Source organism: Oncorhynchus gorbuscha, linkage group LG12 (assembly GCF_021184085.1).
Source record: "Oncorhynchus gorbuscha isolate QuinsamMale2020 ecotype Even-year linkage group LG12, OgorEven_v1.0, whole genome shotgun sequence".
NCBI lineage: Eukaryota > Metazoa > Chordata > Actinopteri > Salmoniformes > Salmonidae > Oncorhynchus > Oncorhynchus gorbuscha.
The window spans coordinates 57,257,443-57,401,621 of NC_060184.1; the positions used below are offsets into that span (position 1 = coordinate 57,257,443).

Genomic DNA, 144,179 nt, shown 5'->3' on the forward strand with positions numbered 1-144,179 from the left:
AAATCAGTCTGACAGACATGCTGGATAAAAGCGTCTGCTAAATGGCATATATTATTATTATTATTATATTAAATCAGTCTGACAGACATGCTGTAGTGGCGTAGCAGGAAGATCAGAATGCCGTGAACCAAGAGGTTGAGAGTTCAAATTGCAGGTGACGACATGTTGAATAAGAATGAGTGTATTTAGGGGCTCCCGAGTGGCGCAGTGGTTTAATAAGGCACTGCATCTCAGTGGTGTCACTACAGACCCTGGTTTGATTCCAGGCTGTATCACAACCAGCTGTGATTGGGAGTCCCATAGGGCAGTGCACAATTGGCCCAGTGTCGTTAGGGCTGGGGTATGCTGTCATTGGAAATAATAATTTGTTCTTAACGGACTTGTCTAGTTAAATAAAGGTTAAAATAAAAACATACAATGTAATCATGTGTGTAAAATATATATGTACAAAAGACTGTTGAGAGCACTGTTGTTGTGTGTATCCTAATGACTCATTTACATTTGCAGTGTATCACCTGTGAAATAGAATTTAAAAAAATATTACTATTTGAACATTTGAATGCATGTGAAAGGTTGTGATCATGTGAAACTTCATGTGAAATATCATGACGTGAAGTGTTCCAAAAACACATGATTTCATGTGAAATATCATTACTTTATTTTATTTATTTATTTTTTAATTTAAAAACATTTACATATGCAAAACCGTAAGGAATGTGTAACCTGTGTGTTGCATTCATAGCTACTGCGATCCTCAACAGTCCACGGTAATGATTACCCCTGCCTGTCTCAGCCCATCAGCTAACACAACAACAAGAATCAGGATTCCTTCATGCAAGGCCATGGGTGGGATAGAAAACACTGCTTTCCAGAGTTCCTGTTTGGCATGTCACTCTGTATAGGCTTTCCTGGAGCCACACTATCCTAATACACTCATTTAGAGACTGGCTCAAACAGAGGGACGATAGATTGAACCTCTCTGTCAAGGCCACCTTGGTTTCTGAATGGCTCAATGCATCAGGGATTGTTTTTGTCATACTGGGTCCAGGAAATGGAGAGAAATGACAGCAAATCAATACCAATCATTTTAATAGGACTGTTTGATTATGTGACAAACAAGATAACATTGACATCCCAAAATGAAATAAGCCCAGTGTAGGCCTTTCCGAGTTGGTCTGTTATATGTTTAAAGGGCAATCTTTAAAGGCCCTGTACAGTCAAAAGTGAGATTTGTCTGTGTTTTATATATATTTAGACACTACGGACGATGGAACACTGTGAAATTCCCGTTTAGTCTAAGAGCTGTTTGAAAAGATTGCATGAAATTTCAGGCTGTTTTGGTGGGATGGAGTTTTGGCCTGTCTGGTAGTTCCAAACTTCTCTGCCAATAACAGCAAGTTTTAGGTTTCCCCTCCCCACTCAGACCACACCCAGAGAGTCTGAGCTAAATTCTTGCTTGAGAAATTGCTATTTTAGTTTATTTTTGACCATTTTAACTTATTACAGTGAGGTACTTCATTCTTACCCAGAAATGATTTGATATTGAGATAAAAACAGCTGCATTGGACCTTTAAGGCTAACTATCATGTACAGTATTCAGCATTAGTATGTATTACTATACACACCATTACAATCGAAACTTAGCAAATCTATAGTCTTGCTGACTGACTGACCACTCAAGAGAAATCCATGATTAATGAGGGCATGTAAATGAATAGAGAAACAAAGTTCTTCTTCAGAAATATTCAAACTCTGCATGACCAGACCACAGCAGGTGCCTTTATAATGCCTACATGACTCTCTGATCCCCATACTGAACCATATAGACCCACAGATGAATAACTTCCACCATGTGTCACTTACAGACCCATGAAGGACACAAACATCATTCTGTATTCTGTTTGAATGGGAAATCTACTTGAAATGTGTTTATTTAGAATTCACTGCTTTATGAATTCAAATTATGGAGCATTCTATATGTGCCCTCTACAGCACAGTACGGCGTCTCCTTTTTCTGTAATGGAGTATAATTGTAGGGTGGAACAGGTTGAGAGCTTCAAGTTCCTTGGTGTCCACATCACCAAACTTTCATGGTCGAAACACATTAAGGCAGTCGTGAAGGGCACAACAAAGCCTATTCGACCTCATGAGACTGAAAAGATTTGGCACGGGTCCTCAGATCCTCAAAATGTTTTACAGCTGCACCATCGAGAGCATCCTGACTGGTTGATCACCACCTGGTATGGCAACTGCTCGGCTTCCGACCGACTGCAGAGGGTAGTGCGAACGGCCCAGTACTTCACTGGGGCCAAGCTTCCTGCCATCCAGGACCTCTATACCAGGCAGTGTCAGCGGAAGGCCCAAAAATAATGCCAAAGATCAGCCATCCAAGTCATAGACTGTTCTCTCTGCTACAGCAAAGCAAGTGGTACCGGAGCGCCAAGTCTAGGTCCAAAAGGCTTAACAGCCTCTACCCCCAAGCCATAAGATATCTGAACAGACAATCAAATGGCTACCCGGATTATTTGCATTTTCTACACCCCACTCCCATTTTTACGCAGCTGCTACTCTGTTAATTATCCATGCATAGTCACTTTACCTACATGTAAATATTACCTCGACTAACCAGTGCCCCCGCACATTGACTCTGTACTGCTACCTCCTGTATATAGCCACTGTTATTTTATTGTTGGTCTTTAATTATTTATTTTTTTAACACACATTTTATACTTCAGTTTATTTTAGTAAATACTTTCTTAAAACTGCATTGTTGGTTAAGGGCTTGTATAAGTAAGCATTTCACAGTCTACACCTGTTATATTTTGAGCATGTGACAAATAACATTTGATTAGATTTTTTTTTTTAAACACTGTACTGCTCAATCGGTTTTTAAAACGGTCTTGTTTGAACACGACGTTCTGTTTTTGCAAAAGTTTCACTCCTATTATTTAACACACGCCTATCAATTCACAAAGTAGATGATGCCTGTAGCCTTTCCATGTTCCAGCACTAGTTCTCAGAGAGGAAAATTGCCTTGAATGATGTTTGACCCAAACTAAAAACAATGACTACTAATGCAAATTGGATCGCATTCAAGTTTTAGCTCACGACTCACCACGGGCCTGCAGTGCACATCCTCTCTTGCTGGGTAGCTCAACTCATGATTTCTGCAGCAGCGAGGACTGTGTTGGAGACTAAGGCATCATGCTATTCCCCTGAAAGGTACTAGCACAGAAGGACAGGAGAGTGAAGAGCTTAACCAGGTGGAAAGAGTACCGGGTACCAGTAGGGTAGAAGACTGTGTGAAAGATGAAGGGGACGAGAGGTTGTCAGGTTCGTCCTTTAAACTAGCCCCCTGTCCCTGATCATGTAGTGAAAATGAACAGGGCCTATGAAAGTGTCCAAAAATTGCACCGTATTACCTACAGTATAACATGCCCTACCTACATAGTTGATTACACTATGGGCCCTGTTTAAAAGTAGCACCTTATATAGGGAATAGGGTGCAATTTGGGACTCAAATGATTTCTTCTTGACCACCGTTGTATCAGTGAGGAAACACGTCATCATACTATGGGGGCATATTCATGGTGGTTCCAGTGATTTAAGGACATAACAGCTAATTCATTAGCTATATCATTACCATAATGTCCCCATTTGTCAGTTGTAACAGCTCTGACATAACTCAAGTGCTTCGGTCTTATGTAATGAGGTGACGAACCAGAGCCAATGAGCAGAGCACTGACATACATTCCACTGGCTCATCCCAGTTTCCCTAGTGGTGTTTCACAGGCAGCTGACTCTCTCCTAATTCCATTCACTGGCTGAGAGTAGCCAAGGATTACAGCACAGCATTCACACATTTACATCCTGACTGGAATATCAAATGGGAAGTACAATACAGTACAGGGATGGGATCAATTCCATTTCAATTCAGGAAGTAAACCTAAATTCCAATTCAAATGTTCCTCATTGGCCATTCCTCTTATGTCCTGAATTCAAATGGAATAGACCTCAAACCTGTACAATTTACTTCCTGAATTGAAACCCCAACTCTGTTATCCACAGGATTGCTGCCGATCCACAGAATTGCTACAGTACTCAGATCATGAATGCTTCCCTTTGCCTCCCTGTTGTTTTCAGTCACGGAATAGATATTTCAGTCCACTCAAGTTGCATCAGGTCTAAGGACATCCAGGAGCCAGTCTGGCTGGGCTCTAGAGGTAAAGGGTCATTGGCTGCCTCTGGGAGGGGTGAGGAGGCAGAGATGACAGAGCTCATTCATCCAGCACAGGATGTGAGACATGTTGGTCTAGGAGACAAAGGGAGAATTCTGAGTAGGGCCGTAAGGACACATACGGTGACAGTGTTATGAGGGGCAGGTGGAATAGGCCAAGTGTCGCCCCACAGAATTAAAATGCCATGTATTGCCACACAGAAACACTGTCCTTGATTCCTTAACAATGCACTGCAATAACAAAATGTAAAGACACAGGGAATTAAGGGTACAAAAGATTCCAACCACCATCTAAAACGTCGACATCGAATATGAACTCCTGACCAACTGAGCTTTGTTAACCTAAAAACCTGTGATCTCCCCAGATGATTCCACCGCATGTGTTATAATGGTCATCTATTTATTTACGTGACTGTATCCATGCTTACCACAGAAAGCTTAGTCACCATAATCATGAGGTGTAAAAAAATAAAATAAAAAAAAGGGATGATGCATGGGTGTCTGTCACACACACAAGCTGATTTGAAGATGAAAGACAAACAGAGCGCCTTTTAATGTGGCTCTTCTCAACGGTCTTCGGGCCAGGCACTGAGCCACATGTCACTTAACACGACAGCACTGAAGCCCTGGGTGAATATGTAGCATCATAGCGTTGTCCACCAAACAAATGTTCTCACCTCGACATTTCAGCTACTCCTGTCCTAACAAGTCCCGACTCCACATCATACGGGTAATTATGTAATTTCATGAATAAGGGCACGAATTGTATGGCAACACTACAAACGAGTCAAACAGGTTGGTAATTCTCCACAGTTCACGACATACAGGATTTATGAAATAGGCCCACCACATGTGATGTTTCCTCGCCCAGAGCATTTTCAAAACACATTTTTAAAATAAATAAATACTCACATTGTGACACATTCAAGCAACTATTTTCCAACAAAAGAAGCATTTCCTGAGAATCAATAGATTCATGACTTACTCACTGAGCAGACTCCATCCACCACAACAGTCAAAAGTGATATATCTCAACTCCTACACTGAAGCCAAGTGCTTCTTGAAAGCCAAGGACAGCATCAATTAAAAGCCCATGTTTCATGACTCTGCATTCATTGGCTGAGGTTAAGAGTCCTTGAGTAGGTAATTCACACAGCCAAGTGGTACTGTCCCACTGAGAACAGGGAAGCCAAGAGGTTGGCCCCTACTAAAGCAGCCTGCCTGGGTCTTCTCCTCCTGCTGGGACGATAACACACAGCAAGAGACTGACTCGGTTTGATTGGGTTCACCACTGATAGGCGCAATCAGGCTGGGGCTCAGGAGGAGAGAGCATCTGCATGCCAGATACCAATCAGTCAGTCTGATTCTTAATGTTATTCAGAAAGGGCAGCATAGAATAAAACATGTATCGTGTTGCACAGACATTTCTGTAACACACAGTATCCAACCCGATACACCCCACATGCACAGAGCAGCAGCGACCTTCACACTCAGACTGTTAAAAGGCATATCACATAATCAGCACAACAGGGACACGTTCAGAGGACGCGTTTTTTAATAACTTTCAAATGTAAAAAAATAAAATTATAATAATCATAAGGAACAGAAACTTGAATTTCCCATAACCAATATGAGAGGGAGTAGAGCAGGGATCATCAAATAGTTCAGCCTCGGGCCGATTTTTTCCTTGAGCGGATGGCCGTGGGGCCAGAACATACTTACAAATCATTTGTAGACTGCAAATTGACCGCAAGAAGCCCAAACAGATTTAAAATCTGACTAAAACATCATTTTAAACCTGTTATATATCTATTCTGCATGGGAATACTTTGGAACAGATTCCCTAAATTAAAATCACTTGGAGATGGTTTGCTGGTGTTTTTAACAGTCTTATGTCCAATTATTATTTACTTCTTTATAATAATTTTGCACAGAAAACCTGTGGGGCCTCTTCAGTTTTGTATTTATTCCGGATCCCTATGAGCTGTTGCCAAGGCAGCAGTTACCCTTCCTGGGGTCCAATCACACTTACATACAATAAAACACCACATTATTACCACTCTACCGTAACACATACTACCTTTCAAAAGTTTGGGGTCAATTAGAAATGTTCTTGTTTATGAAAGAAAAGCATATTTGTCGTCAATTAAAATAACATCAGATTGATCAGAAATACAGTGTAGACATTGTGAATGTTGTAAAGGACAACAAAAAACAAAAACAAGACATTTCTAAGTGACCCCAAACTTTTTAACGGTAGTATATCTACAATACCAATAATGCAGGAAAAGAACAATAAATGTATGTGTGTATGTGTGAGAGAGAGAGTGTGTGTTAGCATGTGTGTGTGCCTGTGTCTCTTCAACGTTTGTGTGAAGTGTTTCTCTTCACAGCTTCAATGGGCATTGTACCAAAGCTCAGGTTCCATTGTGTTAAGCCCTGGCGGACTCATCCGGATAACAGCCTTTTTAGCTAACTGTCCACTCCTTGCCACTCCTGTCATTTGCCAAAAATTGCATACAGATCTTTGGCAAAATGACAGGAGCGGCAAGGAGTGGAACATTATCTAAAAACACTGATACCCAAGGCTACCGGCAGACCAGGCTACCGGCAGAACAGGCTGCCTTAAAATAGTCTAGCGTTGATAGAGGACAGAGGGCAAAGTGGAACTCCAAAGGGGAAACCTACACTTGCTGGATCAATGGAGCAGTCGCCTTCATTCTGCTGAACCATGGAAAAGGAGCAACCATGTCCGACCAGGGGAGTGTGTTAGCGTTTGTGTTACAAGTCAGTGGAGAAGGGAGGGAGGAGTTCCTATTTATATGACCAAAGTCATTGTTTGACTTCACACTGCACAGCATGTGCTGAAAAGCATGTGCTGAACAGAAAGTGCCCTTCTGTGTATCATGAGGTGCCAAGATGTGAGGTAGGTAGCCTACCAAGAGTGTATGGTGCCTGAAGCGACAGCACTTGAGTGTGAAAATGTACATTTGTGTAAGAAGTTGTCAAATTGAATAGTGTGGACAAACTGATTCAATCTAGAGTTAACCTCTCAGAAGCCAGGAAATTTGACAGAGGGACCATTTTGAGACAGTTTTCCTTTCTCTCTGACAAGCAATTCAATAACGAATCAAAAACATTTTAAAACATAATTCAATCTTAAGCACTCCCCAACCTCATTCCTGTCCTCACCGTAAAACCAACCCTTCTACCCTTCTCATACCTTCTCATAGCCTTTCCAGCCACGTCCTCCCTCTCTCTGGTAGAGGGAAAATGTTGAACAATTTTCCATGCACAAACAACTCCCTGTAAAGAAATATCTTTGCAATACCAGCTTTGGTTCACCAAAGCATTGAGACAGAGCTCTGTTAAATGAAAAGGTCCCAGTGATGTGACTCCAATAGTAATGTTGTCACACATTGTTCAGGGGCCAGTCAATGTTGGCACCAGCCATAGCAACAGTAACACATTTGAATTCATTCAGTAGTAATTTAATTTAATGAGCCTAAACCTGACCATTAAAGTGCCACAAAAGGACATGCAATCAGGCCCTATTCAGCCCTGGGCTAAAAGCCTGGCACACTGACACTTAAAAACAAGAAGCCTTTTAAGAGTATTACTAACAGATGCTTAAATTAAGGAAATAATGGAAACAAATTTCGAAAATGTGAAGGATCCCTTTCTGATTACATTACTCATGTGAGTGTTCTTGCTAAATAACATGTGGGAAGATGGATCAGTCTGGGCAATCTGTGCACCATGGACTATGAAGTTCAAGAAGTCTACACTAGTCTAGACCATGCATGCATGAACATAAACGTAAGTGATTAATGTTTTAAACATTAGTAAATAACGTGGCAAACTCTTGAGTAAATGTAAGCTAGAGTGCAGTTGATTAACATTCGGTAGCTTAGGGCTATTCATGAATATGATAACATTACAATCTCTAGACTATAGTTGATAGGCCTTTGATAAATAAGCACGTCAATAGTAGGGTAGGTTAGAAATAAATATTGCAATACGAGTGCGTTTAATTAGACCAGTTCCAGAGGAATCCAGAATAATCGTACCGTACAAACACCCCCCCCCCCACCTCCTCCGCTCCAGGCCCTGCCTGCGCAATCCAGGAAGCCTGGATTCAGGATTCTAGACCCGTGAGAACGTTGCGTTGTGGCGCGAAATGACACCTTGATTGATAGTTGTCAATCACATTCACCGTCCGATACTGTTCATCAGTCCAAAGCACGCACACACACACACACCGCACACTCGAGCTTCTTGTGATTGTACCACAACACTGCTCTAGCATCGTTGTCATAACATCTGTGGACGAATGCAATAGCATTGTTATAGCCTACACTTGTTAGGCTACCGCCAGTTTAGACGTGAGGACTCGCTTATATAAGTTTGACAACATATGTATCTGTTGCACCTAATGTTGTTGTAACATTGTTGGCACAGTTGATACAATGTTCACATTTTAGGATTTGCTATCTATGGGCTAGGCTAGGGCAACTTTGTGCATCGCCCTGTTTTTAGCGCCACTCCACGTCAATCATGTCGTTCAATCAATCATTTAAACAATAATACTTTTCTGTATTCCCCTTCCCCATCTTTCTCTAAGAAAATCGCCATATTGAGTAAACTGCACCAGCCTTGCTACAATGTTACCGCAGAAGAACAAAAACACCCATTGCAAAAATTCATTAAAATTTTTTTTTTTAAACACTTCCTACCTTCGCAATAGCCTTTTTATATCTCATGGCGGCTTGCTCGATAAGACTGTGGACTTTAATAGTTCCATTGCCACAAGGAACCACCACCCTGGTTCTCCCAAAACACACTGTCACTTTCATATTAGTTCCCGAATCCCGATGTACTTCCGTTGAGGTGTATTCCTCACTACTTTGTAGGATGTTCCAATTATGAATTTCCTTTGGTGTCAAAAAGATTGTATTCCAAACAAGCAGACAGCAATAATCTTCATCGTCTCTTCATACCGTCTAAACGTTAACGTTTTACCGACCACCTGTTCTCTAAAGTGTTCCAACTACGATCCTATTCCTTGGACGAATAGCCTGCCTGCATCGCGGCAATCATACACAGCACAGTGCTGGGAGGGTGGCGTGACTGGAGTCTCTCTCCCCGCGCTGGTGACCACGAGTACTGTGGTGACTCACCATGAACCGAAACTTCCCAAGTCCCTTTCAGAATTCCATGTGATAGTTAGTAGTAGTTGGAGCCGTGTGTCATCGCTGGGCATTTTACTATGGACACGTCATGTATTCTGAACAAAAATCTAAACGCAACATGTAAAGTGTTAGTCCCATGCTTCATGAGCTGAAATAAAAGGTTCCAAAAATGTCCCATACTCACAAAAAGCTTATTTCTCAAAAATGTTGGGCACAAATTTGTTTACATCCCTGTTAGTGAGCAGTTCTCCTTTGCCAAGATAACCCATCCACCTGACAGGTGTGGCATTTCAAGAAGGTGATTAAACAGCATGATCATTACACAGGTACACCTTGTGCTGGGGACAATAAAGTGCCACTATAATGTGTAGTTTTGTCACGCAACACGATGCCACAGGTGTTTTGAGGGAGTGTGCAATTGGCATGCTGACTGCAGGAATGTCTACTAAAGCTGTTGCCAGAGAATTTAAATGTTAATTTCTCTACCAAAAGCCACCTACAATGAAATTTTTGAGAATTTGGCAGTACTACCAACCGGCCTCACAACCGCAGACCACATGTAACCACGCCAGCCCAGGACCTCCACATCCAGCTTCTTCGCTTGTGGGATCATCTGAGACCAGCCAGCTGATGAAACTGAGGGTTATTTAATAATAAAGCCCCTTTGTTGGGAATAACTCATTCTGATTGGCTGGGCCTGGCTCCCAAGTGGGTGGGTCTATGCCCCCCAAGCACATCCATGTGAAATCCATAGATTAGGTCTTTATTGATTTGTTTTTACTTGAACCTTTACTTAACTAGGCAAGTCAGTTAATTAAGAACAAATTCTTATTTACAATGACTACCCCCGACCAAACCCTAACCCGGGTGACGCTGGGGCAATTGTGTGACGCCCTATGGGACTCCCAATCACGGCCGGTTGTAATACAGCCTGGAATCGATCTAGGGTCTGTAGTGATGCATCTAGCACTGAGATGCACCACTCGGGAGCCCAAATTTCAATTGACGGATTTCCTTATATGTAACACACTAAAATCGTTGAAATTGTTGCATGTTGTGTTTATATTTTTGTTCAGTATATTTTCGTATATTTTAGCCTATTCTGTTCTTTTCAACATTATTCTGTTATGTTCTACTCTATTCTATTTTCATTAATACATTTTTGGAAAAATGATCAGGTCTTTAGTCTCTTAATGTGCAAGAAAAACATACCGGTCAAGACTGTTGAAGTTTTAGATTGTTTATTTTTTGCTCGGGTCAGCGCTTCCAAGTGTACTCTTACCTCATTATAATAATACACCAATGTCAGTGACCTTTACACCATAGACAATATATTTTAGGGTAAAAAAATAAATACAACTCTAAAGCTCTGTCTATGCTTGCCTAAAAAGGTGTTTAATGGTCTCAATTTGAACAGTTTCTCATGGTATGCACAGTTTTGTAAGCACATATAAATATTCCTCCTCTCCTGTAGTAGGGCTATGCAATAGCATATATTGGGAATCTCGAATTACTTCTTGGCTTCAGCCCATGCCTCCTACAAGGAACACAGGCCATTGACGAATATCCTCCCTCTCACTCAGTTTAGGACCATTCTTTCCAGGACGCACCAGTTGGCCGCTCTGTGTCAGCTCTGCTTTCATTAATAGATATTCTGAATAGAATCCAGCCAAGTATTCAGTTGTCTAAATTGCAGCGCTAATGGTCCTGATCAGCAGAAGACGGCAGATGGACATAGATTTTTGGAGAGGGACAGAGTACATCTGGATAGATGACCATCCTGCATACCTCCACTAGAACGGTTTGTCACGTTGTGCAGACTGTTTGTGACTGAGGACGAAAAGGTCTTCAAATATGCCTCTAAACCAGTATGCAATAGCTGCATGCCTCATGTGAATCGCGAATAGAAATATTTGCTATAATCCAGCCAAGTTCCATTGTCCAAATGAAAGTTCTAATGGCCCTGATGAGCAGCAGACGACAGACGTGGGAGAGATTTGTGGAGAGACGGACAGAGGGAGGCAGGAGAACATCTGGATAGATGTACCAGGGACAGAGCACATCTGGATAGATGACCACGCTGCATGCTAATGACGAGGGAGCACGTCCAAGTCAGCTGGAATGCAGTCCCACCTCCCAAATAAACCATCAAATTAATTCAAATGGTAATACATATTTTATTCTGTAATACATCCATTGTTAGATTAATCAGATGAGGCTAAGAAACAAACCTACATATTCGCAATGGATCCCTCCAAATGGGTGGTATTTAAATAAACCGTATACTAAATGATGTGCTTACATGCATATGGGGGCCAAATGCCAGATCATGGCATGCCATAGCTCTCTGTCAATCATGACAGCTGGTTGGTCCTGTTTCATGTGGTCTTCAGGGTACTCCCAGTATGAGACTGCTGTCGCCCAGCTCAGGATGCCTGAAACAGTGATCAGCAAATCTCAGCCTCCTGGCCCTGGCCCTGCATGTATCAAGCGCCTCACAGTAGGACTACAGATCTAGGATCAGTTTAGTCTTTTAAATCATAAAATGGGATTATATGGACAGGAGTTACCTAACCCTAGATCAGCACTCCTACTCGGAGATGCTCGATACATACGGCCGTAGATCTTCTCACTGGTCCTTGGGCAGAGCTACTGGTTGGCCAGGTGTTGTGACCAGTGGACCCTGGTTTTCTCGTCTTATGCATTAACAAATAAAGCAATCAACAGCATTGGAATACAAGAATACAGGATTGTAAATTACATAACAATTTGTAACTCCTTAAGTAATAATAATGTGTCCCCTTGCACTCCCCCTGGAGGTAGGCTTTGGTAATAAAGAGACAATACATCCATCCTGTTCATTTTATCACACTGACCCATACACACTCCTTTGAAATATTTACCCAAAAACCCTCAGTATTTTATTTATTTATTTGACAAGCAGCAGGATCATGTTTGTCACCTCAATTTGTTTTTTCTTTACATTTGAAAGTAGATACAGTTATCAGTTTACCGGTTTTATTACAATATTTTTTTCTTAACTTCGATACATTTAAAAACAACTGCAAACGTGAGAAAAGAAAGCATGGTTTTCCGCGTCTAGTCTCTAACATTTTTGTCAATGTCACAGCTCACTCGCTTCCCCCCCCCATTCTTTTTTTGTTTTCGGCTAAGTCGACCAAAAATGTATTATCAGCTTTGCGCTCAGATACCTACAGGCATTTTCCATTGACGCAATGGGTGCGTGGCACTGGTGATGTTGTAAACAGCATAAAATCAGATGAGGAGGGGATGGGGGCCAGAGGGTGTCATGACTCGGTGGCTGTCTGGTTTGAACAGTTTTGTTTGTTTCCAAGATGGAGGCCCACAGACCTGCTTCATCCCTCCCTCCTTATAGGAGCATGCGAGACAGCGACAGCCCAAAAATAAATGAAGAATGGCCTCTGTCGTTCTTTGCTTAGCCAGCAGTTGGTTGGGGTAGGGGCCTTATACACCATTATCCCGCCATTACGCCACGTAGCTATACTCGTCTGCAGAGCTCTGGCTCCTCTCGATGTACTGCTTGTCGATGAGCACCTCAATGCACTTCTTGATCATGCTGATACTGGGGTTAAATCTGGCTTTGGACTGGTTGATGACCTGAGTGGAGAAATAAAACAGACAGAGAGAGAAATTAACAAACTGCGTTACTCTGTCGTTGGTTAATAGATCCATCGTCAACGCAGTGAACATTCCCTCCGGATTCAATATTGTTATTTTTCCTGTTGCAGCATGCCGTTTATTTCTCCAGCTGGATATTTAACAAAAACAATCAACCTCAACTGCCTTTGCTTGCGATAATACAGCTGTGCCCAATGGAATGGTCTGTAAAGCCATAGAGTGAGCTCTGAGAGGTTTACTTGATGTGTAATCCAGTCTGTACTGAAAGGCCGTTCAGATACACTCGTCTTCCGTTCAATTTGCTACAGAACCTCCCTTGGAGCGGTGATCAGTCATCTCACGCACCTAGTGATAATACAGCTCTTCTCCTGCGCAATCACGTACAGCCCAAGGACCAGTGAGAGTACATGCAGGAGTTAGAGACCACATCACAGGTTGGCCCTGGGCAACCAGCATCTCGGGTATGTACCAATCTCTCCATGGAGAGGTGTTGAAAGCATGGAACAGTATGAGATTGCTCAAGAGATGAGGGGCATATGCATATGTGGTGGGAAAGGTAAGCCACTAAAGCAGTTACGTATGCCCTCATTATACGCGTCGACTGAAATAACAAATATTGAACCATTTAAAGTACAAACAGAAAAAGAAAAACAGCAGTTGGAGGTGGTGTGTTGTTAGGGAGAAAGAACATGGTGAGTGAGTACATGAGAGAGAGCGAGGGAGAAAGAGCGCGAGGGAGAAAGAGGTGACAGCTGAGAGCAAGGGGCCGTCTCTCCAGTCCGCAGGCATGTTCTGACATCATCCATAAGGAGAGACACTCATTCCATCCTGACACGTCTCTCTGTTCTGGGTTCTCGACTCACAGACGGCATAACAGTATCTTACCATCAGGGAAGGAATTCACCCACCTGACAACAAAGTAGAACATCAACACAGGAAGACAGCAGGAAGAGACATAGGTTAGAGAGGCACACCAGGGAGGACACAGTACTCCCTCTGGCAGGGGAAAGACAGAGCTGTGATCTCAGGGAAACCATTGGATATCTCCATTTCCATGTCTCAACCTGTATCTCCCTTGCCTGTTCCCAAATCTGCTGGTGCGGTGTAGAAAACTATGGCCATTGACAAGACAGCACAAACAGATCAGTGACCAGGCTAGTGTCTCCCTCTATCTCAGGCATCTGTTCAGTTTGTGTACGGTAACTTGTGTGTTTTTAGTTATTACATTTTCTTTTATTTCACCTTTATTTAACCATGTAGGCTAGTTGAGAACAAGTTCTCATTTACAACTGTGACCTGGCCAAGACAAAGCAAAGCAGTGCGACAAAAACAACAGAGTTCCACATGGAATAAACAAACATACAGTCAATAATACAGTAGAAAAAGTCTATATACAGTGTGTGCAAATGAGGTAAGATAAGGGAGGTAAGGCAATAAAATAGGCCATAGTGGCAAGGTAATTACGATATAGCAATTAAACACTGGAGTGATAGATGTGCAAAAGATGAGTGTGCAAGTAGAGATACTAGGGTGCAAAGGAGCAAAATAAATAAATAAATACCGTATGGGGATGAGGTAGTTGGGTGGGCTATTTACTGATGGGCTATGTACAGGTGCAATGATCTGTGAGCTGCTCTGACAGCTGGTGCTTGAAGCTAGTGAGGGAGATATGAGTCTCCAGATTTTTGCAGTTCTTTCCAGTCATTGGCAGCAGAGAACTGGAAGGAAAGGCGGCCAAAGGAGGTGTCGGCTTTGGGGGTGACCAGTGAAATATACCTGCTTGGAGAGCGTGCTGCGGGTGGGTGCTACTATGGTGACCAGTGAGCTGAGATAAGGCGGGGCTTTACCTAGAAAAGACTTGCAGATGACCTGGAGTCAGTGGGTTTGGCGACGAGTATGTAGCGAGGGCCAGCCAACGAGAGAGTACAGGTCGCAGTGGTGGGTAGTATATGGGGCTTTGGTAACAAAACGGATGGCACTGTGATAGATTGCGTCCAATTTGTTGAGTAGAGTGTTGGAAGCTATTTTGTAAATGACATCGCTGAAGTCGAGGATTTTGTAGGACAGTCAGTCTTACGAGGGTGTGTCGATCCCCTGTACATGGTTGGACGTGTGTGACATTAAAACTCACCTCCTGTATTAGGGCATTGTGTCTGAGCACTTTGCGTGCCTTCATGATTCTCACGATAGCAGCTTGTAAATACATTTTGCGGTCCTCATCCACTGCACTCCTCGTCTGCTCCATCTCCTGCAGGGTTGGAAACACAGATATAGGGCTTTACACGGAGGCAGACATGTTGACACAGACAACAGCAGATGTGTTTGCATTGTAGGATGAGCAATCAAGGGTATAGGGTACTGTACCTGTGGTGTGTCTTTCTGCATTGACGTTGTGATCTTGAACTTTGTTCTTTTACTGGTGAAACTCATATTTAGTGAAAATGTGGACTCTGCCTCGATTTCCTCCTGAAGACGAGAAAAATAGTTACCCACTGACTGATGAGAGTATCCGAAAGAACTGAGGATTAACACAAATGCCAAGATGAGATGCTTTAAAATCCTCCTAACCAATAAAGAAGACCCTGCTGACTCCAGATCTCCAGGTGAATCTGTTGCTGTTGCTGCTGACACCTGACCCCTGACCTTTTGGGAGTCGTGGTTGAGCATCTTGACATCCAGCAGGGACTTGATGGTCTTCTGAAGCTCTTTCTCATTCATCTGGGTGGAGTCCTGGAGCTCCTTGTAGCCTACCTGTTAGGATATGATAGCGAGCTAAGTGACTACTTTGTTAGGGCACAGTTAAGACAGCCAATTTCCACTAAACATGTCGGTTTGGTAACACACCGTCTCACTGTTGTTGAACGCCAGCAGCACCGCCATCTGGTAGGTGGTCACCATGGCAACGTAGGGCTTGGAGAGATAGTTCATCTTCACCTCACCTGAAGAAGAGGGGTGCCAATCATTACCATCATCACCACCAATGTTGTACATCAATACCACCATCTTATTCGTCACACCTACTGACAACTGCTTGTAAGAAAAAGCAAGGAGAAATCAGACAAAGGTAATCCTCAATCCGGTGTTCTCTGGGTATTCTTGTAACCGCAAAGAGGGATTTAGTTCCAATCCATTAATTGCAGTGTTTGTGTGGGGAATGTGTGCTGTTGTAATGTTAGAAGGACTCATCACGGTCTTAGCGCTGTGTGATTTCATGGATCATGTAGTAGTGGTGCCAGGTGCAGCTCAGTGTTCGGTAGAATCAGAGCCTCTCTAACATGGACCTGTCGTAGTATCACACTGATTTGGGATAAAACACCCTGCAGTGCATGCAGACAATCCATTTCAGACTATAGAAGTCTCACCCTGTTACTCTTGTTGAGCTATGGATGCGATTTCAGTTTCAGCGAAACATAAGGTAGCGAGAGTGGGGGGGGGGTAAGTTGAGCCAGTTTATATTCAGCATCACTCTGTACAGTATTCTTTCCAACAAAGATATCTACATATATGTTTCAGGATGTTGTGCATCCCTGGAAATAATCAGAATTCATGTAAACATTAGAGTTGTGAAAACATAGCTTGTCTCATTTTTTTTTGTATTTTTAAAGGTGGTCTCAAAGCACAACTTACTGCAGTATGGGGTAAGTTGAGCCCTGGGACAGGGTAAATTAAGCCCCCTACAAATGTCTGTACTGAATGAAATATTATATTTCCCAAACACAATGCAATTGCTTTTTTGTAGTTGAATCATTTTAACCATCTTTTAACACCTAACAAACACTGTACTTTCTTTTTTTACATTGCCGTTACCTCATATCCCAGCGACAATGTGCCATTACGCCTGGGAAGAAAACACTTCAATTTGCTCAACTTACCCCAAGGCAAACATTTTGACCAGATTAGCCCACACAGCTAGAAGGATGCACTTTTATGCTAGGTTAAGTACCTCATATTGTAGCTTATAGAGACCCCAACTGATGTATAGAACAATCTTAAAACGATCTACTTAGATACAAGCATCTTGAAACCTATTAACACAAACTAATTTGACTTGGTAAAAATCTGTTTTTTGGACCTAACTTGCTTACCACTTTCCATTTGATTCTTCCTTCACATACTCAATGAAATTATGACCTTTTCCTAAATATTTGGTAAAATTATACATTTTGTGTATGGTTTCCTAGTGACAACACTCACCTTTGGCTCAAATGACCAAACTCTTTCCTACTACTGTCAACTAAACATTCCACATCTTTTGCACTGGGTTTCTGTACTACTATCATTTTCTGTGTGTGTGTGTGTGTGTGTGTGTGTGTGTGTGTGTGTGTGTGTGTGTGTGTGTGTGTGTGTGTGTGTGTGTGTGTGTGTGTGTGTGTGTGTGTGTGTGTGTGTGTGTGTGTGTGTGTGTGTGTGTGTGTGTGTGTGTGTGTGTGTGTGTGTGTGTGTGTGTGTGTGTGTGTGTGTGTACCTGTGCAGAGATAGTGCAGCCAGGTCAACTTCCTCCCGCTGAAGTGCTGATTATAGAACAACTCAAACTGCAGAGGAAAACAATCATGTCAGAATGACATAAGATTAACATCTGCAGTTTTGTTGAACAGCCATGTGTAATCTTTGGGAACCACAGAAAGATACTGCTATATCTCTAAGGGCACAGCCCTCTCAAAACAAACGCTTCTCCAGAACCACTACTCACCATCTGAACACTCTTCTCCAGCTCTTGTGGGATGGCAAAGGTAGAGGAGGGGACGTGTGTGAGGGGCCAGGCTCCTGCCTGCAACATGCGCAGACACACACGGTAAGATATCTCCACCACCATAGTCATTGAGCTTCACAGCAAACGTGCCTGAAGTTGCCTAATCTTTAAAAACGACTTTAAAAACCACAGATAATTCCCCAATTACCCTGTTTCACTGTACTGTCACAACAACCAATTTATTCGGGAAAAAAACACATTGGTGTTTTCTTTCCTAGCAGGGAGTCCGGTTCTACTATTGGTAATGGCTATGATGATGTCATTTGGCCACTCTCTGTCCTCTGTTATATGTGTAACCTCAAGTATGCCTGGCCTATGTTAATTAAAAAAATCCCAACCACTCCAGAAGTTTCCCCTCAGGAAAAACAAAGTTATTGTATTATATTCTTTGATGTGACAGTAACATTTTAAAACACCTGTATTTTTCATTCTATAGCTTGTTGTCAATCTTTTTAAATAGTGAGCCGCATTTTTTTCAGCACTTTCATTTCCCTGACTGATCAAAACCCCTTTTTAATCGTGCCCTCTCATCTCTCTGCAGCATTCATATAGTGAGCAATATGTTTGGAAACCCAATAATATCGTATCGCGAGGTCCCTGGCAATCCCCAGCCCTAGTAACAACCACCTCTCACCTGTAATACGTAGATCTGGAAGCTGATGCCCAGTTCGACCGGTGATTCCTGGGTCTTGAGGAAGTTGTTGAATTTGTTGTTCAGGTCTGCGCTGACGCTCATGTCCGTGTACATTCGGTGGAGCTTGCTCGTGAACTCGTAGCCGCACGCTTGCTGCAGGGGGGAGAGACGAGTTCACAGCGTTATACCTGGGCGAGGGAGAAGTGTGTGTGTGTGTGTGTGTTTGGGGGGGGGGGGCTTCCTCTTTTGTTCTCTAATGCTCCTCTATTGTTCCTCAAGCAAGGGGAGGTCGATGACATCACCGATTCCCAGAAGAGTAAAAAGTTCAAAAATCACTACAGGACGTCTTGGAGGCGGTGGTAATTCATGCTCTTTCAGCAAGGAACACATTTTTCCCGCAAGAATTTCTCGCGACCCAAGACACAGTCTTAAAATGTACATTTTTAAATCAACAAATAACCTTCAAATCATTACATCTTGATCTCTTATTAAAATTAAAATAAACCAAAAATACATTTACTCAAAATTGTTTTTTTCAAATAATCTTTCTCAAAAATGTTTGTATATTGTTCCATAGAAGAAAAACATTTTTTAAACTTGTTTATTTTGTCTACCCCTCTGCAGTTACCCCCACGATCGCACTAGGTGTCGCAACTCTGACTTTAAATATCACTGCTTTAAGGGTTGGTCTGAGAGTTATGTGGAAAAGCATTTTAAAGTGAAAAACTGACAAGTTTAGAGAGTGATGCTTAATTATGGCATGAATTATTGGCATTCCGTTAGCGTCTTGTCCAGGGAGTGTACTTGTACATCAAGGTTTTTCACGCTACAGAAACAGGAGATTATCCCACACGTCAGAAGCCTTTCTGTCTTGGAAAAGACCTTAACCGGCGCCTGCTAAAGTTGAAAAGAGTCATATTTCACCTTTAGTTTGTTGATCATGGCTTCTTCCGAGTCCATGGACAAAGACAGCCCGTGTATTAACCGCTTGGCTAACATTCTTGCATAAAACTGTGCGAAAGAAAGAAAGGGGGGGAGAGAGAGTGAAAAACATAATTAAGTAGAAAACAAAACATCAATTCATTATCTCAGCTTCCCAAAAAAAACATATGTTTGTTTAATGCTCTTTAAGTGAATCACAAATTCAGTCTGGAAGGAATACAAAAGCAGCCATACAAGCAGTCAATATCCCTGGTCATTTGAGATAATGACGCTAATGCCAGCTACCGTCTGCCAGCTAATGCTAATGCCAGCTGGCGTCTGCCAGCTACCTTTTGAAAAACGTCCTTGTCATCTATGTACTTGAACACGGTAATGAAGCTGGTCAGCTTGTCTTCCACCTCGTTCTCTGTCATTCCCTTTGCAGACTTCTTCAGCAGATTGTCACAATACTTGGCGAGCTATATGGATAAATGGCAAAACACCACACGGTCAGAAATTACTATGGTCTACAAAATAAAAATAAATATTTTTTTAAACGCACACAGGTAAAGTAGTAGAGATCTAGACCCACTGCTGTCTGCACAGGGTTTTTACTTTGTCTATTACCAGGGTATGATCTTATAACACCACACATTTCCAAACCTCGGGTGTTATGAATGAGCCTCACCAGTTCAGGTGCTTTGCAGATGGATTTGGGCTCCCTGTGGTTAACCACTGACGTCAAAGCCTGGGGAGTATCATTTTACGTCATCAGTTTCTGTACATCTACAGCTTAGACGTAGATATACCAAGAGTTAACAGTTATGATTTAACCAACGAAGAGCCTTCATATATACAAACTTGATTCTTTCCCGCAGGGAGTGAGGAACAATCTGGAAGCACATCCTATAGTGAAGACAAAACATCTCACTGCCGCCACCTACTGGTATTAACTGTCTCGTGTCCACATTGTGATTTTGCCAGGGAGTCGTAATGATAATACCTTATCAAGTGCGCTCATGAAGTGCTGATCCCCATTCAGCACTGTGTTAATGAGCTGAACAAATTTACTGTGAACCTCCAACACGGACTCCACAAACAGGGTTGGCATCTGGGGAGGGAACCAGATGAAACAACAGAAGGTTTAGCAGTGGCCTGTTATATCATATGTATGCACTCATGACTGTAAGTCGCTTTGGATAAAAGCGTCTGCTAAATGGCATATATTATTATTATATTATATTATCATGTTAGCGATATAATCAGATACCGGTAACAGCCAAAATAAAAAGGAACCACCTGAGGAAATCAGGGATATAAAGTATATTGAAAGCAGGTACTTGGTTTCCATTAGTCAAAATTGCCTATATATATATTTTTCTTTTTTAAAATGCTTTTTGGTCTTAATTTACATTTAGGGTTAGGCATAAGGTAAACAGTGTGGTTAAGGTTAAAATCTCATTTTAAGATAAACTGTAGAAATATGGTAACGCAGGTGTGGCAATTAGCATTCCATCATGTATTAAAATGCCAAGTTGCCCATCATTTTCACTACCATGGCTAGAAGAGGCCTCAGTGACTTTCAAAGAGGGGATTTAAAAAGAGCATAGGGGGTTTAAAGGGTTGTGTGTGTTAACTGTGATTTATTGATAATCTGATCACGTATAGCTAGTGTTTTAAGCCCCCCAAAACAACCCATCTAGGGCTGTCATTTTACTGAGACGCGTTACTGGTGACCTATTCTTGTCATATCAGGTTTATGACAATGATCATGTGAGTCAAATATTCGAGTCAGAAAAGGATATTCATATTATAGGTTAGCTATGCAAAACCTGACAATCACTTAGGGGAAAAAAAGGTGAACTATTGGAACCCAGATGTAGAAATAAGTCGTTGGAACATAACTTACGAAATTACAGTTGACAAAAATGTATGCTTAATCCAGTATAAAACTAATGTATAGAATGTATTATACAAGACACTACATTCACAATTTGTACAGCACAATGGCAGAGTCATGTCTTTAAGTGGGAAACTAATAATGACTCCATAATCCATGACTTCTAGGAACTTCTTCCAAAAGTTACGGCCGGAGTTTGAAAGATGACCGTCAGAAGTAGCACAATGTAATCCGTCTGTCTGCATATTAGAAGACATGGCAAATGAGGGTGCAGTGAGGTACCGAACGATTGGACGATACTTTTCTTGCCAATCATCGTGAAAAAGTGTATACTTAAAAACTGGAAATCAACAAATCCTCCATAGTTAACACAATGGAAAGGTCAAATGCTTTCTTATCTAAATGTTGAAAGTGCTTGTGGGTGACGGATAGAAACAAAATGGTGCAGTTTGAGGCCATGAGGCGGAGAGTGATGCGGGCGCTGGAGATGGGGGTGTGAGCAGGTGGGTCTGGGGCAGGGGTGATGTATTGTAAAAGAACGTAAAATCTAAAAATATCATCTGATCATGCATACTGATAATGTAGAGTGGTAACTTGGGGAGGTGGAGATGTGACGTACGTTTTCCTGAGAGAGGTTACTGGTGGCTCGGATGCCCTCGTCGTGGATATGGACCTGGAGCTCCTGGATCATGTGAGGTAAACCACTGGACACGGCTCGCAGCAGGGTGTACATGTTAGCCATGTCTGTAGGGGAGAGAGAGGGGAAGAGATGGGGGGAGGGGTTATGGAGCTCTTCACAGTCAGCCACAGCTGGATGTTCTATGGACAATTTGAAATCTGATAGCTATTTGCTATGGTAATGGCCAGAAACATATAGGATTTAGCCAGCCAGGTCAAATACAGCCTTCTCAATCGCCAAAGAAAGGATGACCTGTGCTTAATTAACACTGGCTTTAAGCCAGCCCCTGGATCTATAGGCTAGTAGCTACCAGACTGACCATCTAACTATACTGCCTATCTACACTAAACAAAATTATAAAATGCAACAAGTGTTGGTCCCATGTTGCCTGAGCTGAAATAAAAAATCTCAGAAATGTTCCATACAGTTGAAGTCGAAAGTTTACATACACTAAGGTTGGAGACATTAAAACTCATTTTTCAACCACTCCACAAATTTCTTGTTAACAAACTATAGTTCTGTCAAGTCGGTTAGGACATTTACTTTGTGCATGACAAGTAATTTTTCCAACAATTGTTTACAAACATATTGAATTATAAGTAAAATAATCTATCACAATTCCAGTGGGTCAGAAGTTTACATACACTAAGTTGACTGTGCCTTGAAACAGCTTGGAAAATTCCATAAAATGATGTCACGGCTTTAGAAGCTTCTGATAGGCTAATTGACATAATTTGAGTCAATTGGAGGTGTACCTGTGGATGTATTTCATGGCCTACCTTCAAACTCAGTGCCTCTTTGCTTGACATCATGGGAAAACCCAAATAAATCAGTCAAGACCTCAGAAAAAAAATTATAGAGTGATAGCATCATCATGTTGTGGGGGTGCTTTGCTGCAGGAGGAACTGGTGCACTTCACAAAATAGATGGCACCATGAGGGAAAAAAATGATATGGATGTATTGAAGCAACATCTCAAGACATCAGTCAGGAAGTTAAAGCTTGGTCGCAAATGGGGCTTCCAAATGGACAATGACCCCAAGCATACTTCCAAAGTTGTGGCAAAATGGCTTAAGGACAACAAAGTCAAGGTATTGGAGTGGCCATCACAAAGCCCTGACCTCAATCCTATAGAAGATCTGTGGGCAGAACTGAAAAAGTGTGTGAACAAAGAGGCCTACAAACCTGACTAAGTTACACCAGCTCTGTCAGGAGGAATGGGCCAAAATTCACCCAACTTATTGTGGGAAGTTTGTGGAAGGCTACCTGAAACGTTTGACCCAAGTTAAACAATTTATAGGCAATGCTACCAAATACTAATTGAGTGTATGTAAACTTCTGACCTACTGGGAATGTGATGAAAGAAATAAAGGCTGAAATAAATCATTCTTTCTACTATTATTCTGACATTTCACATTCTTAAAATAAAGTGGTGATTCTAACTGACCTAATACAGGGAATTTTTACTAGGATTAAATGTCAGGAATTGTGAAAAACGGAGTTTACATGTATTTGGCTAAGGTGTATGTAAACTTCTGACTTCAACTGTACATACTAAAGGCTTATTTCTCTCTAATTCTGTGCATAATAATAATAATAATAATAATAATAAATGCCATTTAGCAGACGCTTTTATCCAAAGCGACTTACAGTCATGTGTGCATACATTCTACGTATGGGTGGTCCCGGGGATCGAACCCACTACCCTGGCGTTACAAGCGCCATGCTCTACCAACTCTACCAACTGAGCTACAGAAGGACCACCACAAATTTGCTTACATCCCTGTTAATGAGCATTTTTCCTTTGCCAAGATAAACCATCCACCTGACCGGTGTGGCATATCAAGAAGCTGATTAAACAGCATAATCCTTACACAGGCGCACCTTGTGCTGGGGACAATAAAAGGCCACTCTACAATGTGCAGTTTTGTCACAGAACACAATGCCACAGATGTCAAGTTGAGGGAGTATGCAATTGGCATGCTGACTGCAGGAATGTCCACCAGAGCTGTTGGCAGAGAATTTTTCGACAACAACCCACCTCAAATTGTTTTACGCATTGTTCACACCAACAGCGTCTTTGCGCAAAATCATACGCAGCATCATCTGGGTGTGTGTGCAACAAAAGTTCAACATTCACCTTCTACTACCATTTCTGTTAAGCCGTCTACACATAGTTTGATGAATACATTCAATAAATCCAGCGTTTGCGCCACACAACGCACTGCCTCTGTAACACTATGCCGCGCAGCGTTCCATTGGATATGCAATGACCCTGTCAGTGTGATCGAGACGTTAGACATTTTGGCAGTACATCCAACCGCAGACCATGTGTAACCGCGCCAGCTCAGGACCTCCACATCCGGCTTCTTCACCTGCAGGATCGTCTGAGACCAGCCACCCGGGCAGCTGATGAAACTATGAGTTCGCACAATTGAAGGAATTGCTGCACAAACTGTCATAAACCGTCTCAGGGAAGCTCATCTGCAGGTTTGTCGTCCTCACCAGGGTCTTGACCTGAATGCAGTTTGACATCGTAACTGACTTCAGTGGGCCAATACTCACCTTCGACGGCCACTGGCACGCTGGAGAAGTGTGCTCTTCATGGATGAATCCCCCGGCAAGATGGCATTGTGTGGCGAGCTATTTGCTGATTTCAACATTGTGAACAGAGTGCCCCATGGTGGCGGTGGGGTTATGGTATGGGCAGACATAAACTACAGACAGCGAACACAATTTAATCCATGGCAATTTGAATGCACAGATACCATGACATGATCCCGAGGCCCATTGTTGTACCATTCATCTGCCGCCATCACCACATGTTTCAACATGATAATGCACAACCCCATGTCGCAAGGATCTGTGCACAATTCCTTGATGACGAAAATGTCTCTGTTCTGGCCTGTATACTCATCAGACACGTCACTCATTGAGCATGTTTGGGATGCTTTCAATCTCCATGGACGACAGCATGTTCCAGTTCCCACCAATATCCAGCAACTTCGCACTGCTATTGAAGAGTAGGACAACATTCCACAGGCCACAATCAACAGCCTGATCAACTCTATGTTAAGATGTGTCGCGCTGCATGAGGCAAAAGGTGGTCACACCAGATATGGATTGGTTTTCTGATCCAAGCACCTACTTTTTTTTTTTAAAGGTATCTGTGACCACCAAAATCCATGGATTAGGGCCTAATGAATTTAAACTAACTGATTTCCTTATATAAACTGTAACTCAGTACAATCTTTGAAATTGATGCATGTTGCGTTTATATTTTTGTTCAGTGTACAGACTGACCATCTAATTTACAGACTGTCCTAACTCTCAGACTGACCATCTAACTACAGACTGACCATCTAACTACAGACTGACCATCTAATTTACAGACTGTCCTAACTCTCAGACTGACCATCTAACTACACACTGACCATCTAATTTACAGACTGTCCTAACTCTCAGACTGACCATCTAACTACAGACTGACCATCTAACTACAGACTGACCATCTAACTACAGACTGACCATCTAACTACAGTAATACAGTCTAAGCCAGCCCCTGGATCTATTAGTATCAAACAAACTGACCGTCGCTCCTGTAACCAGACTGACCATCTCTCTTCTCCTGGCGGATGATGTTCTGACACTCCCCATGGAGGAACTGCAGGTGGTCCGCCACCATCCTCTGCTGACATTCGTGGATGACTTTGGCGTAGGAGCTGGGATGCAGGTACTTTCGACATCGCACCTCCTCGTCTTTCAACCGTCCTAAAACCTAGGTGGAGTCAGGGAGGGAAGGGAACACATTGGATTGATTCATTTGTTAAATACAGTTAATTATGCACATGTCAAAGACGCTACTTGCTAGCTGGCCCAGGCCCAATAGGGCTGAATGACTGCCAAAAAACATCAAATGGATCCTATAATTAAACAGAATTTCCAAACGTGGGTCTGCTGTAGACCCATGCAGTTCCTTGGTGAGGTCAGTTCCTCTCTGCTTACATCATGTCAAAAATAAATGTCCCCCCACAAGTTATTTTTTTGTGCCGGTATGGCACACATTCAGGACTTTTAGTTTGACATGAGGTAAGTAGAGAGGAAGTGGGTCTACAACAGACGCACGCTTGGAAAGTCTCATTTATGTTCTATTAGATGTTTTTGTATAAATGTACCCCCCTGTATAAGGACCAACCCTATGGAAGATCAGCAAAGTTTAATGTTATTTAACGTTATTTAACTTTGACTTCCGGCAGACTATTACGTTTTTTTTGGGAAGCTAATTCCTAGCGACTCTAGTGTGCAAACACTAGCGTTGCTAAAAGCAGCTAAAGCGCCTGGGTTTTTCTGAAAAGGAAAGCTACCTCAGTTTGATCGCGTTAGGCTGGTCTGGACATGAGAACCGCAGGCCAGGGCAGCGAGCGAGGCATATCACATATCCCATTTATAGGGACTTCAGTCACGCTCAGCAGAACAACAGATGGCCAGACACTCCTACACACTGCCGACTGCCCCATTGCCTTTTAAAGCCAGCGTGGTGTTTATCCTGGTTAAAGGGCTATCAGATCACCAATTTACAGGTCCATACGTGAACAGAGGCCAAGTGCCAAATGGCATCCTACTCCCTATATAGTGCACTACTTTTCCACAAAGCCCATAAGTAGTGGACTACAGTTTATAGTGAATAGGGTGCCATTTCAGACGCACCAGGCGGCAGCCATGATGTGAGTTAGCTAGCTAATGTAAGGGACTGTCTGTGATCTCTTTTCACTAGAGTCAGTCAGTCAAACAGTAATAAACAGATTAAACTCTGCCGGTGCTACAGCTGGTTGCTCCATGGGTCTCCGCAGACTTACAGCAGAGCAATGCCTGTGTACAGCTGCTCCAAGAGTCACAGAGCCTCTGATAAACTAACACCAAGAACACACAGCAAAATACACTATATCCATTTGTAGCAATGGCAAGTCCCGCTATTTAACTGAACTCATAATTTATACTACCCGAACATCAACGGTTTGCCTACATGCTTCCAATGAGACAACAGTATTTCTTAGGGTCACAATAGAGCTCTTGGATTCTATGTACAAAGAATAAAACAGAGAGCAGCGGGTAACAAGGAAGTGAACTACACTACCTGTCCATCAGACATCTTACCTTTTTCCATAACGCTACTGTGAACAGTTAGACCACAGAGATCCTATAATTCATAGAGCACTATGGATCTCTATTAGGTGGACTTACTACAGCCATCTTACCTTTTCCATATACTGTGAGCAGTTGGACTCTTGCAGTAAATTGGAGGCTTCCTGTTTGTAATATTCTCCTGTTTTCGTCAGAAATGGCCCTTCGAAGATTTCCTGATAAAACTGAAACATAGGAAAAGCCACGCGTGAGTTTAGAGAACACACACGTCGGCATGGACATGCAGTATACTGTACATTAATTAACAAAGGCAAGCATGAACAGTATCAATGATTCAACGGCATAGTGGCTATATAAAAAAACGAGTTTCAAAGACTATCGACTCCAAGCTAACAACTTAAAAATAAAATAATTCACTGTGGGAAAACAGGCTATTGAGTAAACATAAATGACCACTGTCCAGAAATATCTAGAAACCAACATATGACAGATGCTTACTCACCTTGAGAGGAAACTTTTTCTTGTACTGTTCAACATGAACAAAGGAGTTGATAACCCCATGGATTACTTTCTGATTAGGGTCCTCACCGCACCGGTCACTGGAAGAGAACACACTCCATTAGGGGTGATTCCATTTCTACTCAGCATTTAAACGTGTCTTGCAAAATAATTGAATTAAAAGAGTAGAAGGTGACTTGTGGTTTTCAATTTTATTTCAATAAGTAGCCTAACAGTAATAACCTAAACTGGATTAGCCTGCTTCAACAATACTATGTCAGAACAGAGCAAAAGGTTATTTCTTTATCTTCACAGAAACTAACCTTCAGGCCAAATCATTATGACAGTAACAAATCACTAAATACGAGAACTGTGCATTTCACCTCAAGAGCTTCTCCTCCAATGCTAGCCTTGTATAATCATAGTGCACATTTGAACCAATATCTACTGTACATATAAACCAAGAACCAACTTTTTGACTTCATTCAGCAGCATCCGTATCAGGACAGCTTGCAGGGGCTCGATCATCAGTTTCCTCCACATGTCTAGTGCTAGCTGAAATTACAGTAAGGAGAATTGTATGAGCACATAATATTGTACGTAAGCACTCAGAAATGCAAACTGATATATTGTGACACTTGTACTGAATAACTGAGAATGTAATAAGATATGATTGAGACTTACCTCTCCTATCTCCATAAGTGGTTCGTTCAATTCAACCCATCCATAGCCATACTGCAAGTCTGCCTCTGTCAGTTTGTTCTTCTTGATGAACTGTGTGTTGAGGTACCTACATTAGAAAGAGGGGAGAGAAAGTGCAATACACAACATCATATTAGAATAATAACACTTGATAATAACTCTTATCTAGAGTTATTTACCAAAGTGTAGGTAAGACGAGCTCACTATGGGCGACCCATAAGTCTCTCCAGATTCACTAGTGTGTGTGAATGGCCAAGTTCCCAGGGCCTATCAGGCCACGGAGAGATAGACAGAAATGCTGGCTCTGATGGCAGTCAGACCATCTACAAGTTGTTTTCACAGCTGTGCTGTCCACTTAGCATCAGCAGGACAGTGATGAGAAGAGATATGAACTCAAATTTATATATACAAAATGATGGGATGACAACATACTAAATTACCTCTCAAATTGATGAGGAGCTTGTTGTCGAAAATGATGATATCTAAAGTTGTCACTGTGGTGAGGTAGCCAAAGTCTTAAATTTCCCAAAACATCTACCAATGCATATATTTTATATTTAACACCTGAGAAAATGTAGCTTAGCCTAAATTGTAGAAGTGGCAGTGTTCTTTATATAAGGTGTCAATGGCAGGGTAGGTCAGGAAATAGACATGACTAGGTGACAAGTGCTGGCAGCTATACAATAGCAGTACTCTACTCCAGTACTATCAGATTCCACACACACACAAACACATTACCCGCCCAAGTGCACTTGTAAAAATAGATCCAATACCTCTATGGGGTATTGATTTTCAAATGAAGAGGACACACACAGAAACAGTCAATGGTTGTTGGCACTTCAAAGACAAGCGTTTCAAGGTAACAATCCCCAATAATGAGGGGAGCCTATGGGAGAAGCAGGAAGGACTGAACTCTACAGTAACTACAGTGCTCATGCACCTCATACCGCAGTTCTGTGGCAAACTCCTACAAAACACAGCCACAGTCAAGTTTACTGGCACTAAACAATAGGAAAGATAGGGCTTACAGTAAGACCATAAGATGGTCTGTATTATTTCAGATTTAGTCAAACCTGGTGTATTGGCTCACCTATTCCTCTGGGTTCATCAAAACATTCATAAAAAGGCTGATGGATATTACCTGTACAAGCAATCCATGTAGTCTGCTCCCTTGCTATACTCCTCCCAGTATCTGTGGTACATAACTAAAACCTTCTCCTCCGACTCTAGAACTTTCTGAAATTACAGACAAAAAAATATAAGTTTAATACCTTGGCACCTCAATGAAAAGCAGACAATCAACAAATACAGCTATTAGGCTATCCAATGTTAAGCAATGGAAATTTCTCTGAATCAAGTGAAATCAATAGCTTAATGGACTAACATTTAGTAGATAACAGATGAAATATATTTCCCCCAAATGATGAATCGTATTTACCTTGTACAATTGTCTGACATGGTTCTCCAGGAACACCTTGGTCTCTGTGTATAACTTTTCACCCAGAGGCTCTGGGTAAGCAACACACAAGGCATAGATGTCACTGATTTTAGAGTAAAGGAGTCAAACACATTCATATGTAACACTGAAGAAGAAAAACATGCAGACATTATTTTCTATTTAAAAAGTGACACGTGAACTTGAAAATGTCCCAAAGTTAACTTTGGCTTGTTCTAATGGCTCGACTACATAATCACAGACCAGTGGCATTTTAGCCTCCTAAATCATAGGCAAACTAAAACACACACAAAGAAATGACAGTTCAATAACTTTTTTTTTTACTGTAGAGCTGAAACGGAAAGGATACGAGAATCTGTCGTTCCATGTGGCCCTCTCCACATAATCAAGCATCACCACAGCCTTGATTGTCGTCAGTAGCTTGTTCCATGTTTCATCAAAGTCCACCACCCGCGGCTTCAAGGACATCGTATGGCTTCTTCTTCAGGCTGAGATAAAGAGGGGAAAATAACAGTTATTGGTGTGATTGCACAGCACTGTAATATTGGAGAAAACTATTTGAGAATTATTAGAGCAGATTAATAATGTATTGTTGTCTAATCAGTTAATATACACTCCAATTTTAATTAGTTCAACATCAGACTGCGAATATGAATGGTATTTTTCCTCTTCTGATTGGATAAACTGTTACATAATATGTATCAATAATTAAACAATACTTGGAAATACAGATCATTTACTGATCTGCCTGAAGCGTAATGATATTAACTCTGATTTGAAGTACTGTTTGCAATTACAATCTCAAACATTGTGTTGTGATAAGGTTAATGACATTAATTAAACAAATTACAGTTAATGCAACTTAAACTAAAAGCCATATCACAAATGTGTCATGTACAAATTTGCAGGGAAGTTATTTAAATATTATACTGCATCAGCTCAATCACACAAATGTCGATTTAGGCCTAAATTGCATTAACGTTACACCTCAACATTCAAACAATCAACGAAATTTCATATTAATAGCGAACGTTCAAAAGGGAATAAACTCGACTGTTGCACCAAATTCACCGGCTGTTACTAGAAAACTAATTGACACACTGTAAACAAAACATTTCGCTAAAAGAATCAGTAATCATGTTACCCAACGTTGCTAGCTAACTACATCAGCGATGCTATATGCTAACAATATTCAGTCATTCATGACATGAGTTGAACTGTCACGGGTAGCAAGAGGAGTGTAATGCTCACCTTAGATATCCCGCAATACTTTTTTTTAGGCCTGGCTAGCTAGCTTGCAGCTATCCATTCGTCATTCAAGCTAGTTTGTCACTTTCGGAGAATGTTGCTACATGTTATAGACATAGCTATTTCACTTAGTTATATACTCATTGAAGTCACAAACAGTCATATTTTTCTCGAACAATGTCTTACATTTGCTAACCAATCATGTATCTAGGAAGAAGCACCAAAATATCTAGCTAGGTATAGCTGCTAGCTTAGAGATTCAGTTAAAGCTTGGCACTTCTAACTAGCGACCGATTTGGGGTAGCTTCCTAACGTTAGCTAGATAGCTGCGACTTCAATACATTTGCACTGACAACACGCTACATCACAGTATCATGGTTTACAGAAACATGTCAACAAGGTTACGTGAAGATTTCCAATATATACATACCTCTAACTAATATATGTGTTAATAAAAGTCAAGTTTCTTCACTGTCACAGGCTTGATCGCTTTCGCTTAGCTACAGCTCTCCATTACCCTACCTTATGGAAAATACCATTGTATCAGCTGTAGGGTGTACTGTATTGGAGTAGTAATTATTTGCATTTAATATAATAATATCAGAGAAGGTAAATGTGTATCGTGCACAATGAAAACATGTATATCTAATAAAAGTCACAATTACAGGGGGCGTCCAGTCAAACACTTAAAAAAAACTAGATTTTAAGGCAAGAACATCCCTATTTTGTAATGGTGTCGGCACAATCTACGGGTACCCGTTAGGGAGCTGTAAGGTAGAGCAAAAAGTGGTTTATGAATGCGTATGAAAACTAATGTACATTTCTTCAGATGTACAAATGCAAGATGTGAAGTATAAATACTAAAATATATACGGTAGGCTATTATTCGTATGATTGGAAGAGTTAAGAACCAGTCTACTTAAAAAGTTGTGTGTCATTCAAGTGGTCTTGAATATTGACTGTGTCAAACTGTATTACTGTATAAAACTTGTTGTTTCGCTCCTGGATGCTGATTGGACGAGCAGCGTTCCAAGCCGTGCTCTATTGGTCATCAAATACACACCTATGCCTGCTAACAGTTTCATCTGAAAAGTATCACTGCGCCAATGAGAATATCATGTTCATGTTGTTGTCAGAATCATCTTTTGTATTGATCTCAACTCGCACATAATTTCCCCTTGCTTCCAGTCCAACATTTAGTTTGGTACAGCCGGTGTTAATATCGCTTAGTACCATTGTTGGATCCTGCATTTTACATTACCATATATATGATTGAATATTATCTGCTGTTGGCTTGTGTGGATGTATGTATGTGTTATGCAAAATAGCTGACTTGAAACATTGTTAAAAGTTTCAAGGCAATGGGCCTTTCTCATGATGGAAAAGTAGCATGAAGACAGGAACTGTTCAATGAGTTGGGAGGGGGGCATATTCAGAGCAGGGTGTTGCGAGAACAAGCGGTCTTTTGTTAGATAACAGGAGCCAGGTGCGAGATAACGGTATGGAGCATGAGAGCCTGGATGTTCTTCACAAGCAAGTTACATCTATCAAAGAAGCACCAAGAGGCGGGGACCCGCCTGAGCGCCTGCAATAGGCTGAGCAAGTTTAAACCACGCCCAGTCTCTACAGTGATAGGCCAACAGACGCGTTGGAACTATGTCTATCACAGTATAAAGAATACTGTTTTACATACGTCTTGTCAGTTCTCTGTTCTGCCCTGCGTGGTATTACAGTGAGCCCGTATATACGAAACTTGCATTTGCCATTTATTACTTAGCTAATAAAAAATACATAGTATAAAATCGCTGACTCGTTGTTATATTTATCCTGATACCAGATTTGAATTTACGCAACCCTAACACCATTACACAGAGTGAACAGTGCCCAGAGACAAGACAACTTTTCCTGAGCCATCACGCAACAAAGTCACTATCATGGAAATATCCAAGTAATTGTCAATAGAAAAAAATCTAAAACAAACTAAAATGTAGCTAGTGTACTGTCATTCCAGGTTCATTGTTTGACGTGACTAATTTGCGAGTGACTTTATAACTTTATCCAGCCTGCATAGCAACCATTTTGTTTAGAATGGACGACCAGTCCAAATAATTTGACAACTAACCCAAGATAGACCAGAGCCTGTCGTTTCCAATGGGAGCAAATTCATCATAGTGGGCAGAACAAGCAAGGAGGTTGGCAGAGCTAGTTAGATCGATTCGTTCTAGCATTTATTTGCATAATTTTTTGGAAACTTTTTCAAAGGGTAAAGTCTACAAAACGCAGTCCACTTTGTTTGGTACAGATCCTGGTTTTGGAAACATGAAAATTGGAGATCAAATGTTTCATCGATGAGAAAATTTGCAGAATGTCGGCCAAAATCCATCTTCTCCCACTGCCGGCCACTGGGCTTCCTCTCATCACCATATTTGATAGTGAGTGGAAACGCCAACCGGATGCTTCATATATATACATCCGTTGAAATATCTGACTCATTGTTCTATCTGTGACAAAGCTTTTGCATAGCAACGAAGCAAAAATAATTCATGACTGCCTTCGCGTCTGTAGTAACATGACCAAAATAACAAACAACCAGATTTTTGTCCGGACTATATTTTCTGGTGGAATAATGAATTGACTCATCAAAATAACTTTTAATGAAAATATGTAATTCATTGTTATTTTAACATGTTGGTAACAGTTTTATAAAAGCAATAAGGAACGTGAGGCAGTGCTGTGTCACGGAAATTTACCTGTGACTGTATTCATTGCTTAATTCATTATTTAGGTTATATTCATATCATTATTACATTTACACGAAATACACATATATTTGATTTGACACTGTGTCAATGTAATGTATTTGCCTAGAGGCACATCTTTATTAAATAAGGAGATCCAGAGATGCATCTACAATTTAGGACCTGTCTGCCCAAAATGTTGAAAATTAACATAACGTACGCTAAGCACATAAACAACATTCAATTACAATTAGACTGAATGACATTATATATACTTTAGTTTCAAAGTTAGATATACAATGTAATCTCATGTAACAATCTCTCATAGATACTTATACAAATATTTGGTAGTGTTGCGTTGGTGGGAAGTCTGTCTGTAGCCAAAGGGGTCGATTTACTGACCTAAAACCACCAGATGTCGCACGATACTCAACTTTTAAACGATCGATACTCTGATACAAGTAGCAGGCTTAGCAACAGTAGCTATAGACAAAGTAACACAGACAGACCTGAATGGGGATGAGGCTTCCGGATCAGACAAATCTCAAGATCTGGACCATGTGAATGGGTGTTACAGGGTAGATCGTGTGTGCACTTTGACTGGGATGGGAATTTGGCGGCAGCAGTTCAACGTTCCAAGAAGAAAGTTAGCTCTGTCCAATCAAAAACACTTTAAATTATGCGCATCGCGAGCGTACGATCTATTATGATTTTTAAATAAATACGGTTAAAGTTTCCATTGAACTCTAATCGATAGCGATTTTTGTTGATCTTAATTTTGATGTATTTAGCCACACATTAGCCAACAACGCACCTAGACTCAGTTCACAGCCAGCTAAAGTAATTTATATTCGCAGTACTTTTCGAATTTAGTTTTGGACGCCATTGAGTTCCTCGCAGATTTCAGCTGCATCGGAGCTGACGTGGTGTTACGTGTGTGTTGGTTCTCAGACCATCCATTCGAGGCGTAATCAGTGATTTAACGTTAATCAGTGGCTGCATTCGCTATCTATTGGTAAGTTAGCGAGAGAAAAAAAACGATACTACCCGGCTAGCTAAGTTAGTAAATAGCTAACGACTGCTTATTCAGCTTGTTACTTAGCTAGCGACTGTACCAATCTAATAATGTAACATGCAGTGGCCTAACTGTAACGTTAGGTTGCTAGCTTTAGCTGCCACCACCACCTTGAGCATGCAAACGGACAGGATAGCTTGAAAGTGGAAACAATATGGTTGACTATTGTGAACCTTGCTAGCACCCAGTCACGGTCAAGACAAAGAGTTTGTAATGTAGTTACGCTTAGGCACACAGTCAGGATGTGCAGTAGTACAGTACAAGGTTTTGTTCCAACACAGTAACGTTAGCAATTGGCAGAGGTAGTAGTATGACGACTAACGTGAATTAGCCAATCATTCATTTTCCCACCTTTTTGTTCTTTATAGGACGATTATCATGGCAAGCAATGCCTGTCAAATGCAGGAGCAGGGCAGCGGTGGTTCGCTATCATCACTAGCACAGGTATTTAAAATGGAGATAGACCTTCCTCAAAGTGTTATGATCTGTAGATGTCCATCAGCCCTAAGCATAGTCTCCAGATGACTGTGATGCTGTTGCCTTGCATATAAGCCAGACAGATCAACTGTTAATGGGAGATTTCATTTCCCAGGTAGCAACAAGGAGAGCAAAATCAGAGGACAGAAACTCAAACGAAGATGTTTCTAATGCACACAACAGGAGAGAGCTTCCCTCCAGAAGACAGGCATACAGGTATTACTTTAAATTAAAGTGTAGAATAATAGAGCTGCAATAAATTTATTTCACAGACATCTTTACAAATGTGTTTTTCTCCCCAGAAAAGTGTCTTCAGATCCAGCAGGTCCAAAAGTTGAAGAGATAAAAGAAGAGGTAGCGCCTTGCAGTGTCCCACCAGGGCCCGGCATGCCAGCCTCTATTTATCAGACAAACCATGGCCAGTTCAGTAAGTCTCACTGGAAGGGACATGTGTTTCAAAAATAAATATGTTTCTTTAAAAATCCAGATGTATTTGACACATCTCAGTCTCTGATAGTCCATAGTTGTTTTGGTTATGTGAAAGGACAAGACCGCATACTACACGCTCTTAATTAATAAACTGATGTAATTGGCAGCTGTTTACACCATTTCTGCATAACCAAATCGCATGGGACGTCTGTGTAATGCTCAAATGATGACATTCCTGTCTAGTGCCTTTTAATTTTTAAATACGTAGGCATAAGGTTTTCACTTAATTTGAAGTGTCCAAGCTTTAACAACAAAACAAATCAATGATTGTTTAATTTTTCCCCCTGGATTTATTTTATCAGTGGTGGCAAAGGTCATGAGGCCCCCCAAAATTTAAATGTAGAAGTTTTGGTGACTTTCTAAAATGACATTCTACTCCAAAATGAATGAAAAAATTATAATATGTTGACAAATATAATTTCCCCTTCCATAATTAAGTCCTGCAACATATTGGTCCATATCAAATGAAATGTCACATGCACCAAATAAAACAAGTGTAGACTTTACCGTGAAATGCTTACTTACTTATGACGAGCACATTCCCAACAATGCAGTTAAAAGTAAGAAAATGAACAAATGGATAAAACTATAATAGTAACACAATAAAGAGGCTATATACAAGGAGTACCAGAATAGTGTACAAGGTAGTTGGGGTGATACATTTTATATTTTTGTACCTTTTTATTTAACTAGGCAAGTCCGTTAAGAACAAATTCTTATTTTCAATGACTGCATAGGAACAGTGGGTTCACTGCCTTGTTCAGGGGCAGAACGACAGATGTTTACCTTGTCAGCTCAGGGATCCGATCTTGCAACCTTTCCATTACAAGTCCAATACTCTAACCACTAGGCTACCTGCCACCCCGAATGATTAAGGTAATACTATATGTACATGTAGGTTTGATTAGGTGATCGATTGAAGTACATGTAGGAAGGGGGTTGAAAAGCAGAAAATCCGGGTAGTCGTTTAATTAACTGTTCAGCAGTCTTATGGCATTGAGGTAGAAGCTGTTCAGGAGCCTTTTGGTCCCAGACTTGGTGGTCCAGTACCGTTTGGACCATAATAGGTCTTTAATGATATGGAAACTGAACAACTTGAAGCTCTCGACCGTCTCAACTATAGCCCTGGCGATGTGAATGGGGGCGAACTCGGCCCTCCGTTTCCTGTAGTCCACAATCAGCTGACGTTAAGGGAGAGGTTGTTGTCCTGGCACCACACTGGCAGGTCTCTGACCTCCTCCCTGTAGGCTGTCTCATTGCCATCGGTGATCAGGCCTACCACCGTCATGTCGTCAGCAAAGTTAATGATGATGTTGGAGTTGTGTGCGGCCATGTAGTCGTGGGTGAACAGGAAGTACAGGGAGGGGGCTAAGCACACACCCCTGAGGGCCCCCCATGTTGAGGGGCAGCGTAGTGGATGTGTTGTTGCCTATAATCACCACCTGCAGGCGACCTTCAAAGTCCAGTATCCAATTGCAGAGGGAGGTGTTTAATCCCAGGGTGCATAGCTTATTGATGAGCTTGGAGTGCACTAATAGTGTTGAATGCTGAGCTGTAGTCAATGAACAGCATTCTCACGTCGGTGTTCATTTTGTCCAGGTGGGAAAGGGTAGTGTAGAGTGCAATAGAGATTGTGTCATCTGTGGGTCTGTTGGGGAAGTATGTGAATTGGAGTGGGTCTAGAGTGTCTGCGATGATGGTTTTGATGTGCAGCCTTTCAAAGCATTTCATGGCTACGGATGTGATTGCTACACAATAATAACACAACCTAGTCATTTAGACAGGTTACCTTGGCCTTCTTGGGCACAGGGACTATGGTGGTCTGCTTGAAACATGGGTCAGGGAGAGGTTGAAAATGTCAGTGAAGACACTTGTTGTTGGGTCATCACATGCTCTGAGTACGTGTCCTTGTAATCTGTCTGAATGTTAAACTGTTTTTAAAGGTCTTACTCATCTGCTACAGAGAGCGTGATCACACAGTTATCCGGAACAGCTGGTGCTCTCATGCATGTTTCGGTGTTGCTTGCCTTGATGCAAGTATAGAAGGCATTTAGCTAGTCTGTTAGGCTCGCATCACTTGGCAGCTCGTGTCTGGGTTTCCCTTTTGTAATCCATGATAGTTTGCAAGCCCTGCCATATCCGACAAACATCAGAGATGGTGGAGTAGTATCTGATCTAAGTCCTGTATTGACACTTGCCTGTTTGATGGTTCGTCGGACACCGTAGCAGGATTTTCTTATAAGCGTCTGGATTTGTGTTCTGCTCCTTGAAAGCGGCAGCTCTAGTCTTTAGCTCAGTGTGGATTTTGCCTGTAATCCATGGTTTCTGGTTAGGATATGTTTGTATGGTCACTTTGTGGACTATGTCGTCCATGCACTCAAGCCCCGTTTCCATTGGTACGTTGAAGTCGGTAAAAGGTTAGCGCTGTCGCTAGCATAACAGGCTAGCTAGCTAGCTTAATTTCTATCTTGCTTGCCATGGCATTGGCTATTAGCTAGCTAGTTAACCAAGCAAACCAAACGACAGGTTTAGTACAGTATGATGTAGCTACCTAGCTTTTAATATGACCTGGCCAGCTAAAATTCCTGCTAGCTCACGTTAGCTAACTAGCTTGTTTCAACTTTGATTTGCATGCTAACGTTAGGTAGCTAGCATTCGAGGGCTGACTGTTCTCATACAATTATATTGTGTAGTGCAAAAATGAATGGATCCAGCTATGTTGGTAATTTGTGTCATGTCTGACTACTGCAGTACTGTTTGTCCATGTGCAAACTAACAGCAACAAGCCCAAATGAGCTAACTAAACTTCGTCAGCATCCAGCAGTGATCAGCTTGGTGGTTCAATAGAAATGGTGTCACCAGCCCGAATTCCATTTGAGCTGGCACCAGTTGTGAAACTGGGCTGCGCTGGCCCGGGTTTTCCTCAACCCAGCTCGAATTTGGCCCTAATTGGCCCTCCTTTTAAGTGCCAGTGGAAGCTGGGCTTTATTAATGAAGCCAGTGACTGATGCGGAAAATCCTCAATGCCATCGGATGAATCCCGGAACAAATTCCAACCTGTACTAGTGAAACAGTCCTGTAACGTCATCGGAAGACTTACCTAGTGATTGCATCGCTGGTACTTCATGTTTGAGGTTTTCTTGTAAACAGGAATTAAGAGGATGGAGTTATGGTCAGATTTTTCAAATGGAGGGCGAGGGAGAGCTTTGTATGCGTCTCGTATGTAGAGTAGAGGTGGTGGTAAATAGACAGCTGCGAAAAAATATAGATAAACTCTTAGTAAATAGTGTGGTCTACAGTTTATCATGAGGTATTCTATCTCGGGCGACCAGAACCTAGAGAGTTCCTTAATATTAGAGGTTGCGCAACAACTGTTTTGGACAAAGATACACAATAACATATTGGTCCATATTATCAGGGAGGTGTGCTATTTAGCAATAAGCATGATCACCTTTAGTAGCCCAACTGATGCAGCGTAGTCACTGGCTATGAATAAATAAGCTGAAGCAGATAGTTGCCGATCTGTATTTACCTCATTGGGCCAATCATTACCTATGGGGTAAATGCAGGCCCTGGGTCAATTTAACCCCTATTCGTTTGTTGTCCTCAGTTGCTTTTACTCAGGATGGTGCCATCCAGCTGACCAGTGCTCTACCTAGGGGACTACAGGCCTTGCAGCCTCTGACCATGTCCAACTCTGGAAACTCCCAGTCTGCTGCAGCCATCGTCCAGTATTCCCAACAGTCAGGAGATGGCACTCAGCAGTTCTATATGCAAGGCAACAAGGGGATGGTAAAAGGTAAATGCTCTAGACCCTCACCATCAAGGTCTGCCATCAATTGGATTAGATTGGATTATTAGCAGGGGTTAAATTGGGCCGGAGCCCGCCTGGGTTGATCCTATGATCCAAACGAGAGACAGGTGGGGATGAGCCCCAGTACTATTGATTATGCAAATTTTGCCTGCAACGATATTTCGTAAATTGTTGTCCACATTTTATTTTCTCAACCAACAATACGAGTAATCAACAGCAAAATCAGACAACCCCATAGTAGAATAGTTGACCTATTTAGTTGGTCAGCTTATAAAAATGATAAAAAAGAATCCTATTAAATTACTAGAAGGGCTATGTCATAAACCTTCGAAGATCCAGAATGGGGTGAAAATGGCAGCCATATTGGTCATGGAGAAATCCAAACCAGTCTATATAATTGGAATGAATGGCACTAGAGGCATAATCTTGATTTTACTTATGCAAGAAAAATATAACAAAGGCGTGATATATCAGAAATTGTGTATTATAAATATTTTTGTCAACTTTAAAATATTGTCATATAATCATAAATACATTTTATATGGGTTGTATACCAATTTTCTGTATAAATAGCCTCTAAAATATATGTCAACAGACCATAAATGTATACATTTCTGTTTTCTTGGTAAGCTGAGCGTGCTGTTGTATGATACAATATCAGTACTTGTTTAATTTACAACTTGTCTAAGGCTGTGTATTGACTGCGTAGGTGCCGTTAAAGAGGTAAATGGAACGCAGACCGTGGGGGATAGAAGGACGCTGGATTGGCGGACATTCAACAAATCTAACAAAGTGGATATTCGTGAAATTCGTCATGGTTGATGTATTGTAACAGGCTCACAATGTGGTTACTAAAGTTTGATTTGGATATACACCGAGTGTACAAAACATTAAGAACACCTTCCTAATATTGAGTTGCACCCCAACCATTTGGCCCTCAGACTCTACAAGGTGTCAAAAGCGTTCCACAGGAATGCTGGCCCATGTTGACTCCAATGCTTCCCATAGTTGTCAAGTTGGCTGGATGTCCTTTGGGTGGTGCATCACCTTCGATAAACATGGGAAACTGTTGAGCGTTTAAAACCCAGCAGTGTAGCATTTCTTGACGCAAACCGGTGCACCTGGCCCCTACCACCATACCCCTTTCAAAGGCACTTACATATTTTGTCTTACCCATTCATCCTTTGAATAACACACATACACAATCCATGTTTCAAGGCTTAAAAAATATTATTTAACCTGTCTCCCCTTCATCTACACTGATTGAAGTGGATTGAACAAGTGACACCTAGGGATCATAGCTTTCACCTGGTCAGTCTGTCATGGAAAGAGCAGGTGTTCTTAATGTTTTGTACACTAAGTGTATTTGGCTGGTTTCGCTGCATAACCTTTAGAAGTTGTCCCCTTTTCAGGTTTAGAAGAAGTGACTTCGTATAAGCTGGTAGCATACAGTGGGGCAAAAAAGTATTTAGTCAGGCACCAATTGTGCAAGTTCTCCCACTTAAAAAGATGAGAGAGGCCTGTAATTTATCATAGGTACACTTGAACTATGACAGACAAAATTAGAAGAAAGAAATCCAGAAAAACACATTGTAGGATTTTTAATGAATTTATTTGCAAATGATGGTGGAAAATAAGTATTTGGTCAATAACAAAAGTTTATCTCAATACTTTGTTATATACCCTTTGTTGGCAAGACAGAGGTCAAACGTTTTCTGTAAATCTTCACAACGTTTTCACACACTGTTGCTGGTATTTTGGCCCATTCCTCCATGCAGATCTCCTCTAGAGCAGTGATGTTTTGGGGCTGTTGCTGGGCAACACTGACTTTCAATTCCCTCCAAAGATTTTCTATGGGGTTGAGATCTGGAGACTGGCTAGGCCACTCCAGGACCTTGAAATGCTTATTACGAAGCCACTCCTTTGTTGCCCGGGCAGTGTGTTTGGGATCATTGTCATGCTGAAAGACCCAGCCATGTTTCATCTTCAATGCCCTTGCTGATGGAAGGAGGTTTTCACTCAAAATCTCACAATACATGGCCCCATTCATTCTTTCATTTACAGGGATCAGTCGTCCTGGTCCCTTTGCAGAAAAACAGCCCCAAAGCATGAAGTTTCCACCCCCATGCTTCACAGTAGGTATGGTGTTCTTTGGATGCAACTCAGCATTCTTTGTTTTTACCAAAAAGTTCTATTTTGGTTTCATCTGACCATATGACATTTTCCCAATCTTCTTCTGGATCATCCAAATGCTCTCTAGCAAACTTCAGACGGGCCTGGACATGTACTGGCTTAAGCAGGGGGACACGTCTGGTACTGCAGGATTTGAGTCCCTGGCGGCGTAGTGTGTTACTGATGGTAGGCTTTGTTACTTTGGTCCCAGCTTTTTGCAGGTAATTCACTAGGTCCCCCCGTGTGGTTCTGGGATTTTTGCTCACTGTTCTTGTGATAATTTTGACCTCACGGGGTGAGATTTTGCGTGGAGCCCCAGATCGAGGGAGATTATCGGTGGTCTTGTATGTCTTCCATTTCCTAATAATTGCTCCCACAGTTGATTTCTTCAAACCAAGCTGCTTACCTATTGCAGATCCAGTCTTCCCAGCCTGGTGCAGGTCTACAATTTAGTTTCTGGTGTCCTTTGACAGCTCTTTGGTCTTGGCCATAGTGGAGTTTGGAGTGTGACTGTTTGAGGTTGTGGACAGGTGTCTTTTATACTGATAACAAGTGCCATTAATACAGGTAACGAGTGGAGGACAGAGGAGCCTCTTAAAGAAGGTCTGTGAGAGCCAGAAATCTTGCTTGTTTGTGTGTGACCAAATACTTATTTTCCACCATAATTTGCAAATAAATTCATTAAAAATCCTACAAAGTGATTTTCTGGATTTTGTTTTCAAATTTAGTCTGTCATAGTTTGTGTACCTATGATGAAAATTACAGGCCCCTCATATTTTTAAGTTGGAGAACTTGCACAATTAGTGGCTGACTAAATACTTTTTTGCCCCCGGAACTGACCCTCTCACAATCGTTCAACCCAAATCACAGCCGTGCAACCCCAAAGAATTGTAGGCCTCTACGACCCTTGCCCATACTGCAAAAGCATTCCAGGGAAAACACTAACCAGCTGTTGTTGAAGGTCCAACGCAGATGTTTTCTATGTCTATATCAAATCATTTCTAGCAATTAATTACCTTGATGTGATTATCAACAATTAAAAAAATTATGAACCTTAGCAAGAATTGAAATGGCTTCTCAAGCAAGAATTGTGCTAGGACTGTCTGGTAGGGGTCCAATGGAGGCTGCTGAGGGGAGGACGGCTGGAACAGATTAAATGGAATGGCATCAAACACATGGAAACTATGGGTTTGATGTGTTTGATACCATTCCACTTATTCCGCTCCAGCCATTACCACTAGCCTGTCCTCAGGAAAAACTGAAAATTAGCTGTTATTGTCAGTGGTTTGGAACTCTTTCATAATGACTACTTTTCCGTATGATGTCAACATGGAAGGCCAAAATGCCATTTTACCAAAACAGGCAGAAATTTTATTTTCAAACAGCCCTTACACAAATTTTATTTCATTTTTGAAATTTAACCTTTATTTAACTAGGCAAGTCAGTGAAGAACAAATTCTTATTTTACAATGACGGCCTTCCGGGGAACAGTATGTTAACTGCCTTGTTCAGGGGCAGAACGACAGATTTTTTTACCTTGTCAGCTCGGGGATTTGATCCAGCAACCTTTCGGTTATCGGCTCAACGCTCTAACCACGAGGGTACCTGCCGCCCCAAAAAGGGCATTATCATAATTTTCACAGTATTATTCCAACCTCATTGTGTGGAAATATATATAAAACTCAGGAAAATCATGTTATTGACTGCACTGGACCTTTAAATTAGTCATCAAGGCTGTACTATTGCAAAGTACTCTTCATCAGGATCCCTGGCAGGAGTCTCCAGAAGCGCCAATATATCCAGAACAGCGCTGCCAGGATCTTGATGAGAGTGCAGAAACACTGTCACATCACCATCATCCTGGAATCTCTGCACTGGCTCCCTGTCTCATTCCCGGGTTGAATTCAAAACCCTCTTGCAGTCTTTCCAGTGTACTCATGGCAGTGCCCCTTTTTATCTCAAATAACTCTTCTCCCTCCATAACCCCACCCGCACCCTCAGGTCAAGCAATATTCTGCTCTCCCACACCCCCCCAGGACCAAGTTCCGCTCCTTGGGGGATCGGGCATTCTGCTCGACCGCCCCAAACCTCTGGAATGCACTCCCGGACCACCTGAAAGCACAACAGACTCTGGGCTCCTTTTTAAAACGGGCCTAAAGACCTTTCTCTTTTAGGAAAGCTTTCTGTTGATAGCTGTGCTCCTTGGTGTCCTTGTCTCTTATAGTGTGAGCTGGGTTATTTGTGTCAGTTGCCCTGTCTAGTTGTGTCCATTTCTTTTTCTATTTGGTAAAAAAAAAATCTAGATTTTATGCACTTAGAGATGATTCTGTATAATGAAAAGCACTTTTAAAATGTATTAAATTATTCAAGCTTGGACACTTGAAATTAAGTGAGAAAAGTCACTCAACTGGAATGTCAGAATTTGAGCATTACATAGAAATCACATTGTACAGAAATTATGTTTACAGCAGTTTATTAAGTATTTAAGTAGTGATAAGTAGAGTGATGTCATGTGTTTTTGTCAGTTGTTTATGTTAGTGTATTATATAACTCACATTCAATACCCAATCCAATGTTTTAAAAAGCTGCACAAATAATATTGAAAAACACTGTAATATGAAGACATTTGAGAAGCAACTCAAACCTTTTGTCGGACCAAAAACAATAAGAAAAAAAGCAATACGGGGTACATACCAGTGTAGGGGGAGGACTCAGAGCAATGCATGTCATCATTGACATCAGGAGGCAAATGATGTCATAGTGATGTCAATGCCCTTAATTGTGATTGCACACATAGCTGGTGGTTTTGGAGATATTTCTGTTCGAGAGCTGAGATAAAGGGTTTCTTTTGGACCTCTTAAGAACAGATATGGCTGTTGCTGGGGATGAGACTGAGTCAGGTATGTTAACTTTAATATTTTGCTTCGTGAGAAAGTTGAAGAGAAAATGGTAACTGTAGAGGAACTCTTCTGCCTTTGTGCGACACTAATACTCTACAGCCTGCGTAGCCTCTGCTTTTTGGATTCATGATTAACTGTACAAGATTGTTATTGTATGATAATATCGCAGTTGTCTACAGACATTAGCTAATAAAATAGAAAGAAAATGTTCTATAAAGGTATTGAACTCACCATGACGTAATAAAGGTATTGAAAATGTGTTGATATCCAGAGAGCTGAGGTTTTTAAGATATGACACAGTTGTTGTATTGCTTAGGATTTATTTTCTTCTCAAAGCGAATACATTTGCATGTCATTTAACATGAGTATCCTTGAATGTCTTGGTTTGACTTTTATAAAACTGCAAAACAGCCTAGGAAATATCAGTCTTGTGAAATAAAAAGCAGATTGCAACACACTGAATACGATTGGAAAATGTTCAGTGTTTCCCTGTGCGCTCTGTCTGTCCATCCCCTCCCCTTTCTTCTCTCCCTCTCTGTGAAATGCTCCAATGCTCTGCCCACTCAAAGCACACACACACACACACACACAGTGGCTGACGTCACTTGTTTTCCTGGAACAGGACCCCAGCAGGGAAATGTAAATGCTAACCGGCAAATAAGATGGACATTGACGTCAGTCCCAGTCATGCTGTGATTACAGGCCGTTCCTTTTGCGAGAGCAAGACGTTACCAAATTAATCACCATATGCAATCATATGCAGGCAGCTCCCATGGCACAGAGAAGGTTTATTTAAGGAGAAGTAGGCTACTGTACACAGAGATGGGAATAACACTCTCAGTGCTTCATCAAATGGTTTGCTTCCACAAAACAATGTTCTTTGTTCTCTGACTGATTTTGGATGGAATTATTAATTCAAATAGTAAAATTCCTAGGCATTTTATTTTGTTCAGCTCTCTGTAGAGCCTGTCTGTGTAGCGATCATATCCTCTCTCGCGTCACCACTCACACCCATAGGAATCGGATGACATCAGAACCTTATTGCGTAATCCACCGACGTATTCTTCCATACCTTTTAGTCACTGTGAATGAATTAGACAACTTACCTTTCTGTACTTTTAAGGCGGTGGATGCCTTCTGTTCAGCAAGTTAGCAGCTAATACAAATGGTAGTGCTCTAAGAAGTGTTCCCCATGTCTGTGTTTCTGTCAGCTTCCACTGGTGACATGTCAGGCTACCAGATCTGCACTCCCACCTCCAGCCTGCCCCAGGGCGTTGTGATGGCTGGCTCCCCAGGCTCCCTGCACAGCCCCCCACACGTGGCTGACGAGACCACACGCAAGAGACAACTCCGCCTCATGAAGAACAGGTAGTCTACACCCACATAAAAAATACTACAGTTTAGTATAGAATACTACAGTACTTACTATAGAATTATGTAGTATACTGTAGAATACTATACCACACACTAGTATCCCTCGATCATGTGTAGTACTTAGTATAGATTGTTGTAGTATACTGTAGAATACTATAGTAAATAATATGGTATTATCCACACAAAAAACACTGTAGTAAATAATATAGAAATGTCAGCAAAAACACTACAGTCCACAAAAACAAGACCTTTTTTAAACTACAGTATTTAAAATGCGTGTACACTGCCAATTCCCCTCCCCCATATTCTAATTTGTGCCACCCGTGCCAAGTATAGACCATGTATTGTGTTCCCTATGGTTACATACCTACAGGTTATGGAGCATTTACCCTTTTAGTATTTCTCCAGTAGGTTTCCTCAAGGAGAAAGTCCCACACGTTTATGTAAAAAAGAATAAAACAAAAACACTAAAGTAAAAGCTACAGTATGCTAGATTCCACAAAAACACTACAGTAAATACTACACTATACTACAGTCCCCCAAAAATACATTAAATACTACAGTCCACAAAAACACTACAATAAATACTATAGTATACTACAGTCCCCCAAAAATACATTAAATACTACAGTCCACAAAAACACTACAATAAATACTACACTATACTACAGTCCCCCAAAAATACATTAAATACTACAGTCCACAAAAACACTACAATAAATACTACACTATACTACAGTCCCCCAAAAATACATTAAATACTACAGTCCACAAAAACACTACAATAAATACTACAGTCCCCCAAAAATACATTAAATACTACAGTCCACAAAAACACTACAATAAATACTACACTATACTACAGTCCCCCCAAAATACATTAAATACTACAGTCCACAAAAATACTACAATAAATACTATAGTATACTACAGTCCAAAAACACTACAGTGAATACTACAGTAAAGTCTGCAAAAACACTACAGTGAATACTATAGTATTCTTGCCATGGTATACACTATAGTATTTTTTTCATGTGGGTACTAAACAGCCTTTTGATCGATGCGGGTCCTGCATGAGAATGTTGGCTAATCATGATGGAACAGATAATCATAAAAATGCTAATAACTAGATTTTTTCATTCATAAATGCTACTAATTAACATGCATGTGCTGTATACTGCATTCTTGGGCTGCCTTTTTTGAGTGCCACCATTTGCCTCAGAACACACACGGACATGCTTGTGCATTTTTGTGCTTTGTCGTGCTTTCACCTGAATGTTTGTCACTAAAGACTATCTTTTCTGTTGACATTTACACTCTGCAATTGCATGTAGTTTTATGTCACGATTTTGCACAGGCAAATGTAGTCTCCTGCATGTTGATTTTTGTAAAATGCCTAATTAGTCACTCTGTGGTGGTGTTATTGCTCAAGTTCGTTACCATTATCAGTCTTGACTGAAACTTTGAAGCCTTTCTTGTTATGGACGTATGGCCTTGGTATCTTTGTCTGTAGCTACCAGTCTTTTTACGGAGGCTGTGTGTTGTTGCTTCCAGGGAGGCTGCCCGCGAGTGTCGCCGAAAGAAGAAGGAATATGTAAAATGTCTTGAGAATCGGGTGGCTGTGCTCGAAAATCAAAACAGGACTCTCATTGAGGAACTAAAAGCGCTTAAAGACATCTATTGCCACAAAGTTGAATGACCACAGACTGCTAATGGCTTGAGGGTGTGCGCCGCAGTAACAGTTTACAGATAACTGTAAGGGTATCCTGGAGAATCCGCTTTGACTCGATGTCCAGCATCTGCTCTCACACACCAAAATATACAAAAACAACACCTCTTTTCCCGATCCACTTGTTTAGAAGACATGTTCCGTACTGTCGTCATACAACATTTGACAGTATCTGGCCAGTTGTGGCGCGAGTACAGCGAGTATTATTAGGTGCCCCTGTTGCTTTTCCTTGTTGCAGGCAGGCAGCCAAAGAGTGCCGGCGGAGGAAGAGAGAGTATATTCGCTGTCTGGAGACTCGCCTCACCATGCTGGAGGCCCAGAACAAGAAGCTCGTGGATGAGCTAAACTACTTTAAGGAAATGTATGGAATTAAGTCAAGTCAGTAACAGTATACTGTACATACGATACACCCTGTAGAGACATGTTATTTATGCCTATCATAACCAGCTACTGTACATAACATTGCACAGTAATGTGTTTATTTTCAATAAATATGCCATATGGTTGTATGGCATTCGCTTTTAAATTGTTTTAAACATTCTCATCGAAGATCTGTTATTTGAAGATTTATCAGACAAAATGCTCCCAGAGGTTTATCTTGAATGACATGTGGAGTCTCAGGCCTGCACATATAGCAATGTATAGGCATTATTTTGTAGAGACTAGGGCTTGCATAGAGAGCTCTATCTTAAATGTAATTTTACAAAGAAACTAACCAGCATATATTACTGTTCTATAAGAGGGATAAAAAATACAAAAAGTTTATTGTACTATTTCATTACTATTTATTTAGTTGTTTTTTATTGTTAGAAATCTTATATGCTTCATGCACAGTGTTTTTTTGTTTTACATTTCTGTATTTAATCTTCGTAAAGAGACGTTTTATTGGTTGAATGTAAATGAATATATACCCTGATGTCACAAAGCACAAACCTGCCGAGCTTTTGTTCATAGTTCATGTGTTTGTAATGTTGTTAAAAGTTTGTCTAAAACAATTCAGCTAAATTAACCCATGACTCTTCTTGAATGTATTTCTCTAATCTGCACTATTGTTCAAAAAGTGAAAAACTCCTTATAATGCTTTGATATCAATTTGATTCTCAAATAAAATGTTTTACACAGCATTAAAAATCTAATTTTTGGTGTGATTTCTCTGTATTTTACTTAACTGACCTTGAAATAGTTTTCATATTGCTCAAAGTAACCATTTTAATGTTAGTTGCAGTAACACATGATTTGAAATGCAATAATGGGCTCCCTGCCCCAGGTACTTTACAATGAATGAAAACATTTGCTTACTTACAAAAGATGCATCATAAAATGCCTGCCTGTACCAAATCTCCAGCTGTGAATATACATTTAATTAATTACGTTTGATACATATACAGTGCATTCAGAAAGTATTCAGACCCCTAGAATATTCCAAATGTTGTTACGTTACAGCCTTATTCTAAAATGGTTTAAATAAAATGTCCTCGGCATTCTACACACAAGACCCCATAATGACAAAGCGAAAACGGGTTTTTAGAAATTTTAATAAAAAAATAAAAAAACAGAAACACCTTATTTGCATAAGTATTCAGACCCTTTGCTATGAGACTCGAAGTTGAGCTCAGGTGCATCCTGTTTCCATTGATCATCCTTGAGATGTTTCTACAACTTGATTGGAGTCCACCTGTGGTAAATTCAATTGATTGGACATGATTTGGAATGGCACACAACTGTCTATAAAAGGTCCCACAGTTGACAGTGCATATCACAGCAAAAACCAAGCCATGAGGTCGAAGGAATTGTCCGTAGAGCTCCAAGACGGGATTGTGTCGAGGCACAGATCTGGGAAAGGGTACCAAGACATGCCAAGCGTCATGTCTGGAGGAAACCTGGCACCATCCCTATGGTGAAGCATGGTGGTGGCAGCATCATGCTGTGTGGATGTTTTTCAGCGGCAGGTACTGCTAGTCAGGATCGAGGCAAAGATGAACGGAGCATAGTACAGAGCGATCCTTGATGAAAACCTGCTCAGGACCTCAGACTGCGGCGAAGGTTCACCTATCAACAGGACAACGACCCTAAGCACACAGCCAAGACATCGCAGGGGGGGGGGGGGGCTTTGGGATAAGTCTGAATGTCCTTGAGTGGCCCAGCCAGAGCCCGGTGGAACATCTCTGGAGAGACCTGAAAATAGCTGTGCATTAACGTGCCCCATCCAACCTGACAGAGCTTGAGAGGATCTGCAGAGAAGAATGGGAGAAACTCCCCAAATACAGGTGTGCCAAGCTTGTAGCGTCAAACCCAAGAATACTCGAGACTGTAGTCACTGCCAAAGGTGCTTCAACAAACTACTGATTAAGGGGTCTGAATACTTGTGAAAATGTGATATTTCAGTTTATTTATGTATTTTTTTTTGAACAGTTTTTGTGTTCTCATTATGGGGTATTGTGTGTAGATTGATGAGAGAAACATTTTTCACAATCAATTTTAGGATAAGGCTGTAACGTAATAAAATGTGGAAAAAGTCAAGGGGTCTGAATCCATTCTGAAGGCACTGTGTACCTGAAAAGTAAGAGTTTTCAAATATGTTAAAGTAATTAGCTACAATTTAATCTCAGCATCATATGAGGCTATTGGATAACTAACATGGACTACTTGTTATAATGCCTGGCACAGACACATCACTATCAATCGGGTTATTTAACATTTGCCAACTTAATCGCTTATCCAAGGGCCAAGCTGTGTACTGTATGTGTACCACTCTGACTTGGGTGGGAGATTTATCACCTTGTTCTGTTGATTGTCAGTCTTGGCTTGGTTTTCTTTACAGAACATGCTGTGCTGTACTTTGAATAAGACACTATGATTGTACAGTCCTCAAGGCTGCCACGGTATTGATGCAGGGAGTCTTTTTTTCTCTCACCTTTTGCTCCTGTTGATAACAATTTAGCTTACTGTACAAGCATCCATGCCTCGACGCACTTATCACAAACGTTGTTGAAGGTTCTCGGGAATTTGAGATAATCTCTAGGCACCAGTGCACCTAGAAAATGTTTATTTAATGGCAAAATGATATTTGTGCCACTGGGTGAAAGCGAAGTTGTTACATTTGTTTTTTGTATTTTTTTGTATGGCTGTTACATGTTTATCATATTTGGGCGACGATACCTTGTATCATTCATTTTACCTCTGATTGTGAGTGTGAAAAGGAAATTCAACTCCACCGTCTTGAGGGTTTACGGATTTGAAGGTTTAAGGAGGTTTTTATAAGTTTCAAAATCGCCTCCTATTGGTTAGATTTCTAACAATCACATTATGTTTTGTGTTGTATTCCCATTGTTATTGGTCCCTGAACCCATTGGCGACCATTTTTTAAATATATATAAGCCTTGATCGTTCTGCCCCTGAACAAGGCAGTTAACCCACTGTTCCCTGGGTGCCAAAGACGTGGATGTGGATTAAGGCAGCTCCCCGCACCTCTCTGATTCAGAGGGGTTAGGTTACATGTGGAAGAGACATTTCAGTTGAATACATTCAGTTGGACAACTGACTAGGTATCTCCCTTTCCCTTTCCTTTCTATATCGGTCCGCTGATACAGGACGAGTAAAGCCCCAGGGCACTACTTTTGTGAGAAAAACATTTTTTTTAGGATAGTTTTTTAAATTCTGATTTTTCAGGGGGTGCTGCAGCGCCCTCAGCACCCCTAGTTCCTGTGGCTATGTCCCTATTTAACCCCTGATTATGAAACAACAAGCTGAACTCACTACCATTCAGAGAGAAAAGACAGTGCAGTAGAACATGAGGAGAGGATTTCTGAAAGTAATGTGTCCAATATCTGAGGCTGAACAGTTTGACACACAAATAATGTGTCTGTGGTTGAATTGCAGAAAAGCAGTATAGGCTACTATTTTGAGGCTCAAAATAGTAATTTAGTAATTTTCCATGTAAGACGCTTGCTCTCCCTAGTGGACAGTGGGCGGCAGGTAGCCTAGTGATTAAGAGCGTTGGATCAGTAACTGGAAGTTTGCAGGTTTGAATTCCTGAGCGTTCTAGCTGAAAACTCTGTTGGTGTGCCCTTGAGCAAGGCACTTAACCTTAATTGCTCCTGTAAATCACTCTGGATTAGAGTGTCTGCTGAATGACAAAACTGTGTTATCACATGATTTTGATATGAGATCCTTTCTCCACCATGTGGATACATTTACAAGTGCTACTTGACCATTCAAACGTCATCTTAATCCTCAGTGCAATTCTTTAGCCTATAACCACTGACCTATAAGTAAGGGTATGCAATAAAGAGCTACAACCCTTTACCCCTAAAACTTCTCCCAGAGTAAGCAAAGTCTCTCTCACAGATCCTCTGTCACTTCGCACTTTCAATTTTTCTTTATTTAACTAGGCAAGTCAATAAAGAACAAATTATTTTTTACAATGACGGCCTACCCCGGCCAAACCCAGATGATGCTGGGCCAATTGTGCACCGCCCTATGGGACTCCCAGTCATGGCCAGGTTGTGATACAGCCTGGAATTGAACCAGGGTCAATAGTGACACCTTGAGCACTGAGACGCAGTGCCTTAGACCGCTGCACCACTCGGGAGCCCAGATTTTCAAACCTTGCAGACTTCAAAATGTGCATCAGTTGGTTTTGTGTTTACTGAGGCTAGTGGCTGTGAATGTAAAACCGCTTGCAGTAGACCTGCAGTGCTCCCCACTCAGTTCAACAGCATCACACAACAAGTCTCTTGATTTAGTCTTTTTCAACATTTGTATTTTGTTTCTGGCTTGTAATGAGATGTCTGCACCAGTAGGACGCACTAAAGCACCACAGCAGACATTATATATAGATCTGCTGATACCAATGCAACTACTACAGTGCATTATAGCTCGTATTTCACATATGTCCCATTTCTATACATTGTCGTGAACACAGTTCAGTCTATAGAGGCATGTCAAGACATTGAACCTCTGCCAGATGAAAGTGTGCCATTCATTATAATGGATTTATACATCAGGATTCCTTTACTGTTTACATTAACATTCACTAATCCCAGATAATCTCACGGAGGCATTTACTGTTAATTAATGGCAACAGGCCATTTTCAACCACATTCGATAGCCCTACAATAGATTAACGGATGGCTGGTCTTCAATCAATTGATGGGAGATTCAAATATCATTTTTAACACTGTAGACTGTTTTGAATGGCACACAATTCACTACTTGAAGAGAGGGGAAAGTAAACCTAGGCTACAGTATGGTATGGTCCTTTCTCATGTATTTGAGCGAGCTAGTTTGTAACCACCCACTTGAACCGGAACCTTTTCCATCAAACGGCTACAGTGTTGCTTGCTGTAAGTGTTGCTTGCTCCACTGACAAACGGAATGCGTCGGTTACAATGCAGCGCTGTATCTTGAGCGAGATCAGAGTTTTATTCGAATAGTTCTAAAATGATTAAAACGACATTGCAGATTTGGTTCAAATTGTAAGGCAACAGCCGACGGTAAACCTGGAGATTGCGTGGGCAGAGCAGATTTCTGGGTCCGCGGGGGGATTTGGCTCAGGGGGAGTAGCCTAGCATTCTGATGTATTTGCTCCTTCTAGTTTTAAATGGCTCTATGTTACAGCTGCCTCAAGTCAGGACCGGACACGGGTGTGTAATAGAGCTGCAGAAATATTCGTTCGATCTACCCGCGCGCTGACAAAGAATCCGCGTTTACGCCCTATATCTCTCTCATCCATCCGTTTCGAGACCTAGGAAGACGCTGACGGAAAATATACTTTCGCCTTTTTAGCCTACTACAGGGACCTAACGATGGGGAACACCACCTCCTGCTGCGTATCGTCGAGCCCCAAGATCCGGAGAAATGCCCATTCGAGGCTAGAACCCTACCGCCCTGAAGCGGAGCTGAGTAGAGAGGATACGGGCTGCAACCTACAACACATCAGCGACAGAGAGAATATGGACGGTAGGACATAAGTCATGTGTTCTTCCCACACTCATGCGAGGTTTAAGTGTTTTTGAATGTGATTTTTTGTTGTTGTTAATAGCCTATATTTGGTTGGGGCCTATAACATGTTATGCTAATGGGAATTGATGGTTAATGTCATGATTATGGAAAACACAATTTAGATGGGGCAATGCACATGAAACATAGAAAAAACGACTTAAACAAAAACTGTTCTTGCAATGCAGTCATTTCCCTCATACCCAGAAAATAATCCATCATGCTTGGCTCCTAAATAAAAAAATACCCTAACTTGCTCATTCAGTTATCCATTATGAGAATCCCCCACCCCCAAATGGCACCCTATTCCCAAGGCCCAATAGTGCACTATATAGGAAATAGGGTGCCATTCAGAATGCATCCTGTGACGTCTGTCAGTGCCTGTGGGACCGGGGCTGGGCTGGACTGCCTTCCTGGGTTTGTGTGTGTGTGTTGGTCGGAACTGGGGAGAGTCGAGTCCTCTACTCTGGGCCCCTCCATAGGGCCCTTCCATGCAATGGGTGTGTTATGGGAGGACCAGAGAGCTTATGGAGTCCACTATCTGTGTTTGTGTGTGTTAGTGGTGTGCGGTTCAGCTGTTTGTTCACCTGCACCAGCCTGAAATTTCTAATAACCAATCCGCAACCTTTCAACCGTATGTGAAAATCTGAGGCCTGCACCCGACCTGCTCATATAGAAAATGCGCTGTGGGCTACAGTCAGATATTGCAGAACAATTTTTTTGACAGGGGGTGCAAGATTTTTTGTTGCCTGATTTAGATATGTTTCTGCTGATAATTTCCAACATTTTGGTAGGTGATTTGTTAGTCAACTTGCCTGTAATTAAGTACATTCAGCTTCTCTTCTGTCATGAAATGTTGCCCTAGAAGACTAAATAAACCCTTGCTCACCAGAATAATATCATAGATCGATAGAATTCAGTTTGGCTTGGATGCATATATTATGTAGGTGAAATAGCCTACTATGAGCTTTTATGAAGTTGATAATGATAACACCTCTACAGATGGTATCTGTGGCAGGAAGCCTAGCAGTTAAGAGCATTAGGACAGTAACCAAAACGTTGCTGGTTTGAATCCCTGAGCCGGCAAGGTGTAAAAACATGCTGCTCTGTTCTTGAGCAAGGCAGTTAACCCCCAACAACAACCGCTCCCCATGCGGCGCGGATGTCGATTATTCTCATTTCTCTCTGGTAAAAGAAATGCATCATATTTCTTTACTCCTGTTCCTGAGTAGAAATGTTGCTTTACATTTGGTGTATAATTTTACTGCAAGAAATGCTCCATTTTGCAGAAGTTAATATTAAGGTTATGTGAGAGGTTATAGACCTACAGTCAGTGTCCAGATTTCAGTTTAATTTAAGAAGTGGGGGGACATATATATATATATATATATACAGTAGCAGTCAAAAGTTTGAACACACCTACTCATTCAAGGGTTTTTCTTTATTTTCACTATTTTCCACATTGTAGAATAATAGTGAAGGCATCAAAACTAATGTAATCATGTAGTAAACCAAAGAAGTGTGAAACAAACTCAAAATATATTTGAGATTCTTCAAAGTAGCCACCCTTTGCCTTGATGACAGTTTTGCACACTCTTGGCATTCTCTCAACCAGCTTCATGAGGAATGCTTTTCCAACAATCTTGAAGGAGTTCCCACATATGCTGAGCACTTGTTTGCTGCTTTTCCTTCACTCTGCGGTCCAACTCATCCGAAACCATCTCAATTAGGTTGAGGTCGGGTGATTGTGGAGGCCAGGTCATCTGATGCAGCTCTCCATCACTCTCCTTGGTCAAATAGCCCTTGCACAGCCTAGAGGTGTGTTTTGAGTCATTGTTCTGTTGAAAAACAAATGATAGTCCCACTAAGCGCAAACCAGATCTGATGGCGTATCGCTGCAGGATGCTGTGGTAGCTATGCTGGTTAAGTGAGCCTTGAATTCTAAATAAATCACTGACAGTGTCACCAGCAAAGCACCGCCACACCATCACACCTCCTCCTCCATCCTTCACGGTGGGACCCACACATGCGGAGATCCTCCGTTCACCTATTCTGTGTCTCACAAAGGCACGGTGGTTGGAACCAAAAATCTGAAATTTGGATTCATCAGAGCAAAAGACAGATTTCCACTGATCATGTTTCTTGGCCCAAACAAGTCTATTCTTCTCATTGGTGTCCTTTAGTAGTGGTTTCTTTGCAGCAATTCAACCATGAAGACCTTATTCACACACTCTCCTCTGAACTTGATGTTGAGATTTGTCTGTTACTTGAACTCTGTGAAGCATTTATTTGGGCTGCAATCTGAGGTGCAGTTAAATCTAATGAACTTCTCATCTACAGCAGAGGTAACTCTTGGTCTTCCTTTCCTATGGCGGTCCTCATGAGAGCCAGTTTCATCATAGCGTTTGATGGTTTTTGTTACTGCACTTGAAGAAACTTTCAAAGTTCTTGAAATTTTCTGGATTGACTGACCTTCATGTCTTAAAGTAATGATGGACTGTCATTTCTCTTTGTTTATTTGAGCTGTTCTTGTCATAATATGGACTTGGTCTTTAACCAAATAGGGCTATCTTCTGTATACCAGCCTTACCTTGTCACAACACAACTGATTGGCTCAAATGCATTAAGAAGGAATGAAATTCCACAAATGAACTTTTAACAAGGCACATCTCTTAATTGAAATGCATTCCAGGTGATTACCTCATGAAGCTGGTTGAAAGAATGCCAAGTGTGTGCAAAGCTGTCAAGGCAAAGGTTGGCTACTATGAAGACTCAAATATAAAATGAGTTGTTTAACACTATTTTTTTGGTTATTACATTAATTCCATATGTGTTATTTCATAGTTTTGGTGTCTTCACTATTATTCTACAATGTAGAAAATTGTTTTCTAAAATAAAGAAAAACCCTTTGAGTAAGTGTGTCCAAACTTTTGACTGGTACTATATACACTGCTCAAAAAAATAAAGGGAACACTAAAATAACTCATCCTAGATCTGAATGAATGAAATATTCTTATTTAATAATTTTTTCTTTACATAGTTGAATGTGCTGACAACAAAATCACACACAAATTATCAATGGAAATCAAATTTATCAACCCATGGAGGTCTGGATTTGGAGTCACACTCAAAATTTAAAGTGGAAAACTACACTACAGGCTGATCCAACTTTGATGCAATGTCCTTAAAACAAGTCAAAATGAGGCTCAGTAGTGTGTGTGGCCTCCACGTGCCTGTATGACCTCCCTACAACGCCTGGGCATGCTCCTGATGAGGTGGCGGATGGTCTCCTGAGGGATCTCCTCCCAGACCTGGACTAAAGCATCCGCCAACTCCTGGACAGTCTGTGGTGCAACGTGGCACTGGTTGATGGAGCGAGACATGATGTCCCAGATGTGCTCAATTGGATTCAGGTCTGGGGAACAGGCGGGCCAGTCCATAGCATCAATGCCTTACTCTTGCAGGAACTGCTGACACACCCCAGCCACATGAGGTCTAGCATTGTCTAGCATTAGGAGGAACCCAGGGCCAACCGCACCAGCATATGGTCTCACAAGGGGTCTGAGGATCTCATCTCGGTACCTAATGGCAGTCAGGCTACCTCTGGCGAGCACATGGAGGGCTGTGCGGCCCCCCAAATAAATGCCACACCATGACTGATCCACCGCCAAACCGGTCATCCTGGAGGATGTTGCAGGCAGCAGAATGTTCTCCACAGCAACTCCTGACTGTCACATCTGTCACATGTGCTCAGTGTGAACCTGCTTTAATCCATGCTCTGGACACTACGCTGACAGACACAGCAAACCTTCTTGCCACAGCATTGATGTGCCATCCTGGATGAGCTGCACTACCTGAGCCACTTGTGTGGGTTGTAGACTCCGTCTCATGCTACCACTAGAGTGAAAGCACCGCCAGCATTCAAAAGTGACCAAAATATCAGCCAGGAAGCATAGGAACTGAGAAGTGGCCTGTGGTCACCACCTGCAGAACCACTCCTTTATTGGGGGTGTCTTGCTAATTGCCTATAATTTCCACCTGTTGTCTATTCCATTTGCACAACAGCATGTGACATTTATTGTCAATCAGTGTTGCTTCCTAAATGGACAGTTTGATTTCACAGAAGTGTGATTGACTTGGAGTTGCATTGTGTTGTTTAAGTGTTCCCTTTATTTTTTTTGAGCAGTGTATATTTTATTTTATCCATTCGGATAAACACTCCAAACAGCCTACCCGACGCTCGGAGCCGTCCACTTGGTCCTAAAGCATACCGTTACCTCATTTTGTATCACATTCCAAGGATAAAACGGGGGGACACATTTTTTTGTGAAAGTTGCACCCCTGATTTGAAGTCTCCTTCTTTTGACAGTCGCCTCACAATCATCCTCTTTTACCACTTCACCAAATATTTTTAAAACATTCCTTTTATGGCCCTCCTCTTTATTTTCAACTCTCCTTTTTGCAGCTTTTCTCTTCATGAATTAAACTCTGACATTGTCCATTTTCCCTCAGTGGATCGGAGTTCACTTTTTCTGCCCGTTCCCAAAAGCATTTGGTGGTTGGTGTGTAGGCTATTTAGTGCGTGTATAATTAGGCCCCAAAGCTTAGACTTATGCACTAATGCCAGATAGCCTAAAATAATGAAATAAAAACCTACATGTAGCATATATATATACGTTTCACAATAATTATATGTTTATGGACTTCTTTTAAAGTGGCTATATGTCACTTTGGGCGACCTGACCAAATTCACATGGAAATGTGAGTTCTACATCTATCATTCTACTTGAAAGCAAGACTAAAGCGGTAGCTGCTCTATGTTTGCTATTTCTATGCTTCCCGTTCTTAAATTTGAGTTCTTTTACTTTCGGTTTTGTACACCAGCTTCAAACAGCTGAATCAACCATATTTTTGCTTATGGAAAATATATTTCACAGTGGTTAAGACGGTACAATGATTCTCTACACTATAGTAGCTTATTCTGTATCAAAAACTGAAATGAAGCAAACTATTACATTTTAGAAACCAGGAAATGGCTGAGCGATTTCTCCATCGTGCAACTTTAAGGTAGGCTATTGTTTTCTCTTTATTCAACCCGCCACCCGCGCTTCATCCACACAGTATGTCTTGACTTTAAACCCGCCCGCCCTGCGGCTATAACCGCGGGGGCTGAGGGTTGTGAGTCAGCCCGCGCATCACTGTTGTGTTTATCCCGCACCAGCCTGTGTGTGTTTGTGGAGCTGGCCAGGCTACAGCCCTAATCTGGTGTGAGTTTAATGCAGCGAGTGTGCTCTACAGCTGTTAAATGTTTTTAAGCAAGCAGAGCTCCCTTCCAGACAGGCATCCTCCCTCCACAAATGCAATTTATACCTCTAGAACGAGACGGACAGAACAAAGGGATCATGTGAGAGCAGACGCCGTATAGGGGCAAGAGGAGAACTGTGAGTTGAGTTCTTAGCTGGCACAGGTATTCTGTGGAAAGATCCATGTATAACCTATAGTTAGGACATTTCTAGCCGTCATAGTATTGTGTTGGTGCAAATGTCTGGGGGTGAGGCTGACTACACCGCTCACATCGCTTACGCGAGCATTGCAAAATAAATGTAAATCTATATTATTCAATTATAGCACCCACACTGCTCGTGCGCGCCAACGAGCGTCTGCGTTGCCATGGGCTAAAATAGAAGTCAGTTCTATTTTTGACGCAGATCGGGCTGCATGTCCTGCCTCTCCCATCTCCTCATTGATTTATAGAAGCAGGTACCCACGTGCCATCTCCTCATTAGTTATACCCACATGGGTGACTGAAAGACAAACGAGGTCAGTGGCGGTAATGCACCTAATTTATGAAAGTTGCCAATCGCAATATAAAGTCAAAAGAAGAAAAAGCCTAGAATGGAGGAGAGATGACTAGAAATTATTTAGTTGACCGTTTTATATGTGGATTAATTGTCGGAATAGAGGACCTTGTGCATTTCAGGTAAAATAACAACTCAATGTTTATATTGAACAGCAAGCTAGCTAAATAGGACAAATTAGCTAGCGAGTGCAAGCTCGCTAGCTAAATTGCCATAAATGTTTAATGCTTTTTGACCTGTCCTCAAATTAATGTAACTGGTGCAGAGTTTGTTTTGATATTTTAACCTGCGTGTCGTGATCGCGTTTGGTGTGGGGGGACAAAATACATTTATGCATGATGGCGCAAGCACACAGCTGGTTTGGGTTCCGTGTTAGTCTATAATGATGAGATGTAGATTTTAGAGCCCGACCGATGTGTTTTTTGAGTTACATTTTTTGGGGGGGAAAAATGACCTATACTGATATATGGGCCCGATATACTGTTTTACTACAGGGAAATGAAAACTAGTCATTTTTTCCATTCTGAATTCTCATCAATTGCCATCCAAAAGAGCAACTGTCCAATAACTATAATATAATAATAACTATGCTTAATAACTATGCTTTAAATGTTGCTTTAATACATTGTGACAATAATGACACATCGTGAGAATGGCCAGAAGGGTTCAGATCAGCATGAGGTTCCCTTTTCTCATCCTATTTATTCAGTATCAGTTATTGTGGAGTCATCGGCAGGTATCGATATAAAGGTAAAAGGCTAATATCGCCTGTTAACATCGGTGAACCGATATATCAGTCGGGCTCTAGTAGATTCAGTTTACCAGGAGAATGTAGGATGATTGCAGTGAACAGGTATACAGGTAGCTTGGAATCCAAACTGAATTTTGCTCTGTTTCATTGTGAAGCCCTAGTGAAAAGGAGCGATAGTCCGTTTGGATTCTAGGCTAACTATTAGGACAGTTTGAGAATGCAGACAAGTGATGATGAATAATGACCTATAAGTAATAGTATCATCCATGTGTTAGAGGTACGCGTGAGAGAGAGTGCTCCCGCACATTGGCTAACCGGGCTATCTGCATTTTGTCCCTCCACCCGCCAACCCCTCTTTTTACGCTACTGCTACTCTCTGTTCATCATATATGCATAATCACTTTAACCATACCTACATGTACATACTACCTCAATAAGCCTGACTAACAGGTGGCTGTATAAAGCCTTGCTACTCTTATTTTTAAACGTCCTTTTACCGTTGTTTTATTTCTTTACTTACCTATACACACACACACGCACATTTTTTTCACACTATTGGTTAGAGCCTGTAAGTAAGCATTTCACTGTAAGGTCTACTACACCTCTTGTATTCGGCGCACGTGACAAATAAACTTTGATTTGATTTGAGAGACCATTGTGATGAGTAGGGTGGCGTCTCAGACAGTTTGTCCAGTCAGTAGGCCCCTGGGAAGCTGCATAGGAAATGACTAATGAGATGAGTCACCAGTCATTAACACCAGCATTGTTACTGAGTCCTCTTTCTGCGGCCCACATGGCATCCTATTCCCTATTTAGTCCCCAACCAGGGCCCACAGCACTCTGGTCAAAAGTAGTGCACTACATAGGGAATAGGGTAGCATTTTGAGACGCAACCTGTGACTCACAATCAGAGAAACCAACCGGTATTCACATAACACAGATGTTGGGTAAAAAAGACACACTACAGCCTCAACTCCTAACCCTGTTACCCACCCAGTGTTTTAACTCCGTATCTGGAGTTGCAGGCTTCGGGCACATGAATTCAGTGATGTCAAATAAATAATTAGTCACATGCTTCGTAAACAACAGGTGTAGACTAACAGTGAAATGCTTACTTACGGGTCTTTTTCCCAACAATGCGGAGTTAAAAGGGATACTTTGGGATTTTGGCAATGAGGCCCTTTATCTAGCTGGATGATAGTGGGGTGAACAGGCAGTGGCTCGGGTGGTTATTGTCCTTGATGATGTTTTTGGCCTTCCTGTGACATCGGGTGGTGTAGGTGTCCTGGAGGGCAGGTAGTTTGCAATTTAAATGTAGATGTTTTTGCATTTGATATATTTATCATGTCATATGGAGACAAACCTTTTACCTTATCATAAGTAGACATAATTGCAAATGATTAAATCCTTCCAATATACATTTTAAAAACAATTTAGTAATGAATTGAACTTTAATTAAATGAGTTGACTATTCACATGGGATGATTTCACTGAACAACAAAAGTGAATATTGAATGATCCCAAATGATCCATCGCATCTACAGCTTTGGTTTTCTTCCTCTTATGCTTCCATGTCTTCTCCCTGGAACTCCTCAATGTCCACCTCTTGAACATCAGACTCTGAGGCCTCATCTTCACTGTCACTTTCCAACCTTGTTGAGGATGGCTCGTTGTCAGGCTGAAAAAGCCTAAAATTTGCCCAGATGGACACACATTTGTCAACCCTTGTATTGGTCAGCCTGTTGCGTGCTTTGGTGTGTGTGTTCCCAAACAAGGACCAGTTGCGCTCTGAGGCGGCTGATGTTGGTGGGATTTGGAGGATGATGGAGGCAACAGGGGAAAGAGCCTCAGATCCACAAAGTCCATTCCACCAGATGGTTGATGAGAAATGTTGGGACGACTGCCATATTGCATCACCATCCCAGACACGGTAGTGATGACACCATAGACCTTGTTGATCTCTGCACCAGACAGGATGCTCTTGCCACCATACTTGGGGTCCAACATGTACGCTGCAGTGTGTATGGGCTTCAGGCAGAAGTCTTCACGCTTTTTGATGTATTTCAGAACTGCAGTTTCCTCTGCTTGGAGCAACAGTGAAGTGGTCAGGGCAGTACGGATTTATTTTCTTACATCTGCAAGCAGAGCCTTAATATCAGACAGCATTGTCTCCCTCAATCTGTGCAATGGCTACTGCTATAGGTTTCAGGAGTTTAAGGCTGCTCACCCCTCTCTCCCAAAATACATAATCCAGGAGGATCCTCCTGATGGGCCTGTCCGTATTTGCAGACTGTGATATGGCCATTTCTTGGAGAGCCTCCTTCCCCTCCAGGAGACTGTCCAACAAGATGACAACACCACCCCAACGGGTGTTGCTGGGCAGCTTCAATGTGGTGCTCTTATTCTTCTCACTTGCTTGGTGAGGTAGATTGCTGCTATAACTTGATGACCCTTCACATACCTAACAATTTCCTTGGCTCTCTTGCAGTGTGTATCCATTGTTTTCAGTGCCATCATGTCCTTGAGGAGCAGATTCAATGCATGAGTAGCACAGCCAATGGGTGTGATGTGAGGGTAGGACTCCTTGTCTGTCACCAGTGCAAATGCATTCTGTGGTCCAAGGTCATTGATGACTGCCTTCAGCTCATCTGCAATGTAGAGACCGGTGTGTCTTGTCCCTTGTGTCTGTGCTCTTGTAGAATACTGGTTGAGGGGTGGAGATGATGTAGTTAATTATTCCTTGCCCACGAACATTCGAAAACCCATTAGAGAAGATTGCACTAGTCTTTTCTCTATGATTTGCTTGACCTTCACTTGAACTCTGTTGAACTCTGTATCCAGCAAATGAGTAGATCAAGCATGTCTAGTTGGAGGGGTGTATGCTGGGCGATGAACATTCAGAAATCTCTTCCAATACACATTGTGTGCGTGTGATCATCAGAGGTGAACCAGTTGCATACACAGCTTAAGCAAGACATTCATCAGCATTTCTCTAACTACGTTCCTCCATTGAGTCAAAAAAAAACTTCTGATTCCAGGAGGACCACGAGCTGTTGCTATCGATAAGTTGTCTGATTCATCATTTTCACCTCGAATAGAAGTAGAGGGCCTTTTGTCAGATGTTTCTTGTTGTGAGCGCTGATGGAACTTGAACTTGTTGCATTCTTCACATGTGATTAGAGTAAAGATTAGAGATAAATTAGTTATACAATTCCATGTGCAGATACAGTGGGGAGAACAAGTATTTGATACACTGCCGATTTTGCAGGTTTTCCTACTTACAAAGCATGTAGAGGTCTGTAATTTTAGGTACACTTCAACTGTGAGAGACGGAATCTAAAACAAAAATCCAGAAAAACACATTGTATGATTTTTAAGTAATTAATTTGCATTTTATTGCATGACATAAGTATTTGATACATCACAAAAGCAGAACTTAATATTTGGTACAGAAACCTTTGTTTGCAATTACAGAGATCATACGTTTCCTGTAGTCCTTGACCAGGTTTGCACACACTGCAGCAGGGATTATGGCCCACTCCTCCATACAGACCTTCTCCAGATCCTTCAGGTTTCGGGGCTGTCGCTGGGCAATACGGACTTTCAGCTCCCTCCAAAGATGTTCTATTGGGTTCAGGTCTGGAGACTGGCTAGGCCACTGTAGATAGTTAAACAGTCAGATTAAAAAACTCCTTTGTAAGATGCATGTTTTAAAATGAAACATGTATGGAAACAGGTGAATTAACACTCCTCAGTTAGCAGGCTCAATTAAGCGAAAACCCACATGGTAGCAAAAACTAACTAGCAGAAATTGTTAACAAGTTAGAAATGATTTAAACACACTTTGCTGTAGGATACTATTTACTAGTTAACAAAAAAATAATGTATGTCGTATAAAATATATTCACCCCTCTCAGTATTGTAATGAAAACTTACCAGTAAGCATGTAGTCCATGGCTCATACAGTATAGTAGTGTGGGCTCAAAAGCATCTCATTAGTGTGCAAGATCTTGAGAATCAGCTGCACATGTGATCGAAGAGTGCACTGCACATGTGATGGTAGAATGCACATTTGCATGCAGAGGGTTGCAATTCCATTGAATTGGGGATAGTTTAAACAAAATATGCCTCTAGACCTAGAATTGCCTTATGTGTATCCCACAGAAAAGGTTCACTCTATTATAAACAAACTTTTTTTTAAATAACTTATATTAAAAATTCCCAAAATTCCCGGGCTTATCTTCCCATGGACATTTCCCGGAAAGTTTCCGGCCCTTTGTAACCCTAATGCAGATAGACGTTAGAAATGCTATCCACAAAATCCTCTGACTCTGGGGAAGTAGATAAAGGTCTTCATTGCCAAAATCCTGAAGTATCCCTTTAATTCTTAATGATGTAGATACCGAGGAACTTGAATCTCTCGACCCGCTCCATTACAGCCCCATAGATGTGGATGTGGGCGTGCTTCCCCCTCCATGTCTTGTAGTCCCCGATCAGCTCCTTTGTCTTGCTGACGTTGAGGGAGAAGTTGTTGTCTTTGCACCACACTGCCAAGTCTCTGACCTCCTTTCTATAGGCATTGTTGTCATGATTAGTGTTGCCAGCAAACTTCATGATGGTGTTGGAGTCGTGCACGGCCACACAGTCGTGGGTGAACAGAGTACAGGAGGGGACTAAGCACACACCCTTGAGGGGCCCCCATGTTGATTGTCAGCTTGTGGATGTGTTATTGCCTACCCTCAGGCGGCCCATCAGAAGTCAAGGATCCAGATGCAGAGGGAGGTCAGGGTTTTTTCTGGAATTAAAGGTGGTGAGCGTTGGAGGAGGCCTGACAATGGGAGAGGTCGGCCCATCGCTATGGCTGAATTTTAGAGAACATTTTAGAGGCACCCGTCTTGGCTGTGTAGTATTTTTTTTAAAGCAAATTTTATGGCATTCCAAAAAATGATCCATGGAGCTGATCGCTTTAAAATGTCACAAATATCTAATTTCCTGATATTCTAAACATTTTGCCATGCAGCTAACGAAAATGTTGCTGTTTTAAGCAAATATTCTGCCATGGAGCAGAGAACATTTTTTTTTTCAGTTTGAAATTAATTTACAGCACTTCTATGCATTTTGCCATGGATAATGCTGTGTTATTTTTATCAAACATAATAACAATACCAAAACTGAAATTCTCAATTCTCCCTGACTGTCTAGCTTTTTTCTACACACTTTTTTGTTTGGGGGGGGGGCAGGGTAGCCTAGTGGTTAGAGCGGTGGACTTGTAACCGGAAGGTTGCAAGTTCAAACCCCCGAGCTGACAAGGTACAAATCTGTCGTTCTGCCCCTGAACAGGCAGTTAACCCACTGTTCCTAGACCGTCATTGAAGATAAAAATGTGTTCTCAACTGACTTGCCTAGTTAAATAAAGGTAAAATAAATAAATAAAAAAATAAAAAATATCTGGGGTTAGTCATTTAAGTTAACACTGAAAGCGTTTTTCCATCCAGAAAATGTGTAAAACATTTAATATATTGTTGTCCCACAGGAGGCCTTTCACCTTTTAGTAGGCCGTCATTGTAAATACGAAATGGTTATTAACTGACTTCCCTAGTTAAAGAAAGGTTAAATAAATAAAATGAATGTAAAAAATGTAAGTAAAGACACTTGCCAGCTGGTCAGCACATGCTCTCAGTACGCATCCTGGTATTCAGTCTAGAGTTTTGTCACCTCTAGTTGCACAGGTGACATGCTGGTAAAATCAGGTAAGTGGTTAAGAGCTGGGTGGGCGGTAGGTAGCTTAGTAGTTAGTGTTGGGCCAGTAACCGAAAGGTTGCTAGATCGAATCCCTAAGCTGACAAGGTAAACCTCTGTCGCTCTGAACAAGGCAATTAAACCACAAGGTAAATAAGAATTTGTTCTTAACTGACTTGCCTAGTTAAATAAAATAAAGAGTTTGAATTCATTATTATTATTAATATTACAGGTTCTAACTTTCATTCTTACTCATGGTAGTTCTTCAAGCCCATGCTACAGATTGGCAGACCAGTAGATAGTACAGCAGCCAATGCTATACATTATAAGAAGCATACAAACAGAACTGCTTACCAAACCTAATCCTAACAACATCATAGCAACAATGGCCAGCAAAGTACTACAGTGATGTTATTCTAAAGATGATGACAGTATCTTATCTAGTGGGTATCCCAGATCACTATCACACTATGTGGGCAGGGGTCCCTGCCATGTGAGGGCTCAGAAAAGCCGCAGGCTGTTCTCCCTCACCCTCAGCCTCCAGGAAAGCTCCAGCATAAAGCAGCCAGCCACAGTCTTACTAGGTCGGCTAGGATTAAACTTCCAGCTGCCAACCTCCTCTCCTTTCTACCCTGTCCAATTTCTGGATCATATATTTTGACTTTCCCCAATACCTTAGCTCTGAATTGTAGTAATGCAATACTTTATAATATCCTCAACATATTTTTGGAGATTCACTCGTATTTACACATATGTAACCAATATATATATATTTCACCATTATTTAACCAGGTAGGCCAGTCGAGAACAAGTTCTCATTTACAACTGTGACCTGGCCAAGATGAAGCAAAGCAGTGTGACAAAAACAGCAACACAGAGTTACACATGAAATAAACAAGCGTACAGTCAATAACACAGTAGAAAAATCTGTATACAATGTGTGCAAATGAAATAAGGAGGTAAGGCAATAAATAGGCCATAGTGGCGAAGTAATTACAATTTAGCAATTAACACTGGTGTGATAGATGAGGATGTGCAAGTAGAAATACTGTTGTGCAAAAGAGCCGAAAAACAAATGTGGGGATGAGATAGGTAGTTGGTTTGGATGGGCTATTTACAGATGGGCTATTTACAGTTTGGCTGTGTACAGCTGCAGTGATCAGTAAGCTGCTCTGACAGCTGATGCTTAAAGTTAGTGAGGGAGATATAAGTCTCCAACTTCAGTGATTTTTTTTATTTGCAATTCGTTCCAGTCATTGGCAGCAGAGAAGTGCAAGGAAAGACCAGTGAAATATACCTGCTGGAGTGCGTGCCACAGGTGGGTATTGCTATGGTGACCAGTGAGCTGAGATAAGGCGGAGCTTTACCTAGCAAATACTTATAGATGACCTGGAGCCAGTGGGCTTGGCGACGAATATGTAGCAAGGACCAGCCAAAGAGATCATAGAGGTCGCTGTGGTGGATAGTGTATATAGGGCTTTGGTGACAAAACAGATGGCACTGTGATAGACTGCATCCAGTTTGTTGAGTAGAGTGTTGGAGGCTATTTTGTATATTACATCACCGAAGTCAAGGATCGGTAGGATAGTCAGTTTTACAAGGGTATGTTTGGCAGCATGAGTGAAGGAGTCTTTATTGCAAAATAGGAAGCCAATTCTAGATTTAATTTTGGATTGGAGATGCTTAATGAGTCTAGCCAGACACCTACAGTAGGTATTTCTAGTTGTCCACATATTCTAAGTCAGAACCGTCCAGAGTAGTGATGCTAATTGGGCGGGTGCGGACAGTAATCAGTTGAAGAGCATGCATTTCGTTTTACTAGCATTTAAGAGCAGTTGGAGGCCACGGAGGAGTGTTGTATGGCATTGAAGCTCGTTTGGAGGTGTGTTTGCACAGTGTCCAAAGAAGGGCCAGATGTATACAGAATGGTGTCGTCTGCGTAGAGATGGATCAAAGAATCACCCGCAGCAAGAGCGACATCATTGATATATGCAGAGAAAAGAGTTGGCCCGAGAATTGAACCCTGTAGCACCCCCATAGAGACTGCCAGAGGTCCGGACAACAGGTCCTCCGATTTGACACACTGAACTCTATCTGAGAAGTAGTTCGTGAAACAGGCGAGGCAGTTATTAGAGAAGGCTGTTGAGTCTGCCGATAAGAATACGGTGATTGACAGAGTCGAAAGCCTTAGCCAGGTTGATGAAGACGGCTGCACAGTACTGTCTTTTATCGATGGCTGTTATGATATCGTTTAGGACCTTGAGCGGACCTGAGGTGTACCCGTGACCAGCTCGGAAACCGGATTGCATAGCGGAGAAGGTACGGTGGGATTCGAAATGGTCGGTGATCTGTTTGTTTACTTGGCTTTTGAAGACTTTAGAAAGGCAGGGCATGATGGTTATAGGTCTGTAACAGTTTGGGTCTGGAGTGTCTCCCCCTTTGAAGAGGGGGATGACCGTTGCCGCTTTCCAATCTTTAGGAATCTCAGATGGTTGAACAGGTTGAACAGACTAGTAATAGGGGTTGCAACAATGGCGGTGGATAATTTTAGGACGAGAGGGTCCAGATTGTCTAGCCCAGCTGATTTTGTAGAGATCCAGTTTTTGCAGTTCTATCAGAACATCAGCTGTCTCGATTTGGGTGAAGGCGAAGCGGGCCGGGGCTTGGGCCAGTTGCTGCGGGGGGTGCAGAGCTATTGGTCGGGCGGTGATTCCCAGGTGGAAAGAATGGCCAGTCGTAGAGAAGCTTATTGAAAGTCTCGATTGTTGTGGATTTGTCGGTGGTGACAGTGTTTCTTAGCCTCAGTGCAGTGGGCAGCTGGGAGTAGGTTGTCTTTTTCTCCATGGACTTTAGTGTCCCAAAACTTTTTGGAATTAGTGCTACAGGATGCAAATTTCTGTATGATACTGTATGATGAAGAAAAAGAAGACTACATTGGTGTGAGTGAAACTAAAAATGTACAGTGAAGCTGGGGCGGACAGGTCAGCTCCAGGCCAGGAGTCAGTAGTAGCTAGTAGCCTCTGCTGTGTTAGAGGCTGTTGTTTGACGTGTGCTGTTTGTTTTGGACCAGTGTTTACTGTGCTCATTTGGACCAGCCATTTAGCCCTCCAACTGTCTCCTAATTACATTCCTAGGTCAGGTGACGCATTACATAAGCTAAATGAGCTTCTCTCTAAATGTGTGTGTGTGTTTGTTTGTTGTACTGTATAATTTATATACTGTTAACAGAAGACAAGGGGAATGTTATCATGTGATTTGGGACATTGCTAGTGTTGATATGTTGATTGAAAGTGCTAAGTTGATTGGTGATGGAATATTTTCATAGGCATTACAAAGGCCCCTTATCAGCAACCATCACTCCTGTGTTCCAATGACACATTGTGTTAGCTAAGTTTATCCAAGTTTATCATTTTAAAAGGCTAATTGATCATTAGTAAACCCTTTTGCAATTATGTTAGCACAGCTGAAAACTGTTCTGATTAAAGAAGCAATAAAACTGGCCTTCTTTAAACTAGTATCTGGAGCATCAGCACGTGTGGGTTCGATTTGTTCCCAAAAAGTTGGAATCACAGAATTGTCTAGAATGTCATTGTATTCTGTAGCGTTAAGATTTCCCTTCACTGGAACTAAGGGGCCTAACCCGAACCATGAAAAACAGCCACAGACCATTATTCCTCCTACACCAAACTTTACAGTTGGCACTATGCATTGGGGCAGGTAGTGTTCTCCTGGCATCCGCCAAACCCAGATTAGTCCATAGGATGCATTCTCTCTCATCACTCCAGAGAACGCATTTCCGCTGCTCCAGAGTCCAATTGCGGCGAGCTTTACACCACTCCAGGCGACGCTTGGCATTGTGCATGATGATCTTACGCTTGTGTGCGGCTGCTCGGCCATGGAAAACCATTTAATGAAGCTCCCGACGAACAGTTATTGTGCTGACGTTGCTTCCAGTGGTAGTTTGGAACTCTGTAGTGAGTGTTTCAACCAAAGACAGACGATTTTTACATGCTTCAGCCCTCGGCGGCCCCCACTCTGTGAGCTTGTGCGGCCTACCACTTCGTGGCTGAGCCATTGTTGCTCCTAGATGTTTCCACTTCACAACAACAGCACTCACAGTTGAGCGGGGCAGCTTTAGAAGGAGAGACATTTTATGAACTGACTTGTTGGAAAGGTGGCATCCTATGACAATGCCACGTTGAAAGTCTCTGAGCTCTTCAGTAAGGTCATTCTACTGCCAATGTTTGTCTATGGAGATTGCATGGCTGTTTGCTCGATTTTTAATTATTTTATATATATATATATATATATATATATATATTTTTTTTTACACTGGTCAGCAACGGGTGTGGCTGAAATAGCCAAATCCATTCATTTGAAGGGGTGTCCACATACTTTTGTGTTTACATATCGTATTTCCCTATTTGTCAACCAGTCCATTTAGAATGTCTGATAAAACTGTTGTAGCGAGGAATGTAGTTTGCGTATCCCGTCGAAGATACCTTTTAATAGGCATTTACGTCTGTAGGCCGCAAACAGCACGTGTGTGTAGAGGGAGCGGTCGGAACGCAATTGAGTTAGTGACACATGGAGGTGAAAACAGAATTTAGGGAGCAGAACTGTGATGCATGGCTTGGTTTATTATTTTTGTTTGTTGTGTACCGCAAATGCACATGCACACATCTTCAAGACAACATTTTGAGTGTATTTATATAGCTACTGGGCGTGGAGGTGATAAATCCACGTGACATTGAAACTACGACTAGACCTTAATGTCTCTGCTGCAGTCAGTGGTGGAGCATAAAGACTCTGCGCTCGAGGTACAGTGATGAGTCGTGACCTGTGTGTGTGTGTGAACAAGACACATTTCATCCTGATCTCATCTACAGGCTTGGGCTGTATCCCAAATTGCACACCATTCCCGACACAGTGCACTACTTTTGGCCAGTGGTCAAAAGAAGTGCACTGTATAGGGAATACGGGTGCCTTTTGCACCGTGTGACATAGAGGTGCAACAATAATTCCCCCGCTGGTCATGGAACAGATGAGAAAAAGAGACCCATGGGACTGGCAGAAATGAGGAAGAGAAAAATGAAGGGGATTTTTCGCTAAGCGCAAACTGAGAGAGCCAATCATTGGCTATTTCTAACTGACCTTGTATTGTTGAAGCAGTTCATTCTTAGCCCGTGTACCAATCTTTTCAGCTAACATTTCCCCCTCCTTGGCACTCCTGTCATTTGCCAAAGACACTGGCCTTTCTTCAATCTTCAAATATGAACATTCTACTATTGATGGCCTCAAGGAGATCCGAGGATTTGATCCGGATTCGATAACCCTCCTAGCTATCCTCTAATCACAAAGGTTATGCAAATAGAACTTTTTTTCCCACCCATCATGGAAAATATGAATGTTAGTTCCTACAACCAACGAGCAACTCCGACGTAAAAATCCAGCTGCATATTGAACGTTGAAATTGCCGAAAGGCCCCTGGAAAATAACAGGAGTGGCAAGGTGTGGAATGTTAGATAAACAGACTGGTATGCAGACTAGTCCCCTGTAAGACTGCTGGTAGAGAATGTTCTCCATGAAACTTGAGAATGAGGCTACTTCTTTTGAAGGGATGGGACCAATGTGAAAGATTAGAAGGGTGTCATCTATTACGTATTTTGTTTAACCGTGACATCAGTAAATGAGTAAATGAGTAAATGAGTGTCCTCAGGCAGTCCCTATTAAACTGGTTACAGTGACACACTTGAGTCTCTCTAGTGATTAATATCTGCGAATTGATTAATGATGCCAGTCAGGCAACCTCAGTATTGAGACTGCCGTTGGGAAAAACTCATTTAACCTAGTGATGACATAATCCTGTTTCATTGGATGGAACTCTTGTTTGTTGACAGTGTATTTCTTGATTCTCTCCAGCCCTGATATGATGAATTGCATCGTGCCATGGGTCTGACTCTACCAGTGTGCTGTAGTGTCCTTCCTGTCCCAGACTCCATCTCTCCCTAGGGGTCTCAGGCTACGACAGCCAGGACATCCCTTCCTCCTGAGAGTGGATGTGTCCCAAATGGCGTCTTATTCCATATTGTGTGCACTACTTTTGACAAGCGGTGCACTATGTAGGGGATAGGGTGCCATTTGGGACACAGTCACGGTCTCAGGTGCCAGTCTGGCTTGGCTACTTCTGTCATCTCTCGGCCTGGTTTGGCTCAGCTTGGCTCGGGGGATCTTCCTCCCCCATCGCCTGGCACGGTGCCCGTCTCGGTGAGCCCGGCATAGTAAGCAGTCAGCTCAATTATCCTTGTCATAGGGTAATTTCCTCCTGTGTGTCCTCCTGTGTGTGTCTCTCTTCAGGGGAAGGGGGAGGGTGGCTGTTGATGCGAGGAAGGTTGGATTTGAGTCCTGTCTGGTTCAGGTAAGGAGAGGGAGTGAGATGAAGGCAGCAGGGATGATGATGAAGTGAGAGGTAGAGAGCAGTTGCTATTCTTAGATGAGATGATTTGTGTCCATCCAGTGATGCAATTAATGGGCTTGGACACGGCACAGAACTTTTGGTAGAAGTTGAACACATCCTACTGTAATGCTTCTGTCTTGGCTGTAATTTACAGTTGGAGCAAGGTTACCTGAAATAGCATGCCTTGTCAACGTATTCCGTGTAGGCTAGAAGACATCCGCCCACAAAAGTAAAACGCTTAGGCAGAGTGACTGTTCCATGAATATATTAAGCACCTAAGAAGTATCTCTTGGGAAATGGTGAATGGGGAGGAAATATTTTAATGGGTAGTCACAGCAGAAACATCATGTGTCACGTTGCTCTCTCAGAATGATTTTGGTCTCATATTGCCTGCAATTTCACCAAGGAATAGCATCGCACGTTTATTCCTAGAGAAAGGACTCCATTTCAAGACAAATTGACTGATTCGTGAAGCGGTAATGAGTATGCAGTTGCCTGTAACAACCTCATCTAGCTGCCCTCCATTCAGTGTCGAAGGCCAGTGTGGGATCTCTGTTGATGCTGAGGCTACAATCAGTTAATCCCTTATTCACCTCTCAGAAGAAATCAGTCGACATATTAGTTTCTGTAAAAATGAGATCTCTTTAGTTGCTGGTGGGAATTCACATTTTCTCTGAAATAAAAATAAAAAACACAGTTCTTCTGTTGAAATTAAAGGACCACTCTGCCTTAGTCTATAAATCAGGACATAAGACTATTAAAAACACCAGCAAATCAGCTCCAAGTGATTTTAATTTTGGAAATTTGTTCCAAAGTATTCCCACGCAGAATAGAGAGAGATGTGATGGTATACGAATGGAGGCAAGGTTTGAAATGATTGTTTCAGTCAAATATTATATCTGCTTGGGCTTCTTATGGTCGATTTTGCTGTCTGCATATTATATGTAATTATGTTTCGGCCCCCTGACCAAGCCGCTCAAGAAAAAATTAGCCCGTGGCCAAATATAGTTGATGATCCCTGCTATAATGCCATTGGTGCTGGTGATAATTGTAAAATGCTGTTTACTGAAGTGTCTTTCAAAATGTGATTTTAGCGTACCATCGTAGGGGTGACTGGTCATGGATCAAGGATGTGTCATTTACCAATTTAATAGGGTAAATATAATTATTTAATCCTATACGTGTCAATCTGTTAGTGAATGGCGAACTTCCTAATACTCACATATGCTGTCTGAAGCATAGGGTCTGAATCTTGCAACTGCCATGGAAAGATTTTCACTGCCTGTATAAGGCTCCATTTGATTTCCTTGTTTTACCATCGCTTCTTGAAATGTCCCTGGGTGCACTTTGGGGTCTCAATTCCTAGTACCTGATGCTGTGGCAGATTCATGAGTCCCTATGGCCCAGATGATTTGTTTGTATGCTATATTAATGCTGTAAATTCAGCCTGACAAGTGCATTTTATGATCTCTGCTGCTGACTGTTCAGCACAAGTACAGAAACACTTCAACCGTGCTGTAATGAATCTACCAATGAAAAACATCTGGGTCATCTGAAAATGTCCATCCATCCCAGTCGTAAATAAATGTCTGAAATGTGAACAGAAAATGACCTAATGAAGGTGCAGGGTCAAATTAGAAAGCTTTACACAGGATGTGTCTAAGTTTTCAAAGAGGGCAAAGGATTCTGTAAAAGGTTAAGGAGCCTTTAAACAGCGGAAGTCCGACCCCGACCACTCTCAGGCATTTACAGACCTGTTTGAAGTCTGCCCTCAACGTATCCCACGTTAGAGGGTCCCCCTTGTTTCCCCTGTAAATGCTTTGGTCCCCCCCCCCCCCCCGAGGTAGACGGTAGTTGATGCTGCTCCTCGGCTAAGACAGGAACAGGCACCATGACTTGGCCCATGATGCTCTTTCTGTGGTCCATATGGTGATTTAAAAAAGCAAACATCCAAACTTCTCATTCAAGGGAGCTGTGATATGTTAGGCATTCCCACGTTTAGTGTATTATTAAGCAGAGGTTGTCTGGTAGTCACTAGACATTGTAATTAGGGATGCATGATATATATCGGTGAACATATCGGAATCGGACGATATTAGGTAAAAATGCCAACATTGGTATCGGCCGATGTCAAGTTTAACGCCGATGTGCAAAACCCGATGTCAAAGCTGATGTGCATACGTATATAACGTAGGTACATGATGTAATGACGCCATGTAACATGTAGAACTATACGTGCAACACAGCATTCCTAACCTAGCCCACAATGTCTGCTGTCTGAATCGAGCAGTCAACAGGTCGAGCAGTCATTTGAAAGAGTAACAAAATTTCAGCGAGACAACTCAAAGACGAAATCCATTAAAGCCAAGATAATGGGATTCATAGCACCGTGACAATCAACCTTTCTCTGTAGTGGGTGATGTTGGCTTTCACTTACTGGTTGAGCACCGGTACACACTACCAAGTGCACTATTTTTCAGATGTTGCCCTACTTGAAGGCTAACCGCAAAGTCCACTGTGGTGGATAATCCTTATTGTGGCTAACTTCACATAGATGGGTCTCGACCATTAATCAAATAAGAACTGTCTTATAAATTAGGGTAATTTTAGATGACATCTAGCTATATAGTTAGCTAGCTAAGTACATTGTTTGCATCCATGAGCTAGCTTGCTTTTTTTTATGACCAGCACTGTAGGTGCGCGAGACAACTTTACCAGCATCATAGCATACATATCGATGAATCATTGTGACATATGAAATACGAGTGATAGTGTAATCAATGTGTAATAACTACGTAAAAAATATATGAACACGTAACATTATGTGATGGGCAGTCATATTCAGGTCCTGATTGGTCAACAAGTTTATTTGACACGTCAAATAGTTTGAAATAGTATGTTTTTTGACACGCAAAGACCCAAATGGCGTTCCATAGAAATCCTGGTTGAGAATGAAATGACTGAACAAATGAACAACAAACCAGCACAGCAAGTAAGTGAAAGAAATAGGTTTTGATTATGTTTACTGGTAATGGGGACATAGGTAAAAGCCATCACTTTTGTGTGTGTAACCTTTATTTAACTAGGCAAGTCAGTTAAGAACACATTCTTCTTTACAATGACGGCCTACCCCATCAATTTATGTGCCGCCCTATGGGACACCCAATCACGGCCGGATGTGATACAGCCTGGATTCGAACCAGGGACCGTAGTGACACCTCTTGCACTGAGATGCAGTGCCTTAGACTGCTGCGTCCGTGTATGTTTTAACTATTAACTATTTAATTTTACCAGAATGCTTAAAAGGCCGCAAAAATGTTAAATATCGGGTATAGTTTCTTTTTTTGGCAAAGAAAATATTGGTATCGGCCAAAAATGGCATATCTGTGCGTCACTGATTGTAATGCATATAACATCCATATGTGAGTGTTTGGATATTTGGCTCAACAACAATTAGATGTAGTACTTGTGTATGAAAGTAAGTACATTTTCACGTGGTAAAGCTGTACGCTCAGATAAGTGCTTTTTCTACTCCTCACTGGGAAATGTAATGGATGATATGTCTAGGTCAAGATAGTGAGTGCTTAGGGCTAGACTAAACAAACGGAATACTCTGCATTTTTTATCGAGTTACTGTCTCTGCATTCCACCCCTGATGGCACATGTAAAGTCCTCCACTCTTCTTCTATGGTGTTACTGTTTACTCAAGTGAGCTGCCGTAATGCAGTATTGGATGAATAGCCGTCAGCGGCATCAAACGCTTTGTCAGTGCGTCTCGGCAGCCATTGTTTTGGGGGTGTAGGAGTCGGAGCAGTGGCAGTGTTCTGGAGCTGTGCATAAATATCTCCCAGCAGCCTTTTCATGTGGCCCCCTTCTAGTCGTGCTCCTGGCCAGGTCTCCATCCAGCCGTCTCTCGCTCTCTCTATCTTCCTTTGTCTTAACTATGTTATTTCCCACAGACATTCGGCTTTGTTTTCTCTTTCTAGCCACAATTTATCCGCTCCTGGTTGAAAATATTATAATTCTCCCATTTTTTATTTACCGAATAGTATCCATTATCTCTGAAGTGCAGGTTATATAAGTCCTCTTTATTATGCCAAATGAGAACCAGACAGTACTTTTATTGAGTTATTTCACCGATTAACCCTACACACTGCCGGTCTGAAGATTTGAACGAAGTTACATTAGTCTGAATGCTGTATTCCTCATAGGGAAATGTGGAGGAAAAATGTCTTCCTCAATGAATATCTGTAGTTTTTCTAAATCAATCCATAAACAAGATCAGCTTTAAAACCATATTTTTCTTTCTTTTCTTCCATGAGATACAAACAGTTGTTTGCATCATTTCTTGTTTTGTATATATTTATTTTGTGGCTTTACAATTTTTATTACAATTATTTTGAAACTGGACTAATATAATTTAAGTGATAATACCCTGGAAGCTGGTATTTGGAGGATATATTGGCACGAAGTCGAGGTCCGGCAAACCGTGCCGATATATCCTTCAAAAGCCGGCTTCGAGGGCATTATCACTTTTATACAACAGGTTACCAACCTATTCAAATAATGATTGACATATTTTCAGAAAAAACATTATTTTTATTAATTTCTTCATACTATTTCATCTTTCTTCAAGATATAGTCCCGACACAAATCTAGAGTTGCTACCCAAGCCGGCTGGTCGTTTGTTCTATCGGTTCGGTTGCCAGAGACGCGACCAGTTTTTTTTTTTTTTTTTTTTCTGTATCTATGGACGCACTTCCAGTCATGAGATAAACTTTTGTTATTGACCAAATACTTATTTTCCACCATAATTTGCAAATAAATTCATAAAAAAATCATACAATGTGATTTTTCTGGATTTTTTTCTCATTTTGTCTGTCATAGTTGAAGTGTACCCATGATGAAAATTACAGGCCTCTCTCATATTTTTAAGTGGGAGAACTTGCACAATTGGTGGCTGACTAAATACCTCTTTGCCCCACTGTATATATATATATATATTTCAGTTAATTGAGGTAACGTGTGCATGTAGGTAGGGGTAAAGTAATTGAAACTAAACGAGGAGAGGGTGAACAATGGGAATTTGTTTATGTTTAAAATTTTTTTTAGTTTGTTTAGTTTCAATGACTACCCCTACGTGTACACGTTACCTTCGTTAACTCAACTAACCCGTACCCTTGCACATTGACTCAGTGTATATAGCTTTGTTATTATAATTTTGTGTTACTATTTTTCCTCTAGTTTATTTAGAAATTGTTGGTCGGTATAGGCCGTCATTGTAAGTATCAATTTGTTCTTAACTGACTTGCCTAGTTAAATAAATGTTATATAAAAAAACTACATCTGTTGTATTCAGCTCATGTGACAAATAAAATGTGTTTTGGTTAAAGCAGACATAGATAGCATAGTGTATATGTCCACATGCATCCTATGCCGTCTAAAGAGACCAGGCTAAGATATAATACCATATATGATGAAAGGTTTTACGTAGATGTCATAGTTGTCCACATGGGAAAGAAATTATATCTCAAGAAAAGAAAATGGCGCTATGCTACTTCTTCTGTTTCTGATTTCTGGATGGCTGAGTGGACTGGCGGCATTGAAAGAGGAGCATTGAAAGAGGAGTGCATCCGCAGTCACTTCTAAGACTCTGGCACCTTGTGGTGAAGTAGGGCTTAGCTAGGCTAATCTAGAGAGCTAATTGACCATGCAGTAAATCAGTTGTATATATGAGCTGGAGCTATCAGAGCAGGTGTGTAAATAATTACCCGCAGTGGGGATTGCCTCCCGGCACCAAGGCTGCAGTAGATTGGCCAGAGCAACCAACCAACCAACCAACCCTCACTGACAGGCAGTAGCACAGTCCACACTGCAGATGGGGAAAGACGGGGCCAACAATGCTGCTGCTGCCCAATGTTTGTCATGGTTTTTGAGAGATAAAAATCACTCAGTGAATAGTTTGTTGTGATGTTACCATTGGTTACCATGCCAAACAATATAACTTATCCCTCCCTTAATTTTGTCTGAGCTCCAGCCTGTGTTGAACCTTTTTTCAGTGTTAATTTCAACACTGCTAGCTGGCTCTGTGGTCCAACCCACACATTCCTCCCAGGCTGTTTTCATCTGGAGTCAGGCAGATAATTGGCCAGCTCTCTTACATGTGTCAACGTTGCAAGACCCTTGTTGACTTCACACAGCACAGATGCATCCTAGTGCCCTGCCTGCCTGTGTTTGTGTATGTGGTTGCGTGCGCCGGGACCTCAGACAGAGGTTTCCGCGTCCCCTGCCTGTGCAGCTGTGGCAAAACTTGCCCTTTTGGGGGCTCTGTGATGCAAGCTCTACCCTAAGATGATACCGTGTCACGGGTGGGATAGGTTTTCTCTCCTCCACTGTGAGCTTTGACAGATTAGACCTGTCTGTCTAATAAGCTATGTAATGTACTCCAACCAGTGGAGCTTCCAATTGTGTCAATTCTGCTGCAAATTGAATATGGTGTATGTGAATGGGGCTCCCGTGATAGTCAACATTGTCTGTTCATTGTTCAGAGCCGTTAATCCTGTGGCAGCATAATGGTGAGATGTAGAGTGGTTAGGCTACCCAGAGAGGTCTTGTTAAATGGCTGAGCTTTGGGAGAGTCTGTGTCTGTCTGTCTCTCTGTTTCTGTCTGCCTGCTTGTCTCTTGGCCTCTCTCTTTGATGAGGACAGCCTCTGCAGACCCAGTCTTTTCAAGCCTCCGTTGCTTAGTTACAGGGAGCGGAGTGCCTGTGGGTCTCAGCTGGGCTTGTTGTGGAGCTTGGGGGCGAACCAACCACCCCCTCTCCCCTGCTCCCCGTCCTTGAATCCCAGTCCTCTGAGCTTCAAAGGCAGGCAGGCAGGGTGCCAGATCTTTATGACCCCCTTCATCCTCTCACCCACTCACATCCCCACCTGTCCTATGATCTGCTCGTCTCAGCAGATCTACCGTTGCCTCGACGATGACTCATTATTAACGGTGGAAATATGTTTGACTTGAACCTTGGCCCACAAGGAATTTAAATCTGTTAGAGGGAGCGACTCGACTCGAGAGCTGTGGAAACGATGGTTCAAACATTATTCGAAATATGGAAGTGATTGTGGAAGTTCCACTCATTTTGTGTGTGTGTGTGTGCCTGTGTTAGCTGGTCTTCTCATCGTCCCTGTTCCAATACTGTGAACCAGATTCCCCGCTCATGGTTTCCCGGGACTAAACTCTATATGAGCGGTACCTAGTGGGGCCCTAGCTACTCATCTTCCATTGAAGCTGGGGTTGGCCGGAACCTGGCGGAGCATGATACCTCACTGTCTCCACTGGCTGCACTGCTTCAACTCCCGGCTAATTGCAGCCATCCATCTCCTCTAAACGATCCGTCCTCAGCACTAAAATACCAGGCTCTACAAACGCTAACTAACCACATTGGTATGTATGACAAGATATATACCACAAGGAGGAAGAATCCAGGGAAACTTAGGCGCGGGTTTTGAATGCGCGTTCATTGAGTAATTCCGATTTTCTTTTTTGATAATGGGGTTTGGTCTTGTGTGTTTTGGTGTGACTTGGTAACTTCTCTACTTGTTCTGTCTCACTGGATGATAATCTGTTGTATTCTATCCCCTGCTGTATACCCACTGACCTCTATCTGTTGTGTTCATTTATCTTCACCGGCCTCTCATCTCCCTCGTCTTTCTGCTGCTCTACCAGACTGCCTGGTATTTGTAGCACAATGGGATACCAGTGATTCATGTCAGAACCACACACCGAGGAAACTATTTGATTACATTTGTTTTTTTTAAGTTGGTGACTGTAGAGCTGGAAAGCTGGGTAAAAACATACCAGGCTCTTTACCTCCAAGATAAATCTGTTTCTTTTGTTAAAGATGTGGTTTTGATAGATAAATGGCAAGGTGTCTTCTAGTATTATGCAGGTTGTGGTTATATGAAGTATGTTAGTTACTAGTTTCCCTTATGAATGTTTTTGAATGGCTTATTAAGCATTGTAAGGTGACATTATCTTATCAGTTGCCTCTACTACTGTAGCGTCTTCCCAGGGCGAGGAGAGGATATGGCTCGTCCTCTAGACAGGGAATGCCTTCCCATCTGTCCACGCTCACAGGAAGTGCGGGACAAGTGAGTGTGGCACAATGTGTCGGCTCACAGATGGCTTTTAGAACAGACCATTGGAAGCGTCCCTTCAATAGGCTATAAGGACGTTGGCTCTAATGATGTCATTAAATGGCAAGAACTGCTCATCAGCTCTGACTCGCAACTTTACATTTTTTTTTGTGGCTAAAGCAATACATGAATAGCACTTTTTCCTCATACTAGGATGACACTAACCTCTATCATTCATTTAGAGTGAAAACAGCACCAAAGGTCATTCATATTGCATGTTGGGTAAGTATACCTATTAAGCAGCAAAATCTAAGTTTAGACATCTCTAACACATACTACCCTGATTGTATAGAAATACAAATGTATCTCTCATGTGAGGTTGTATGACTATACTTACAACATTTGTTGATTATAAGACATACAAAACTGACATTTATTGTGTACTATTGTACTAATCTACACGCACAACTTTCAATAAATTATCTGAACACTGATTTACATTTGCGGTACTGCCATTCTTGTTAATTAGTTCATCTTGTCTTCCTAAAGCCTGTCTGAAGACTGTTTCAAATCTCCCTCCCTACTGTTGTATTACAAAGGTTTTGGTCCACCACCTGTACACCCTATCACCTGGATGAATGAAGGATAACAATATGACAACGCCCCCACCCAAAAGTGCATGAGTAGTCGCCCAATAGTCATCTTCTTGTCCCTCATTTTGTTAGCATTTTTATCCACCACTTTATAGGTCTTCTGTCCCTGATATCCCTCAACCCTCGTCTTATTCTTCTCTCTCTGCATCAACCACTACTTGTTTATGCCAAACGTCTTGGAGAGAGTACAGAGGTTTTTAATTGTTTTCTAATTGTTCCTAATCTTGGTAACGGCACCATGGCTAGATGCATAACTGTAAGTTTTGTGTTTTTTTTATATATATTTTTTTATTACACTTAAATCTGAACAAAAAACATTTATGCTCACTATCATGTTAGGGATGTTAATACACTATCCCCATGTGTTTCAATGCAAACCAGGATTAATAGGAGCATACTGGGCTTAATTGGAACAACTGTGATTTATGGTGAAACAGAATAGCAAAGTCAGCTCATAAAATATGTGGAAGCCAATGATTTGGGGTATACATATATACTATAATATTATGCAGAGTTAGTATTGATCATGTTGAACAATTATTTACATTTTTTCCATTTCCATTCTGTCTATAGAGTTCTTTTTGTGCTACTGTACCCTTTCAGCTCACCTGAGATTAATGTGAAATGTACATTAATGGCATCTACAGTGGCGCAGCGGGCTAACGTTCAAAGGAGGGAATGCATCTCAGTGCTTAAGGCGTAACTATAGTACCTGCTTCGAATCCAGGCTGTATCCAGGCCGTGATTGGGAGTGCCATAGGGCGGCGCACAATTGGCCCAGCGTCGTCCGGATTTGGCCGGAGTAGTCCATCACTGTAGATAAGAATGTGTTCTTAACTGACTTGCCTAGTGAAATGCCTAGTTAAATAAAGTCTAAATCAATCAAATAAAAACAGTGCCTTCAGAAAGAATTTAAACCCCTTGACCGTTTCCACATTTGTGTTGTGTTACATTTTGATCCCACTTTGTATTTAATTGTAGTTTTTGTCAACGATCTACAGAAAATACTAATGTCAAAGTGGAAGAACACTTCTGAAAATTACAACACTAATATATCTTGATTTAGATAAGTATTCAATCCCCTGAGGCAGTCACAGGAAGTTGGTCTCACCTTAATTGTGGAGGACGGGCTCGTTCCAGCCATTATTATGACCCGTTCTTCCTCAAGCAACCTCCAATGGAGTCCATACATGTTAGAATCACCTCTGGCAGCTGTGAGTATTTCTGGTTAAGTATCTTAAGAGCTTTCCACACCTGGATTGTGCAACATTGGTGCATTTGTTGTTTTAAAAATTCTTCAAGCTCTGTCAAATTGATTATTGATCATTGCTAGACCACCATTTTCAGGTCTTGCCATAGATTTTCAAACAGATTTAAGTAAAGACTGTAACTCGGCCACTCAGGAACATTTACGGTCTTCTTGGGAAGCAACTCAAGTGTAGATTTGGCCTTGTGTTTTAGGTTATTGTCTGGTGGAAAGCAGACTGAACCAGGTTTTCCTTTAGGAGTTTTCCTCTTCTCCATTCCATCTATTTTGCATTCTGAAAAACTCCCCAGTTCATTAACCATTACAAACATACCCAGAACATGATGCAACCACCACCATGCTAAGAAAATATGGAGAATGGTACTCAGACATAACACTGCATTCAGGACAAAAAGTTCATTGCTATTCTACATTTCTTTGCAGTATTATTTTAGCGCCTTGTTGCAAACAGAATGTTTTGGAATATTTGTATTCTGTACAGGCATATTTCTTTTCACTCTTATTGACTCACGACGTTTCAGCTTTTCATTTTGAATGAATTAGAAAAAAAACAAAACACAATTCCACTTTGATATTATGGGGTATTGTGTGTAAGCCAGTGACCAAAAAATATAACTTCAATCAAATGTTTATTCAGGTTTAACACAACAAAATGTGGAAAAAGTCGAGGGGTGTGAATACTTAAAAAAATATATATATATTTTTTTTATTTAACCAGGTAGGCTAGTTGAGAACAAGTTCTAATTTACAACTGCGACCTGGCCAAGATAAAGCAAAGCAGTTTGACACAAACACAGAGGAGTAACATGGAATAAACAATAAAAAAGCCAATGACACAATAGAGTCAATTTATTTATTTTTACCTTTATTTTACTAGGCAAGTCAGTTAAGAACAAATTCTTATTTCTTATTCTTATCAATGACGGCCTAGGAACAGTGGGTTAACTGCCTGTTCAGGGGCAGAATGACATTTGTACCTTGTCAGCTCGGGGATTAGAACTTGCAACCTTCTGGTTACTAGTCCAACGCTCTAACCACTAGGCTACCCTGCCGCCCCAATGACAGCAGAAAGAACAGAACGTCTATATACAGTGTGTGCAAAAGGCATGAGGAGGAGGGCAATAAATAGGCCATAGTAGCGAAGAATTACAATTTAGCAGATTAACAATGGAGTGATAAATGAGCAGATGATGATGTGCAAGTAGAGATACTGGTGTGCACGTTCGGAAGGCACCGTATGTATAACAATGTAAGGTTAATTTAATAGTGAAATAAGACAAAATATATTTTAAAATGTAAGCTGTGAATACCTGAAATCTACTATCTTGTTGTGTTTCACCAAGTTATGATGCTGCTGTGTGACTGACATGTAGGCACGACTGCTCGCATGAAAAACCCATCTTTTCAATTGGTAGGAAATGGTGATTATATTATTATGTGCATATATCAGCACGTTAATCTCTAAAATGTACATAAAGTATGATCACTTTATACGAGAAGGTACTAAAAATATCTGGAAAATGTGTAGAAGTTGTTTTAGCAGCTTTGAAATTGACCACTAGTGGAAACTTACACAACTGTCAGTAACTTCATTGTAAAACATCTCATTGGCTTAGAATAAAAACTGATATCACACTCAGATTAATTGGTTGAAACATTAAACAGCAGGGGGAAATATATTTTCTCGTTGAATCCAAGATAGAATTTGGCTTAATGGGTACCTGGGCTTAATGGGTACCTGGGCTTAATGGGTATGTTAATCCATTAAAATATTGAAACCTTTACAGTCAATGCCCGTGTCTGGTCTCTGTATTGGCTGTGACCACTGTTAATACGGCCCGCCATAGTAACCACGATCAGGGCTAGAGTCCAGGCCAGGGTGCATGTGTAAACACTGCCCCGGGTTTGGCGGGTGGGCTGCTGGCTTCCTGTATAAGGATTTAGTGGTCCATTGTTGACGAGACCCGCTGAGTATTGACCTTCAGGTCTGGCTGTGTTTGTGTGTGGTGCTGCAGCGAAGGTCAGCAGTCTCCCTTCCTTTCCCTGACCCCCCTGCTGGGGCTCCATCCACTTGGCTCCAACTTAATGAGAAACCACCCCTGGAGAAGAGTAGACACACCCAGGGATACTCTGTCCCCATACCAAGGACTTTTTGGTTGAACACACAATGATACGTTGTATTTTTATTTAGAAATGTGAAAATAATGATATAAATAAATAATATTCTGTATATCAAATTTTCTATATCTCCCTCATATTCCTCTGGGATCTCATTTGGGACTTTGTAAAAATGACTCCCATTCATTTGAATTTTGTGACTGCAGATAGAAGTTTGTGGTATAGTAAATAGTTTTTACAGAAAGTGTCCGGTTACTTTCATAAGTTTGTGCTGGTCATGTACTGTATTGTCTGGGCTTGGTTTTCACTAAATGGTGATAGTGACTGACTGGGGAATTAGATTAACAAGCAACAACACTGAGGGGATTTGATATTCAGTCAATGCTAGGTTCTCAGAATGATATCAAATGAATCGACTGATACTACTATTTACTCTCCTACTTCTAGTTGTATTGTATGCATTTACTCACACATTCCATTAGTCTGGCAAGCAGATTTGTCTTACAGTGTGTTTCCGTGATGGAACGTGGTGGCGATGCAGCGGGGCTGTTGATGTCGCTTTAGCCGGACTCTGATCATTTAGCGCCGTTGGCATTGTTAGCCGTTCTGGGTGCTCTGCGCCGTGTGGGATGAAGTCCCATTTATCTCTCCCCAGTCTGCATAGAGAAGTAGGCATAAACATTGCCTGGTTGAAGTGAATGCTGGGATAATGATGGAGAACGGAGAGAGATAACCGGAGAAAGAAGTGACCCACACTCCCAGAATCAGGAGGCAGATGGTAAAGGAACAGGGTGGTGTGTGAGGTCAGTTAGCCGTGTCACATCCCAGGCTGTTAAGCTCTTATTGACTCCATTTATCAGGCCTTTATTTGACAACACTGCTTTTCCTCCTCACTGCACATTCATACAGGGGACACTTAGCATCTCTCTGTTTTAACACTGACTTATGACCTTGTTGGTTTGGTTCACACACACACACACACACACACAAAGATAGCAATCTTGGTACTGAAATATTAATTTCTTCTTGAGGGTGTTAATTGTTCTGAGACTTAATGAATCTCAATGTGTCAGTGTTGACTTTCATCAAGATCAGGGTTCATTATGTTCAGATATCACAGAGTAAATGTTTAAACCTACATTAATACACAGTTTAATCACTCTTGACATTTAAAGCCACACGAAAGAGAAGATAAAGCCAGATGAATGAAAAAAGAACTAAGCATAGTTATCTTTGTCTCTCTAGCCAAGAACACTGACGGTCATGTTTCTTTATGAGTGGAGTTTCACTGTGTTCAGTGTTTAAACCAGCGTCATGAGGTAGTAACCTGGAATGCAGTTCAATTAACAGGTGTGCCTTGTTAAAAGTTCATTTGTGGAATAAAGCCGGAAACGTTCCACATGGATGTTGGTCCATGCTGATGCAATGGCATCAAGCAGTTGCTGCATATTGGATGGCGGTAGACCACCAGCCTGTACCGTTGACACCAGGCAGGATGGGTCCATGGACTCATGCCGCTTACGCCAGATCCTGACTCTGCCATCAGCATGCCGCAACGGGAACTGGGGTTCATCAGACCACGCAATGTTTTTCCACTCCTCAATTGTCCAGTGTCGGTCGCATTTCCACTGGGGCCGCTCCTTCTTGTTTTTATCTGATAGGTGTGGAACCCGGTGTGGTCGTCTGCTGTAATAGCTCATCCGTGACAAGGATCAATGAGTTGTGCGCACCGAGGTGTGGTTCTGTACACCACTGTTGTACTGCTCTGTTATTTGTCTGTTTGTGGCCAGCCGTTCTCTTTCGACCTCTCTCATCAACAATGATTGGATGATTTTGGTTTGTCGCGTCATTCTGGGGAAACACTAGACACTGTCGTTCAGAAAAGCCCCGGAGGGAAGCCGTTTCTGAGATACTGGATCCGGCGTGCCTGGCACCGACGATCATACCACGCTCTAAGTCGCTTTGGTCACTCGTTTTGCCCATTCTAAAATTGAATCGAACAGTAACAGAATGCCTCGATGCCTGTCTGCCTGCTTTATATAGCAAGCCATGTGACTCACTGTCTGTAGGAGTGATCCATTTTCGTGTACAGGGTGGCCTGTTTTCTTGTCCCGGACAAGCATTAATGTCGAGTCCTGGAGATTTAATCACCATCACAGGGGTCCACACACACTCAGCCATCAGTATAAGAGATGCAACCAGAGATTTGAGACAGTCACAGCAGACTGCTGAAGTCATGGAGAAGAGAATCCGGAGACGTGCATCTCCTTTTGTCTAAATCACTTGACTAAATCTCCTTTATTTGTTTTATATGCCTTTCCTCTCTTCTCGGAAGGATGACTGTGTGTGTTCTACTCAGCAGCAGTTTCTTATGACACATTTCAGCACAGTGATACACACTGTACACATTTCTAAGTTTTTAAGGTTGAGTTTAGGCATTAACTCAGAATGATTCAGGTTTGGGATAGGCTTAAAACAAATATGGAAAAACAACTTCCTATTGCTGTATTTGAACTTCCAACATTGGGAGTCAGATGCTTTCTGCTCTCACTGTAACCCCTAGTGGGCGGTTTCCGTGTCATCTCCCGACGTCCTCGGACACAGATGGACGTCGAATACCGACTTGTGTCATGGGTGACCTGGCTGTATATAAACCAGGATTACCCCTGACTGCTGAGCTACTGGATCTCACTGAACTGGTCCTACACTACCATCACACACACTGTTATTGCCCGTCACAGTAAACCTGTTACTGCTGTTGTAGGGTCATTCATAAGTGAGGAATCACGTTTGGGTTTGAAAAGCCAGTGGGGATAACACCGTCCTGACTATTTGCCCAGGCCATTTAGCCAGCTGTGTCAGGAGAGGTTCTAGCCTCGTGCTTTACCACTTCGGGGTGAATTATCTTCAGAAATACCAGTTTATCGCCAGGCTCTCTGACTCTATCACACAAGTCCCGTACTCGTTTTCCAATGCTGCTACCACCACCAGGGTCAGGAGAAATTGAACTTCTTTTATCAACCAGTTCTCCAGTCCAGTGAGGAAAAGTGCACTTCTTTTAAACAGGACATATGCCGTTTGTGACCCTGGTCGTCTGTAATGCTCTGGTACATCTTGTCAGGCACGTCCTGCAGCTATGAGGAAAACATGCTTGAAAGGATCGGTTGAATTATCGGGTTGAGTGGAGTCAACCTTGTGACTCTATGTCCTTGTCTATGTGCCCGTCTCGCCACACTGAAGGGTGGCGTCATGCTAATCCTGGATCACATTTGTGTAATTGAATTTTCCTTATTTAGCCAGGATAGTCCACTCAGTAACAATTACCACTGTGTTCCAGGGAGTCCTGGGTTCCATGGAATCAATAAAAACATACACGTCACATCAAGGTTTACTCTATAACACGCCATACACAGAAGCATATACTACATGTGCAGTAGCATACATACAAAAGCAAGATCACATTACATCTACTAGATGCGTGTACTGCTCTTCTCGTCTCCTCTCCTTGTCTCCTTCCAGATTGCAGACTATAAAGACTAGTTTCATTTGCTAACTAAGGAAAGAGGGTATGAGTATAGGGTTAGTCAAGCTCAGGATCAAGTGTTACATGAAAGAAGACTACGCTCTCTACCAAGATGACAACCGAGATCCTATAATTTGTGAATAACAGGATCTCTGACACACAGTCAGTCAGAGATGCCATGGAGTTGGCGCAGCCATCTGGTCTCTCCTGGCTGGTGTCTCCGTAGTAAGTTCTTGATGAATCATTGGGTTTTCTGCTCTTTGTGCTGTCTGTCTGGTGACTTGTAATGACGAACTGCCAGCCCTGGGCCTAGCTGGTCCAATGTGCTACAGTGACAGGACCAGCCTGCCTGGCAGCCTGCCGACCCACACTGCCCTCGGTGATGGTGAAGGGATGGAGGGACAGCGATCAGGAGCTGTGGCCACTGTCCATGTAAGTCTGCAGCGGTTCGGCTCAATATATGAGGGCTCAGACAAGGAGCTGCAGCAGGGGAACCTGATGTACCTCATTGATGTGTCAGCTTGGCCAAGCACCCTGCGATCGCTGTGGGAGTGAGTGTATTAAGTGGCGTTTTGATGTTGTCATTCTGTCAACACCGGTGCCCAAAAAGACCCTTGGCTCACTGAGAAATGGCCCGTAAATCCAATGTATTCTGTCAACACCGGTGCCCAATAAGACCCTTGGCTCACTGAGAAATGGCCCGTAAATCCAATGTGTTTGTTGGATGCTTGATTCATTTGAACAAATGTTTGTTGTCAGCGGAAGTGGATGGAAGTTGAGCTGCACAGATGCAGGACTGATGGTAGGATTATGGGAATACAGGGTGTGTGTGTGTACAATGCAGTCGCACTGACTATGATTATTTGCAAACAAAATACAATTATTGTGGATAGTCTGATTAATATGATAGTTTGATTAAGACCTTCACATGCTTTGAAAGAAGAACGATTTCCCTAATAATTCTGTTGAAGAACTATTTCCCTCATAATCCTGTTTACATGGCCACATCTGAAATCAAGCTACTTGATGGACTTTGATAAATGCAGAAAATCTCAATAAAAATAAGAGTTCTACCACTGCGACCATGTTATTTTTGGGAAGCCTATTTGATTCCGAGTTCAGACGGTACAGTGCATTCGGAAAGTATTCAGACCCCTTGACTTTTTCCACGTTTTGTTACATTACTGCCTTATTCTAAAATGGATTAAATAAAACAAAATCCTCATCAATCTACACACAATACCCCATAATGACGAAGCAAAAGCAAGTTTTTAGAAATGTTTGCAATAAATTGCAATAAATTAAAAACTGAAATATCTTATTTACATAAGTATTCAACCCCTTTGCTATGAGACTCGAAATTGAGCTCCTGTGCATCCTGTTACCATTGATCATCCTTGATGTTTCTACAACTTGATTGTGGTAAATTCAATTGATTGGACATTATTTGGAAAGGCACACACCTGTCTATAAGGTCCCACAGTTGACAGTGCATGTCAGAGCAAATACCAAGCCTTGAGGTCAAAGGATTTGTCTGTAGACAGGATTACGTTGAGGCAAAGATCTGGGGAAGGGTACTAAAACATTTCTGCAGCACTGAAGGTGTTCAAGAACACAGTGGCCTCCATTATTCTTCAATGGAAGAATTTTGGAAACCCCAAGACTCTTCCTAGAGCTGGCCGCCCGGCCAAACTGAGCAGTCGGGGGAGAAGGGCCTTGGTCAAGGAAGTGGCCAAGAACCCAATGGTCACTCTGACAGAGCTCCAGAGTTCCACTGTGGAGATGGGAGAACCTTCCAGAAGGACAACGATCTCTGCAGCACTCCACCAATCAGGCCTTTATGGTAGAGAGGTCAGACGGAAGCCACTCCTCAGTAAAAGGCACATGACAGCCCATTTGGAGTTTGCCAAAAGGAAGCTAAAGGACTCAGACCATGAGAAACAATATTCTCTGGTCTGATGAAACCAAGATTGAACTCTTTGGCCTGAATGCCAAGTGTCATGTCTGTAGGAAATATGGCACCATCTCTACGGTGAATCATGGTGGTGGCAGCATCATACTTTGGGAATGTTTTTCAGCGGCAGGGACTGGGAGACTAGTCAGGGTTGAGGGAAAGATGAACGGAGCAAAGTACAGAGAGATCTTTGATGAAAACCTGCTCCAGAGTGCTCAGGATCTTAGACGGGGGCGAAGGTTAACCTTCCTACAGAACAACAATCTTAAGCACACAGCCAAGACAACACAGGAGTGGCTTCGGGACAAGTCTCTGAATGTCCTTGAGTGGCCCAGCCAGAGCTCGGACTTGAACCCGATGGAACATTTCTGGAGAGACCTGAAAGTAGCTGTGCAGCGGCACTCCCTATCCAACCTGACAGAGCTTGAAAGGATCTGCAGAGAAGAATGGGAGAAACTCCCCAAATACAGGTGCGCCAAGCTTGTAGCGTCAAACCCAAGAAGAATTGAGGCTGTAATCGCTGCCAAAGGTGCTTCAGCAAAGTACCGAGTAAAGGGTCTGAATATAAATGTGATTTAAAAAAATAAATAAAAATTTGCTTCATCATTATGGGCTATTGTGTGTAGATTTGAGGGCAAAAAAATTATTTAATACATTTTTAGAATAAGGCTGTAATGTAACAAAATGTGGGAAAATTTAAGGAGTCTGAATGCTTTCCGGATGCACTGTATATAAACGTTTTTATGTGAAAATGTCTTCAAAGATGGATACTTTCAGTTGTTCCGAACTCACTTCACTGGCGCTAAAGAGGGAGGCTCTTGGCTGGTTTTAGTACACGCACATGTTAAGATAAGCAGAGTAAGGTGTTTGCATGACTAATGCTATACTCGGCCTACTGCCATAATCAGTTTAATATCGAATTATTAGTGTGCATTTTAAACAAACGCTTTGATTTACCTCATTTTGGTAGCGCAAGACAACTCCCCCTTTTGTCATACCTCTAAAACAATAGAGCTGATTAGTTTTGTGTAGCAGACCCCGATGTGACTTCCTGTCCCGTTTCCTGAAACACAGGAAGTTAGAAGGGTGGACAGTGTGTGTGAATGTGCGCGCGTGGACGTGCACCACTGTACAGGCTGAGGGGAAGGGCCACTCCAAAGAAAACCCTAAATCAAAGGGTACTGAGACAACCATGTTGTGTTTGCGTGCCTGTATCTAACACTAACTTTTCATTGAGTAGAGTTCTGAAATACAGATCAGGCTTGTTACAGTACACATTGGACTAATAAACCTTGTTTTTGTCTCTCGTGTCTTCTGGCTCCTTCCAACACCGTTGATAAACTACCCCATCTTTTATTCATCACCTAGTTCTCCTCCTCCTCGGAGTGCTGCCTGCGCCGTACGTAGGTCACTGGAGTGTGTGGAGGGAGCTAGCTGCATCTCCTTTGAGCTTTAAGTGCCTCTTACACACAAAAGGACTGCAGTTCAAAAGAGTTGGAGCATAATAGTAGCTGCTCCACTCAGATGACCTCCTATAGGAGTCGTTTTTTCCCCCCAGCTTAACTAGGTCTCCTCATATCACTATAATGTGATCCATCAGTTAATTTGTAAAGCAATAGCTCAACCATATCAAGTCACAACATGACCGGCGTAGAGCGCCATCTGATGTATGTGTGCTCTGGTAAGACGGTGGTATTATGCCAGGGCTGAAAAAAGAAAGCAGGGCATCTCAACCTACGATGACTCATATTTCTAAGGCTTTGGGTCTGTAGGCGGGCGCTTGAACCCTGTCTTCCACTCTTCTTTCCCACTCACTCTCTTCTCTCATCTATCTCCTCTGTTGAGGAGCTGTTCTTCGGGCTGTGGCTCTCCTCTCTGCTGCAGCTGGTGGTATGGCTGGGTGTAGCCCCTATCTGGCCTTTCCTGCCAGGATGACGTTATGCTTGGATCCCCGTGGCTGCTGACAGGGTCAGGACCCAGGGCCTGGCCCAGAGCCAGAGACAGGGGGGGCTGGGTAGTGGATGTCAGGACTGACAGTGGTCCCCTGGGTGGGATCCTGGCCCAGAGCCAGAGACCGGGGGCTGGGTAGTGGATGTCAGGACTGACAGCGGTCCCCTGGGTGGGATCCTGGCCCAGAGACAGGGGGGGCTGGGTAATGGATGTCAGGACTGACAGCGGTCCCCTGGGTGGGGTCCTGGCCCAGAGACAGGGGGGGCTGGGTAGTGGATGTCAGGACTGACAGTGGTCCCCTGGGTGGGGTCCTGGCCCAGAGCAAGAGACCGGGGGGGCTGGGTAGTGGATGTCAGGACTGACATCGGTCCCCTGGGTGGGATCCTGGCCCAGAGACAGGGGGGCTGGGTAGTGGATGTCATGACTGACAGTGGTCCCCTGGGTGGGATCCTGGCCCAGAGCCAGAGACAGGGGGGGGCTGGGTAGTGGATGTCAGGACTGACAGCGGTCCCCTGGGTGGGATCCTGGCCCAGAGCCAGAGACCGGGGGGGCTGGGTGGCGGATGTCAGGACTGACAGTGGTCCCCTGGGTGGGATCCTGGCCCAGAGACAGGGGGGCTGGGTATTGGATGTCAGGACTGACAGCGGTCCCCTGGGTGGGGGTCCTGGCCAGAGCCAGAGACAGGGGGACTGGGTAGTGGATGTCAAGCCTGAAACAGTTAAAGTAATACAATTAAGATAGGTTGTCTTGGTAAGACATCAAATCAATGCATTCTTATGGTAAGAGATATCTAAGTAGCATCAAAAAAAAATTGCAGTGTAACTAATATGTTAATTTTTATTGCCTGGCGCCATGGTAACTTCCGCAATATTCCGTAATTTATGCTTAAGGACCTGTCATCAAGTTAACACCCCGTGTGTAAAAGCATCACATGAAAACAGGCATTTGATCAAATAAGACTTTTTCATTGCCGTACCAGTCTGCCTCGATCTCCGGCCAAACCGCTGCTCCTCGGCGTTCCGCCACCTGGTGGTTGCTATGTTTAACTGCATGCTCCCCTGAAATGGACCTTTCAGTCAGAATGTATTTGCATCCCATTTGGCACCCTATTCTTTCATCTGGGTCCATATGGCTCTGGTCAAAAGTAGTGCATTCTATAAGGAATAGGGTCCCATTTGGGACAAATCCTACACTACTGGTATCCCCAGACAGTCAGTATTCAAGGCAGTCTTTCTGTACGCATGATCACCTTTTTTTCTCATCTGTTCAACAAATGGCTGTGTGCGACGCCTCTTTCTCATCAGCATGTGTGTTGTTCTGTCATCCAGGTCTATACCTGGCTGGGTTCGTTGTTTGCCCTCTCTGCTGGTTGTATACAGTACATTGAGCAGTATGCTCCGGAGCTGATGGCTGTTTGTTTCCTCCTTCATCAGATCTGAACATGGAGTACAACCCTTCAGACCATCCCAGAGCCAGCACCATATTCCTCAGCAAATCCCAGACAGATGGTGAGTGTCCCTCTCCTCTCACTCTTTCATTTTCAATCTCTCCGCTCTCTCTAGTACGTTGCACTCTCTCTTTTTAGTTTTTCAATCTCTCTCTCTCTCACCTCTCTCCTTTTCAATCTCTCTCTCTCTCTCTCTCTCTCTCTCTCTCTCTCTCTTCTCTCTCTCTCTCTCTCTCTCTCTCTCTCTCTCTCTCTCTCTCTCTCTCTCTCTCTCTCTCTCTCTCTCTCTCTCTCTCTCTCTCTCCTCTCTCTCCTCTCTCCTCTCTCTCTCTCTCTCTCTCTCTCCTCTCTCCTCTCTCCTCTCTCCTCTCTCTCCTCTCTCCTCTCTCTCTCTCTCCTCTCTCTCTCTCTCTCTCTCTCTCTCTCTCTCTCTCTCTCTCTCTCTCTTCTCACTATCTTTCTTTTTTTAATCTCTTTTCATTTCTCTCTCGCCCTCCTTTTCCATCCCACTCGCTCTCTCCCTCCCTCACTCTCTTCCTCCCACTCTCTCTCTCTGAACACTAACTTCTCCACTACGCTGAGTCATGGATATTATCTGTGGCACTATGAATCCTTTTCGTAAAAAACCTTATTTTCTAAGCGAATCCATTTTTACAGTGCGAGAAGTCGACGTCTGCAGGAATGAATTGAAGTCACAGATGCCGATCGTGTTCAAACTATGATAACGGTTTAATCAAATGAATTTCTCATTTCTCATCTCATGCCTTGCAGCGTGGATGATTTGGCATACAGCTCATGTGTAGCCGACCGCGGGTTGACGTCGTAGTAAAGTATTGCTTTAAGCGCTGTAGATAATTACCGTTTTGTGAGGTGCTTTCTTTGTTATGTAACAGTCTACTGTCCTAGTTAGTGATGGCTGTGTCCCAAATGGGTTCCTATTCCTTTAACTGTACACTATGTAGGAAACGGGGTGCCGTTTGGGATGCAGGCTCATTGATGCAATATGAGAAAGATAGAAGACAGGAATCCAACTGCATTTGTTACTTGTCCCTTTTTTACGTTGCTAGTTAAATAGATATATGTAGAGACCGCTTCAACTTTGTCTTTTTCAGTTCCCGTCCTCAATAAGAAAGGTAAGTAGGAGTTGGTGTAGGCTGGTGTGACGGGTGCGTGTTTGGCTTGTGTTTTGGGGTATAGCCCTGCTCTGTCGTCTCAAGCTGTATGCTTCTGACGGGAACACCGCAATATGGTTTTGCAGCAGATTTGTGTGTGTGTGTGTGTGTGTGTGTGTGTGTGTGTGTGTGTGTGTGTGTGTGTGTGTGTGTGTGTGTGTGTGTGTGTGTGTGTGTGTGTGTGTGTGTGTGTGTGTGTGTGTGTGTGTGTGTGTGTGTGTGTGTGTGTGTGTGTGTGTACAGCATATGTGTTCATATTTTGTGGATTATTGTAAGCTGTGCTCAGATGTAAAGCTTTACCTCCTGCATGACGCGTGTTATCTGTACAAACCTAGCCACTTCTGCTAAAACTGGAATGTACCGATGAGACATTCTCGCACACATACGCACACCCAGCACCTCTGTGCCTTTTTAAGAAGCACAATCCGAGTTTCCCAGCTAGATCAATATTTGAACATGTAAAAATGTTTGACGCCTTGTGTTGCATACGCTCGCTTCCACGCTTTATTTTAGAATGTGCACAGCCATGATTCCTCACAGGGTTTAGGTGTGTGTGTGTTTGTGTGAGCTGATTGTGTAGCAAGGTGCCAGAGCTTCACTATGTCAGCGTTGTGTATCTCGTCCTGCCCTGCTTCTTGGCCATGCAGCTCTCTTTCTATGTCGCTACGTCACTCACACACACCCACTGGATCTCCGTCACCCAATCAGAGCGGCTTCCATACTTGGAGTCAACCCATCAATCGCAGCAAGGCCCAATGAGGAATCATTAGACTACTGATAAACAGTGTGAAGGCCCTGTATTCACCACATGAATACAATGACATGATTGAATTAAAGCAAGACAGCGAAGTGGCGCTATAGTTATAGACATGACAATACTAGCGTGAATGAACTATTTAGATTTGATGTAATCCCCAGAGGATTTTTTCAGGGGCAAACTCATGAAAGGATTAATTAAGCAATTAACTCAATTGCTTTGCTTTCTGCTTTCACACAGTTCAGAGTGCTAAACGTGATGTTAATTTAGGGCCTTTGAGGAATGAAAAGCAGTTGTATTACCCCACAGCCGTTCATCTATGTCAGAAATGAGCATAGGTGTCATTTTGAAGGAAATGTTGAGTTGTCGCGATTATTTGCTTTGAGCGATATGTTTTTAAAAATTAAGTTCCCACAAAGCTGATATTGAAAAATGGCCAATCCATATAGTGCAGAACAGCCTTGGGATTGACTGCCCCCTGTCAGTAATGGCTGTGTACTGCAACCTGCCTTGACCCCTATCAGCGTGTGTTTCAACTCCAGGGGATGAACTCTGCTCAATCTTGTGTGCTTAATCATTGACTGTTGCCATGCTGTCACTGATTTCATCTCGCTCTCTCTCAATTTGCAGTGCGAGAAAAACGGAAGAGCATCTACATCAATCATGTGAGTGTCAATCTCAGATTGGACGCCATATTGAATATAATGCTGTATTTGCATAGATGATGATGCTGATGAAATCGTTGGCGTTTGCATGGTAATATGCTATGCTTTGTCATTGATTTGAGTCAGGTCATTGATGTATGCCCTACTGAATAGAGAATATTTGGTTAGCAAGTGTTCCTCTGTCATATGTCAGACTGCATTATTTCTTTGAGCACATGATTGTTCCTGTGATTTTGTTTATGAAGATTTTAATCAACTTTATTATTTTGCAAGTTAACACACATTTCGGAGAACAAGGTAAAGTATTTTGTATCCCTGGCATTTGTGTGTTTAGATATAGATTTATTCTAGATGTGCCTGTTATATCCACTCCTGTCTCTTTTGTCATCTGAGTACGGAAGCAAAGTGTATGTATGTATGTATGTATGTATGTATGTATGTATGTATGTATGTATGTATGTATGTATGTATGTATGTATGTATGTATGTATGTATGTATGTATGTATGTATGTATGTATGTATGTATGTATGTATGTATGTATGTATGTATGTATGTATGTATGTATGTATGTATGTATGTATGTATGTATGTATGTATGTATGTATGTACAGGTAAATGCCAAAATAAAGGAAACACCAACATAAAGTGTCTTAACCATGAGCCAGAACAGTTTTTTATTTTTTTTGAACCTTTATTAAACTAGGCATATCAGTTAAGAACAAGTACATATTTACTGGGGTGCTGGAAATCACACACAGAAGGAGCAGTATGGCTGGTGGCATTGTCATGCTGGAGGGTCATGTCAGGATGAGCCTGCAGGAAGGGTACCACATGAGGAAGGAGGATGTCTTCCCTGTAACGCACAGCATTGAGATGGCCTGCAATGACAACAAGCTCAGTCCGATGATGCTGTGACATACCGTCCCAGACCATGACGGACCCTCCACCTCCAAATCGATCTCGCTCCAGAGTACAGGCCTCAGTGTAACGCCCATCGGTGACGTTGTTGCCGGTGATGTCTGGTGAGGACCTGCCTTACAACAGGCCTACAAGCCCTCAGTCCAGCCTCTCTCAGCCTATTGCTGACAGTCTGAGCACTGATGGAGAGATTGTGCGTTCCTAGAGTAACTCGGGCAGTTGTTGTTGTCATCCTGTACCTGTCCCGCAGGTGTGATGTTCGTATGTACCGATCCTGTGCAGTTGTTGTTACACATGGTCTGCCACTGCGAGGACGATCAGCTGTCCGTCCTGCTGTCTCCCTGTAGCACTGTCATAGGCATCTCACAGTACGGACATGGCTATTTATTGACCTGGCCACATCTGCAGTCCTCATGCCTACTTGCAGCATGCCTAAGGCATGTTCACGCAGATGAGCTGGGACCTGGGCATCTTTCTTTTTCTGTTTTTCAGAGTCAGTAGGAAGGCCTCTTTAGTGTCCTAAGTTTTCATAACTGTGACCTTAATTGCCTATCGTCTGTAAGCTGTTAGTGTCAGTCTGTTAACGACCGTTCCACAGGTGCATGTTCATGAATTGTTTATGGTTCATTGAACAAGCATGGGAAACGGTGTTTAAACCCTTTACAATGAAGAGCTGTGAAGTTATTTGAATTTTTACTAATTATCTTTGAAAGACAGGGTCCTGAGAAACGGACGTTTCTTATTTTGAGTTTAGATTCTACAGTGTCTGGACTCTATTGGAGGGATGTGACACCATTGCTCCACGAGAAATTCCATCATTTGGTGTTTTGTTGATGGTGGTGGAAAACACTGTCTCAGCGCTCCAGAATCTCCCATAACTGTTCAATTGGGTTGAGATCTGGTGACTGAGACCGCCTTGGCATTTGGCTTTCATCGTTTTCATGCTCGCCTAACCATTTCAGTGACGACTCGCGCCCTGTAGATGGGGGAGTTGTCATCCTATGGGGGCATAGCCATGGTAGCCAAAATAATATCCTGCCCAGCATTTTTATACAAGAATGATGGAATGTTAATTGCTTAATTAACTAAGGGCCCGCACCTGTGTGGAAGCACCTGCTTTGAATATACTTTGTATCCCTCATTTACTCAAGTGTTTCCTTTACTTTTGGCAGTAACCTGTATGTCTGTCTATATAAATCATGCTGATTGTACATGACATGCTGTACTAGGTTGATGAGATTAATAGAGTGAAAGGGTTGGTGATTGGCTGATATAAGCCATCTCAATGTGCAGTAGACTGATGGATTAAAGTAGAAGCTACTGTTTTTAGCGAAACCCATTCCGTCTGTATGTGTACAGTATGTCTCACTCGTATACAACCACAAAGCAGGGTTATTAGCTGGTCTACAGCAGTTGTTTCAAGGCTTTTTACAGGACCTGCTGTGAGTGTGCGCATGCCTGTATGTTTTGTGTGTGGATGCATGCGTTCTAGCCTGCCTGCGTGTGTGTGTGTGTGTGTGTGGACATAACAGTAACAGCGTGTGATGTGTGTGTGTTTCAGCACCATGCGGCTCCAGTCAGACGGAAGTACAGCTCCTGTTCCACCATTTTCCTAGATGACAGCACCGTCAGTCAGCCTAACCTCAAATACACCATCAAGTGGTAGGTTAATCACCAATCAGTCAGTCAACCAATGAATCCATTAAAATGTAGTTCTGTTGTGTTTGTAAGAATTCTGTATGCAGTTATCATTGTGAAAGACTAAATTGCAAATGAAATTGTAACTTCATTGTAATGATTTGTCTTTACAGTGTAGCCCTGGCGATATACTACCACATAAAGAACCGGTAAGAATGACCTGTTCGGATGGGGCAAAAAACAAACAAAAGATGACTATTGTAAAATATACTATGTCTGTCAAATGTACTGTATATTGTATGTATAAGCTGAAAGTAGAAGTCGAAGAGTTATTGTCCCTTAGTTTACTCCAATTAGTGGAGGGATGGTAGGGTTAGAGGTAAATAATGAAGGAAAATATATTTGGGAAGAGAAAAAATAAGTCGGAAGTTTACATACACTTAGGTTGGAGTCATTAAAACTTGTTTTTCCACGACGCCACAATTATTTTGTTAAACTATAGTTTTGACAAGTTGATAAGGACATCTACTTTGTGCATGACACAAGTCATTTTTCCAACATTGTTTACAGACATATTATTTCACTTATAACTCACTGTATCACAATTCTAGTGGGTCAGAAGTTCACATACACTAAGTTGACTGTGCATTTAAACAGCTTGGGAAATTCCAGAAAATGATGTCATGGCTTTAGAAGCTTCTGATAGGCTAATTGACATAATTTGAGTTAATTGGAGGTGTACCTGTGGATGTCTTTCAAGGCCTACCTTCTAACTCAGTGCCTCTTTGCTTGACATAATGAGATAATCAAAGGAAATCAGCCAAGACTAAAGAAAAAAAAATGTGTAGACCTCCACAAGTGTGGTTCATCCTTGGGAGCAATTTCCAAACGCCTGAAGGTACCATGTTCATCTGTACAAACAATAGTAGGCAAGTATAAAAACCATGGGACCACACAACCGCCCACCCCAAAAAAAGAAAAGAAGGAATGATCTGTCACATTAGAATCAACCTCTCCTAGCACTATTGCAGAGCCAGCCCCCCCCCCCCCCGTCACTGAAGGTTATTACATTCTATTTGGACATCCAGCATCAATAATGGGTGAGGGGGGGGGTCACACATAAAAGTCAGCCTTTGATAACACGAACAGTCCCCCATTGCCCCCCTGGCATGAGTCCAGAATTCCACTCTTTAGAAGTCTAGTACTTTAGGTACTGTGAGTATGTGTCTGAAATGACGCCCTTTTCCCTTTCTAGTGTACTATATTTGACCAAGGCCCATAGGGCTATTGTCAAAAGTAGTGCACTACGTAGGGAATAGGGCGCCATGTGAGACACCATTCTGAGTGTTCTGTGGCATGGTGGATCAATGTGCCTTTCAAACAGAGTGGCGAGGTCACTGAGGCTGTGTTCCCCTATTGGTCTACAGCCTGACTGACTTTGTAGAGGATCGAAACAGCATCCCTCTCCTCAGTCAAAACAGTCAAAGCCACAGGGTGTTAGTGAACGAGCCTCCGTACTTGGGTCTGGTGACTGGTTACTGTCATCACTTGTCATTCAGCAACTGACCTGCGTGGCCTTTTTTTTGTCATTCCAGGGAGATCGATGGGAGAATGGTATTAGATATTTTTGATGAAAAGCTGCATCCACTTACGGTAAGACTTTTGTAGTTATATTTAATACATTATGGATATGCCTGTGTATTAGGCAGCCCAATTCTGATGATTTTGACACTAAATGGTCTTTAGATCAATTGAGAATTGGGCTGTTCCCATGTTTCATTACTATATTATCCGTCTCTTTGCTCCTCTGTTGATGACAGAAATCTGAGATTCCTGCGGACTATGAAAAGCACGACCCGGAGCAGAAACAGATCTATCGCTTCGTCCGGACGCTGTTCAGTGCAGCCCAGCTCACTGCAGAGTGTGCTATCGTCACACTAGTGAGTGACATGGTCATCACACCCTGCCACACAACACTAGGAGGGAGTGTTGCTCCCATTTAATAACATCTTAACTAAATGGCACCATATTTCCTATATAGTACACTACTTTTGACCCGGGCCCATAGGGCTATATATGGAATAGGGTGCAAGTTGAGGTACATCACTGTCATTTTGGACCTACTTGTCCTTGTTCAGGTCAAGTTAAAGTACATGGGTTTTTCTAAACACTGAGGATTTCCTACACTGGACAGCTTGTTATAACTTATTAATAATAATCTGCATAAAATGTTCATGTCAAGATACAGTATGTGGCCGAGGGATCATAGCTATATTCAATAATTTCGCGAGTTGATTAAAATGTTTAATCCTTTTATCATGTTTGGTGTCTTAAAGGATTTGTCCAATATCTACCAAATGGCAACCTATTCCTTATGTAGTTCACTGCTTTCAACCAGGGCCTTTCAGCAGTAAACCACCCAAAAACAGCAGGTGTTATTGGGGTGGAGCATAGACTAGTGGTTAGAACGTTGGGCCAGTAACTGAAAGGTTGCTAGATCGAATCCCCGAGCTGACAAGGTATCTGTCGTTCTGCGCCTGAACAAGGCAGTTAACATATTGTTCCTAGAATTTGTTCTTAACTGACTTGCCTAGGTTAAATTTTAAAAACTAAAAGTAAAAATTGAGATGGATGGAAGATGTTTCCGAGCAGAGTGGAGAGGTGTTCTGCTCTACAATGGTTTACACGGAGTACACAAACCATTAATAACGTGTCCGTGACTACGGAAAGTATTCAGACCCCTTGAATTTCCCCACATTTTGTTAGGTTATGCCTTATTCTAAAATTGATTAAATAGTTTGTTTTCTTCATCAATCTACACACAATGCCCCATAATGATAAAGCAAAAACATGTTTTTAGGTATTTTTGCTAATTAATTAAAAATTAAAAACTGAAATATCACATTTACATAAGTATTCAGACCCTTTACTCGGTAGTTTGTTGAAGCACCTTTGACAGCGATTACAGCCTTGAGTCTTCTTGGGTATGATGCTTCAAGCATGGCACACTTTCATTTGGGGAGTTTCTCCCATTCTTATCTGCAGATCCTCTCAAGCTCTGTCGGGTTGGATGGGGAGCATTACTGCACAGCTATTTACAGGTTTAAGTCCGGGCTTTGGCTGGGCCACCTAAGGACATTCAGAGACTTGTCCCGAAGCCACTCCTGCGTCATCTTGGCTGTGTGCTTAGGGCCCTGGTCCTGTTAGACTGGGGCGATGGTTCAGCTTCCGAGGTCGTGAGCGCTCTGGAGCAGGTTTTCATCAAGGATCTCTCTGTACTTTGCTCCGTTCATCTTTACCTCGATCCTGACTAGTCTCCCAGTCCCTGCCGCTGAAAAACATGCCTACAGCATGATGCTGCCACCACCATGCTTCACCGTAGGGATGGTGCCAGGTTTCCTCTAGACATGACACTTCGCATTCATGCCAAAGAGTTCAATCTTGGTTTCATCAGACCAGAGAATCTTGTTTCTCATGGTCTGCCCCAAGAGGGCTGTCATGTGACTTCCATCTGGTCACTCTACCATAAAGTCCTTATTGGTGGAGTGCTGCAGAGATGGTTGTCCTTCTGGAAGGTTCTCCCATCTCTACAGAGGAACTCTAGAGCTCTGTCAGAGTGACTATCGGCTTCTTGGTCACCTCCATGACCAAGACCCTTCTCCCCTGATTGCTCAGTTTGGCCGGGCGGCCGGCACTAGGAAGAGTTTTGTTGGTTTCAAACTTCTTCCATTTAAGAATGATGGAGGCCAATGTGTTCTTGGGGACCTTCAATGCTGCAGAAAACTTGTGGTACCCTTCCCCAGATCTGTGCCTCGGTACGATCCTGTCTCGGAGCTCTATTGACAATTCCTTCAACCTCATGGCTTGGTTTTTGCTCTGACATGCACTGTCAGGTGTGTGCCTTTCCAAATCATGTCCAATCAATTGAATTTACCACAGTTGTAGAAACATCTCAAGGATGATCAATGAAAACCGGATGCACCTGAGCAAAATGTTTTGTCTCATAGCAAAGGGTCTGAATATTTACATGTAATAAATTTGCAAAAAAATGATAACCTGTTTTCGCTTTGTCATTATGGGTATTGTGTGTAGATTGCTGAGGATTTGTATTTATTTAATCCATTTTATAATAAGGCTGTAACATAATAACATTTTGGAAAAAGTCAAAGGGTCTGAATTCTTTCCAAAGGCACTGTACAGTATGTCATGGAGGTGTTCTTAATGTTTTGTGTAAACCATTGTAGAGCAGAACACCTCCCCACTCTGCTTGGAAACGTCCTCCATCCATCTCAATAACACCTGCTGTTTTTTTTGGTTTACTGCTGAGAGGCCCTTGTTGAAAGCAGTGAACTACATAAGGAATGGGTTTTCCATTTGGCATGCAGCCCCGACCTGATGGCGCTTTGTTCTCTGGCCCTGAGATGTGTGGTCCTCCTGTGGTGTTCTGACACTCCATTGTCTGGTTATGACTTCACTGGCCTGTCATCTCTGTCACTTGGGATGATCTGATCTGGTTTCCACACACACACACACACACACACACACACACACACACACACACACACACACACACACACACACACACACACACACACACACACACACACACACACACACACACACACACACACACACACACACACACACACACACACACACACACACACACACACACACACACACACACCGCGCGCCTGGCCCACAGACTGTCCCATTGACTCTCCCATTGGCCCCACACCCTAGAGGGAAAACAGGGATGGATGCCGACAGTAATTGAATAGGGAACAGGACCAGTTTCAGCATTCAGCATTCATCCTCTGAGACGCTATATGAATACAGGCACTGGAGGGGTGATGTTGTGCTGGGTGGGTGGGTGGTGTTTTACTTTACATACTGCCAGTGGTTAACAACACAATGTTTCCATGTTGGGAGCGTTTCCGTCTTCACTGTGTGAAGCCATGACAGGGATGCCGCTGTGCATCACAAGGCAAACTCTCCAGAAATGTGGGTGTCACGTACCCTGCCACCTCCGCTTTATGTAATTCTACGCTCACATTTCCAACAAGTTGTTTTGTGTAGAAGACTAGCTGTGTATCTAGGCTTAGGTTTAGGTGAATCTAGATGTACAATCTGAAGCTGTAGGTGAGAGATGAAGTCTGTGGACAATAGAGGAACGGAGCACAGTCCTTGGAGACTGCTGGATGGAATAACTGAATTGCGTACTCTATTAGCAAGTCTGACGCATGCAGTACAGGCCTCTAGATTCACAACCCACCTACCACATAGCACGGACTGTGTCTTAAGACAGACAAAACACATTTCCCCAAGGAAATGACTCAATTATGATACATGGAGAGAATATAAAAGAAACGGCTGTAAATTAGACTACTCCCAATATATTGTGCCTAACGGTTCAGTGCATTTTTTTATTCACTGACGAACTGAATGGAGACTGTGGCTTCGATAATGGAAAGGCTTTTTGATTGACGTATATTTGACGAGAAAGCTCAGAGAAACTGCATTACATCAGGTTTTGACAAGGTCTGTTATTTTGGCTTTGTGGAGACGGAATGCCAGGGGAGTTTGGAATGGAACATTCATTCCAGAATCTATTCAGCCACACAGAGACGAGGGTAATTATCTGGATCCGAAGTAATTATCTTAGATGAGGAAGAACTGTACTGTATATTGTTGTTCATGCATCATCTGGGAAATGTCCATTTGTTATTTGAATTATTCACAATTCAACAAGATTCTTGTTTTTGCTCCAATTATGTATTGAATTGAGTCTATTGGAGTTTTATCACGCACCAGACCAGAGGATAGTTGAGGAATGTCTTTGACGTCAGACATCTTTTAAAAGGAGGACTGTCTTTGACATCTATTTCTTTAACTCTCCCAGGTGTACCTGGAGCGCCTGTTAACTTATGCAGAGATAGACATCTGCCCAGTCAACTGGAAGCGTATCGTCCTGGGAGCCATCCTGCTGGCGTCCAAGGTGTGGGACGACCAGGCTGTGTGGAACGTAGACTACTGCCAGATCCTCAAAGACATCACCGTGGAGGACATGTGAGTCTGGAACAGTTTGACCCCAGTCCATTAAGCACACTAACCCAGATCAACCAGCAGCCCAGCTAGTCCATCTAACAGTTTTCGGCAGAAGCTACAGGTTAAATCTGTCTCCTTTTTACAACAGACTTGTCCTTATGCAAATAGACAGGGTATAGACAGTCTATTGTAGGATGCATGCATGTATGCATGCATAATAACAGAATACATGATCTCATGTAGGGATAGGCATCTCATGTAGGTACATGTGCATTTGCAGGGCACAACTAAAAAGAAACCAAGCCAAGCATCACACTGATAGGCATGAGTACTCGAACGGATGTCAAAGCTCGATTTCTAACCAGAGATGGTGTAAAACTATTTAGTGGAATGCTCGTTCATTTGCCCTGACTCTAGTTTTCCATTTGTACATGTGCATTTGCAGGGCACAACTAAAAAGAAACCAAGCCAAGCATCACACTGTTCTTCTCCCTAAATTCCCTTTCCACTCCGTGTCTCATTCACTCAGTTGTGTTCCACCCGCTCCCTACACAGGTGTGCTGAGATGGCACACAAGCTCCCCGTTAGGCCTACAGAAATACATGCCTACAACAACACATCTAACTGATGGGATACACAAGCTCCCGTTAGGCCTACAGAAATACATATGTACAACAACACATCTAACTGATGGGATACACAAGCTCCCGTTAGGCCTACAGAAATACATGCCTACAACAACACATCTAACTGATGGGATACACAAGCTCCCGTTAGGCCTACAGAAATACATGCCTACAACAACACATCTAACTGATGGGATACACAAGCTCCCCTACAGAAATACATGCCTAGATGGGATACCTAGGCCTAGAAATACATGCCTACAACAACACATCTAACTGATGGGATACACAAAATACATGCCTCCAACACATCTAACTGATGGGATAGGCCCTACAGAAATACATGCCTACAACAACACATCTAACTGATGGGATACACAAGCTCCCCTACAGAAATACATGCCTAGGCCTACAGAAATACATGCCTACAACAACACATCTAACTGATGGGATACACAAGCTCCCGTTAGGCCTCTAACAGAAATACATGCCTACAACAACACATCTAACTGATGGGATACACAAGCTCCCGTTAGGCCTACAGAAATACATGCCTACAACAACACATCTAACTGATGGGATACACAAGCTCCCGTTAGGCCTACAGAAATACATGCCTACAACAACACATCTAACTGATGGGATACACAAGCTCCCGTTAGGCCTACAGAAATACATGCCTACAACAACACATCTAACTGATGGGATACACAAGCTCCCGTTAGGCCTACAGAAATACATGCCTACAACAACACATCTAACTGATGGGATACACAAGCTCCCGTTAGGCCTACAGAAATACATGCCTACAACAACACATCTAACTGATGGGATACACAAGCTCCAGTTAGGCCTACAGAAATACATGCCTACAACAACACATCTAACTGATGGGATACACAAGCTCCCCGTTAGGCCTACAGAAATACATGCCTACAACAACACATCTAACTGATGGGATACACAAGCTTCCCCGTTAGGCCTACAGAAATACATGCCTACAACAACACATCTAACTGATGGGATACACAAGCTAAATTCCTTGCCAAATGATGATAGTCATTTCAAAATGGACTGGTTGATCGAAGTATGAAAATATGTGTTCCAACAACGAGCTGCAGTTTTGGAATAATTGCTTCCAGTCTGGTTTCTACTTCCGATACTTTGCGAACTGCTAGTGCCATTTAGAATTGTTTAGCCTAGGCAATAACCCTCCCTAAACATAGACCGGTTCCACACTGAATATATGCCAAAACATTAGTTTGGTAAAGACAGAGCGTATTTTCATCAGAATCATTAAGAAGATGCCTACTCACAAAAGGGATGTTGTAGCTGTAATTCCTCACCGTACAGTGTTCAATGTGAAATTGTTCATCCATTTACAAAATTCCAAAATGTTTTTCTAATGATCAATTAGCCTTTTAAAAATGATAAACTTGGATTAGCTAACACAATGTGCCATTGGAACACAGGAGTGATGGTTGCTGATAATGGGCCTCTTTACGCCTATGTAGGTATTCCATAATAAAAAAAATCTGTCGTTTCCAGCTACAATAGTCATTTACAACATTAACAATGTCTACACTGTATTTTGGATCAATTTGATGTTATTTTAAGACAGAAAATGTGCTTTTCTTTCAAAAAGTGACCCCAAACTTTTGAAAGGTAGTGTTTACTTTTTCAGCATAAATCAAATGTCTGTATATCATCAGTGATTTTTACATTTTGTTTAAAAAAAAAAATTGTCTTTCAACTCACCAAATGGAGCACATCTCTTCGCACTGGCAACCGTTTTCCTTTGTAAAAATATTCTGTTATATTTTATTCTGTTATATTACATAATGTTTTTTTACTATAAAATATGTGCTTTTTGACTGATAAAGGCTCAGGAAATAAGGGCATCTTGTCTGCTAAATTAATAAAACAAGGCTATGCCATTGCACAGCCAAGCAAGGGTCACTGCTGATGTTCCTGCCTTTTGAAGATTGTGTTCCACGATATAATATAACCAGTTGATATTACAGTTTCAATAAATGAATCTTAAATGGCACTTTCTTTTTTATTGACTTATCTATATCTTTTTATATATACAGTTGAAGTCAGAAGTTTGCATACACCTTAGCCAAATATATTTAAACTCAGTTTTCACAATTCCTGAGATTTAATCCAAGTAAAAATTCCCTGTCTTAGGACAGTTAGGATCCCCACTTTATATTAAGAATGTGAAATGTCAGAATAATAGTAGAGTGATTTATTTCAGCTTTTATTTCTTTCATCACATTCCCAGTGGGTCAGAAGTTTACATACGCTCAGTTAGTATTTGGTAGCATTGCCTTTAAATTGTTTAACTTGGGTCAAACGTTTTTGGTAACCTTCCACTAGCTTCCCATAATAAGTTGGGTGAATTTTGGCCCATTCCTCCTGACAGAGTTGGTGTAACTGAGTCAGGTGTGTTGGCCTCCTCGCTCGCACACACTTTTTCAGTTCTGCCCACACATTTTCTATAAGATTGAGGTCAGGGCTTTGTGGTGGCCACTTCAATACCTTGACTTTGTTGTCCTTAAGCCATTTTGCCACAACTTTGTAAGTATGCTTGGGGTCATTGTCCATTTGGAAGCCCCATTTGCGACCAAGCTTTAACTTCCTGACTGATGTCTTGAGATGTTGCTTCAATACATCCATATAATTTGTTTTCCTCATGATGCCATCTATTTTGTGAAGTGCACCAGTCACTCCTGCAACAAAGCACCCCCCAACATGATGCTGCCACCCCCGTGCTTCATGGTTGGGATGGTTTTCTTCGGCTTGCAAGCCTCACCCTTTTTCCTCCAAACATAATGATGGTCATTATGACCAAACAGTTCTATTTTTGTTTCATCAGACCAGAGGACATTTCTCGAAGAAGTACGATCTTTGTCCCCATGTGCAGTTGCAAACCGTAGTCTGGCTTTTTTATGGCGGTTTTGGAGCAGTGGTTTTTTTCTTGCTGAGCGGCCTTGCAGGTTATGTTGATATAGGACTTATTTTTACTGTGGATATATATACTTTTGTACCTGTTTCCTCCAGCATCTTCACAAGGTCCTTTGCTGTTGTTCTGTGATTGATTTGCACTTTTCGCACCAAAGTGAGTTCATCTCTAGGAGACAGAACCCGTTCTCCTTCCTGAGCGGTATGACGGCTGCATGGTCCCATGGTGTTTATACTTGCGTACTATTGTTTATACAGATGGTACCTTCAGGCGTTTGGAAATTGCTCCTAAGGATGAACCAGACTTGAGGAGGTCTATATATTTTTTTCTGATGATGATGTCAAGCAAAGAGGCACTGATTTTGAAGGTAGGCCATGAAATACATCCACAGGTACACCTCCAATTGACTCAAATGATGTCAAGGGGGCGGCAGGGTAGCCTAGTGGTTAGAGCGGTGGACTAGCACCCGGAAGGTTGCAAGTTCAAACCCCCGAGCTGACATGGTACAAATCTGTCGTTCTGCCCCTGAACAGCCACTGTTCCTAGGCCGTCATTGAAAATAAGAATTTGTTCTTAACTGACTTGCCTAGTTAAATAAAGGTAAAATAAAACAATTAAAAATAAATAAATTAGCCGATCAGAAGCTTCTAAAGCCATGACATCATTTTCGGGAATTTTTCAAGCTGTTTAAAGGCACAGTCAACTTGGTGTATGTAAACTTCTGACCCACTGGAATTGTGATACAGTAAATTATAAGTGAAGAGATCTGTCTGTAAACAATTGTTGGAAGAATTACTTGTGTCATGCACAAAGTAGATGTCCTAACCGACTTGCCAAAACTATAGTTTGTTAACCAGAAATTTGTGGAGTGGTTGAAAAATGAGTTTTAATGACTCCAACCTAAGTGTATGTAAACTTCCGACTTCAACTGTGTGTATATATATCTATACACACACATTCACACACACACACACACAACATGTGGAGTAAGTCAAGGGGTATGAATACTTCAGATGAATTTTATTTTAGTACTCGGAAATAATAATTCAAACAGTAAAAAAAAAAAAATGTAATTGTCAAATGCCCATCCCTAATCTCATGCTCTACTGCCAACCCCACTCAGTGCTGGGAACAGTCGGGGACAAATGCCCATCCCTAATCTCATGCTCTACTGCCAACCCCACTCAGTGCTGGGAACAGTCGGGGACAAATGCCCATCCCTAATCTCATGCTCTACTGCCAACCCCACTCAGTGCTGGGAACAGTCGGGGACAAATGCCCATCCCTAATCTCATGCTCTACTGTTAACCCCACTCAGTGCTGGGAACAGTCGGGGACAAATGCCCATCCCTAATCTCATGCTCTACTGCCAACCCCACTCAGTGCTGGGAACAGTCGGGGACAAATGCCCATCCCTAATCTCATGCTCTACTGCCAACCCCACTCAGTGCTGGGAACAGTCGGGACAAATGCCCATCCCTAATCTCATGCTCTACTGCCAACCCCACTCAGTGCTGGGAACAGTCGGGGACAAATGCCCATCCCTAATCTCATGCTCTACTGCCAACCCCACTCAGTGCTGGGAACAGTCGGGGACAAATGCCCATCCCTAATCTCATGCTCTACTGCCAACCCCACTCAGTGCTGGGAACAGTCGGGACAAATGCCCATCCCTAATCTCATGCTCTACTGCCAACCCCACTCAGTGCTGGGAACAGTCGGGGACAAATGCCCATCCCTAATCTCATGCTCTACTGCCAACCCCACTCAGTGCTGGGAACAGTCGGGGACAATTGCCCATCCTTAATCTCATGCTCTACTGCCAACCCCACTCAGTGCTGGGAACAGTCGGGGACAAATGCCCATCCCTAATCTCATGCTCTACTGCCAACCCCACTCAGTGCTGGGAACAGTCGGGGACAAATGCCCATCCCTAATCTCATGCTCTACTGTTAACCCCACTCAGTGCTGGGAACAGTCGGGGACAAATGCCCATCCCTAATCTCATGCTCTACTGCCAACCCCACTCAGTGCTGGGAACAGTCGGGGACAAATGCCCATCCCTAATCTCATGCTCTACTGCCAACCCCACTCAGTGCTGGGAACAGTCGGGGACAAATGCCCATCCCTAATCTCATGCTCTACTGCCAACCCCACTCAGTGCTGGGAACTGTCGGGGACATTTTGCGTTGTGAACTCAGAATAATCTTGATATGGGGTGTTTTGGAATCAGGCATGACTCCGGTCTGCTTTCCCCAGTCTGGTGCCCAGGGCTGGGGCTTGGGTATAGGGCTGCGACAGGGGCTGGACCTGAGACTGGGGCTAGGGTTGAGGCTAGAGCTTGAGCTGAGATTAGGGCTGGGCCAGGGGCTGGGGTCTTGAGCTGTGGTTGGGACTGGGGTGTTTTCAGACAGGCGGTATCTGCGGCATGGGTACAGTCTGAAGTCTCATAGCCTGGTAGACAATAGTTAACTAAGGCCACAGGCCACTGGGGTTTTGACCTCCTTACCCAAAATGAATCACAAACAGACTATGTGGATTATTTAGAGACGTTATCTGACACCTTGAATGTGTAGCCACCAGTAAACCTCCTGACCCATCCTGAGTACACAGTTAGTTTTAAGACTGCTTGTTGTCACGACCCCCTCTCAGTGGGCTCATAGAACATAGCCCTGAACCCAAAACAAATGCATGAGATTCTTTCTCTTGGTCTCTCTCTCTCTCTCTCTCTCTCTCTCTCTCTCTCTCTGAGGAGGAGTAGGAGGAGGAGAGGAGTTTTATTAGGCAGAGCCTCCACCACTCCACTGCTGGCTAAATTTAGCTTGTCTGTTGCTGCATGAATTAGAATATCTATGTAGTTGGTGAGAAAAGCCCGATGCTTGGTGTAGCAGACGTCTTTAACCTTGTGAATCAAAGACCGGGGCTTTGCTACAGAGACACAGACTGACAAATTAGGCTGTCGGTCAGGGGAAACGATCAACTGAAACCAATCAAAGCTAAGCTGCAACCACAGTTAATTGACTTGATACCATGGAGTCTGTAATTTTGTATAATTCTAAAAGCTTAGCACATAAGACAGTTGGTGACGTCTCTTTTTCAGTTGTTTTAGTTCTTCTTAAACATCAGTTCAAGACACTGACCGGTGATCATTTCTTTCTTTCTCTCTCTCCGTCTCTCTCTCTCTCCGTATGAAGGAATGAGCTGGAGCGTCAGTTTCTGGAGCTGCTGCAGTTCAACATCAACGTTCCGTCTAGTGTTTACGCTAAGTACTACTTTGACCTGCGCTCCATGGCCGAGGCCAACAACCTCAGCTTCCCTCTGGAGCCACTGAGCAGGGACAAGGCTCAGAAACTAGAGGTGAGTCGCAGTGGCGCATACAGCCGCTGCTTCTCCACCATCCCGTCAGCTGTGAGGATGCTGATCTTGTTTTCGTTGACAGCATTCAAAGAACCTACACAATGCTACTTGTTTATAGACACTGCTACCACTGCTACTACTGTCATCGCCAACTAATTGAAGCCTCTTTGAAAACGGCATGTACAATTTCTTATCATTCATTTGTGCTCCAGAGGGAGCTTTTCTCCTTCCCCTTTCATCAAGATATTAACTCTGTAAAACATGGCTGGAGGATGCACAAACACAATGGCTAGATATAGCCTGCTAATTAGTGGGCAGTGAGCACAGTGTGCATTTGACAGAGGTGGTGGTGTGTTCTCTGCGTTCGTTTTGTGTCTGACGGAGGACGTGAGGCGGCATTCGTTGCCATGTAATTATCTCCCCAGCAGCACCAGCGACCCCCTTCTCTCCCATCCGCTCTTCCTCCTCATCCCTCCTTCCTCCCCTTCCCCTCATCCCCCTGCCTCTCCGCTGGGCAATTAAGGTCTGAAATGAGCCCTTGTGGTGTGGATGCTGGTTGAGGCGTCGTGTCGTTCTCCGTTCTCTGTCAGTGGAGCTGTAACAGTACTGCTTATCTGCTGGTACACTGATCACTGGAGAGGGAAACAGGCAGAGTTTCGGATCGTATTCGATATTGATCTGACTTGTTAAAGAAATGCCACCAAAGATGATGATAATAATAAGTGATCTTGCTCTGTTTCAGAGCAGAATTATGAATTTCCCTACATTTGTGTTATTAGACTTCCATTGTAGTTTATGTAGCTCTGTGTACATGAACATTAAAGTTAATTGTGTTTTATATTATTCTATGTCTTATTGTGCATTTTTCTATGTCTCAGGCCATCTCCAGGTTGTGTGATGACAAGTATAAAGACTTGAGGAAAGCGGCCAAGAAGAGGTCTGTGAGTGCAGACAATCTGACGGTGGTGAGGTGGAATCCGGCCATCATATCCTAACAGCGTCCTTCGCCACCAGGAGGAGGACAGCGCATCCACCATGACGGAGACATGACATGGCTGCCTGGCCTGGGAGGTCAAGGGTTAGGGCAGGAGAACTTAGACTCAGAACTCAGTTGTCCAGTTGCGTCTGTGTGGTTTGTTTCACACAGAAATGACCTGCTGGCACCTTTGTGGATAATAAGTATTATTGTTGCTCTGATGGTCCACTTGTGTACTGTACATACAAGATGTCCCTCTGGTTGTCTGAAGTTGAACTTGAGTCCTACAGGTGACTTGGTGACCAATGGCAGAAGAGCAGTGGCCAGATGGGAAGAGATTAAAAGAACATTGGGAAAGATCAAGAGACAGTGGAAAGATTTGAAGAATCCTAGAATAATAGCCCATAAACTCAATCAAAAGCATTCCAATAGCCATTTTAAAGGTTGACTGTCTTGTATAGAGAAGAAATCGCTCGGGTATACTGCACATTCCTATCATTTTCAAGGATTTCAGCAAATTCCTCTCTAAAGCACAATGCTTTTTTCCCAGGTAACAGGCAAACCTAATTTGTACACATTCCTGAAATATGGAAATGTCTCTACTTCCTTGGAGGCAGTAACAAGAGCTCATCAAGTGTTATTCTTACTGTGTTTGGTTGCAATGAAATCAAACTGCCAAAACCTCAAGGGTTTTTCTTTCTCTGTAACGTTCAACAAACTGCACCTGTGTTTGCGTTTAAAATGGCAACTGTTTTGTATTAACATTTACATAAAGACACCAAGAGAGGGAAAGTGAAGTGAGAGATACACAGTAAAGGAAGACGGACATTTGAAGAATAACTTAATTAGGGCGATAAGACTGATAAATGAAGTTCAGTTGAAGGTGAACAAAATGATCTTTATCTTTAATTGCATTCCCTTCTATCTCTAGCTATACCAATTTGCCACTGAGTGATGATTGTCTAAAACTATTTCACACATTAGTTCTATCTCTCTTTCTCATGGCCAAAATGATACAGGCTGCGTCCCCAAAATGGCACCCTTTCCACTATATAGTGCACTACTTTTGACCAGGGCCCATAGGGTAGCCATTTGGGATACTACCACAGTGAAACATTCCAGTGAACATTCCGCTCACGCCAAGCAATATTCATGTCCCAATTTGTTTCATGCTAGGTCTCGAATGACGTACTGGGATGAGTTTGAAGGACAAGCCCTCGAATAGAAAGGAGAAAACATCTTCCAGGAACAGGAAATGACTGTAGTATAAGACAAAATGGTGAGTTTGAACATCCATATAGTGTATTCACTGCCGTTGTTCTGACCGGTGGTGCCTGGTAACATGCTAGTGTAACATGCTAGTGTAACATGCTAGTGTAACATGCTAGTGTAACATGCTAGTGTAACATGCTAGTGTAACTAACCTTTTTTCCTTTTTAAAGTGCAATGAGGTTGAGTTTTTTTCTTGAGTGTTTCTTTTTTAAATGACTGATCTTCCAACTCCTAAAGAAACAGCAGAAACCTAATTTCAGAAAGCCAATTTGCATGATGATTCTTCAATATATTGGAAATGTATTTCTAAAAATGTCCTACAGTATATTGGAACAAAAGGAGGTTTATTGATTAACAAACACTGTTCACAAAACCATTAGGAATAAATCAAATATAATTATTTAGCAAATTAATTGATTTTGTACAGTGTATATAAGATATCAGTGTGCAGACAAAGAACACATTAACTTTCAAACATGGAGAATTGGGGTGAAATATTTATAAATATCTGATCAGTATTTACATTTTAAAAAATTGCAATGTCTTACTATACCAGATATGAGGAGAATTTAGAACTATTGGTTATATGGAAGCTGGTATTATTTTATCTAGAATCTAGATAGTAAAACCATTGGAAGGAATTTGAATCTTTGTCAGGATCTAGTTTTTCATATCAAGTTTGCATAGCTCAGATAAACTACAGTGAATGATGGGTTCATGTGTTTTTCACACTCAAACTATTGAATTGAGGCCGTTCTGTTAGACGCTCTCATCTTATCGTACATACATTTTCCGTGACCGTATGAATGATGTTTTCAGTGTTACATGGTTTTATGATATCCCTGTTGCAAAACCAGGTATGTAAGTGAAACATTCCTCTTGTTCTTGATGCTGTTTTATTTTAAAGTTGTTGAGTTCACGGTGTTTCCCCACTCTTAAGCAATCTTAACTATTGAAAAGATAACAGCAATTCCTTATCAAGGGTCTCTACAGTTGTTGTTTTCATAGTTTTATTTGATAGCATTCCGTGAATACCAATCAGCATTCATTCAAACCATTCATCAGGACCAACTATCTGCCAGATGTTTCACTTTCATATGTAAAAAGGGATGGAGTTGAACCAAAGTATCAGACAATGAAGGATTAGCCTTGGAATATGTATTGTTGTGATATAATAGATCCCCTTTGCACGTGATCGGAATGGTATAAGGACTCTGAAACGGAACTGTTGGAACGGCATGGCCTTGGAAACAGAACTGTTGGAATGATGTGGGGACTGAAACGGAACTGTTGGAATGATGTGGGGACTCTGAAACGGAACTGTTGGAATGATGTGGGGACTCTGAAACGGAACTGTTGGAATGATGTGGGGACTCTGAAACGGAACAGTTGGAATGATGTGGGGACTCTGAAACGGAACTGTTGGAATGATGTGGGGACTCTGAAACGGAACTGTTGGAATGATGTGGGGACTCTGAAACGGAACTGTTGGAATGATGTGGGGACTCTGAAACGGAACGGTTGGAATTATGTGGGGACTCTGAAACGGAACTGTTGGAATGATGTGGGGACTCTGAAACGGAACTTTTGCTTTCTATGGCGCTGTGACTGAGCGACTGGAGTGCAAATGTCTTCGGGCGAGAAGAAACAGGCGTTGTCGTGAGGAGACAGTAGAGGTATTTTTAAGATTGTATATCTTATTTATTGTATGTATGTGTGTGTGCATACAGTCTGATGTTGAATTCTAGAAATGAAAATGAACTCCTCATGCTCTATGGGCCCGAGCCTGTGGTATAACCTAGGCTAGTGACTGGGGTGATAGTCGTGTGCACTAGACTCTACCTCTGCATAGAGTTTTTACTTCTTCTACCTTTTCTCTTTCTATCTCTTCTACGACAATGTTAGGATTTACCAATGCAACTCTCAGTTGTCAATGATTTCCTGTGCTAATGAAAGAAACTGCTGTAGTTGTGTGAACTCTGTTTTTATGTTCTGTTTTATAGTTTATTTCTGGGATTTTATTGCTGTTTTATGATGTTTGTCCCTGTTCTCAGTTTGCCCAATGTGGTTAGTCTGTATCTTTTTGAGTACTAATCTCTTAGTTAATTGTAGCCTACATTCTAAGAAGTGATCCCAGGACCAACAACCCTAAGGGACTGGAGTCTGAATAAGCCGCGGTCTCTCTCCCTATATGGACTGTTCTAACTATGATTTTAGTTTAACTGATGTGCCCAGTTCAGGAGCAATGTTTAGAAACCTGCACAATAAATACACGTTTAAACCTTGCAATAAAAAGACCATGGTGTCACTTTACTTGGGGCAGTGACAATGTAGCATTCGTCAAGTCTTCATATGCATATGTCAGTCCCTGTGTTTTATAATCATCTTTTATAAATACTTTGTCGTTGTTTTTTGCTGTACTTGAACGGTATCAGTTCCAGTTTCAATGGGGGCTCCTGTTTATGCTGTACGCGTCTCCAAGTCAACTGAATACCACAGTGTCACCCATTTGACTATGAACCTTGCTTCGGTTCTGTGGTGGTCAGGGCTACTTGGCACGTCTATCGGTGTCTCTGATTGAGCAGCCCTGGAAAGAGAGACGATGATTATGTCACGTCGTCCCAATGTAAAGGGCTGGGTCGATGTCGGTGAAAGAGAGGCCGTTTTGAATGAGTAATATGAATGTAAAGTTCAATTAGTTGGCCGCGAGACTATCTTCCGTCAATGTTATGTCCTATTATGCCATTCGAAGTTGGTCACTCACAACGTTAGGTATCTGGAGTTTTAAAGAAGATCACCACTACACATGACTTCAGGCCAAAATCAAAGTCGTTTTTTTTTTTTTTTTTAAGGAAAAGTGAGTCGTTTCTATTATTCTGCTAATGTAGCCTATGCTGTGATCGGTATGCGTGTTTTTTTTTCTCTCTCTCCCTAAGAAACAAAGATTTAAAAGCCAGAAAAGCTCTCTGTTTACACTCGCACAGTCACATTGTCACTAAGGACCGTGGATAATCCTCCATATATTAGCCCAGATTTACATTTCAAATACTGAGTGGTAATTGCTGCGCTAGTCAATTGATTCTCTGCCGTGACATTTACTGAAGGAGAGCTGTAGGCTAATGAATAACATGCTGCCACATTTCTTATAAACACACACCTGCAGGACCATCTCTGGAGCGCGTGCTATGAGTGGGTGCTGCTATGGTGACCAGTGAGCTGAGATAAGGCAGGCCTTTACCTAGCAGATACTTGTAGATAACCTGTAGCCAGTGGGTTTGGCGACGAGTATGAAGCGAGGGCCAACCAACGAGAGCGTACCGGTCGCAATGGTGGGTAGTGTATGGGTCTTTGGTGACAAAACAGATGGCACTGTGATAGACTGCATCCAGTTTGTTGAGTAGAGTGTCGGAGGCTATTTTATAGATGACATCACTGAAGTCGAGGATCTGTAGGATGGTCAGTTTTACGAGGGTATGTTTGGCAGCATGAGTGAAGGATGCTTTGTTGCGATATAGGAAGCCGATTCTAGATTTAATTTTGGATTGGAGATGCTTAATGTGAGTCTGGAAGGAGAGTTTACAGTCTAACCAGACACCCAGGTATTTGTAGTTGTCCACGTATTCTAAGTCAGAGCCGTCCAGAGTAGTGATGATGGATGGGTGAGCAGGTTACTTTATGACTGCTTATTGCCTGGCATCTGCCAATGCTAATCAGCATAAATCTCCAGTCATTAATGGGGCAAGCCTAGTCTGTACCCCATGCTATGTGTCCAGTACAGATGTGCTTCTCTGAGAGGATGAAAGGATTTATGACAGCAAGGCAACAATACAGAGGAATACCAATGTGGTCCTTCTTTCCCATGGCAACGGTTAAAGCTTCCATCCTTGCTTTTCGTCTATCCTTTTGTTTATTATATACAATTCCAGAGTTTTTTTCCCCTTCAAGTCTCACACAAAAGCCATTTAAAACTTGCCATGAATTATCCCGATTCAACACAATTCACCATTCACCATGGTATCCAGCCAACATGACAATGTGAAGAAGATGCCACATGGACCCTCGATGTCCTTGGCAGGGATATACATTGGGACTAGCTTTGAAATGCTTTCCATTGTGCTTGAGAATTTAATACGGCAACTTGAATGAGTAATCCTGCAGCTTGTTATTCTCCTGGAAGGACACCCAGCCAGCCACCAAAATATCTCAGCAATGCCAGGATGGCGGACATGCCTCTCTTAACTGGTGGGTAAGAATAACCCTTACAATGGGGCTCACTCCCATCTCCTGTTCTGTTGTCTGAGGACAGTGGTCGCTGGGACAGGACAGACGTTGGGAAGAGACCAGAGGCAAGACGGGACTGACGTTGGGGAGAGACCAGAGGCAAGACGGGACTGACGTTGGGGAGAGACCAGAGGCAAGACGGGACTGATGTTGGGGAGAGACCAGAGGCAAGACGGGACTGACGTTGGGAAGAGACCAGAGGCAAGACGGGACTGACACCAGAGGCAAGACGGGACTGACACCAGAGGCAAGACGGACTGAGACCAGAATTTGGGAAGATGTTCAGATTTGTATCCGTTGTGTTAGAATAGGTGGCTAGTTTCTCCTATCTGATCACCTGGAGCTGCCTGGCTGATGTAGATTCTAGAAGAGTGATTGTGATATTCTAAATGAAGAGAGATTCATCTGTTCGAACTGGACTCGAGTGTCTCGATAATCTGCTCACCTGGTGGTCACTGGCTCCTGTGGAACCATTTTTGCCCTGGTGTGGAGGCAAGTTAGGGTGGACAGTGTCCTGGTGATCAGGAGGAGAAGAGGCTCAGACAAGGCTTCAGAGGGCCTTCATCATCATCATCTGCTGACATGGGCAGACAGGGCGCTTCCGAGGTGGTCTTCATCTGTCTAAACCACAACATAACGCTTGTAGGTGAGTATCTTGTGGATCTTTCACTGAGCGGAATGCGGACTGGATTTGTCATTGTAAAAGATTGTCAATCAGAAAATATCAGAGAGAACATCAGTTTGCTTTGCATATATGATTATGTATGTTTTATGCAGTTCTGTCAATTCTGGAAGTTATATCCTTCCATTGGTTTGATTTGACATCTGACAAGGTCTCATAGAATAGATCATCAGAATGCCAATGTCTGTCAGCCTGTCTAAGCTCAAACTCAAGGTGAGAACTTTCCCCTATCTGTCAGGTATGAATGATTGACAAATGTTTGACCCATATAGGTAAAATAAGTGCAACTTACTAAACTCCCTGTCAGACAAAATTCTGTTTTAAAGTTTTACATTTCGGGATATTTTCCATTTAGAATATATTGATATTCCCCAAAATACCTAACCATTTTGATGAAAATGTACAGGCAAGATATATTTTCTTGGTAAGCTTATTAACACATTTACTATTAGCAGTTAAAAATAATTTAAGACTTTACCAGTCCTGCAATATGAAATTAAATTAAACTATGTGATTTTAACATATCCGTAATATTTATTGCAATATAAATAGCAAGTGTGAGTGGTCGTGACTAACTCTGACATTCTTTACTTCACCTTCACTGTCTTCCAGGGAAGATATGGTTGATCCTGATGATTTTAGTGAGGATCCTGGTCCTGCTCTTTGCAGGATACCCCCTCTACCAAGATGAACAGGAACGCTTTGTGTGTAACACCATCCAGCCGGGCTGTGCGAACGTCTGCTTCGACATCTTCGCTCCTATCTCTCTGTTCCGCTACTGGCTTGTTCAGCTGCTCGTTCTCTGTCTCCCATACATCATCTTCGTTACCTACGTTATCCATAAAGTCACATCACGCCTCACCGTCGACACTACTGACCCCTCAGATAGAGTTGGAGCTGAACCGCTCTGCCAGATCCAGCAGGAGTCATTCAGGAAGATGGCCCTGGCCAAGACAGCTCTCCAGGCGCAGCACGGCAGGAGTCAGTGCTTCACAGGAGCATACACCCTCCATCTTCTGTTCAGGATACTGCTGGAGGCCGGGTTCGGGGTTGCCCACTACTACCTGTTTGGGTTCTATATCCCCAGGAGGTTCCTGTGCCAACAGACTCCCTGCACCACTCAGGTAGACTGCTACATCTCTAGGCCCACGGAGAAGACCGTCATGCTTAACTTCATGCTGGGGGCCGGAGCCCTGTCGTTATTACTCAACTTGGCTGATCTCATCTGCGCCATCAAGCGCTCGGTGACGCAGAAGACCAAAAGGAAGATGTTGGTGGAGAAGATGTACGAGGAGGAGCAGTACTACCTCCCCTCCAGCGGGGGGAGCAGAGGCTTGGAGGCTAACGTCCCTCTACTTCCCCAGAACCTGGTGGTGGAACCTATAACCTTCCGGAAGAGAGGGGCCAGTAAGTCCAGCACTGCTGACCAAGGAGCCTATCCCCATCTGGGGGAGGCTGAGAACATCTCTGCCCCTCGCTGTGGCTCTAGTTTCTCCTCGGGGCATCCAGTCGCCAACACCAATGGGAACAGCCTCTACCCTGCAGCCCAGGAGGAGGGCCCCGAAGCAGAGGGGAGCGAGGTGGCTCTGTGCCCTGTAGAGCCCATCGGGACACCCAGGTCCATCAGGGTTTGCAAACGCAGTCGCCTCAAACCGCCCCCGCCCCCACGACGGAATCTGTGCCCCCCAACGGCAACCGCTGCGGGCGTCCCACCAGGAACAGCGGTGTGCACCAGGAGAGTGGGTCAGTACACCCTGGTAGAGATGACAGCCTCGGACTTGCAGTCCAACACCAGCGAGGGCCAGGAGAAGAGGTCTGAGTGGGTTTGATTGGACTGAGATGATGCGAGAGCTGCAGCTCTGAGGAGAGTGATTTTATTTATTTCCATGATGGAGACGTGAGAATCAGTGTTGCGGAAGCTACTCTGAAAATATAGTTTACGAAGTTAACAATTACTTCACACTGAAATAACTCAATTAAGCTACACTAAAGCGACCCTTAAAATATATAATTAACTTAACTAAAGTTACTTTGAAGAAGTAGTTCACTACATCCAAACTACTTCATGATAAATCATATCTAAATATGAAGTATCATAGACTACATATTGCAAGAACAGATCACTCTGGAGTCACAAAAACAATGTTTCAAGTGAGAACTAGAAAGTTCTGATGCCAAAAAGAAAGGAAACGATTGTCTACTTAAATAGTTAACCACTACATGGCTAAAATGTAATACAAAAAAACACTGCCAAGATTTGAATGTCGTTCAACTACCACCGAGCTACTGCAAAGGGTAGTTACATTACTAGTTGAACTAGATGTAGTTCACTCCCAAATGCGGGTGTGAATGTCAGGATCAAACCCACCTGCCTCTGTGGGATGTGGTGACAGATTCTTATGTGGCTAATACAGCAGCAACTGTTGGAGAAATTAAATCCTTTAGGCCCATTTGTGTGCTGTAAGACTGAAGTTCATTCTGACATTCAGACTACGCTTTCACACCAGGATAATTACATGAAATACGTGTCTGTCGTTTCTATCTGATCATGTGACAAATGCACATAGTTATGGTGTTATTATACCATCAGTGCGTTGAAATAAACTGTATAATGTATATTCTTTTAGGATGACTCAGAGAGAAGATAATCCAGTCGTGGATACTATCTTACTGCCAGGGACTCACTGCCTTGGTGCCTATCATTATAGCTGAGTGTCCTTCAATAAAACCTTTAGTTAAAAAGCTATAACTGTTCTGCCCACCTGTTCTCTCTGTCTACGTTAGATCCCCTATCACTGTCAGTAAACAATGACAGGCCTTGACCTGTCTTGGCCCTGCCCCCAGATAGGTCAAAGGTCAAAGATGACTGTAGAGCCTAGCTCTTAGCTCTGGGGTCAAGGTGGACATGTGCATACAGCCTGCGGATGGAGACGTGTTTGGATGGACACAAGGTCAGGTGGTCAGGTCGAGTTAAAAGACAATGACCCTGTAAGGTGCTACTCCTCCAGGCCAGGGTCTTCAGTAGGGAATGATATACCAGACCTGGCATCAAATAACATTCAAAGTCATTTCAAATACTTTCTGTGCTTTATTGAGCTTGCCTGGCTTAATAGAACCAACAGAATAGTCCCAAAACTTCAAACCTTCTGCCTCTGGCATTTCACGCAGGCTCAATGTATTTGATTTAGAATAGAATTTGAACCCAGGTCTGGAGGATATACTTCCCCTCAGATATGGCCCATCCACAGTTGGAATCTTCCACAGTTGGAATCTGTATTTATGGAGATAGATTGTCACTCTATTTCAAGGCCTCTGAGGGCTTCAGACATATACAGAGTCTGGAAATAGAGTGAGGTGGTGCAGGGTGTAACTCAACTGGACACTACTAGAGCTGCATCCCAAATGGAACCCTACTCCCTATACTTAGAATGTTTTTATTTAACCTTTATTTTAACTAGGCAAGTCGGTTATGGAAAAGAATATTATTTTCAACGATGGCCTACCTCGGCCAAACCCTCCCCTAACCCGGACGACGCTGGGCCCATTGTGCGCCGCCCTACGGGACTCCCGATCATGGCCGGTTGTGATAAGGCCCGGGATCAAACCAGGGTCTGTAGTGACACCTCTAGCACTGAGATGCAGTGCCTTAGACCGCTGCGCCACTCGGGAGCCCTATATAGTGCACTACATTTGGCCAGAGCCCTATGGGGTAGGTCGAAAGTAGTGCACTAAATAGAGAATAGGTTTCCATTTGGGATGTAAACTTGATGTGGCCAACCTAGCTGCCTGCCCTTCAGTATGTCATTGAGGCGTTTGTTTCACCTCGCCGGTCAGATTCATTTGTGAGAGTCGGTGTGTGCACGGTGCAGTGTGCCATTACTTGTGGCTGACTGTCAATCGTAGTATGTCATGAAAGAAGCATTTGATTCCTTTTACACATTGTTAGAACCCTGTCAGAGCATGACTGTTTAGTGTTTTATTAGCCTTTGCCTTGGCTGACATGTCCTTTGGTTTAAAACGGTTTTTGTTGAGATGTCATTTATTTTTCCCTCGAAAGGTTATATGTCATTGTTTTGTTATACAATGATTTCTTTTCTAGGGCAAAGACTCCAGTCGTCGTCATTGTGACTGTCAGATACAGGTCATAAACACTTTATACGTATTTCTAAACATATCTAAACATGTATTTAACCAGTGACTAACCAACAAAGGATTGCACTGTATACCACCGCCCAGTTATAAATGATCCCCATAGATTGGGGTACAATCTGATTTGGCCATGGGGTGAACCTCTGTGTAAAGGGATAGCTCTTGATCTTGATTTGCCATTATGTCTCCTCCTATGGTCCCTTTGAAGGTGACAACAAAGCTTGCTCCTACCTCACGGAGTCTCTAACGACACTGTAATGTGAGTGAACTGAGCTCAGCGCCATAGGGCAATAAGCTCAACTCCTCTCTGGTGAGATGCTTGATGTCATATGATCTGTCTTCGTCTAGGGTACTTGTTGCAGATCAATGGGTTCTGTGAAACAGGATGTACAATTATAAAAAAGTGTTTTATTTGTTTGTATTAGAGACGAAACGGACGTTCATTTCCTTCTGTCTTCATCTACTTTTTGCAGGTTTTTTTTGCATTTTTTAAAATCATTTTGTATTTGTTTGTATTAGCATGAAAGCAGGCATTCATTCCCCTCTTTCATTGGTGTTATGATTGGTTGGGTGAAATGGGTTTGGAGGCCATTCAATGCAATCAAGAGTCTGTGAAGTGACCACTACAGGTGATTTTGGGTCTCTACTGATTACTATTTATTACTGTGTTATAACTACTTTATTGTACAGCCACATTCTTTCAACAATTGATTTCATAATAGTTGTTTCATTATCTGTTTGCCATGGTCAACTGAAGAGCTATGCCCTGGCCTAGTATTTGTATCTTAGTGTTTACACTGAAAGTCAGCTGACAAAAGATTATTAGAAATGTCAAATCATGAGGTATCCTTTACTGAAATAAGGTCTGTGATATAATGAAATAATGTTGTTTTTTAAAGACTAGATATAGAATTTGTTTGGATGTTTTCTTGTAACACCCCACTACCCCCCAGTGGTATGAACCATGAAGTATTTTTGTCATTTAAAATCATACCAATTTGGTATCTAACCACCTCATAATACTTTATTTATGATGATAAATATCAATGTTTATATATATGTATATTTGATTAACTCTATGGGTTCAGTTCATTCAGTCTGAGTGAATGTGAGACAGTGCTGCGTTGATAGAAGATCAAATCCTTTCTTCCTCAGCTTTCAGATTCAGAGTGTGTATATATATATATATATTGCTCAAAAAAATATATATATATATATATATATATATATATATATATATATATATATATATTATGCTCAAAAAATAAAGGGCACACTATATATATATATATATATATGTATATATATATGTATATATATATGTATATATATATGTATATATATGTATATATATATGTATATATATATATATATATGTATATATATATATGTGTATATGTATATATGTATATATATATGTATATGTATATATATATATGTATATATATGTATATATATATATATATATATATATATACATATATATATATATATATATATATATATATATACATATATATATATGTATATATATATATGTATATATATATATATATATATATATTGCTCAAAAAAATAAAGGGCACACTAAAATAACAAAATACTTTTTTTCTTTACATAGTTGAATGTGCCGACAACAAAATCACACAAAAATGGTCAATGGAGATCAAATGTATCAACCCATGAAGGTCTGGATTTGGAGTCACACTCCAAATTAAAGTGGAAAACCACACTACAGGCTGATCCAACTTTGATGTAATGTCCTTAAAACAAGTCAAAATGAGGCTCAGTAGTGTGTGTGGCCTCCACGTACCTGTAAGACCTCCCTACAATGCCTGGGCATGCTCCTGATGAGGTGGCGGATGGTCTCCTGAGGGGTCTCCTCCCAGACCTGGACTAAAGCATCCCCCAACTCCTGGACAGTCTGTGGTGCAATGTGGCGTTGGTGGATGGAGCGAGACATGATGTCCCAGATGTGCTCAATTGGATTCAGGTCTGGGGAACGGGCGGGCCAGTCCATAGCATCAATGCCTTCCTCTTGCAGGAACTGCTATCACACTCCAGCCACATGAGGTCTAGCATTGTCTTGCATTAGGAGGAACCCAGGGCCAACCGCACCAGCATATGGTCTCACAAGGGGTCTGAGGATCTCATCTCGGTACCTAATGGCAGTCAGGCTACCTCTGGCGTGCTGTGTGGCCCCCCAAAGAAATGCCACCCCATATCATGACTGATGTTGCAGGCAGCAGAACATTCTCCACGGCATCTCCAGACTGTCACGTCTGTCACATGTGCTCAGTGTGAAACTGCTTTCATCTGTGAAGAGCACAGGGCGCCAGTGGCGAATTTGCCAATCTTGGTGTTCTCTGGCAAATGCCAAACGTCCTGCACGGTGTTGGGCTGTAAGCACAACCCCTACCTGTGGACGTCGGGCCCTCATACCACCCTCATGGAGTCTGTTTCTGACCGTTCGAGCAGACACATGCACATTTGTGGCCTGCTGGAGGTCATTTTGCAGGGCTCTGGCAGTGCCCCTCCTGCTCCTCCTTGCACAAAGGCGGAGGTAGCGGTCCTGCTGCTGGGTTATTGCCCTCCTACGGCCTCCTCCACATCTCCTGATGTACTGGCCTGTCTCCTGGTAGAGACTAGAGTGAAAGCACCGCCAGCATTCAAAAATGACCAAAACATCAGCCAGGAAGCATAGGAGCCACCTGCAGAACCACTCCTTTATTGGGGGTGTCTTGCTAATTGCCTATAATTTCCACCTGTTGTCCATTCCATTCGCACAACAGCATGTGAAATGTATTGTCAATCAGTGTTGCTTCCTAAGTGGACAGTTTGATTTCACAGAAGTGTGATTGACTTGGAGTTGCATTGTGTTGCTTTCATTCTAGGACACACCTATTCATTCAAGGGTTTTTATTTATTTGTACTATATATAGATGTATAGATATATAGTTATACACTGTTCAAAAAAATAAAGGGAACACTATATATATGTATTTATATGTGTATATATACATACAGTACCTGTCAACAGTTTGGACACACCTATTCATTCAAGGGTTTTTATTTATTTGTACTATTTCCTACTGTGGGAGCCACCATGCTAGTTAACTGTGCCTTGAATTCTAAATAAATCACTAACAGTGTCACCAGAAAAGCATCATCACACCACCTCCTCCATTCTTCACGGTGGAAACCACACATGCGTAGATCATCCGTTCACCTACTCTGCGTCTCACAAAGACACTGCAGCTGGAACCAAAAAATTCAAAGGACAGATTTCCACCGTTCTAATGTCCATTGCTTGTGTTTCTTGGAACAAGCAAGTCTGTTCTTCTTATTGGTGTCCTTTAGTAGGGTTTCTTTGCAGCAATTGGACCATGAAGGCCTGATTCACGCAGTCTCCTCTTAACAGTTGATGTTGAGATGTGTCTGTTACTTGAACTCTGTGAAGCATTTATTTGGGCTGCAATCTGAGGTGCAGTTAACTCTAATGAACTAATCCTTTTCAGCAGAGGTACCTCTGGGTCTTCCTTTCCTGTGGCGGTACTCGTGAGAGCCAGTTTCATCATAGCGCTTGATGGTTTTTGCTTCTGCACTTGAAGAAACTTTCAAAGTTCTTGAAATTATCCGGATTGACTGACCTTCATGTCTTACCAATCATTTGTAAACTTCTGGAAAAAAATTGTGATTGACCAGATACAATGCTATTTCACAGTAAACAAATTGACAACAGAATTTCAGCATGCTTATAGGGAAGGACACTCAACAAGCACAACACTTATACAAGTGACTGATGATTGGCTGAGAGAAATTGATGATAAAATAATTGTGGGGGCTGTCTTGTTAGACTTCAGTGCAGCTTTTGACACTATCGATCATAGTCTGCTGCTGAAAAAACGTATGTGTTAAGGCTTTACACCCCCTGCTATAATGTGGATAAAGAGTTACTTGTCTAACAGAACACAGAGGGTGTTCTTTAATGGAAGCCTCTCAAATATAATCCAGTTAGAATAAGGAATTCCCCAGGTTAGCTGTTTAGGCCCCTTGCTTTTTTCCATTTTTGAGTAAAGCCAGAGTGTTTATGTATGCGCATGACTCAACACTATACACGTCAGCTACTACAGCGACTGAAATGTCTGCAACACTCAACAAAGAGCTGCAGTTAGTTTCAGAGTGGGAGGCAAGGAATAAGTTAGCCCTAAATATTTCTAAAACTAAAAGCGTTGTATTTGGAACTGAACACTCACTAAACCCTAAACCTCAAATAAAACTTATAATAAATCATGTGGAAAGTGAGTAAGTTGAGATGACTAAACTGCTTGGAGTAAACCTTTATTGTAAACTGTCATGGTCAAAACATATTGATACGGTAGTAGCTAAGATTGGGAGAAGTCTGTCCATAAAAAAAGCAATGCTCTGCCTTCTTAACAACACTATCAACAAGGCAGGTCCTACAGGCCCTAGTTTTGTCACACCTTGACTACTGTTCAGTCGTGTGGTCAGGTACAACATAAAAGGACTTAGGAAAATTGCAATTGGCTCAGAACAGGGCAGCACGGCTGGTCCTTGGATGTACACAGAGAACTAATGTTAATAATATGCATGTCAATCTCTCCTGGCTGAAACTTTTATTTATGAGAGGTATTGGCATGTTGAATGCACGGAGATGTCTGTCTGGAATACTTGCACACAGCTCGGACACCCGTGTAGACTCCACAAGACATGCCACAAGAGGTCTCTTCACAGTCCCCAAGTCCAGAACAGACTATGGGAGGCACACAGTACTACATACAGCCATGACTACATGGAACTCTCTTACACATCAAGTAACTCATGCCAGCAGTAAAATTAGATTTTAAAACTGATTAAGGCCTCCCGGGTGGCGCAGTGGTTAAATGCCACCAGAGACTCTGGGTTCGCGCCCAGGCTCTGTCACAACCGGCCGCGACCGGGAGGTCCGTGGGGCGACGCACAATTGGCCTAGCATCGTCCGGGTTAGGGAGGGTTTGGCCGGTAGGGATATCCTTGTCTCATAGCGCACCAGCGACTCCTGTGGCGGACGCAGTGCACGCTAATCGAGGTCGCCAGGTGCACGGTGTTGTCTCTGACACATTGGTGCGGCTAGCTTCCGGGTTGGATGCGCGCTGTGTTAATAAGAAGCAGTGCGGCTTGGTTGGGTTGTGTATTGGAGGACGCATCGGAGCCCGTATGGGAGTTATAGGGATGAGACAAGATAGTAGCTACTAACAATTGGATACCACGAAAAAGGGGGTAATAATTCCACAACAACAACAAAAATATTTTAAAAAATAAATATTTTAAAATAAAAAAAACTGATTAAAAAACACCTTATGGAACAGCGGGGACTGTGAAGCAACACAAACATTGGCGCAGACACATGCATACACATACACGATAACATCTGCAATATACATACACATGGATTTAGTACTGTAGATATGTGGTAGTGGTGGAATAGGGGCCTGAGGGGACACAGTGCATGTATTGTGAATGGATTGTAATGTTTTATAAACTGTCCAGGAAGAGTAGCTGCTGCTTTGGCAACTAATGGGGTTCCATAATAAATACAAATACAAATGATGAGGTCGTTTTTCTTTGCTTATTTGAGCTGCTCTTGCCATAATATGGACTTGGTCTCTTACCAAATAGGACTATCTTCTTTTTTGGTTACTACATGATTCCATATGTGTTGTTTCGTAGTTCTGATGTCTTCACTCTTATTCTACAATATATAAAAAATAAAAATAAACTTGAAAGTGTTGGTGTCAACTTTTGACTGGTACTGTATATATGAACACGTGGCCATCTGTTCACAGTTAGGCATCCCCCTGCAAGATGGTATGAGATGTATTCTCCATGTAGCATTTCTCCCCTCCTGAATATCGTAGTGGTCCGACTATAAACTGTCCTTTGTGGAAGAACGTCTGGGAAATAGCTCAGTCCTTCAGATAAAAGGAGAACTTTTCCTTTTGTGTGTGTGTGTGTGTCAGTCACAGGGGGACCGAGGGAAAGGAGCACTGTGTTCCTCCTTGCAGTGTGGGGGACAAGGGGGTTGCATGGAAACTCTTGAGAGGCAGGATGTTGTACAGACCATTCTCCCTCTGCAGGGTCATTGTTGTCATGCTGACATGACATCTTTGTCACACACAATAACAGTTCTGGCTCTGTTGACACCTGTCCTTACGTTAGAGAGGTACTAAAACGGCAGACTTCTTAGTTGGACTGTCGGACCACTTGTCAAGTGGTCTTTGAAGTTAATTAAGGTAACTTAATTGGATCAGAGGATACTTTGAAGAAAGGATATGTCACAATGATAGAATTTCCCATTTGGGAAAACAAACTGGGTGTAGCAGGTGGTAGAGTCAGGTGTGCGGGAAGCCTGTCTTCTAGTATGTTTCGAAATCATAAAGCAACTTTAATCCCAAGCCCAACTGTAACCGTTTCTGTGATGTTTATTTCCCTCGTGGTGTAACTCCAAAATCTGAGAGAACACAGATGTCGCTGAGCTCTTTATTTCTCAACATCTGCGTTTTGAACAGGTCTGTTGGGAATATGAGCATAAAACCAGTCTACGGGGTCATGAACCCTCCCACTCCATATGAGCGAGTCACAGAGCACAAGGGTCAGGGCATGCTCTATCTCATACAGTAGATGTGCTCAAACACTCGGATACACAGCTGTGGGGTCTTTTTTATTAAGTTGTAAATGTTGTCGTCTTCACTGTAAATGGAAGGGACAGGGCGGCAGGTAGCCTAGCGGTTAAGAGCATTGAGCCTGTAACCGAAAGGTTGCTGGTTCAAATCCCTGAGCCGACTAGGTGAAATATCTGTCTGTGCCCTTGAGCAAGGCGCTTAACCTTAATTGCTCCAATACGTCGCTCAGGATAAGTGTTTGCTAAATGACTCCAAAAAATATAAGAATAAAACAATATATACAAATGAGTATTCAGCAAAGCTGTGGTATAGTCACAGATCACTGTGGTGAAATATTAATCCAATACCTAATTACATCTGTGTCCCTTTTACTCTTGTGATTTTCGCACACCCCAACGTGCTGTTTGGGGTTGGTGACATATAGGCTGATTATAGCCAAGAGAACAGTTTTGATTTCTGGCTAGCAAATTATCTGAGGTTGGTGTCAGAGTTGCTGTGTGTCCTCCATCCTCATTAAGGCTTTGTACTAAATGTATAGGCCTACTCCACTCCACATCTCACCTCACGCACTAGGAGATGAAAAGGCTGTGTGTGTGTGTGTGTGTGTGTGTGTGTGTGTGTGTGTGTGTGTGTGTGTGTGTGTGTGTGTGTGTGTGTGTGTGTGTGTGCGTGTGCGTGCGCATGCTTGCGCTCGCGATCACTGGCGTTTAATAAGCATAACCTGGCTCTGACCCTCTGCAGTCCTCTGTGTTGCTCTTTCAAACACTGTGATGAATATTTAATGGCCTAGCCATGTCAGAATGCATGCATCTCTTACCACGTACGGCAGAAAAAGGAACAACATAAAGGCTACGAATGCTTCGCTTCACTGCAGCCACTGATTAGGAAATCAGACCAGTCAATCGCTGCAATGCAATGGGAGGTTGCTTCTTGCCTCGCTGCACAAAACGAGAGGATTCAAGATGAGTTCTTTAATCTTGTTGGTGAGGATTTCACTCTGTTAATAGTTGATATTAGGTGGAAGGATAGGCTAGCTACCTTCTTCTCTGTCTGATGCCACAGTGGTGATACATTGTAGGCTATTTACACACTGTATATATTTTTTCTTTATTGACTATGTTTGTTTATTCCATGTGTAACTCTGTGTTGTTGCTTGTGTCGCACTGCTTTGCTTTATCTTGGCCAGGTCGCAGTTGTAAAGGAGAACTTGTTCTCAACTGGCATACCTGGTTAAATAAAATAAAATAAAAATAAATGTGCCTATTATTCTGAGTAGAACACAAAGGTTATTTCCACAACAAAACACATGCATGCTTTAAAAAAATACAGACTTGAAATGGATTCAGGTATCAATCCAATGTGTGAAGAAAAGTGTCATCTCAGAAAACAAAAGGGAACTATATGGAATCTGTGTGTTCGGGTCATAAGGTCAGAGTGGACAGCCATTTGAAATGTTGGAGTCACTTCTGATTACAATGTGAAGCTCATTATAACGACACTCCCAGGGAGTCGCAGGGTTCAGGTTTTACTTTCTTAGATAACATCCCCAGATTTGGGTTAGGATCCTCTTAAGAAACAGACGGCTCTCCGATAATTACATCTTGTGACAATCAGCCAAGCCAGGGCTTGCCCCGTTGCCCTGAATCGCCCGCTTGCTCAATAGACGTGCGTGTTAAGAGGAAATCAGATGCACAGCTTTCTTTTTACCACTAGGTGGGAGTATGAAATCATATCTGCGTCAACTAGGAGTGGTTTTTAAATTAAACCTAAGTTACCTCTGCAGGGTAAGTTTGGCCAACCTCATGTGCGTAAAGTTGATAGTAACACAAATGAATAACTGTTTCCTCAAAGCTGATAGTTGAAGCTCCAGGTCAGAGCACAGATCCAGGTAAATGAAAACAAGTGTCATAACTTTGTAATAACAGTGTTATAGCTGTAGGCTTAGTTGTTAGTTAATAGGCCTATCTTCATTCCAGGCATTCTGTTATGGACAAACCTCATTTAGGTCCAGTGTTTTGACTCACAGCAGTTCGCTTTAAAACACTCTCAATTGACATCTCTGTCCATTGCATGGATCTTCATCCAAATAACGTTTAGCCGGGCCACAAAACACATAAGAGCCTTGAAAAATACCTCAAACATCAGAGGATCACAGTCACATTTGACATTTTGCTGAAGAAAATGTGCACCTTTTTATGTGGGGTTATATTGTATCATCTTATGCCAATGCATTGGGGTTACTTGGACACAAAGATACATTTGCTGCAAAAACGTCTGTCCCGGGGCGTCCTAAGATGTGACATGATGTGAACAGACCAGCTGTGGAGCATTCACTGCCATTTCAATATCATGTCAAAACCCTACGGTCTTCATAATAGGCTACATAGAGAGTTGAGACAGAGATGTTTTGATTCAGCTTTATGAAATGGGAAGAGTTGCAGCTTCAGCAGCTCTGCTCTGACAAAAACCAAAGCGAGAGAGGAGCCCTAAAAGTTCTTTTAATTCAATAACAGCGTCCATCAAAGCAACAACAGCCGCGCAAATTGGACATTAGGGGATCCTTGGCGCATCTGAGGGACACTTCTAACTACATGTCACCTTTATCCTCTGCCATTAAAAAGTGAGATCAAAGTCTCCGACAGATGAAAAGAACCCATTCCCTACATTTAAACTCTATTCAACTTGGTCCTCTTTTAATCAATGAAGTAGCGGGCCTATGCAAAGCATGTGAAGAGTTTGAACCCTTTATGGAGAGGGGATGCTTCAACTCAACCCCGGCCTCTAATTACGAGGCCATTGGTTTAAAAGGCTTCTCCTTGCTGCTCAGATTCACAAAAGCATCTATTACAGCGGTCTTCAACATGGTGACTGACTGACCGCAAGGAACCACCACGTACTGAGTACCAGTGAGGGAGTGATTTGTAGAAGAATCAAATAGCTTTAGAAAAGTTACACGGAAGTTTTACATTTATCAAAAATGTTTATTTTTATTGTCAAAATAAAAGTCATATTTGCTTTTTTACAAAGAGACATCTTCTACACTTTATACACATTTACAATAGCTTATACATTTTCTTTTATACAGAATTTACAAGTTTGTACATAAGCATTATATAAATACATCTTTATAATTAAAAAAATGACATGTATAATATTTGGGCACTATTAAGGCTTAATTTAAACCATCTTTGATATTGTTCTGATTGATTTATACAATTACATCTGACTGGCACTATGTTAAGGTTATCAATCAGTCCTTATAGGGTTATGAACTAAATGTTTCTTTGCGTAAAAAGAAAGAACACATAATGCCCATGTGCCCAGAAATGTCAGTCTATGCGTTCTATACATATGAATGGGTAGGAATGAACTCTTGTTAATGCCAGGTAGGCTACAATGTTATAACCAGTTCTTCAACAGTATGTTAAAATGCTAACTGGTATAAAAAAAGAGTGCTAGCCAAGCTCCGGAACAATTAGCCCATTAGTCCATCCATGGGTTTCTCTTCAAACCTGTGACAATGGCATCTGTTTTGGGCAAGATACAGAGCTGGCAGTACCCGATCTCCAGGTTAGTCCTGTGCTCACGTCACTGTACATTGAGCCACTGGTGCCTTTGCTACCCCAACAGCAGCGCGTGCAGAAGGTCCTCCATGATTCCAGGGTCTTCCCCGACCATATCCACACGCCGGACGTGATGCCCACCAGAAGGCACATAAAGTACTTCAACATGAAGACCGCATAGTCCGGCTTGTTCAGCTCATGCTCCGACAGACAGGAGCAGTTGTGGGTGATCTCCCAACTCTGTCTGTTGTGCTGCTCGTAGAAGTAACAGGCCACTATAATAGTGGCAGGTACGGTGTACAACACAGTGAATATCCCTATCCTTATCATTAACTTCTCCAGCTTGTCTGTTTTGGTGCCACCCTGTTTGATCACGCTGCGTATCCTGAACAGGGACACAAACCCGGCCAGGAGGAACATAGTGCCGATAAATAAATATATGACCAGCGGGGCCAACACGAATCCTCTCAGATTGTCCAAGTTTTGATTGCCAACGTAGCAGATTCCAGCCACTGAGTCCCCGTCCACAGAGCTGAGGGCCAACACAGCAATAGATTTCATACTAGGGATAAGCCAAGCAGCCAGGTGAAAATATTGGGAGTAACTGGCTATGGCTTCGTTTCCCCATTTCATCCCAGCAGCCAGGAACCATGTCAAAGAGAGAATGACCCACCAGATAGAACTGGCCATGCCGAAGAAATAAATCAAAAGAAACACAACAGTACAGAGTGCAGGGCCAGTGGTCTCATAGTGAATGTGTTCCACGTCATACTCCCGGTTGCAGGCCACCTTTTCGTGTCCAGCGATTAGTCTGACGATATACCCGATGGAAACAAACATGTAACAGGCAGAGAGGAAAATAATGGGTCTCTCTGGATACTTGAACCGCTCCATGTCTATGAGAAAAGTGGCAACCGTTGCGAACGTGGACACAAAACATAACACGGACCACAGACCTATCCAGAACGCGGTAAACGTTCTCTCGTCTTGCGTAAAATAGGGGTTATGGCAGGGCATGGCGCAGTTTAAAAGCTGCCCGGTCTTCACCCGGTTGTAGAGGTGATGCCGGTCAGTGTTTACCGGGACCATGGGCGAAAGACACTTGCACTGCGGCTCGCAGGGAGCCGGCGGTTTGTATTTACCGGGAACACCGGGTCGATTGTGTCCTTTGTTGTTTTTATTAGGGTTAAACGCCTTACCCGGATAGTTGGTAGGCTTAGAAAGGGCCGGTGATACTGTGGTCGAGTGAGTCCTATTGTAGTCCATACATAACATCTCCGGATTGCCTTGAACCGGTAGCGAGTCACATTTCATTCTGTCTGGCCAGGGAAAACCATACTGCCTCATAAGAGGCGCGCAGCCTGCCTTCGCTCTCTCGCAGACGCTCCGGCACGGTGGCAGTGGTTTCTTATAGTCCTCTAGGCAAATAGGAGTGTACATGCTGCAAAGAAAGAACTTGAGGTCCGGCGAGCACTGGATTTCAACCAGAGGCCAAAACTGGTGTACCTCCAAACCCGCCTCGTCCTGGGTGTCGTGATTGAACTGGTTGGGCATGTAGGTATAGTTGTAGCCGATCCCCTTGCAGAGAGGCACCGCAATCTCTTGGCAGGTGATTTCCTTCGCCGTGGTGCCGCTGGATCTCGGTAAAATAGCAAGTGCGAGGAGCAGGTATATCCCCGACAGGTAGCACTCCATCCTTTATCGGATCCCTCTCCTCTGTTGATAAAACAGCAGTACAGTAGTCCTCTGCCTGCTCCTGTCTCTTGCCAGAGCCTGCGCAGTCTAATTAGATCGTGTACAGTGAACCCATCTCGCTTACTCTTTTGGCACGGAGTTGCAAGCAATTTGCAAACCGTGTATACTTTCAGAGGAGGAGCGGGATGAGAAAATATAGCCTTCAGGCGAGCAGGAGCAGTCAAGATGGCTGAGGACTGAGGAGAAGCGAGAGATGCAGAACACCCTGCTTTATTCCCTTGTAAAAAAAAGAAGGGTGCTATGGTTATCCTGTAGCTTATCCTCGACCAGGCCTCTTTCCCCTGAATTGGTTTGCATGCTCCGTTTAAAACGATTATAGAAGTTTAAAAATCGTGGCTACTGTTTCTCGAAAAGCAGTGGCTACATTCGTTGTGTGTGCTCTATGTTCTATTGCTCATACAATTCGTTGTGCCACGGACGCCACGTTCAGTATTTATATTGGAGACGTGAAGTCCTCCCCCCCATGCTTCGTTGACAAATCAGACAGCAGGGGCGGGACTTTGGGATAAGTCAATCAAGTTTTCTCTGAGCGTTTTGTTTAATAGCCTTAGTTTGTTTTTCAGTTGCCTGCGGTAATGTTTGACCAATTCCATTAGAAATGCGACGGAGTATTCGTGTAACACAAGGCGTAAAGTGAGGTGAATAGGTTTACCAGGTGTAGAATAGCAATACCATAATAGTAATACAGTAATAACACAATATCGATCACATTTATATAGGCTACTGTAATTTGTATGACGCTAGAATGAAAAGTAGCCAGTAGCCACACTAAAAGTGAAAATGCACACGGTATTTTCATTTTATACCTTTGTCAATTTTCAGTAAAAGAAAACAATCACTATTGACACTGATAAAAATACGATGTTCAACAGAATTAAAATACTACTACGACCCATAATGGAATGAGAGCTCTTCTTCAGCAGGTTCATTTGCGCATGATAGGGCTGCCCAGGGGGTTGTCTGTCTGTGAGAAAGGGGTATTTATTGATTAATTGAGGTGCTGATGTTTTGTTTAGCGGTTGTATAGGGCTCACGCAGGGGGGGTAATTGCGTGAACGCCAAGAACAAGCACCACAGTTTGTAAAACACTGGCAGAGCACAACGTAACCCCCCCCCTGCTTCCAACTAGTCCAGTCCAGTTTACTCTTTGTAAAGTGATGGTGTAGTTTGCTTAAATGAACTTACAGCCTACTGCAATAAACAATTACGACTTTGTTGCATGACAATTCAGTTTTTCGACATAAGCTATCCTGATTAGTGTCTAGTTTTGTTTAGGAAATACATTAATTAGACATTATATGTTAATGTGACAAACAATGGAAAAATCAATGTATTTTTACAAAACATTGAAGGTGTAATATGTTTAGAAATAGCCAGTGACTCGCCTGCCTTAGCCATATAGTCTACTCCTGGCACCGTCCTTTGGTATCTATTAGTATTGAATGCTTGCAGAACTAAAAACAAAGCCTGTTCATGGTTAAAGGCTGACAACAGGTGTTTGGTTTCTGAACAGACCATTATGAAACAAACTAGCAGAGAGCGAGCAGATGACTATCAGAATCACTTACACTGTGATAGGGTATTACTGCTGAACACATGAATTAACATGGAAATGGGGGCTATGTGTGTTCCCTCCATCCACCAACTGGACCCTCACCACTCTGGCCCAGGAGTTCATCCCAAATGGCAACCGACTCCCTTTATAGTGCGCTACTTTTGACCAATGCCCTACAGGACCTGGCCAAAAGTAGTGCACTGTTTTCGGGAATAGGGCGCCATTTGATACAACCCACATCCGCAGACTAAATCCAGAGTTGGGTTACTCACAGCTCCAGCATTCCAAGTTTGAAAGGGTAGAAATTTGATTACTGCATCTGTTCCGAACTTTATTATTTTCAATTCACTACTGAGACTCTCGGGTGGTGTGGTTGGGTTCCAAGGGGACTTCAATGCTTCCCTTATTCCTTTATACTGCACTTCCCGCATTTGTGCTCAAAGACCCAGCGTGGCACACCCAGTGTAGAAGAGCAGAGCCCCTGTCTGAGGGGACACAGAAAGCATTCTGTTACCTAGATATGCAACCTCTGAAAGATATTTTTTTTATGTGGCCTGCATTTGGCATTAAGTGTTTGATAAGCTATAAACAATATTAACGCCAAGTCAACTCAAACTGCACATGCTGACCTACAACTATAGAGTAATATTAAATACAATGTTTATTGACACATAAGTCAAATGTGGTATCTTGTCGCGTTACGTGATTTTTTAACAAGGATGATGTAAGAATCAGTGTATTTTATTCTACCGTTATCATGTCCAAGAATTATGCCAGAGCTTTGGGACTATAAGGTATTTTTGTCCAAATGGAGTTATTGATATAGCCTTGTTCTGTTCAATGTTCTCAAAAGAATATAAGATAAAAAAAATAACTGCCATCATTCAAACCAATGAGGGTTCAGAACTTTCAAGCCAATTATCTCAGAATCATCTTTTTGCAGATGGAACCTTATAGTCCCAAGAACTCGAAGGAACGATTGAAGCAGAAAAGTAGTGGCGTTAAGGTTGAGTAGTATTGTGTTTGGGTTGGAGCCAGGTCTTTGTCATGTGAGGGAGTTTTCACATGCAGCAGACACACTGATCTAATAAAAGAAACACACTTTAACTCATCAGTCTGCCTGTGTGTGTAGAGAGATGGTACCTATGTTCTTTAAAGACGTTAGATCTGGTTTACTAATATGAGATAAGAACAGTGTAAATGGGTGTTTACCTTTGATTAGGCTCAGAGGCAGAACAATACCAACCAGACGTGTGTGTGTGTGTGTGTGTGTGTGTGTGTGTGTGTGTGTGTGTGTGTGTGTGTGTGTGTGTGTGTGTGTGTGTGTGTGTGTGTGTGTGTGTGTGTGTGTGTGTGTGTGTGTGTGTTGGAGGAGAGATACCCATTACTCTTCCAGAAGCGCCAATAAACACCAATGATTGAGATGTGTGAACACACACACACACACACACACACACACACACACACACACACACACACACACACACACACACACACACACACACACACACACACACACACACACACACACACACACACACACACACACACACACACACACACACACACACTATAACAATAAGGAGGGAGGAGGAGGGAAGGCATGGTCGAATAGGTGTGAGGTGAGACAGTGTGTTGTTGCCACTGTACTCAATCTGTTCCAACAACAGGTAATGATTCACTGTGTGGTAAAGGGTTCAGTCCTGATTTACAACCCAGACTGAGACACAGAGTTACTCAGTGTCAGGGAGCATGTGAAAATTGCCCCTATAAGACCTAGTCAACCAAAATACAATTGAACTCATTAAACTAATGAATGTGTTGACCCAAGCAGTTTTTTCTTCACATTGAAAATGAGACAATTTGTGTGCGTGTGCGTGTTGTATGTGTGTGTGTGTGTTTGTGTGTTTGTGTGTGCATTGACTTAACCCAGAGATGGTGGGAAAGATACGGTAATACAACTTTATCTTGTAAAGGGCTAAGCACTCAGACAGAGAGATGCTAGCCCAATCTACCAAACACAATTCCAAGAACCTATACGGCATTTAGCAGACTCGTGCTAAACCAGCAGTGCTTGTTAAGTCTTAATTAGCTGTGTTTGCTCAGCCTCTCATTTCTATAGAGATGGAGGAGGTGGCTGGAGGCCTCAGTGTGCCCGGTCGTAGCCCCACTTGGAGACTCCCCATATGGGTCTGTGTGCTCAGGGGTTGGCCTGCTAATCAGTTTCAGGTGGGGCTTGGGGTGAGGCTGGGGATGAGGCTTGTGGCTAGAGCTGGGGGCGGGGATGGGGGTGGGTGCAGGGGGTGGGGGCTGAGGGCTTGGTGGCTGGGGGTGGTGGTAAGGTTGAGCCTGTTGCTGAGGCTGGGGGAGGTTGAGGCAGGGAGTGGGGTGTAGACTTAGGGAGTGGGTGTGTAAAGTTGCGGGAGAGCCTCCTCCACTGTGGAACTCCGAGGTGTCGGAGTGTGTACCCTGTGAATTACCTCACCTTCGGTCCATTACCTTAACAAACATGGCCAACCCCTCGTCCCCTCCAATCAGTCTACTGCTGGGAAGAGGCAAGGCAGGAAATCCTCTCTTAGCTACCTGTGTGTGTGTGTGTGTGTGTGTGTGTGTGTGTGTGTGTGTGTGTGTGTGTGTGTGTGTGTGTGTGTGTGTGTGTGTGTGTGTGTGTGTGTGTGTGTGTGTGTGTGTGTGTGTGTGTGTGTGTGTGTGTGTGTGTGTGTGTGTTCATTCACGCTATGGGCCATTAAATGCTGTCAAGGGAACTCTGGTGCACAAATCAACAGGGTTCATTATTTACAACTATGTACTGTCAAAAAATGTTCAGGCAAGTAAACCAGTTATGTTTAACGGAAGCTGTTTTTTGTTATAATCTTGGAACCACTGTGCGCTGTACGTTAAATGAAGCGTTGTGCTACATGACTATTGTTTCCCTATGTATTCTTCGGTATGTGTCTGGCTGGTATGGGCTGCAGGTCAGATTTACCGCTCCTCTTGTAAAAGAGAATGCATCTTGTTCTTTCTTAGTGAGCCCAAAGGAAGTTCCCTTCCTCCCTCCAGGAAACACACACAGTGAAAAGCTTTTTTAACCTGGGCCATAATTGGAGAGGAGGCCTAGTTTGCCCTGACACATGGGGAGCGAAGTTGCCTTACAGGTAAAGAGAGAACAGATGGAGGGAATACTAACCTAGAGAACGCAATCCCATAATTACTTTTCCTGGCCTCAGTGTCATCATTATACCATAGATAGACATTAGACATTCTGGAGGGTGATATATGTTCTACCAGAGCTGACCCCTGACCCTGTCTGGATGTCCGGGTTACGTGCCTGGGTGTGTGATGTAGTGTCTCCTCTTTGTAGGGCTAGCGAGCTGGGGTGTGCTGGACAGCTAAATAACTTTCCTTTTTCGTATGCATCCAATTTTAGAATATTTGATTAATTCCCCTCTCTCTCTCTCTCTCTCTCTCTCTCTCTCTCTCTCTCTCTCTCTCTCTCTCTCTCTCTTGAAATTGCTTTTCCTCTGTCCTTCCTCTTTACAGACAGAGTTTGTGATGTCCTCCTGACCATTACAGCTGGGTGGGACAGGTGTCGGTGCAGGTTGTTCAGTAGACAACACCTTTACCTGGGTGTCTCATAGTGTCAAAGGTCGCTGCTGAATAATTTGATTATTGTTTGTTTGTATCTCTCTCTCCCCCTATCCTGTTAAGAACTGTAAAGATATCAGGTCCTCTCTCTCACTGTTTCCTGTCCCAAATGTTTGTTAATGGACTGAGCAATACCTTTCACAGCAGTGGTCTGCCGGTCCACTTCCCCCGTCTCTCTCTCTCTCTCTCCCCATCTTTATGGGTGGACTGCAGAACAGATGGCGAGGGCAAGGATGACCACCAGACGGAAAACTACTATATAGAGGAGAGAACGTCAAAGCGGAATGACGGGAACCAAAATTCGGTGAGCGAAAGAGAGAGCAAGAGCAGATGTACAACACAACAACCTTGCAGACATTACACACACACACACACACACACACACACACACACACACACACACACACACACACACACACACACACACACACACACACACACACACACACACACACACACACACACACACACACACACACACACACACACACACACACACACACACACACACACACACGCGCACACCACACATATCGCACAAACATATCACACATATCACACAAACATATCACACAAACATATCACAGGCAGGCAGACACCTCAAGCGAACCTCCCTGGGCACCTGTAATACTCATTAGCACTAGGATTAAGAGATGTTTATTTATATAGAAAAACAGTGTGGGTAAACATCGGCTTATTTATTAATTTTGCCTTCATATCAAGTTCATATGATGACTGACTGAATTGGGGAATTGCAGACGAGGAGAGATCTGTGTTTGAAGTTCTCCTGGTGAACATCTGTAGTGAGTTGGGGTGAGCAGAGCAGAGAGGAGACTCTTGGTTGGGTGGGTAGTATTGGAGAAGGGCGACCATGTTCCCTAAGAGAGAGAGAGAGAGAGAGCTGGGGGGAGAAGGAGAGTGAGAAGGGCAGAGGAAGTGAGAGAGATAGAGGGGGGAACATTAGGAGTGAAGGATCTGTTTCTCCCATCGGCCCAAACATAGGGACATGGATGACCTGAGACTACATGTGATCATGTGACACACACACACACACACACACACACACACACACACACACACACACACACACACACACACACACACACACACACACACACACACACACACACACACACACACACACACACACACACACACACACACACACACACACACACACCATGTTCCCTGAGAGAGCTGGGGGGAGAAGGAGAGTGAGAAGGGTAGAGGAAGTGAGAGAGAGAGAGGGGGGAACTTTAGGAGTGAAGGATCTGTCTCTTCCATCGGCCCAAACACAGGGACATGGATGACCTGAGACTACATGTGATCATGTGTTACGCACGCACACACGCAGAAACACACACACATATATATCACACAAACATATCACTGGCAGGCAGACACCTCAAGCGAACCTCCCTGGGCACCTGTAATGCTCATTAGCACTAGGATTAAGAGATGTTTATTTATATAGAAAAACAGTGTGGGTAAACATCGGCTTATTTATTAATTTTGCCTTCATATCCAGTTCATATGATGACTGACTGAATTGGGGAATTGCAGACAAGGAGAGATCTGTGTTTGAAGTTCTCCTGGTGAACATCTGTAGTGAGTTGGGGTGAGCAGAGCAGACTCTTGGTTGGGTGGGTGGTATTGAAGAAGGGGGACCATGTTCCCGAGAGAGAGAGAGAGAGAATGGTAGAGGAAGTGAGAGAGAGAGAATGGTAGAGGAAGTGAGAGAGAGAGAGAGAGAGAATGGTAGAGGAAGTGAGAGAGAGAGAGAGATAGGAGAGAGAGAGAGAGAGAGAGGAAGTGAGAGAGAGAAGAGAGAATGGTAGAGAGAGAGAGAGAGAGAGAGAGAGAGAGAGAGAAGAGAGAGAGAATGGTAGAGGAATGGTAGAGAGAGAGAGAGAGAGAGAATGGTAGAGTAGAGAGAGGAGAGAGAGAGAGAGAGGAAGTGTAGAGAGAGGAGAGAGAGAGAGAGAGAGAGAGAATGGTAGAGATGGTGAGAGAGAGAGAGAGAGAGAGAGAGAGAGAGAGAGAGAGAGAGAGAGAGAGAGAGAGAGAGAGAGAGAGAGAGAGAGAGAGAGAGAGAGAGAGAGAGAGAGAGAGAAGAGAGAGAGAGAGAGAGAGAGAGAGAGAGAGAGAGAGAGAGAGAGAGAGAAGGGTAGAGGAAGTGAGAGAGAGAGAGAGAGAGAGAGGTAGAGGAAGTGAGAGAGAGAGAGAGAGAGAGAAGGGTAGAGGAAGTGAGAGAGAGAGAGAGAGAATGGTAGAGGAAGTGAGAGAGAGAGAGAGAGAATGGCAGAGGAAGTGAGAGAGAGAGAGAGAGAGAGAAGGGTAGAGAAAGTGAGAGAGAGAGAGAATAGTAGAGGAAGTGAGAGAGAGACGGAGAAGGGTAGAGGAAGTGAGAGAGAGAGAGAAGGGTAGAGGAAGTGAGAGAGAGAGAGAATGGTAGAGGAAGTGAGAGAGAGAGAATGGTAGAGGAAGTGAGAGAGAGAGAGAGAGGAGGAGAGAGAGAGAGAGAAGAGAGAGAGAGGAAGTGGTAGAGAGAGAGAGAGAGAGAGTGAAGGGTAGAGGAAGAGAGAGAGAGAGAGAGAGAGAGAGAGAGAGAGAGAGAGAGAGAGAGAGAGGTAGAGAGAGAGAGAGAGAGAGAGAGAGAGAGAGAGAATGGTAGAGGAAGAGAGAGAGAGAGAGAAGGAGAGAGAGAGAGAGAGAGAGAGAGAGAATGGTAGAGGAAGTGAGAGAGAGAGAGAGAGAGAATGGCAGAGGAAGTGAGAGAGAGAGAGAGAGAGAGAGAGAGAGAGAGAGAGAGAGAGAGAGAGAGAGAGAGAGAGAGAGAGAGAGAGAGAGAGAGAGAGAGAGAGAGAGAGAGAGAGAGAATGGTAGAGGAAGAGAGAGAGAGAGATGGTAGAGGAAGTGAGAGAGAGAGAGAGAGAGAATGGTAGAGGAAGTGAGAGAGAGAGAGAGAGAGAGAATGGGTAGAGGAAGTGAGAGAGAGAGAGAGAGAGAGAATGGCAGAGGAAGTGAGAGAGAGAGAGAGAGAGAGAGAGGTAGAGGAAGTGAGAGAGAGAGAGAGGTGGTAGAGAGAGGAGAGAGAGGTAGAGAGTGAGAGAGAGAGAGAGAGAGAGAGAGAGAGAGAGAGAGAGAGAGAGAGAGAGAGAGAGAGAGAGAAGGGTGTGAGAGGAAGTGTGAGAGAGAGAGAATGGTAGAGGAAGTGAGAGAGAGAGAGAGAGAGAGAGAGAGAGAGAGAGAGAGAGAGAGAGAGAGAGAGAGAGAGAGAGAGAGAGAGAGAGAGAGAGAGAATGGTAGAGGAAGTGTGAGAGAGAGAGAGAGAGAGAGAGAGAGAGAGAGAGAGAGAGAGAGAGAGAGAGAGAGAGAATGGTAGAAGAAGTGAGAGAGAGAGGGGGAGAACTTTCAGAGTGAAGAATCTGTCTCCCCCATCGGCCCAAACACAGGGGAATGGATGACCTGAGACTACATGTGATCATGTGTCACACACACACACCATTCATCTCTCCATGGACTGGTAACACCCCCACACTTCAAACTGGTTCATCTGCCCCCTTCTACCCAGAGTGGCAGGCATGTTGATGCCATACTGAATAATGAATGATGGACATGATAATGAATACCACAATTACCTATGTGGCTTGGATATGTTTACCATATTATTATAGATGAAATACTGTGGGGGACTCACAACTAATGGTTGACTGCCTGGTGTTGATGGTGATGTACTCTGAAGTTGTTGAAATTCTGCTCACGGCTGTGTGTGTGTATTGCTTTCTATTGCTGTGTGTGTGGTTGTGTGTGTGTGTGTGTGTTTATGGCTCC

The 144,179-nt window shown here is 42.6% G+C and overlaps 6 protein-coding genes across 20 annotated transcripts in view; 3 read left to right on the forward strand and 3 right to left on the reverse strand.

Annotated features, from left to right (window-relative positions):
- Positions 1–9,627, reverse strand: part of LOC123991147 (partitioning defective 3 homolog) — a 625,449-nt gene extending 615,822 nt beyond the window's left edge. For 2 of the 3 annotated variants that reach the window (XM_046292392.1, XM_046292393.1), the window contains exon 1: positions 8,974–9,626. In XM_046292392.1, coding sequence (XP_046148348.1) covers positions 8,974–9,093 — 120 coding nt within the window. In that variant the 5' untranslated portion in view covers positions 9,094–9,626. Of the gene's footprint in view, positions 1–8,973 lie in introns of all 3 variants that reach the window. The other variant, XM_046292394.1, reaches the window with a different exon arrangement.
- Positions 9,628–12,342: 2,715 nt separating this feature from the next.
- LOC123991148 (cullin-2-like) lies at positions 12,343–31,692 on the reverse strand. Of its 5 annotated transcripts, none has more exons than XM_046292400.1 (22): positions 31,449–31,692; positions 30,120–30,258; positions 29,753–29,855; positions 29,456–29,550; positions 28,297–28,402; positions 28,085–28,167; positions 27,617–27,713; positions 27,228–27,338; positions 25,588–25,750; positions 21,914–22,038; positions 20,398–20,505; positions 20,083–20,142; positions 19,745–19,873; positions 19,398–19,484; positions 18,474–18,626; positions 17,780–17,857; positions 17,555–17,621; positions 15,934–16,028; positions 15,733–15,840; positions 15,454–15,555; positions 15,221–15,337; positions 12,343–13,068 (listed from the first exon to the last, which is right to left on the reverse strand). In XM_046292400.1, exons 2-22 carry the CDS (start codon positions 30,236–30,238, stop codon positions 12,937–12,939), a joined length of 2,238 nt encoding a protein of 745 aa, XP_046148356.1. In that variant the 5' UTR covers positions 30,239–30,258; positions 31,449–31,692; the 3' UTR covers positions 12,343–12,936. The 5 variants fall into 5 exon arrangements, with proteins under 5 accessions (XP_046148356.1, XP_046148353.1, XP_046148355.1 ...); XM_046292397.1 differs by having other exon boundaries at positions 15,658–15,840; positions 31,449–31,690; XM_046292399.1 differs by having other exon boundaries at positions 25,564–25,750; positions 31,449–31,690.
- Positions 31,693–34,244: 2,552 nt separating this feature from the next.
- On the forward strand, positions 34,245–48,903 carry LOC123991150 (cAMP-responsive element modulator-like). Of its 6 annotated transcripts, none has more exons than XM_046292403.1 (7): positions 34,245–34,771; positions 35,200–35,275; positions 35,424–35,524; positions 35,611–35,735; positions 39,408–39,596; positions 45,895–46,051; positions 48,025–48,903. In XM_046292403.1, the coding sequence occupies exons 2-7, from the start codon at positions 35,210–35,212 to the stop codon at positions 48,170–48,172; spliced, it is 786 nt and encodes a 261-aa protein (XP_046148359.1). In that variant the 5' UTR covers positions 34,245–34,771; positions 35,200–35,209; the 3' UTR covers positions 48,173–48,903. The 6 variants fall into 6 exon arrangements, with proteins under 6 accessions (XP_046148359.1, XP_046148357.1, XP_046148358.1 ...); XM_046292401.1 differs by having other exon boundaries at positions 34,255–34,334; XM_046292402.1 differs by having other exon boundaries at positions 34,255–34,334; positions 47,612–48,168.
- Positions 48,904–53,110: 4,207 nt separating this feature from the next.
- On the forward strand, positions 53,111–113,441 carry ccny (cyclin Y). 4 transcript variants are annotated; one of them, XM_046292408.1, is made up of 12 exons: positions 53,111–53,747; positions 93,620–93,694; positions 94,746–94,766; positions 96,193–96,227; positions 96,501–96,524; positions 98,709–98,809; positions 98,959–98,994; positions 100,381–100,438; positions 100,606–100,725; positions 104,688–104,854; positions 111,622–111,784; positions 112,663–113,441. In XM_046292408.1, exons 1-12 carry the CDS (start codon positions 53,594–53,596, stop codon positions 112,777–112,779), a joined length of 1,071 nt encoding a protein of 356 aa, XP_046148364.1. In that variant the 5' UTR covers positions 53,111–53,593; the 3' UTR covers positions 112,780–113,441. The 4 variants fall into 4 exon arrangements, with proteins under 4 accessions (XP_046148364.1, XP_046148366.1, XP_046148365.1 ...); XM_046292410.1 differs by lacking the exon at positions 96,501–96,524; XM_046292409.1 differs by lacking the exon at positions 94,746–94,766.
- A 5,179-nt stretch (positions 113,442–118,620) lies between these two features.
- LOC123990193 (gap junction delta-4 protein) lies at positions 118,621–124,343 on the forward strand. Its single transcript, XM_046290764.1, has 2 exons — positions 118,621–118,959; positions 119,608–124,343. The coding sequence occupies exons 1-2, from the start codon at positions 118,896–118,898 to the stop codon at positions 120,822–120,824; spliced, it is 1,281 nt and encodes a 426-aa protein (XP_046146720.1). The 5' UTR covers positions 118,621–118,895; the 3' UTR covers positions 120,825–124,343.
- An 8,450-nt stretch (positions 124,344–132,793) lies between these two features.
- fzd8a (frizzled class receptor 8a) lies at positions 132,794–135,538 on the reverse strand. Its single transcript, XM_046290765.1, has one exon. The coding sequence runs from the start codon at positions 135,083–135,085 to the stop codon at positions 133,334–133,336; it is 1,752 nt and encodes a 583-aa protein (XP_046146721.1). The 5' UTR covers positions 135,086–135,538; the 3' UTR covers positions 132,794–133,333.
- Positions 135,539–144,179: the final 8,641 nt, after the last annotated feature.

What these genes read in the sequence shown, in the direction of transcription:
- fzd8a (XM_046290765.1), bottom strand. Translation starts at nt 135,085, where the DNA reads ATGGAGTGCTACCTGTCGGGGATATACCTGCTCCTCGCACTTGCTATT.
- LOC123991150 (XM_046292401.1), top strand. An exon ending in GACAAACCATGGCCAGTTCA is followed by an intron (nt 35,736 to 39,407) that starts GTAAGTCTCACT and finishes TGTTGTCCTCAG; the next exon opens with TTGCTTTTACTCAGGATGGT. An exon ending in CTCCGCCTCATGAAGAACAG is followed by an intron (nt 46,052 to 48,024) that starts GTAGTCTACACC and finishes TCCTTGTTGCAG; the next exon opens with GCAGGCAGCCAAAGAGTGCC.
- LOC123990193 (XM_046290764.1), top strand. Translation starts at nt 118,896, where the DNA reads ATGGGCAGACAGGGCGCTTCCGAGGTGGTCTTCATCTGTCTAAACCAC. An exon ending in CCACAACATAACGCTTGTAG is followed by an intron (nt 118,960 to 119,607) that starts GTGAGTATCTTG and finishes ACTGTCTTCCAG; the next exon opens with GGAAGATATGGTTGATCCTG.
- ccny (XM_046292408.1), top strand. Translation starts at nt 53,594, where the DNA reads ATGGGGAACACCACCTCCTGCTGCGTATCGTCGAGCCCCAAGATCCGG. An exon ending in TCCCGTCCTCAATAAGAAAG is followed by an intron (nt 94,767 to 96,192) that starts GTAAGTAGGAGT and finishes CTCAATTTGCAG; the next exon opens with TGCGAGAAAAACGGAAGAGC. An exon ending in GACATCACCGTGGAGGACAT is followed by an intron (nt 104,855 to 111,621) that starts GTGAGTCTGGAA and finishes CTCCGTATGAAG; the next exon opens with GAATGAGCTGGAGCGTCAGT.
- LOC123991148 (XM_046292395.1), bottom strand. Translation starts at nt 30,238, where the DNA reads ATGTCCTTGAAGCCGCGGGTGGTGGACTTTGATGAAACATGGAACAAG. An exon ending in TCATGAGCGCACTTGATAAG is followed by an intron (nt 20,143 to 20,397) that starts GTATTATCATTA and finishes GATACTCCCCAG; the next exon opens with GCTTTGACGTCAGTGGTTAA. An exon ending in TCTGCAAAGCACCTGAACTG is followed by an intron (nt 19,874 to 20,082) that starts GTGAGGCTCATT and finishes TTATCCATATAG; the next exon opens with CTCGCCAAGTATTGTGACAA.